The sequence below is a fragment of the Medicago truncatula genome, chromosome 8 (assembly GCF_003473485.1).
Source record: "Medicago truncatula cultivar Jemalong A17 chromosome 8, MtrunA17r5.0-ANR, whole genome shotgun sequence".
NCBI classification, from domain to species: domain Eukaryota; kingdom Viridiplantae; phylum Streptophyta; class Magnoliopsida; order Fabales; family Fabaceae; genus Medicago; species Medicago truncatula.
Window position 1 is genome coordinate 733,797 of NC_053049.1, and position 112,526 is coordinate 846,322.

Here is a 112,526-nt window from a genome sequence, read left to right on the forward strand (position 1 = left end):
TTGGTCTACCATGGTTTTTCTATGTTGTCGGGTATAGTTAGAAATTCAAATGTTCCCTATATATTAGATGAGATAAAGGGGATGCTGGAAGGTTGGAAAATGAATCTTCTCAGTAGATCAAGATCACTCGCTTTAGCACAAAGTGTTGTTATCGTTATGTTTACTTATACTATGTAGAACATTTGGCTGCCTTCTCGAATTTGTGATATTACTAATGTTATTGTTCATTCCTTATATCGGGGAGGAACTCTTGTCATTGGGTTATTTGGAATAGTGTAACTAAGTATAATCTCATGGGGGTTAAAGTGGCATGACTAGAAACTCAAATATCTCTCTTCTTGACAAACACATTTGGGATGTTTTGCATCAATCACAAAAGTTTTAGTTTAAGATATTGAAGAATAAATATTTGTGTAACACTCTTATTTTGCACACTCCTTTTAAACCTAGATATTATTGCAGGCTAACATGAAAGTAGTGGAAATATTACAGTCTAATTTTGTTTGTAGAGTTGGGAGAGGCCATATATATGTTTGGTATGATAAGTGGATCAATGGTGGGTGGGTGGGCGTGTGATGTTGTGCCTCATGTTAGCATAAGTGACATTAATCTTCGACTTTGTGACTTGAGAGAATACGGATTTGAACTTCAACAAACTTTATACCCAACTCCCTACTTTTTACTAAGATTATATTTGTAGCTTCGTATCATTATCATTGATCATGACACTGATGATAAACTCAGCCAACCATGGTTATAAATGGTCGGATAAAAATTCAACTTAACATGTTGAACCCACGAGTTCTTGGAGTTGGGTTTGAAAAATACCAATTACTAAGAACCTGAGGCATTTTTGTTGTCTAGTGATACATGAAAGTCTTCACACTAATGTATTTAGAGGTTCCCGTCATCTTACCACCAATACTTTATGTCATAGATGTTGTGCAATTGTGGAAAACGATATGCATACTCTTCGTGATGTTCTAGTGCAATGTCCATCGAAGCTATTTCTGTCCCACTTATCCTAATGATTTTTACATGCAAGATTATAAAAGTTGGTTCAAAGATCATGCTACTGCTGAAGCAGACACTATGCTAATAGTAATTTGTTTTGAGATTTGGTGGAATTGAAACGAAGAGATTTTCCAAAATGTAAAAAAAATAAAAAAATAATAAGCTTCAGTCAACAATATATTAACGTATCATTCCTCCATGGTCCATCCCCTTGGTCCTAAAAATAAGCATCATGTAATTCATCATATTCATTGGCATCAGGGGCGGACCTGAACAAGGCATGGTGTAGTTGCCACACCAGTTCAGGTCCAATACTTTTTTTTAATATTTTTTTATCGGCTCATTGTATATTTTTACTTACATATTAATACAAATACCTAATTTTTTTTATGTTTATACACGCGTCTATATTTTTACTCATATATTAATACGGGGACATTTTTTTTTGTAATTTATATACGTGTCTAAATTTTTACTCATATAAAAGGACCTATTTTTTTTAATATACATGTGTTTATATTTTAACTTATATATTAATACGGGGACCAATTTGTTTTAATTTATACACATGTCTATATTTTTATTCATATATCAATACATGGATTTTTTTTTATAATTTCTATGCAATTGCGACTTTGCTTCCAAAAAAAGAGTGCAACGCGCTCACTCGTCTTTATGCACAAGTATCATGTTAGAGCATTTGACATCTCTTGTAACCTATATAGAAAGAGATATTCTTAGAAAAATTAGTAATGATATGATTTTACTTCATTTTCAACAAATGGAAAGTAGATTATTCTTTGTAATTTTGGTTGCTACAACTATTTTTAATATAACTTCTTATTAAATTTAATATTATTTAAATATTTGACCAAAAAAATGTGCCCCACTAGTATTAAAAGGCCAGGTCTGCCCCTGATTAGCATCCCTCTCCTGAAGACTTTCTTAAAGTCAACGTGGATGGATCCTCTTTCGATAATCCTCGTAATGTCGATTTCTGAGGCCTTTTGAGAAATGTTGGAGGTAACTGGATTTATTTATGATTTTTTCCGAATCTTGTGGCAGAGCTTTCAATTCATTCGCTAAACTTTCAACTATTTAGAGAGGTCTACAATTGACTTGAGATCTTGATTATAATTCTATCATCATGGAATCCGAGTCTTAGGCAACTTTGTATTTAATTGATGATACCGAGCATAATGACTTTCATCCACTTGTTGCTTTACTCTCTCTTATTAGGAAATTCACTTCTCTTATTTGGATGGTCTCATATAATCATCTCTTAAGAGAAGGAAACGAATGTGTTGATTAATTGACTAAGTTTGATACTTGTAAAGTTGACTCTTTGAATATGTAGATTGATCCTCCTCCTCAATTGAATATTATCTTACTTGCATATAGGTTTGTGGTGTGTAGACAACAAATGACTTAGTTTGTTTCTCTTGTTTCCTTTTCCTCTTGATAAAGAGAAGATCTTATTATTTAGTGAATGAACGTGAATTGTTTTAGATGTCCAAGGAAGAAAAGAAAGAAAAAAAAATCAACGTTAATGTTGTTTAATTGCATTTCTTTTCGCAAATTTGCAATTTTTTTCTCTTTAAGGTGAGGTGCGGAAAACAATTACTTGAGAGGCTCTATAATAAAGCCCATACAATATAGATATATAAGAAAATTTGTTGATAAACATTAGAATTTTGCTCTCATCCAGCACAAAACACTCGCGCCCTGTAGCCATTCCAAAGCACCCCTTTGTTAATTAACTAACGCAAATATAAAAATTGTGACTTAATTTCTTACACATGTGTGATTTAAGTCGCGTTGTATGAGAGTTTTAAAATTCCAAAAACATGGCTCTGTATATACTAGTTGTGAAAGTATGCTAATTGAATTCAGTTTTTACTATAAAAATGATATAATCATTATTATCTTTGACGAATTTCCTTTTATTGAACTCTCTTAAATCTGAACCGATTAGTTGAGTTTGATTCCTAGCAAACTGTTAAAAAATTCTAATAAATCTATTGATAACATAAGTCTATTTTGCTCAATAAAGTGTCGTGATAATTTTTGGTTCTTAAAATTTAAATTTACTTTAACTGATGATAATATAATTTTTCTATAACTGACTGCTTTTACAATTTAGAGCCAATGTATCCAACCAAACACATAATTCATGTTTCATTTGCTGCACTGTTTTGGAAGAAGCATGATAGACATTTCATCTTGTCTAGATAACCTTTTTTTATGACAGAGTTCTCTACAAGATAAAGGGAAAGATATAAGTGTGGTATGAGTGGGTTGAGTAGAGAATTGTATTGTCCTTGTATAGGAGTTTGGCTCTATGATGTAGAAAGACGACTTAATTCTGCATGTTTGTTGTTAATCTTCAGTTACTCATATAAACTAGATTTTGATTTGCATCCGATTATTCTTATCTTTTTTAACCCATCATTGTGGGTCTGCAACCGTTGAAATGTAATATATTTTTATGTACTTATCTCTCTAAGTGCAATAAATTTTGATAAATCAGTGAGTGCTTGTTGATCTTTGTCATTTTTAATTCTCAATTCTCATATATATATTACTCCTTAAATTGTGTGCATTAAATTTAATTTCGACCTTTTTAATAAATTTAATACACAAAATTTAAGGGAATATTTCTTCTTTTGAATTTCTTAACTTGTGTCCGCACAAGGTAACATTGCCCTAACTAATAATATATTTTGGTAAATAAAACACATTTTATGGTCTAGAAGTCCTAGCTCAACTGGCAAATGCCGAAATTGCAAGGTCGGACGTCATGACCCGGGTTTGAACCCGGGACCTCACAGTTGTGTGTGAGTTTATTTTCAGTGGATTACCACTTCATCTAAGACAAAAAAAAAACACATTTTATGATTAATTAAAATCAACATTGCTAATTTTTTTAATAATTGTGAAAAATTATATAAAAAAATTGTTGTTGTGTACAAAGTGAGTTATATGTCCCACATCGGATAAAAGAGTAAATGTTGAACATCTTATAAGTAAGAGGACCCATAAACCCACTGCCTTAAGGTTTTAGGTAAGAGTGTGACGTCTATCTTGCTTGTGTGGTTGTTCTAACCTCAATGCGGACGGTCTCCCGAACACCCTCAGTGTCCGGGATCCATGACCCAAAAAAAACATCTAATTTAAAATGGAGAGAGTATAAAAAAAGTAAGAATGGAGAAAGTAGAATGCAAGCATGAAGATTATGGAATAATGAAGGGCATGGCCTATAAATTAAAGTGAGATGGAAAAGAGAAGTTGAGAGTATCCAATGATTGCAGAGGTAGTGCGTGTCTTGTTATGGAGAGACATTATGACACGCACGAGTGCAATTATGGGACCACGTGTTCTCACGTGCTCATCCACCACACCACGTCATAACTTATGCTTCACCTCTCACGTGACTTCTCTTTCAACTTTAGCCCATAAACAAATTTCACTTCACGTGAGCCATGAATAATTAATATTGATTGATGTTAACTACTAGTAATATTATAAGAAGATGTCAACCGCTGCTCCAGAATACTTGTTTAAGAAATTAAAAAGATAAAATTTTAAATTGAAAAATACACTTTGTTGATTGATAACACAATTTCCAACACAACACATACTATATTTACTTCTTAACCAGTGATACTGGTTAATATTTCCCTTATTATAATTATAAACCGATTATTTTATAAAAGCGGGGTTAACTTGTTTTAAAGAGAAATGATATTTGTACAATCACTTTGTGATAATTTTTAGACAACTTCCTCTCTTATACATACATTATATTATTACTCTCTCTCTTTCTTTTTCTCTCTTCTTTGTCAAATAGGTTGTATCAAATGGTTGTTCAAATAGCATTGCTCTTGGAAGAAATAAAATATGCATTACTCTCTCTCTTTCTTTTTTTCTCTTCATTGTCTTTTTTTTAGGTGATCGAGGTTCGAATCCAAACCTTACATATTAATTATGCATTATTCCTACCAACTGAGTTAAATTCACGAGAACAAATAAAATCACAGGTCTATATGCACTAATGACATTCCTTTGTGAAAGTTTAAAATTTTTTATCCTTTACAAAACAATTTTTTTTAATTTCGTTTTGGTTTTTTAACTTGTGATAGCAAGATTCATGTATAAAAGCAATGTTATTTGAACATTGAATCATAACACCATACTCCCTCCGGTTATTATACTCTCTCCGATCTCAAATGTAAGAAAATATTATATTTTAAGGTTTATTTAATAAATAATATATTTTGTCTATAATATAAATCAAATACATCATTTATTCAATAAATTTGAAAAGAAAACTTTTCTCATATTCGAGAGCGTTGGGAGTGTATCAACATCGTATACAATACATTTTTTAAGGCACATCATATACAATACATTTTTTAAGGCACATCGTATACAATGCATTAGTATGTCATTGTCTTTTTTTGTCAGAAGAGAGAATAAAACCCAAAATTATGTGTCATATGTCTTTTTATACTTCCTCTGATCTTTAATATAAGAGAAGAAGAAAAAAAACAGATTCATTTAATACTTGTGTATCTAGTCTATATTATAAATCACATATATCAGTTATTCATTTGATGAAAAAAATAAATCTTTACTCATATTTAAGACCAAAAAGAGTGTTGTGTTATTTGTTAATTTTTGTGTGAAAAATTCATTTCTCAATAACAATGAAAGTAGAGACATAATCATGGTCAAGGGCACATGTATATGTTACCATCTAGAGGGGTTTGAGCGACTAACGGTCTTTTTAGAAAATGTTATTCACACTAGTAATATTATTGTAGTTAAATATGTGCTAACTCAAGTTGTGGCGGGTTTGACTCGACAAAAATTATTCAACTCAAAATTTGATTTAACTTTGATATGAAATTTTTCTTTTCCAACTTGAAATTGGTTTATTTGAAGCTCATTAATAACTCGATTCAACTCGTTGTATTTAGTTAATTTTCTTAAATCACATAATTTAAAAGTCATTTGATATAAGAAAAAAAATCCAATTTTTTACATCTTTAACCTTTTGATTTATTTTAAAGTAAAAATTGAATGAAACTAAAGGTATCGCAAGCGTAAGGTGTACAAAAGACATATAAACATAAATCAAGTTGTTTGAGCTCCGGTGGCAAGGAGCTCCTTCCAAGGACGTGCTCGGGGAAGATCGGGTTCGATTCTCAGGAGGAACAACGTTTGGCCAGTATGCATGCCTTTACACACGAGCCGGATTAATCGTTCACCTTTGATGGGTCGGAAACCGGTGCAAAAGGCAAAAAATAAAAAGACATATAAACATACAATGTTCCAACCTACATAAATATGTAGAAAATCATAGAAAACTATAAAAGTCATTCCTTCATTTCTAGCCAAGATAACTTATGCTTTTTAAAGAGAAATGATGATGAATCTAAGAGATAAACTAAAGGTAAGAATGTTAGGAAGTGGAATCAGCAAGATCATATGAGAAATCACAAATCTTGATATGTATCTCACCCATTTCTTACAATTTGTATCCAAAATAACTACTTGCCCAATATTTATGTATTAAAAAATTAGGAAAATGTTAATCAGTTCTTCCGGGACATTTTTTAAAAACCATAAGAGTATCTATAATGGTGAGGTTTTCACCATTTAAGACCTAGTAGTTAATAGGTACTTCTATCGTGGGAAAAATTTGGGGGTCTTTTAAGACATGAGGTCTAACTTAAGACCCATCTTTAAGTGGCCCACATACACTTTTTTATTAAAATAATATGTTAGTGGTGGAATTTAAATGATTAAGAGTTAGTGGTGGGACCCAATTAGACTTTTTGTTAGTAGATCTCAATTGGAGTGACCGAGTACCTATTATGTATCGTTATTATAAAATAATAAAAAAGTGATGCGTACAATTGAGATTCGCTTAAGTCCTTCAATTTGAGTGTCTCTATTGTGGATGCTCTAAGTAGTAAATATTTATTAAAATACATGTAATCAATGGAAATCGAAATATTTGATTTTTTAAAATAATACTCCACCCGTCCCATAATACTTGACATAGTTGACCTTATTACGCATGTCAATGCATAACTTTGAGCTTAAATATCTTGAATAATATATATGAAAAAATTATGAATATTTGATATATTGAAAAGAGAAATGATATTTGTACAACCATTTTCTAACAACTTTTGTGACAACTTTCTCTCTCATACCCACATTATATTTTTACTTCTTCTCTCTATTACTTTGATATTTGTGCCAATACATGATTTTCTTTGTAAAAATGTGGTTGTCTATTTGGTTGTCAAGCAAATTAATGTTCAAATAACACTACTCTATTGAAAATACTCATATAATATTATTAATCTTTATATATTAATAAAAAAATACAATCAAAATAAATTATGTCAAAATTACACATTTTCAAATGGATCATCTATTATATATAGGAGGTAGTAGTTACTTATTTTAAAATACTTAACGAGACCCAAAAAAAAATTATGCATATGCATCAACCACGCGACGGCAAGACTTAAAAAGATTTGTTAAAGATCTGGTCGGATAAAGTATGAGGGGACGCATGCTATTGACACCACACTTGTGAACTTCATGCAAAGTCCCAATCATTGCCGTTCGATCATATATACATGATTATGTCAACTACTTTCAACTCCTTTATAAAGCTAAGAATATGATTCTCATTATTGTCAATGTTTTTAGCTTCTCAAAAGTGCTAAGGGAAAAAGAATAAGAAAAAAAACACATTGGAAATGAAGATTCCAGTAGATAATCCATTTATATATTTCTTTTTTTCTTCAATTTGACTCCTATGGTCAATATTCGTTTTGGAGTAGATATTTGGGTATAGCTAAGAAAATGACTTTCATGATTAAATATCATTGAAATTCATCATAGTTAAGAATATTTAGACATTTCTTCGAGTAATGATGTTTTTTTTCTTGGTGGTTGATAAATGCTTTTTCTGAATGGAAATAGGATCCGTTTAGATTGGCTTATTTTGAGTTTCTGTAGGCTTATCTATTCCCATATGTCTTTTTAAAAGTGTTTGGGTAAATAAATAAAAATAACTTATAATAGTTTCATAAGCTGCTTATGCCATATTTCAATAAGTTTAAATTTTCAGCTTACCCTTTCGGCTTAACAAGGAGCTTATGAATTTACGTGACCTCCTTCGATTCTCTCTGGATCCACTTTTTCAAAACATGTATTTTAACTATAATTATCTTTGGCGGTGCATAAGTAACAAAATTGTTATATACTTATCTTACTAAAGTAACACACGTAACTAAGATTTTTATTATTATTTTTTGAAGGAAGATTTTTATTATTTTTTTGTTACGTAACAAAATGAAACTGAATAAAAAAAACAAACTTAACTTGATTTTTTTTAAGGACAAATATTGATTATACTATATATATAATTATAATTAATATATTATAATATTGTTTTTTACATCTTGTTTAATTTTATCAAAAAAATCGTGATAATTGTGGTTCAATTCTCTGATTTTTTTGTTAAATTAAAAATATTTAAAATTTAGATAATTGCTTATGTAATGTCACATCCAAACACTTCAATTTATGTAAGTACTTTTTAGTGAATATATCTAAACATAAATAACTTATCAAGTATAAGAGCTTATGATATAAGCTCTAATGCTATAAGCATCTATATAAGCTATTTATCCAAACGGGGTCATAGTGATGAAAATAGAAGTAATTATTCGCATGCTTCTCATATTATTTTCAATGGTGAAGGAAGTCACACTTCTAAATAGTAGTACTGCTTTAACAGACTCTATTTGATAAAATAGAAAATAGAGCCTCCGGTTATATTTATAAAAATAAAAAAAATATTTTTTTTTTAATTCGTTGCATAAATGATATATTTGATTTATATTTTAGACAAAATATATTAATTACACAATCAATCTAAAAAGTCAACTTTTTCTTATAAATATGATTGAAACAAGTAGCAAGCTAGCAAATAAATTAACACACAAGAAGAAACTAAGGTAGATTTTAAGTTTTTTTTTTTTAAGATGGATAGCAGATAACTTAAAGTGTATTCCCTAAAAAAAAAAACTTAAAGTGTATTTAAACAATAAATAAATAAATAAAAACACTATAAACTTGTAAAAAAAAAAAGTAACTATAAACTCACGTGAGTTAAGAAACTGTTAGCAAATAAGATCATACACCGTTTTATATGCTACAGAGTCATGGGCATATCCACCATTAGGTATAGTGTGGTTATATGCACATCATATTTTTTTAATCTCTTTTTATATATAAAGGATGTTTATTAGAACAAAACCAAATAAAGTAAAGGATGTTTGTTTTCTCATAGCAATATATGAAGAAATAAATGTTAGAGTAAGTTGGCAGTTCATTTTATTTCAGTTATCAATTATTATGGTTACAAATAGATTTGAGCTAATAAAACTAGTATAAATAAAACTTCCAAAACTTTACTTTGGGCCAAACACTACATAGTATTTAAATTTTACGAACATATTTTTTTGATCTGCGTCATGTATACAGTCAACCATTCTTTTTTATCACTTGACTAATTTGTAAGATTAAAATAAGGATTTTGTTAACGAGTGTCACTGGAACACTCTTTAAACATCATAAATTTAGTAATTATTCTTATAAAAAAATCAATTATTACAATTTTCAATGATTTAATACACAATTTTTCATTAAAAACTTTCAATTTAAAGTGCTTAAAGAGTGTTTCCCCTAAAACAATTATTTATGACCGAAGTTGTATCAATCGACAAACACATCAATTATTTAGGTTAGACTTAACTCAACCTTTAAAAAACAAGCTTTTTAAGATGATAATTGTCCCATCTTATAAACTTATTTTTCATATCTTACCTTGTTTAATATGCAACTCTTAAAACACGCCTAATATAAAGTCTAAGTATCACACCGAAAACAAATTTTGTTATGGAAATGAATAAACTTCATGAGTATGGACAAGTTAAATTTGAAAAACACGATTTTGGTTAAGTAAACATTAACTAAAACCCATGAATGACAAAAGGTATACTAATTTCCAATTCATAGAAAGATTCATGAGACTTGTATGAAGTACTCATAAGATATTAGTGGAACTCATAATAAAATCATTCTTTCTTGCCACACAAGTACACAAAATAATAAATTGAGTAAAGGTGGTCCCTACACAAACAAGTTGGCCTCGTGAGCAGGAGTTGGCATGCCATGGAAAAGCCATGTCACTCACGAGAGAACCCTTCTTTTCACAAATGATGAATGAGCTAAAGTGGGACCCACATTGAATGATGGCACAATACATGATCATCATCTCTCTCATCATCATAATGATCATGAGGTCATTATTCCAATTCCTAGCGCGTGGCGCGTGAAGCTTCTCCCACAAGCTCACATATCTCCACACACTCACATTACTCACTTTCATTGTGGATTGGATGATGGAGTCCATAGTCAAACTCCTACTATTAAGCGAAAAAAAAAAAAAGAGCCCCCTTTTCTTTCTCAACAGAAAACACCAACAAGTTTTTTTTAATTTTTTTAATTAGGGTAATATAAACCAATGCTCGAGGACACTTGTTAAAGAAAACAAATGTAATAAATATTACTTCCTTCGTTCCTTAATATAAAGTCTCTTTGCTTTTTTCACATTTATTAAGAAAAGTTGTCAGTGTAATTATTATGTCTGTTTGTGTGTTAATATTATCAAATTGTCCTTTGTTTGTATGTGTATTAAATTTGACTTTTCAAATTTCAAGACAAATTAGTGGTATTAATTAAGGTATATTTATGGAAAAAATAATAAATTCATCTAGTAATTTGAAAAGGGGTTTAAATTTAGGACCAAAAATAAAATCAAATGGGTGCTTAGATATACGAACGGAGGGAGTACATTGGAATTTGTGTTGTCAACTCCTTAAAAGAATAAAAAAAATGTTATTTTCATTTTAAAATTTCCTTTTTTAGGTTCCTTAACCACTGCCCCGAGGACACCGGTTAACATGACCCTTTTAATTAATTTAACTCATGAGTAAATAAATTTATCTTTATGAGATATTTTTGGTTATCATCGTTTCGATATAAAGTTTTCGCAACTATTCAACGAACACATGTTTAAGAAGTCTAAATCTTTTACTTCCTTCATTTTATTATAAGTGAGTCATTTGTAAAAAAAAATATTATCCTAAAAAATCTAACCTATTTCACTTTTCAATACAACGTTAATTATTTTTTTTCAAATATAACTCTAATTAATACCTTTGTCCCCTCCATAGCTGACCTATTTGACAATATACATTATTAACTTAACATACTTTGACCATATTTTTCTACTAATTCACAAAGATAAATAATATCATGTAAGATGTTGTCGGATTCGTCTCGATAAATATTTTTAAAATATTATATTTTTTGAATTTTTTTGTAGAGAATTAAAGATATCAAAGATAAAACATATGCATTGGTACGTGTGTCGGAGTCAACCAGGTCATCTAATATGGGACAGAGAAGTATTACTTTCATCACTCTCAATTGAATATACTCCCTCTGTCCCATTTTAACTGAGCCCTTGGCTCACCTTGGCTCATTTCACACTTATTAAGAAAAAGTGTACAAGTGAAAGAGAGAGGGAAATGAGTTTGATTGTCCTTATCAACTATCTGTGCATTCTTCTTTATCATAAATGCAAAGTAGAATATATCGAATTGAGAATGATAAAAGTAATATTAATTAGTGTTATAATTGAAAAAAAGTAATTAATATTGTATTGAAAAGTGAAATGAGTCAATTTTTCTGAGATTTTTTTTTTGTTGCAAATGACTCAGTTATTATGAGAGTATTTCACTCTGCATTTATAACAGTGGAGAATGCACAAATACTTAACAAGAACGTTTAAAACCATTCTCTCTCTCTCTCCTTCATTTATACATTTTTCGTGTAAAATGAACAAATGACTCAGATAATCTAATATTATTTATTTTATTTTATGCAAATTTAAAGTGTATAACTTGTATATTCACATTTTTTTCAAAAAAAACTTGTATATTCCCAGATAATATAATTCTTTTATAAATAACATTACGTATTTAATTTGTATGTAACTTTTTAATATGAAGGAATATTTTTTTTTAATATGGATCATTGACCAAAGAGAAAAAATCAACAAGATATTTAATTAATACTTCCTCATTTCCAATATAACAGATTATGTTGACCAATTCATACAAATAAAAAAAATGTACAAGTGAAAGAGAGTAAAATATTTTTGTTTGAAGAAGCTAAATTAACCCATACAAATTGACAACAGAGAGAATCAAATCTGATCTTGAGGAGAAGTACACTCCCAAGTCAATACCATCCGGCCAACCGAAGTGGGCCTAAGAGAGTAAAATATTATTATCATGCATTAAACTATACACTTTTTTTTTTTTTGACAAAAAACTATACACTTTTTTCAGAAGTAAAAAATATTGAATTGCAAGTGATGAAAGTATTATCAATTTAGAGGATACAATTCAAATTAAAATGATTGAAAAGAGTCGTGATTTAGATTTTTTTTTTGTTGCAAATGAGTCTTTTATTTTGAGATGGATGGATTAATAATTTGTTAAGCTTTTACCTTTTTTAAAATATTATTAATTTTTTTTTGAAAAAAAATAATTTTTATTTGCAGATTATAAAAATTTTATAATATTTATTACATAGAGATAAATAGATGAATTCAATTATTTTAACTGAAAATAAATGTCTTTTTGGGTACATTCACCGAAAATAAATGTGATGATATAGTCAAAAGTATATCACAAAAAGCATAAAATAATTTCTTGAAAATATTGACTTCTTTGTTAATATACTTAATGAAATAAAATTGTATTTTAACATGTTTTTTATTAAAAAAATAAAATAAAAATGAATTTAATTATATATATCTAAATAATACAAAAAATATATTAAAATATGTACTAAAAAAGAGACATAGATGAAATGATGTTTTTTTGACTGAAAATAGACGTAATGAGATAATATATAGTCAAAAGTATAAATATTGCCATAAAATTATATTTTTTTTTGAAAGAAAATTATATATTTTTTCTTGGTTTATGTATTAATTAAATTGGTTTGTTTTTTTAAATAAAATATAATTCTTTATCCTTTTTTTTTCATTAAATGCACAATTAAAAATAAATTTAATGAAATTTATTTAAATTGTACACAAATATATTAAAATGTATCACAAAATATTTTTTCTCCCCATAGTTTAATGTAAATTAGACACTGCTCGCCGGTGTTTGAAAATTGTTAACTAATCATGGTTATACTTTATGAAATGAGATATGTTATTTGAACAATTTTTTGGGTGACAACTTATTTGACAACTATAATTTTATAAAGAAAAAATAGATATTGACACGAAAACCAAAGTAATAGAGAGATAAAATAAAATATCATGTGAATATGAGAAAGAAAGTTGTCACAAATTGGATGTTTAAATATCATTTCTCTTATGTAATTGATACATGAAAAAAGAAAAAGTGGTACTATTTTCAACATGTTATTTTGTGATTAAATAAAATTTATAATTCTCAATAAATGTAATGAAATTTATTTGAATAAAACAAAAATATATATAAAAAATGGACTTAAAAGTACTCCTTCATCAATAAAAATTGATGTATTTTGTCTAATCTGAGCTAAATATTTATTATTTTTAACTAAATGTATATGCATATTGACCAAACTTTTTCATGTATTTATCCGTAAAAAATGTATATTGACCAAACTTTTTCATGTATTTATCCCTCAAAAAAATGTATTTTGGTCAAGAACTTTTTCATGTATACTATGAAGTATACTTTTCTTCCAAAAATTTGAATGTAAATTTGACATTGTTCACCTTGAACTTTGTAACACAACACAACCATGGTTAAAAAGCAAACCAAAGTTGGACTTTGAAGCATCGAAAAGCAAAGAAGACTGTATGAGCTAGTTAACTTTAAAGCCTAGGTAAATATCTCAATATTTTAATATTATTATTTATGATTATAGTATCAATATGATTTTGGCACTCTGACACAAGTCATCATTAACTCTATTGCATGTTCTCTCTTTTCTCTATCTATCTATCTATCTATCTATCCCTTTCATTTCTCTTCTCCATAGTATGTATCTATATATAGTCCCATCTTTCCTCCATTTCTTATACTGTTCTCCATAATGCCCTGTGACATACACTGCTATCATAGTCCATAGCTGCCCAACCCCATTTTCTGTCCTTCCTTTCTTCTTAATACCATTTTGTTTGTTTTTTTCTTTCTTCTTTTCTCACCCCCTTCTCAAAATTCAAACAAGAGAAAAAAATGGGTGAGAAAGATGATGAATTTAGTTTGGGTTTAAGCTTGAGTTTAGGATTTGGAGAATATGCAAATAACAACAACCAAACTCCTTTGAAGGTGAGTCACATGCACAAGCCTCCTCAAACGGTTACAAACCAAAGGGTTTCATTCAATAACTTGTTCCATTTTCATGGTATGTTTTTCTCTCTCTCCTAAATTTCTATATGCTTCCTCTCTTCATTTTTTTCTTCCATTTTATTCCTCTCAAGACATTGTTAATTTTTTTTGTTTTGAAAAAACCCATTTTTGATTTCTCTTCACATTTTTTAGGGTAATACTAGAGCCCCATTTCTCAGTTTTTGGTATAACCCTTGAATCATATAATGAAATACACACAATTTTTTATACTAAAAAACATTTTTTTAATCATAACCAAAAACCCATTTTCTTTGATTCCTTTGATTGATGAGATGAATTCAAGTCATGAAAATGAAGAACACAAACTCTTATTTTAATTTATTTTCTGATTTTTTATTTATTTATGAATTAAAAGGGCTTTTTGTTACAAAAAAATAGCCTTAAATATAGTTAATAATTACACGTTTACCACTAAAAAAACTCACATGCAAATCACGTGACAGATCTAAGCACTGAAACGAGGTCGTTTCTCCGCGGAATAGACGGCAACACTCCACTACCATCAACGGCGGCGACGGCCGCCGCATTCGACGATGAAAACGGAGTTTCATCACCGAACAGCACTGTGTCAAGCATCAGTGGAAAGAGAAGTGAAAGAGAAGGAAACGGAGATGAAAACGACGCTGTTGAAAGGGGTTCATGTTCTCGCGGCGGCGGAAGTGATGATGATGACGGTGGAGGTTGCGGCGGCGACGGTGATTCGTCGAGGAAGAAGCTGAGGTTGTCGAAGGAGCAGTCAATGTTGTTGGAAGAAACTTTCAAGGAGCATAATACTCTGAATCCGGTGAGTTTGTTGTAGTGGCATTTATGTAATTTTGTTTCATGTCAAGGGCTTATTTGGAATTTCATTAGAGGATAAAAGGCTATATTTGGAAGTGTAAATTTGGTTGTTTTGACTTGTTCTTTTTTGTTTTTATTATTGTTTTGAGGTTATTCTGAGGTTGTCTTATTTTTTGAGTAATTAAGGTTGTCTTTCTTTATTTTAATCTTAAAATAATTATTTTGATTATTATTATTATTATTATCAGAAACAAAAGCAAGCATTGGCAAAGCAGTTGAATCTGAAGCCAAGACAAGTTGAGGTGTGGTTTCAAAACAGAAGAGCAAGGTGAGCTTTCTTCTTCTTCTCAGGGGTATTACTGTCATTTTTTAATATTAATTTGGAATTAGTAAAATAAAAATGGTTGTGATGTTGTGGCATTGTTTGTTGTGTCATGTCCATGTGTGACTTTGCAAGTTTCTGTTGCATACCATACTATATACCCCACTCTGTTTGGATCATATTAATTGGTTTTGTTTTTTACTAATTAAAATGTTAGCTATCACTAAAAATAATTAAAAAGTTAATATTACTCATTGAAATAAATCTATGAGTGATCAATAACACAACTTAATTTTTATGAGATGAGTAAAAAATTAGGCATAAAAAAGATTTGAAGTTGTATTGTAACAAGTATGTGTGGCAATATGAGTATGTTAGGGCCCACCTACTACATGCACAAAAATGTAACAACAAAGTATGTTATTATAATCTTTTGATGATGGATTGGGAAGGCAAAATTTGAAACATTTCAATTTGAAGAGTTTATTTACATTCATTAATTTCTCATGAGTTAAATTATTTAATAGAAGAAATGCTTTCAACATGTCATTTACAAACCAATGTATGTGGATTTGTTGTGTTATGTGTATGTGTTTCATGTGTGTCGCTTTGTGTTCCATGATGTCATGGAAGGAAAAAAATGTGATGTAAGTGGTTATGGTTCAATGATGCAGGACCAAGTTGAAGCAAACTGAAGTGGATTGTGAGTACTTGAAGAGATGCTGTGAGACTCTAACTGATGAGAATAGGAGGTTGCAAAAGGAAGTGCAAGAGCTTAGGGCATTGAAGTTATCTCCACAACTCTACATGCAAATGAATCCTCCCACCACTCTCACAATGTGCCCTTCGTGTGAGCGTGTTGCCGTGTCATCCGCATCCTCCTCATCAGCAGCTGCTGCTCCTCCCTCTGCTTCAGCCAACCCGTCCGGCCCAAGTGTTCAACGGCCAACACCTGTCAACCCTTGGGCATCAATGTCCATCCAAAATCGTTCCCGACCATGAGTATTCACTCCAGATCCTAGAAGTAGGGTAATGTAGGCAGGGAAATTTAGATGCTAGACAAATGTGCATGTTTGGATTCACGGTGAGTTTGTAGCTTTTGTAGAATCACGGCAAACTCGTAGTGATTTTGACAAACTCACCTTGATACCAAACATACACAAAAATGAATCAATTTTATTGTGCACTTTACTTTAGTGTTGGTTAACTTTTAAGTCTAGCCTTTTCTTATTTTGGGTCTAGAGAACATGTTTTACTCAACTTTAGAGTGTGTAAAGTTTGAAAATGTTAAAGTAGGTTGTGTTTTCATATGCTGAATAGTTTTTAAATTTATTAACCTTGAAAGGATGAAAAAGGAGAATCCGAATCTCTTAAATATATATTTTTTCATGGGATTTGTCATACCACTTGGTGAGAAAAGGTGGGATTTTGTGCAAGATTGAAGAGGGGGACAAATTAAGGGGATTCCCATGAGGGGATAGTTGTGGTCTCAATTAGAAATGATTTTGTCTATCTTTTGTTCGGATTCTTTTTCCTTTTGGTCTTTATACTTGAACATGGGGTTGAGTGATGAGTCATTTTGTGTGGGACTCAACTTTGGCTTCATATGTCCTTCATGATACTCCTTAAAATATGGATTTTTATTACCATTTAGTAAAGAGGTAACAATCTTGAACAAAAGGTAAATGTGGTAAGTGGTAAACGCAATAGTGAGTGACAATGGTTGCATCAATGTGTTTTTGAAGGTTTGGTATTAAAGGGAAAGAATATACACAATAATAGTTAGCATGGTCCATATGCCCATGACTTTGATTTTGTGCTTGGGAACATTTGCCAATTCTGTCAATGTCAATCGTGAGGAACTTAATAGTATGTTTGTATTGACAATTTTGAACGCAGTGGAGGCCATATTTTTCATTTTCTAAATTAAGGTAAATGAAGCTATAAAATAATTCAAAAAATGAATCAAGTGTGATTGAAAATGATATATAACCATCTATGGTGTTATTCTTTAATATACTTTAAAATCTTGTGAATGGATGGCAAAATATAGATTGAATCATCCAAAGTTATCTCGTTCAAAACCGAAATCACACCACGACAACTGCAATCTGTAACGCAACATCCATAACAACCGAAATTGTGAAATCCTTGACGAGATTGCAAATTCGACCATTATTTAAAACTTTGCCCCTTAGTATCTTTTAGAAGTTTCCATGACTTCTTTTTACATTTTCCTTGGAGCATGAAAACATACACGTGGTAAGGTCTTTTTTTCAAGTTGTCATGCATATACAGGGTAAGGCCATAGGGATATATAATGAGTAAAGTATTTATTTTTTGAAGCTACCAACTTTAAGAATTAGGCATAAATGGGAAGCCATTAAATATCATGAGAATTACGACCTGAAAAGTCCAAGAAACAATTCACAAAATATTACTACATACTGAGTGATTTAACCTATAGGTAGGAGACTGATTGAGTCAATGACTTAACCTATAGGAGTGAATGAGTGAATAAGTATGGTTATGCTAATTTTACTACATTTCTCAAGGTGGTTTCTTGGAGGAGAATGAGAAGTGTGATTAAGGAATAGAGAAAAGAATTAACAAGGTGGGGAGAGAGAGTTCATTGCTGTAAAGATCAATACTCTTTTGAATCTCTCAATTCAGAGATGAAGACTTTCTGCAAGGGTTATGTTGGAGTCTTGCTTGTTGCTGAAGATATGCTATAGGGCTGCTTGCTTCAAATAGCAAGCTGTTTGCGTTGTGGTAACAAGGCGATTTCATAGCAAGCTGTTTTGATTTTTTCCGTGCACTTCAAACATTCTGCGGCAAACAGTTAACAATTCAATTTCACAGCAATCTGTTTGGAGATTGCTGGTTATGGTCACATAATTTTGAAATTGTTTTATCTACTTGTTCTAAAGGTTTCAAGAACACCAAAGGACAGTAAGATGTTTTAGCTTAATTCAAAAACATATATTAGGTTTGAGATTGAGCCACTAGGCATCAAGAGCTCCAGAAAAACAGTTGTTATGGTATTCCGTGTTCGGGACTCCAAGGACACACATGCGAGATTTTCAATAACTCTTGAAGCATCTTGTATCACACCTAGCAGGCTCTTGTAGGAATACAAGAACTTGGCAGGAAGTAAACAATCTTCTACAATTTCTCTAAATTCCTTAATGCTGTTCAATCTTCTTTAGCAAACTATCATTCAACAACTTGTGAAATAAGCTATGCATATAAACTATTTATAATTAATACAGTTCCATATTCCAATTTCTAGCCGTAGTTGTTTCAGTTAACACAAATCATTCAAGGAAGTTCAAGTTTACAATGATATTACATATAACAAACCACTTTGACTCTTTTCTCCTAATGCATGAAATGGTAAAAGCAAGACAAATAGTTCTTCCAAAATAAAAACTCAATAGCTAAATGCATGTCAAGATAGGAAAGGCAAAGGAAAACTTGAGGATGCATATGCCTTAAGTTTCTATAGGTGGAATGCAGGGAATTCAAGTTACAATGATCACTAACTATAAAACTTGGATTATCAGAACTTTACCATCATCCGAGCAAATCTGAATCCGAAAAGAATAAGAAACTAGTATCTTGAAAGGTCCATGCTCCATATTCCTTAGGTTCTGCATTCAGAATCTTGAAACCATGTTTAATTGTTTACAAGTAAAGCCATAATACAAGAAAAATTAGTCATGAATGAATCAGGATGCTCAAAAGTTTTGCAATCTCGATGCTAAAGAAGAGAGTGCCTTCTTAGATGAACCATTTTCACTTGTTGCAACAGCAGCACCAACACTCAATTCCTTAATTCTCTTTTGTATTTCCAAGCTTTCATCACCTTCCATGATTCTCTTTACACAGTTGGCAACTTCTTCTCTTTTCACTATCCCACTTTCATCATCAATCTTTGGCCTCACAGCCACCTTGAGCTCATCTGTCAATAATTTGGCATTCATCCTTTGTTCAGCAAATAGAGGCCATGCAATCATAGGCACACCATTAACCACACTCTCCAAAGTTGAACCCCAACCACAATGACTCAAAAAACCACCAATTGATCCATGACCAAGAATCTCAACTTGTGGTGCCCATGATGGAACAACCAATCCATTTTCTTTGGTTCTTTCCAGAAAACCACTTGGTAAATAATCTAATGGATCATCTTTTTCTCCAACAAAATAAGCAGAGCTAACAACTTTACTTGGAACTCTAACAACCCACAAGAATTTCTTACCACTCAATTCTAGTCCAAATGCTAACTCATTGAGTTGTTCATGAGAAACTGTTCCACCACTCCCAAAACATACATAAAGAACAGAACTTGGTGGTTGATTCTCCAACCACCTTAAACACATTGAATTAATGTTATCTTCACAATTAGACTCATTTCTGTGGAGGGGTCCCACTGGATAAAAACAAGGTTTCTCTTTTTCTTGAAGAAGCCTTATGACCTCAGGTTCCAAATCATTGAAAGTGTTTATGATAACACCATCAACTAATGAGAATTTTTGACACACATCAAGAAATGATTTGTACTCTAAACTTGATCTTTCACATAGAAGTGGATCAGGAATATCTTTGATATGGTAAGGGACTATACTACCTGGAACATTCACAGTTTCATAAGCTGACTCTAAGAACTCTATTTCCGAGGAAATAGAGTCGTCGAGATTCAGAAGAGTGAGATAAAATGATGTTGGAACAGCTCCTGAGGCATAGAAAAGGTAAGAAGACAAGTTAAATTGTTTGGCAACTTCATATGCATCTGTTGAAAATATACTGAAGATTAAAGAAACAAGGTTAGTTTTGGAAATGAGTGATTTAACTTCTTGTTGAAGAAATGGAATAGAATGTTTCACAATGAGTTTCATTTGTGCTGCAGGATCATGGCTTTGTTGAATATTTTTTACTTGAGGAAGAAGAATGAAGTCTATGTTTGGTGGAAGATTGTTCAAGACTTGTTGCATTGAAGGAGTAAGAGGAGAAAGTGTTGGAATGATGAATGTGACAATGAATTCATTGTGATGTTGAAGTAATTGTTTGGCAAATTCAACTTGTGGAATTAAATGGCTTAGTCCAGGGGAAGGAACCATAGCAATGCATGGTTTTTTGTTCATAATGTGCATAAAAGTTGAGATAAGTGATTATAGAAAAAGAAAGATAATTTGTGAGATGTGTATTTAATAATTTGTTGAAGATTGTTTTGTAACAAGTGAGTGTTGCTTATTTTCTTGCCCATTAAGGAACGCAATTGACTTTGGTGTATATATTTAAGAGTGACAGTTACACTGACCTCTTACTAGTACATCATCATTTATGTTACGTTAATACGTTATCTTTTCATGTTTCTATGGTCATGTTTCTTTGATGCCGGATCAGTACAAAAAGCATTCAATGTACATAATAATAATGTACCAAAAGTTAGGTGTTAGAGAATTTTTAGATGATAATGATAAAAGAAATGATATTTGTACAACCACTTTTTGACAACTTTCTCTTTGGTACTCACATTATACCATTATTCTCTCTCTATTGTTTTTGACCAATGAAAAGAGAGAAAAAAGAAGTTGTTAAAAAAGTTGTCTCAAATGTTCAAATATCACTACTATAATGATAAATGTGGGGAACGGATCTTCTCAAAACAATTGTGTCAATTTACCCGTGGAACTTGACGTCGTCGTTGGCCGTCGAAAAGTCTATTGACTATTCCTAAATTTTTCCGCTTCCTGCAATTTTTGTTGCAGTAATGATGATGAAGGAGGTTTTGCGATGAATCTGTAACGATAAATGAGTACTACTTGATTTCCTCATTTTTATAAAAATAAATAAAGTTTTTTTATTTTGTTTTGTAAATGAACAGACGATTTGATTTTTAAATAGAACCAGTTGCCTGCCTGTTTTAAGAATTTTAAATAAAAGGGAGGTGGACTAATGATATGATAGTGGGAGTGTCCAAGAGAGAGAGTGCATGAGCAACTGTGCTTAGCATTTCTCTGATTTATTTATCTAAAAATGAAAAATAATTTTTTCTTAATAAATATTTATTATTTGTAAAATATTGAACATGTACATTCAAAACACATGCTAACATAATCTTAATTATAAAATTCAGGGTTAAACTGTTTTTGGTATTCTCAAAAAAGTTTTTGATCGCAGTAAATTTTAGTTTTATCTCCATATATATATATATATATTTTAAAGGAAATTGCTTATAGTTTTTCATTAGATATCAAAGTCGAAATACAAAGAAGTACATCATCAAAGAGATGAGGACTAGCTAATAAAGTGACTTCTCTAGCAAGTGTATTAGCAACCACGTTTGCCTGTCTCCGTTTAAACTCTACCTTAGAGTTTTCAAAATACACACTACATCTTCTCTTACATTCATCAACAATCGCTCCAAACTCGGAAATGTCATTTCTTCCTCAATTAAAATAATCCACAACTTTCTTGGCATCCAACTCGAATCAACATTAGGAAGTTGTAGTTCATGCACCCACTGTATAGTATGAGAAAGTCCCAAGGCTTCACCAAGATCTGAAGAACAAATAAGATTTGACCATAATGTTTTTGCCTTTATAAACTCTCTGAATTCATCCCGAATACATAGACCAAAACCAACACAGTTTAGCGTTTCGGAGAAGGCATCATCCACATTGCATTTTCAGCCTACCTTGTAACGGTTTCTGCCATCTGTTATGAACTGGCAGCACCGCATTCCTTGCTGTACCTGCTGTTTAGACAGATATAGGTTGCGCAACAGAAGCTCCAGCCGCAACGCCCTGTTGTTTCTCCTTATTTGCTAACTGCCAATTATACAACAGAAATCTTGCTCGCTCAACAATTTCCTGAGTAGTCTCTGTCGTGTTCTGCCAAATTCGTAGGTTACGACTTTTCCAAATGCTCCACAACAGCGTCGCAAACATTTGTGACTGATCTTGTGTCAATTCTCCGAGCAGGGCAAAAATGATATCAGCCACTGTATTGTTATTCCACATGACTAAATACACTTTGCTCCATAATAAAGAATGATGCCAAACATTTCTTGCACGCGGGCAATCAAATAAAACATGAATCGTATCCTCATAACTTTCATCACACAAACCACATAAAGATGTGCAGTTCACTCCCTTATCTAACAACCTTGCTCGAGTCGGTAAACAGTCCAGACAAATCCTCCATATTAAATTCTTTACTTTCGACGGAACTTTGAGTCTCCAAATATTGTCCCAGTTACCTATACGGTGTAATTGTGAATTATCTGCTACGTCTTCAATACAAAAACGATATGCACTCCTTACCGAATATTGACCATTTTTCTCGGTCTTTCATACCATATCATCTTCCTCCACTTGATGGAATAAGGGAGTTCTAAGAATTTCCTACACAGAATCATTATAAAAATAAGAATTAATCAAATGGTACTTCCATCCATGAACACTGCGATCAATTAGGGAGTGGACTTTAGCATGCTGAAGCACTTTGCTAGGTTTCCCCACACCCGAAATACTTCCCCCATTTCTTAACCATGGAGCCTAAAAAATCGGAATATTTATGCCATTTCCAATTTTCCATCTAGCACCTGATCGAACAATCCTCCTTGCACAGAATATGGTATGTCAAACAAAGCTTGGGTTGTGACCTATCTTCGCATTCAAATAGTCACTACGAGGGAAGTACCGTGCCTTAAAAAGTTTAATTACCAATGAATCAGGATGGGTTTGAAACTTCCACCCTTGTTTACCCAACATTGCTAAGTTGAAGGCCGTTAAATCTTTAAAACTCACCCCACCATATTTCTTGTGCATAGTAAGCTTCTCCCAGGAAAGCCAGTGAATACCTCTATTATTGCTTCCTCCATTCCCCCACCAAAATGAATTTAGCATTTTTTCAATAGCATCAATAAGAGAAGAAAGTAACAGAAAAATGCTCATAACGTAAGATGGAATGGCTTGCAAAACATACTTTATCATAACTTCTCTACCAGCTTTTGGTAAACACTTACTGCTCCAGGAATTGATTTTCTGCCAAACTCTATCTTTAATAAAGCTGAAGGTTGCTTGTTTGTTTCTTCCTACCATAGAAGGTAAACCCAGATATTTACCTGTGCCAAGAACAGCTTGTACTCCCAGAATTGATGTAATCATTTGCTGGACATTATTATCCACATTCCTACCATAGTAAATTTCAGACTTCGGCAATCTGACAATACAAAAACATTTTTTTTTTTAGCAAAGTATTGTAGATTCTTTAATTTTGGTATTTATGGAATCTGACAATACAAAAACTTTTTTTTTAGCAAAAGCAAAGTTAATTCATTTCATTTAAAATTAGCCGATACAAAGGAGTTGATACATTATGAAAAACATGGGGTTAACGTGGAATAAAGACGAAGGAGAGTTGATACATTATGAGTAAGCGTTAGATAAAATCTTGAAATCAATTTCAAACAGAACAATATGCATTCCATTTGAAATGATCACTTTCAGAGCTTCCAGTAAGCCTAGAGTTCCAGCTTTTAGAATGATGAAAGAGGAAGGAGAATAATCTGATTTTTCCAACAAAAATTGACCTGTAGAGTCTCGAAAACACATTTCGTACCCTATAATAGTATTATTGTTGAAAAAAGTGGCATCAACGTTACACTTGATCATGCCTAACGTAAAAAGTTTCTTTTACTCGAGTGACTATCGTGGTTGGAGAGGTGTCCATCTACTCCTATTAATGTCCACCAATTTTTCTTATATATCTTCGGTTAATCTAATACTCTCTCTGTTTTTAAATATAAGCAAAATTTACTATTTAGGTTCATTCAATTAATGATGTATGTGGTCTATACATCATTAAAATTGACTATTTTGAAAGAGAGAGAGTACACTTTATACTCCCTCCGTCCCAAATTGTATGACGTTTTGAGCATTTCACACATATTAAGAAATGTAATTAATATTATGTGGGAAAGAAATATTATGAGCTGTTTTACAAAATTGTCCTCTATAAATGATAAGGGAAAGATAAATGAAGGAATTGAAAGAAGAGAGAGTAATAAATAGTTAATGATATAATAAGAAAAATAACATTAATTTTTCATTGGTACTGTAAAACGACATATAATTTGGGACAAATATTTTTTCTAAAGCGACATACAATTTAGGACGGAGGATCAATATTCTAAATTTTTCCAAAAAAAACCCATTAAATACATGGTTCATTTAATAGGAGTTGACCGTTGACTAAAATTATTTGAAAATCCCCTAAAAAAAGTTATTTGAAATAAAAATACAAATTCTTAGGTAGGAAAAACATTTTCCGGGAAAATTGAAGCTGAATCAAAAGCTGCAAAGAAAATCACTCTGATTTGTATGGCAGGATCAGAAGGATTCGTTGAAGCTGATAATGCAGAAGCCATTATTACAAGAATTGAACACAAAACACGCAAGATCGAAGCCTTACTCAAACAGTATGTAACATTCATTACCCTCTCTCTCTCTCTCTCAATTTCATTTTTTTTTTTGTGATGAATCAAATGCTGAATTTTTTTATCAATTTTTGTTAATTTTTATGCAATTTTAGGTATAAACCAGTGGAAGCCCTTAAAACTGCACTTGAAGGAACCTATGCCATGACTAGTGATGAACGTTGCAAGGTTTTTTCTTTTGCCCCTTTTACTATTTTTATGCATTTTTCGATAAAGATTTAAACTTTATTACTATTGTGTGCTTTTATTTCACGCATCTTGTTAACCTCGGGGGCACAGGTAGGAAACTATAAATATAATTTTCTGTCTTGAAAATTTAAACTGTCATTTTTTATTAAGTAATAATTATATTACTTTTTAATAAAAACTTACTTTATTTGGTGTTTAACCAATGCCCTGGGAGCACCGGTTAACATTCTCCTTATTTCATTTGGGTTGTTAGAATTGAATTAGCTTTTGTTACTTTAGAGCCAATACTTCTAATCAAAGACGTGTTTGGTGCCATGTCTGACACCGACATATGTGATTACATTCTATTATGTCATTTTTTTTTCAAATAGATATTGGTGTTAATGTCATTGTTGTGTCCAATGTGTTTTTGTGTCTGTGTTGCATTGCTTTAGAGTTTTGTACAATTGGAGTTTCCAAATGACTTAAGACGATAACTTAGGACCTGTTTGAATTGGTTTATTTGAGCTTATATACTGACATATGTTTTGTGAGACTGATTAGGAGAACTTGAAAAACAGCTTATGACAGCTCTTTTCAGTATTTTCATAAGTTGTTAAGTTAGCTTATGAAAACAACTTATAGCTTATACAAAAAATATTAACTTTATTTTATCTTTCACTACACAAATGACTTTTACATAAGTGTTTATCATGATAAGCGTTTGTGCTATAAGATGCAAATATAGTTGTTTATCCAAACAGTGGCTGATTGATGTTAAAGAAACAATTTTTTTAACTTTATTTGCAATGTGAAGATTTCTAATTTGTTGAATTCACAGTATATTTCTCATGTATATATATTTTTTCTTTCAATTTTGGTAGTCAGCACATTGGATTGTTGTGCATAGAGCAATAATGGCTATAAAAGATGTGGATGGAATGCTTTCTTCCTTGGATCCTGAATACTATGATATCCTAATGAAGTGAGTGGTGAAATATTTGTTTGAGCTCATTTTTACATGTGTGTTTTCTTATTTTTTTTGGATACAAATTTGCTAGGATGATGGTATAGTTCTGATAATCTGAGGTTTATAGTTAGTGATCATTACATGGATTCCCTGCATTCCATGTATAGAAACTTAAGGCACATTCATCGTCAACTTTGCCTTTCCTTTCTTGACATGCATTTAGCTATTGAATTTTCAATTGGGAAGAACAGCTTTAAACAATTTCGATGAGCTTATTAGAATGCAAAAACTGTTTGTCTTGCTTTTGCCATCTCATTCATTAGGAAGATAGAGGTGTGTTATATGTAATATCACTGCAAACTTGGTCCTCCTGGCATGCTTTGTGATGCACTGAAACAACTACACCTAGAAATTGGAATATGGAACTTTATTATTTAATATAAATAATTTGTATTCATAGTTATTCCACAAATGGAATGATAGTTTGATGGCAAACTCATAACATATGTTTGAACAGCACTAAGGAGTATTTAATTAAGATGGGAATTTATCAGATTACCAAGTTAGGAAGAAAAGAACAGTTTCTTATATTTTTCCGTTGTAGCAATTCTGTTTTTGACCTTTTCTAGTTCTGTAAAATCTATGGCATGTCTTTGTCCAAAATTTTTAGTAGCCTTCTCAGGTTCATAGGTTCACAAAAAAAATGATATTTTATATAGTTTGGTAGTGAGTATTTCCAGGAATTTGATTGGGTAATTGTGCATAATTTCAAAGTAATTATTACAGTCCTATTAGGATACTGAATAGGGAAGTTATAGAAGCTTGTTTACTTCCTGTCAAGTTCAAGGGTTTCTACAAGAGCCTGCTAGTTGTGAAACGAGATGCAGATTGTATTTTGCTTACATACATTATTCACATGAAGCCGTGTACCAAGTCACTGGTCTCCATGCTAGAAGTTACCAGGCATCTCTCATGTGTGTGCATAGAGACACGACCACAGAATTCCTTAAGAAGTGTCTCAATCTCAGATCTGAAATATTTATTCCACAAATCTAAAACATTTTACCGTCCTTTTGTTTTTGGAACCTTTATAACTAGTAGAGGAAACAACACTATAGGTCATATCCTGAAATCTCCAAACAAGTTACTATAAAATTTCCTTGTTACCTCAACACAAAAAAGCGGTGGCTGTTTGCTGCAGGATGTTTGAAGTGTACCGTAAAATAATATAGAGAAAATGCTTTTCAATGTGGCATTCACATTTTTCAACCCAATACAGAGAAAATGCCCAAACCACCTAGGAACACTCTTCAACTCTCACTTTTTTATTGGGTGAAATCAATGTGGATCCTACGCTTTGGAAATGGGTCCCACATAAAGTGGTGGGACCCACATGGATTCCACCAATAAAATGAGTGAGTGTTGAAAAGAGAGTGTTCCTAGCACTCTACTTAAACTTCTCGAAGGTGACTTCTTTCCTGATAACTTTGGACTCTTCGGGTCGTAATTCTCATGATACTTAACCGCTTCCCATTTATGCCCAGTTCACAAAGTTGGTTGCTTAAAAAATGAACAAATACTCTATTCATTATATATATTGTGCCCTACACAATGGTCTTACACTGTAAAAAGGGCAGACCTTGTGTTATCTTGCCTTGATAGAGAAAATACTTCCCAAGTGGTGATGCTTAAATTTTGCGAAGGAGAAATCTTACCAGATAACTCCAAACTGTTTGCTGCTGTATTTGCATGACATATTGCATGTCTTCGCCCTGTGTTTTCATGTTCCAAGGAGAATGTAAAGAGGAGTCTTACTTGGTTAGAAACTTCTAAAAAGATAAAGTAAATAATCTTTTGTTATTGATGCCACTTTCAAGACTTGTACTGAGTGTTGAGAAGATAAAATAAGATAGTGCATACTTATCCACTTATCCCTACTTATAAGATACATGCATATATTAGACTGCAGATCATTCTTATGCAGTTGAGTATAGTACTAGCAACTTTTGATTTAAATTTTCAAATATAGATTTTATATCTCTAGTATAGTATTAAATGTGATGGACCGGTGTGACAAGTTTTACGTTGTATCATTGCCAGCTCTTATCAGTGTTAAAACATTGGTACTGAACTGATGAAAAATTTGTTAAATTATATGATGGAATGTCAATATATGTATCTAAAATGGTAACTTTAATTAAATGCTACGATTTGTTTGAACAAAATTTCTAAAATGTTATATAATAGTCGTAATTCTGTGTAAATGGCGGGTCTCTGATTTATTTGATATGGCAGTGTACTCTTTACCTTTTATTTATTCTTGTGGAAATATAATTTTTTAACAAATTTAAGCGTGTATGATTACTGATATAGTCGATAAGCTATGGTCACTATTGTAATCTATGATATTTCCATCTCTTTTATTTGTCTTAAGAAGTTTTATTCTCCACACACAGGTATTTATATAGAGGCTTATCTACAGGAGATCGTCCAACATGTGACCAATGTCTTCGGATTCATGAAAAATTGACAGAGAGAGCAGGCCATGGTTGCATTCTACGTTTCTTGACTGATACTGTAAATACTGTTTGATTTCTTAGTTTTTTCCTTTTGATATTTTGAGTTACCTTTATGTGTTTGCATGACTACAACAATCAAATGTACTGAGATACTGGGGAAACATATTTTTGGTACTATTTGGTTTCACTTCGAGTGGAGACCATAGGAATTGATTTTATCCGTCAAAAATGATTTTATTTGTCAAAAATGGTTTTGGTAAAAGTTAAGATGCTTGGTTACTGGCAAATAAAATAAGTTTTGCCTCTAAATCTCTGTTTGATTATTGGTGATAAAAGGTGGCTTTAGCTGAGGTTCAATTTTAGTTTTGCCTAATTAATTTTTTTCAATATTACTTTTGATAAAAACTTAAACAAAATTTTGAATGTGATCCATTCAGCCAAATGAAATGCGATGTGCTTGATCTGTGATGCGTACACAAATTGCTCTTTAAACTTCACAACTTGCTCTCCCATACCCCACAATTACCTTAATACCCCCAACTGCAGTTAGCTACCCAACTGCAGTTGGCTCATGTCCCAGCTACACTTAACTGCAGTTGAAGCCTGATAACATATTTTTAATTGAATTCTAACTGCAGTTGAGAAGATGTTGAAGGGAATTGTAGCCACAAATAGAACCACACTCATATTTAGAGAGCTTGAGTTGTTCATTCTGTTCTCTGTTTTGGGACTTATCCATCTGCGTTAATACTCTTCTTTGCGGTGATGATGATGATTTATCTATAATGATGAATTCATGTTTTGGTGAACATTAATATGGACTAAAGGGAAAAGAGATATTTTGTGAGCAATAATATTGAAATTAGGAGGACCATGCATGCATAACAGAAACAAACAAACTCCATGGTCTCCATCAACATATGACTGACTTGGATTACAGACTCAAGTCAATAGCAGCCACTGAAGTATTGGGCTGTTTGTTGTTATCCGGCAAGTGTTAGATTAATAATCAACTAATGAAAATGCTATAATAGTTGAAATGTCTACATGAATCGATGGGTGGGTTGTTTGAATCTGGGTGTTTGAGTCAGTCTCCAAATGCAGTTAAGTGCAGCTGGGACATGAAGATTAAAGAGCATTTTCCTAGTGAATGACTCTATCTTTTGGTCCATACATTTATAATTTTTAGAAGTGAATATCCATCCATAATATATGAACCATAGAAACAAAAATATATACGCAAGAGCTTACGTTACCTATTCAAATAGAAATCAGTGTAACCATCAAGTATAGACCAATTATTATGTCAATCTCATTCCTCAGGAAAGAAAAAACCAAAACTCACTTGTTATAAAAACCATCTTTAACAAATTAAATACTCATCTCACAAATTCTCTCTTCTATAATCACTTATCTCAACTTCTATACACATCATGAATAAAAAAACATACATTGCTATGGTTCCTTCCCCTGGACTTAGCCATTTAATTCCACAAGTTGAATTTGCCAAACAATTACTTCAACAACACAATGAATTCATTGTCACATTCATCATTCCAACACTTTGTCCTCTTACTCCTTCAATGCAACAAGTCTTGAACACTCTTCCCCCAAACATAGAATTCATTGTTCTTCCTCAAGTAAAACACCTTCCAGAGATTAATCTTGAACCTGCAACACAAATGAAACTCATTGTGAAACATTCTATTCCATTTCTACAAGAAGAAGTAAAATCACTCATTTCCAAAACTAACCTTGTTTCTTTAATCTTTGGTCTATTCTCAACCGATGCACATGAAGTTGCTAAACAATTCAATTTATCTTCTTACCTTTTCTATGCCTCGGGTGCTCTTTCATTGTCATTCTTTCTCACTCTTCCGAATCTCGACGACTCTGTTTCCTCTGAAGCAGAATTCTTAGAATCAGCTTATGAAACTGTGAATATTCCAGGTTGTGTCATCCCATTTCATATCAAAGATATTCCAGAAATAATTCTATGTGAAAGATCAAATGTAAATTACAAAATATTTCTTGAAGTTTGTCAAAAACTCACATTAGTTGATGGTTTTATAATCAGCACTTTCACTGATTTGGAGCCAGATGTTATAAGGGTTCTTCAAGAAAAAGAGAAACCTTGTGTTTATCCAGTGGGACCCATTATTAGAAATGAGTCTAATTGTGAAGATAACATTAATTCAATGTGTTTAAGGTGGTTGGAGAATCAACCTCCAAATTCTGTTCTTTATGTATGTTTTGGGAGTGGTGGAACAGTTTCTCATGAACAACTGAATGAGTTAGCATTTGGATTAGAATTGAGTGGTAAAAAGTTCTTGTGGGTTGTTAGAGTTCCAAGTAAAGATGTTAACTCTGCTTATTTTGTTGGAGCAAAAGATGATCCATTAGAGTATTTACCAAATGGTTTCTTGGAAAGAAACAAAGAAAATGGATTGGTTGTTCCATCATGGGCACCACAAGTTGAGATTCTTGGTCATGGATCAATTGGTGGGTTTTTGAGTCATTGTGGTTGGGGTTCAACTTTGGAGACTGTGGTTAATGGGGTGCCTGTGATTGCATGGCCTCTATTTGCAGAACAAAGGATGAATGCGAGATTATTGACAGATGTGCTCAAAGTGGCTGTGAGGCCAAAGGTTGATGATGAAAGTGGGATAGTGAAAAGAGAGGAAGTTGCTAAATGTGTAAAGAGAATCATGGAAGGTGATGAAAGCTTGGAGATACAAAAGAGAATTAAAGAATTGAGTGATGGTGCTGCTGTTGCAACAAGTGAACATGGTTCATCTAGGAAAGCACTCTCTTCTTTAGCATTGAAATTACATAACTTTTGAACGGCATGTGTATACATTTTTGTCTTGTACATGTTTACAGTAAGCTTTCTACTAGTAAGGATCAATGATTTATACAAATAAGCTATTTTCATCACTGTGATGATGATTAACCAATCGTGCTCCATTTTGTAAAGCAGGCTGATTTTACCACTATTTATTTCCATTTTTTTACAACTATGTCAAGCACTTCCAGTCAGTATGTGCTTAACAGAATATTGGTGAAATTTTTGCAAGTTTTGTGAATTTTTTGTAATTTTTCTTTTGAAATGTTAATTTATCTACACCCTTACCCCTTCCAAAACGAGTCTCATCTTGTTCTAAAAAAAATAAAAATAAAAACTAGTCTCATCTTCAAATTTGTATAATAAAAGAGTGAGTGTTGGGAACTCGAGAACTTTTGCAATATCATTTTCAGTTTAAACTTTATCTTTAATATTGTTGTGATCTTGCAAAATTTTATTTGTTTAAGACATGAGGAAGTGCTTCAAAGTTTATATTACGCGTCTGTTGTAGATTTAAAAATATATTGTCTTCCGTGAGCTTCATTATTTCTGCAATAATATTTATAACATTTTACCCGATATATTTTGTATTGTTCTAAAAATATTTCTTCTAATATATAAATTTTCTATTATTAACATGACAATAAAGTTTAAGAGTATAGCTAACAGTTTAAGAATATAGCTAATTAATCTTGTCATTAATTTTCAACATTATGCAAAAGTAAAATGAGATTTTGGTATGCAATCAACCATTTCAGTGTAAAATGGTATTTATAGTACGTAGAAATATTTAAGTATACAACTCTGAGAATGTACGAGTGTTAAATCTCTTGAAAGAGAGCTTTGCCACCCAATACAGTCCTACACTGCTGGAGGGATTAGACTTTGCTTTTGCACGCACAAATACCCAGACTACACCCAAAAGCATCGAAACAAATTCAAATCTTCCAACACTCATAAATTATTACTAGCTTAGACTGTTGGGTTCATCAAAATTCCAAGTATTTCTCTTGTTGAACATCTTTTGCCCTTATTCGAACTACCATTCGTGGAAGAACATTAGGTTGATCTTTATCACCTTTGGTTAGAATTTCTCCCCCTTTGAATTCCACTCTTTCCATTTGTACTTTTTTTCCTATCACTTCTCATCACCATCTCTTCTCGAAACATGTTCTCGTAGAGCTTTGTATACAGTTCCGATAGCGAAACTTTCTGTTATTCGAATTTCATGAGCTTCCAAAGAGCTTTGGAGTTCTTCAATCATCATATTATTTACATTCTTTGATTCTTCGATGGCCACAGCAATGTGATCAGATTTATTAGGTAATGTACGCGCAATCTTTTCCACTATCATACAATCAGTGATGGCCAATATTCATGTGAAATAGGTTGATGCATTTTATGCTGCCTCCATCTGCAACAACTCAAGTTGTCTCCGTATAGATTGTAGTTTCACTTACTTTTTTTTACCTTTTCTCCGCCAATGCAGTACTTTGCAAGAGAATCTCAAGCCTCCTTTGATGTTGTTGCATTTAAAACCTTCTCAAAATTATTCACATCAACACATTCTGTATCAAGAACATGACTTTGCAATATTTTTATTTTTATTTTTTGTATGCAGCTTTATCTGCATCAGTTGGATTGTTACCTAATTATTGAAATACCAATGCCACTGGATCGAGAAAATCTTGAAAACAAAATAAGAAGTTTCACATAATTAACAAGAAGGCACTTTAAGGTTATGAAGTTATATCAATTATTCATGGAAGATGAGTTCACCTTCAATTTTAGCAATTTTGTTCCATGTAGAGCTTTAATATAAGAACTCTGAAGAAATTCCATCGAAGGTTTTCTAGCGTACTTTGTAATTGAACAAATGCTTTACATTTGAATTTGTTTATTTCTTAAAAAATAAATTAAAACTAAATTGGTTTGGAACATGTAAATTCCTGATCATTTGATTGGTTTATGTATATAAGATCTAACATTATGATCTCTTGTTAGATTTTGCAGCAAATTCGAATGAGTTTGAAAGTACATTGATAGCTGTGATGCAAATAATTTGTATTCCATTTCTGTTTCTGAGCTTGCTCATGTATTTTATTGCTCTTGGGTTTGCTAGCAATTTGTGCCTTAATAGGTTTACAAATGGGCCAAACTAATCACACCAGTAGTTCATTTACACTTCAGTATTCACTGATTTAATTTTAAGTCATCACATTATTCATGTAACATAAAAGTGATCCACTTTGTTCATGTCTCCAAAAAGTTTACTAACTTGTCTCTCTGATGATTATGGTAAAACTTACAGGCACAATTTTGCATGAATTCTTCGATTTAACTCTTTGTTTAGCCAAATTACTTCAAACTGCATAATTTATAGTGGTTGTTTCTCATTTTTTAGTCCAATCTAAGCTCCTTACTTGGTATGTATTTTGCCAATAAACTCACCCCTACCCTCCAAAATCATGTCCCAAATATAAGCACAAAACTGGCGAGTATGTCTGACTTTAGACGCGTATATAAGAGTAAAACACATTTTGTTTGCTTGAAGTCCATTTATATAAAGGGTTGCTCTTAAATTCCCGAATTAGATGCATACTTTGAAATTTCAACAAAGTCATTGTGATTTTTTCAAACTCGTCGTTCATCAAAACATACACAATTATAGATGTTTGGATTGGACAATGACAATCTATACAACATACTTCAAATTGAAAGTTGTTTGATGTCTAGCTTGTGTTGGTGTCGGACACATGCAAAATATGTATGCTTAAATTTGATCACTATATGCTTACCTTCAATCAATTACATTTTCTTAAAATTATTACCTGTATCTATATGCGCGTTCCTGTGATGTACTTTATGCTCGTAGGCGACAATAACATAGACTCGCCCAAAATTAGTAAACCGAAAGAATGTATCTGCATTGCCAACGATTCTCCAAATGTCGACTCTAGCTACTAACTTGACAAAGATAAAATACAAAAATCGTTTAGAAACCAAACATGCTTCAAGCCAACTTCTATATACAAGGGTCTCAAATCCAGTATGTACCACACGAAACAGCCACTCCCCTAACACGCAGACCCGGAGTATAAAAACGAAGACTTGATTGATTATAGCAATCTTGAGATTGCAACACCATTTTTGTAAAACAAACAAGGAGACACTTTAAACCTACTCAAACTCCATGTCAATATAACATCTTAATCTGATATACTATATCATCCACATTGATTCAAGAAAATAAGAATAATTGGATGCAGATCAAAATATAGTTTATAATACTGAAGATTAACAGTAACAAACATGCAGCAATAAGTCTTTCTACACCATAGAGTCAACTGTCAAGCTCTTACACATAGAAACAAATTCGAGACCACAAAACAAAGATAGCGTAAGTTTGTTTCTTTATCGCTTACCTTTATCCTTGCAATATATGTTGTGTTACTTTGTTTGATATTCACACACTTATTGTTTCCAATCTCTTTTATGTGATTTTAAACTGTCATATGTAAACAGATTAAAAAAAAAGAAGTTAAATACACCCTCCTTCCCCGAACAAGGTCTTAGACCTCCGTATAATTTGTGTTCAAAATAGGATGCGTATAACATTATCAATCAATCTCACTGCAACTCTACTAAGTGAGGAGGATCTAAAATAAACAACTTTGGTCTGAATATTAATAAGAAACCATTAAAATATGGCATGTCCTATAACATCCAATCAATAAACATTTAAATTGAAATGAACACACAATCAATCCAACTAAACTTGAAATTAGGTAGAAGGAATTTCTGATAGGTTGCACTTCAGGTTACATGCACACTTTAGTGGTTTTGGATCAGCAGATATAGGTCATTTCCTGGTTGAAGAGAGAGATTGAGAGAAAGATGTTAGAATAAATACATATACTGATTACGAATAATTAATAATGTATTACTAATAATAATGACTTCAACCGAATAGTCAAACCAAGTAATTTAAGCTAGCTGTGTACCTTAGAAAAAACTCTTTTTTACTTCTTAAATCCACCCCATGTAATACGCACATTTGCTTCATTTTGTAGTTGATTTTTTCTGTCGCGACTGATGAGAACTATGTTGTAACTCAGTGTTCCCAAATAACGCAATAGGCGTTTGTTAATCATGTCCTCAGAAAACAGGGCCACATAACTGTCGGGACTTGCTCTAGTTTCAACTAGGTTTTCCACATCAACCCAAAATTTCTTAAGTACTTTATTATTTGAAACCATATCTTTTATCAGATCAGCAAACTGGGATTTTTGTACCCTCTTTATCATCACTCTCATTGCCCATGACATGAAAATTTGACATAACGTACATCTTTCAGCAGTCCATTTCACTTTCAGGCGCCAAAAGATTATATCCTTTAAGATTTCATAATCAGCTTCATTGCTCCCCTTTAGAGTTGAGTTGTAGTTAAAACCATCATCACTCCACTGGTCTAAAAACCTCTTACGGTACCCTGGGTTTGAATAAACCTCAATTGGAGGCAAGTCTTCCCAAACATTAATAACATTTTTCTCTTCAAACTCCGATCTCAACCCTTGCTTCATCTTTTCAAGTGTTACATCCTTTTCCAGACCTAGAGTCTCATAGTCCCACCAGCAGCCTCCAAGGTGTGACATTTTCTTTCCGCCATACTTAGAGCTCATCTTGCTTGAAACATAAATCAATATTTCTCCAATGACATAGGGAACCATCTTTCTGTCATTGGTATGATGTTCTATTGCTGCAGCCCTTAAAAAAATTGCAGTCAAATCCTCAAACAGTCAGTCTACTTTGTAACAAATCCTTTTGGTAAAATTATATGCGTGCCTCATCTTTTCTTGCCTAATCTCTTCTATTGAAAAGGGAAAAGAAGAGATCAGGCAAGAAAAGATGAGGCACCCATATACTTTTACCAAAAGGATTTGTTACAAAGTAGACTGGCTGTTTGAGGATTTGACTGCAATTTTTTTAAGGGCTGCAGCAATAGAACTTCATACCAATGACAGAAAGATGATTCCCTATATCATTGGAGAAATATTGATTTATGTTTCAAGCAAGATGAGCTCTAAGTATGGCGGAAAGAAAATGTCACACCTTGGAGGCTGCTGGTGGGACTATGAGAATCTAGGTCTGGACAAAGATGTAACACTTGAAAAGATGAAGCAAGTGTTGAGATCGGAGTTTGAAGAGAAAAATGTTATTAAGGTTTGGGAAGACTTGCCTCCAATTGAGGTTTATTCAAACCCAGGGTACTGTAAGAGGTTTTTAGACTAGTGGAGTGATGAAGGTTTTAACTACAACTCAACTCCAAAGGGGAGCAATGAAGCTGATTATGAAATCTTAAAGGATATAATCTTTTGGCGCCTGAAAGTGAAATGGACTGCTGAAAGATGTACGTTATGTCAAATTTTCATGTCATGGGCAATGAGAGTGATGATAAAGAGGGTACAAAAATTCCAGTTTGCTGATCTGATAAAAGATATGGTTTCAAATGATAAAGTACTTAAGAAATTTTGTGGAAAACCTAGTTGAAACTAGAGCAAGTCCCGAAAGTTATGTGGCCCTGTTTTCTGAGGACATGATTAACAAACGCCTATTGCGTTATTTGGGAACACTGGGTTACAACATAGTTCTCATCAGTCGCGACAGAAAAAAATCAACTACAAAATGAAGCAAATGTGCGTATTACATGGGGTGGATTTAAGAAGTAAAAAAGAGTTTTTTCTAAGGTACACAACTAGCTTAAATTACTTGGTTTTATAATTTGGTTTGACTATTCGGTTGAAGTTATTATTAATAGTAGTATATTATTAATTATTCGTAATCAGTATATGTATTTATTCTAACATCTTTCTCTCTCTTCAACCAGGAAAGGAAATGACCTATATCTGCTGATCCAAAACCACTAAAGTGTGCATGTAACCTGAAGTGCAGCCTATCAGAAATTCCTTCTACCTAGTTTCAAGTTTAGTTGGATTGATTGTGTGTTCATTTCAATTTAAATGTTTATTGATTGGATGTTATAGGACAAGCCATATTTTAATGGCTTCTTATTAGTATTCAGACCAAAGTTGTTTATTTCAGATCCTCCTCACTTAGTAGACTTGCAGTGAGATTGATTGATAATGTTATACGCATCCTATTTTGAACACAAATTATACGGGGAAGGAGGGTGTATTTAACTTTTTTTTTTTTAATCTGTTTACATATGACAGTTTAAAATCACATAAAAGAGATTGGAAACAATAAGTGTGTGAATATCAAACAAAGTCAACACAACATATATTGCAAGGATAAAGGTAAGCGATAAAGAAACAAACTTACGCTATCTCTGTTTTGTGGTCTCGAATTTGACCACGGCCCTCCATTCAGGGACCTCAATAGACGAATAATGCGACTTCATATCCCTTAATGTATGCTTGGTGCTTCTAATATCATTATCCCACAAGATGCACTGAAATCAAAATTATCACACAGCAACATCTTTTAGATAGGACCATGACACCCACAAGTCGACAGTGCATATGATAAAAGATAACATGTTAGAAATTCTGTTGTAGTTAATTTTGATCAAAGAAAAAATGTTACCTTCCTAATATATTCTTTTTGGGTATCCTCATAAGAAACTTCGCCTTCAGGTGAAAATATTGAAGGATTCCAAAGTGCCCCCTCTTGCAGCCATCACCGACGAAGCCCCTTATGCCAAACCCTGTCAATTAGAAAATCAATATGAAAAGTGAGTTTCCAGTCTCTCATGATGAAAAATAAGCACATATATTGTTGTAAATATGCAGATATCTCTAAGGGTAGAATGGTGTCTTCAATTATTAGGAAAATAAAATCTATAACTATTAGAGTATATTGTATTTCCTTATTTCCCGATTGGGCTTAGCTCATATATCATGATTCAAGCTTGTAATCCAGATTATCAAATAATTTTCAAAAGCTCAATTCTCATGGTATAAAGAACTCCTGATCTTGGGGTTTTGCTTCCGAACCCGCCTTCATTGAAGAACTCATTAACAAGGACAGAGATTAGGTTGCAACAGAACATGAAGTAAGGAAAAGACCATACTTCTGAAATTTATGTTAAAAAATACTCAGACAGGTTTGTTTCATGGAATAGTCTCTACTACAATTCTAATAAATAACTGAAAATTGCTAAAATCTTGAAGAAGAAAAAAAGCACCCGTAGCAGATTTAATGTGTTGGAAATCGTCATACTCAAAGACATCACCATTTGCTATAACTGGAATAGATAGTGCTGACACAACATCGGCAATTCCACTCCACTTTGCCGGATCTCTGGGCCTATCTAAGACATATGTAAATAGATTAAAACAAAAACGTAAGGCAGATTTTAAAGCAACAAAGATTGTCAATAGTTTGGCATATTGTAGTTATTTGGAATAACTTAGCTGTCTGAAAACAGTTAACATATCTAGAAATTACTAATCCTACCTTGATCAAGTAAAGTCGTTGTAGTGATCAAGTAAAGTTGCACAATTTTGGATAATCGAACCATATTCAAAGAGATTAATCTAATTGTTGTGCACATCATCTACAACCATTTTACAATCCAACTCAAAAATCATCTTTTGGTATCCCAAGAAAGAAATACATTGAATGCTTAGCACAAAAAGAAAATTGATATTGCTTCAAGAAGATTGAAATTTGGGAGAGATTGGTACAAAGAATGCCTCTTTCCACTCCAGATTATTCAAAAAACGCAACATACACTTATACATGTTTCAAATTCAAAGCCTCCTGATTCCGATCCAGATCTACAAAATTCAGAATAAAAGTTAATAAAAAACGCAACTTACACTTATACATGTTTCAAAAAGCCTGCTGATCCATCGTGTCTCTCGATTTAGATCTACAAAATAAAATATTCAGAATTAAAGTTACAAAACACTGAACAGGTGAGAAAGAAGAGAAAAAAATAATAATTTGATATTGTTTCATTCACCAACCAATAAAAGAAGATTGAAATTTGGGAACAACGCCATTTTCGGTTTTACTCCGTTAAATTTTTATTTTAGTTTTCGTATTTGTAAATTTCTGGAAAAAATTCTGAAAAGATGTGGTTCATTGTTTTCATTAAAAAAATAATTTTAATAGGACAAAAACCGAAACAAAAATTTTACTATTAATCCAAGTCCAAAATATAAGATGGGAGAATTGTTGTTCCCACATTTGGTTTGGCTATGCCAGACGAGTAATTTACCCAAATGCCCTTCGGCAGTTAACTGCCAAATTATGAAACCGGCTGCAGTTAACTGCCGAGGAAAACTTCGGTAGTAAACTACCGAGGAAACTGAAAACTTCGGCAGTTAACTGCCGAGGAAACCTCAAATTTGTTTTTTTTTTTTTATTCTTTGAGAATATTCCGCGGTCTTTATCATTTTTGATTGATTTTTCTTAATAATTCGTTTTTAATTTTATTGATTTGCCTTCCTTATTTATTTTAAATGTATTACTCCTTTAAATCTTTTTTTTTTGTTATAACTGCTTTTATCTTCAACAATAGTGAATATTTTATTTTCAAATAACTTTCTCGGAATTTTCTTCTTTTACTTCCTTTTTACGGAAATATTCACAATTATTTTAATTGTATTACTCATTTGATCTTCTTCTTTTTTTGCCTATTTTATTTCCAAAGAACTTTCACGAAATTTTCTTCTTTTATTTCCTTTTTCTTTGTTTTAGGCTTAACATTTAAGTCCTCAAAAAACATTTCAATAAGTGTAAAAATTAAGTATTTGAATATTGTTTTGCAAATTACTTAAATAAAAAAAAAATCTTTGTACACAATTATTTTAATGTAGAAAATATAACAACATATTATACCTTAAAAAAAATCGTTGTGCACAATTATTTTAACGATTTTTTTATTGTTATTTGTATTTAAGTAATGTGCAAAACAATATTCAAATGTTTAATTTTTACACTGATTTAAATGTTATTCTTATTAAGATATATAGACATAAGTATAATACTCCAATTGTTTAAAACGTACCAAAATAATGATTGAAACATTCAAAATCAATAAATATTATTAAAGACAATTTATGGTTTTTGTCAAAAAAAAAAATTGATATTAATGACAATTTATGGATTTTGTCAAAAAATAAATAAAAATTCAGGTTTGAGATTTCCTCGGCAGTTAACTGCCGAAGTTTTTTTTCCTCGGTAGTTTACTGCCGAAGTTTTCCTCGACAGTTAACTGTCGAAGGGTATTTGAGTAATTTACTCGTGTGGCACAGCCAAACCAAAAGTGGGAACAACAATTCTCATAAGATGGACCGACTAAACTGCAAATGACAAAAATGCCCTCAAAGTTCATCTTCTCGAAACTAAGGCTAGGTGCCTTTTTTTGGTCTTTGATCAAAATTCGGAGAAAATGAAATAATAATGTTAACATTTGGGTAAAGAGCATGGTGGTAAGGTGAGTTAATTGGGAGACCAATTTTGTTTGATTTTTAGTAAACAATGAATGCAATAAAGTTGGTTAGGCAAAGAAGAAAGGTGTGGTTCATTGTTCTAATCACGGGTTTGATCAAAATACTACTTGTAATTTGCCCAAGAATCATATACTCCAGCAATATTTTTAATTTGATCCATCCATTTTCCCACCTTGAAATATAATATTTTTTCTAATATTTTAAATGCACCATATTGTTGCCAATCAAATCAATTGCTTAAATTTCTTTATGTGATTTTGATATAACAAAGCTCTAAAATGTTCTCTCTAATTGTTATGCATAGAACCTAAGAACAAAACTAAAAGAAAAACAACATCAATCTTTTTAAGAAAATAATGTGCTCTTTCAATATATAATGATGATACAAAATTGAAGAGTATCATCCAAGAGTTGATTGAAGAAAGTGATAATGATCCAAAGCCAAAACAATACCACCGAAATTTGTACACAAAAGGTTAGGACAATAGCCCTTAATTAAAATTATAACCAACCAATTTTCAACAAAAGTGTAGAAAAGTATTTATTGTGAAATTGATATCAATAGAAGGCATGGTGGAAACATCCCGGGATTGAGTGAAAATGAATGTGGCGTAAGTTGTGGTTATAAAGGGTGAATGGAAATTAAAAAAAAAGTACACTTTAAATTTTTCCATTTTGTAGGTTATAATTTAAGGACTGTTAAGAGATACATCCAATGATGATGGTGTAAGAAATTATGGAACGTTTGAATAGTTTGTTAGGTGCAAAAATCGTTACTATTAGATTCTTAAAACATGGCTATAGAAAAACAATGATGTTTCTGTTCATTAATGTAACGTCTTTGTTATTTTTTTGTTTAGAGTGAGATCATAACTCATTGTATTCTAATGCATTGTATGATTGATTTAGCATTATTGTGAAGAAAAATAATGTGATAAGTTACATATTAGATTAGTTTATTAAATTGAATAATTCGAGAATAGAAATTAAGTCTTTTTTAGAGGTGCCACATAGGCACAATCCTAACATTAGAGTGAGTCAAGTTTAGTTTACAAAGAAAATAAGATATAGATAGATAGATAGATAGATGCGACACCCATCCTGTTCCTCAGCTCCTAAAACTTGTCATGCTTCACAAACTTTGTTGGACGTCTGCTTAGCGGTTTTAGTCTCCCTTTATTTACTTGATCTCTAATATAGTGATTCTTTGTCTCAATGTATTTATGGTAAAATGTCACAATATTTTTTTCGATAGGTAAAATTTCATAGTGTTTAATTTAAGTTTAACAATTAGATCGAAGAAAAATATGTCAACTTGTAATTTTTTTTCTTGATTTACATTGTATTTCAAATGGTTGAAGTAAAAAAATAATATTTTTTTAATATAGTTCCTAATTTTCACATATTCTTTTCCCATAACCTATAATATATTAAAATAGACCTCCGAAGTTATTTGTTTACAACTCATCAACTATACGCTACATAATTACCTCACATCATCCTCTAATCCAATACTGCACTCCAAAAAAATCATTCCCCAACACTTCTTTTAATTCATTTTATTCTCTTTTTTCTTTTTTTTACTAACTCTTCCTCACATTTTCTACTCTCTACGCCTTTTTTAATGGAGGATAAATAATAACTACAAATATATTAAAAAAGGATGATAAATTTTGTAACTTAAAATTACTTGCATTGTTTCAATTATAAGATTAGATAGAATAAATAAGGGTGAGAAGTTATGCTACATGGAAGAATGTTTTTTTAGAGGTGACGCATATGCATAATCATAGCTTAAGAATAATGAGTCAAATTTAATTCATGGGAAGATCTTTAAGGTACCATATCATCATAATGCTAGATCAAGAGTAACTCAAACTTACTTTACAATATAAATATAGAAGACAAATATATAATTGATATAAACACTTATACATTCAACTTAACCTCATATTTTCAAATATATAAAATCCATATAAACTTTATTAAATTAAATCTAAAAATATTGCTAATAAATTTATTAAACCTTAATTAAAAGAAAACAACTAAATGGAAATAAAGTCATTTAATTATCCTTAAAATAAAGTAATAATAAAACTTTCTCAAAAGAATGTGAGTATAGTTAGACAATTTCATAAGATGCACGCAAATTTACTCTTAATTGTAGGAAACTCAATTGATGGAAAGTATGAAGGTCAGCCAATTCCATGGTCAAGGGTTAAATTTCCATGTAACTGATCAAAACATGATTTTGACTCTCCAATTTTACGAAGATCAAGAACATTCCATTAGAATTTTGAATAGATGTGTGCTTCTACAATTAGTTACCTAGGCCTTGAATAGATGCGTACTTCTACAATTAGTTACCTAGGATACTTGATCTTATAAGAACCTATTCAATTAAAAATATAATAAGAGTATTTTCACTTATTACAAAGATACGGATACTTGATCAAATTAAACTAACACCTATGGATAAAGATTCTTAATTTCTCTTGTTCGACCCTTTAGGATTTTTGGTGTTGAGAGTTTTGAGTTTCTTGTAAGATCCAACCAAATCCTCCTCTATCTTATGACAATTAGTCGAGAAGGAAAAATCTCTAATGGATATAGCAACAACCACATGTTGGCTTGGAATAAAAATGAATAAAAAAATATTCATTTTTTATGCATTTTTAATATGTTTCCTTACACATGTTTAGTGAACTCTTGATCTCACAACAATGTTAAATAAAAAATAATAATGAAAAAATACTTTAATTTCAATGGAAAAAAATGCAATCACCATTTCATATATGAAGTGTCCTTTCAACAAAACTTTCTCTTTCCCAAAACCTGTGCATTTGAAATCAAGGAAAAAATATCCATTAGAGAATACGAAAAATTATAGAAATAGAAATACACACACTAAACTTGAAGAGAAAATCAAAACTATCAAAAAATGAAATGGAAGAAGAAATGAAAAGGATAACATATGCAATATATATATAAGCTTAGAAAAAAATGAAGAGGATTGATTAAGAATATGAATAATTTTAAAATGTAACCCCTCAATATTAATAAAATGGATTATAATATTGATAAAAGGATATTGGTAAACGGGAGTTACATATACAATTGGCCAGCCCCATGTAATAAGTGTTGTCAATTATCAATCAAAAATTAAAGAAGTGATTTTTTTGGCTGGTGCTTAAGAAACTTGAAATTGGTGAAGCAATCAGTTCAATGAGGCAGAAGTTTGGGTCCAGGTTTTTAATCTGGTTACATGAATGAATATACGAACGACGGTAGGAATGTTAATTGGCTGCCATATTATGTGTGGATTCGAGTAGCTCTTAACATTGCTTAGGAGAAGCATGGTCTTTGAGAAGGAGCAGTCAATGTCTCTTTTTCAAATATGAGAGACTTGGTGTATTTTGTTAGCTGGAGTAAAATCAAACAGGCCTTAGTGGCTAGTATTTGGCAAAAGATGGTTAAGATACCATTAACAAAGATACTATTGAAACACTTAAGGTGAAACTTAAATAAATGTTGGCCAATTTGACCACAAATTCGATTGTATCTATAATGGGGAATTCATATCATTCCTACTTGAAATCAAATGGTGAAAGTTGGCATGTGTTGCCTTTGATTATTCATAAATTTTGGGATAAGAAACCAAAAGGAGTGGTTAAAACCACAACAGACGTAACTCTTGAAGGCAAGGAGATATGTTACAGACTTTGGTTTATTTGCAAAAATATCTCTTTGCTGCAAGTAAATTATTATCCTAAAAGCTGAAAGTTTTACCATTTACAAATTGTCAAAGGAATTGATTTCTTTGATAAATATGTCGAAATAAAGGCATATATTGAAGAATATAAAGCCTACTTTGTGAAATAAAATTAGCACAAGTGATAAGATTCGACAAAGAAAAACATTCGGCTTTGAATTAATAAGACAATACAATACATTGCCGAAACATTATAAGTATGGATGCTGCTATGTCACAACATAAATACATAACAGTACCAAGACAAAAGGAAGCAAAAGTTGGCATTATAATGTAAAACAAAATTGTTGCCAATTTATGGATGCCTAGAACTGCAGATACCCGTTAGGCCGTTACCATAAGAAAAGGTCCAAAAAACGAAAATGCCGTAAAAACCAAGCAAGCTCGAGGTCAAGGCGGCATGACAGACAGAAGTTTGTCGTAGGGTAATCCTCATCTGAACCAGGAAAGGGTGAATCGACGTTGCGGATCCGTTTGATTCCGTTGCAAAGCTCGTAGGGAGGGCAAGAAAACTGGTATCTTAAACCTGGAAGCATCGGGCGAAAGCAGAGGGAATCCCAAGCAAAGCGTGGACCCGCCGTATGATGATGGAGTTTAGATGTGGCACCCACATTCAAAAGGTCTTGAGTTCCAAAGGCAGCAACCTTATTGGTGATAACCATTGGGATATCAGTAGGAAGCATTTCCATGTTTTGGGAACGCAAAGCAATATCTTAAGAACGCGTTGGGAAATATGACTCAAAGAGCTTTCTAGCGGGAAGCCAACTACAAAGTAGTTCCTCTAAACAAAGGGAAATTTCTTTTAAAAGGAGTTTGTAACCGTTGTTTCCTTAAAGAACGACACATTGTTGATGCCATTAAGGGAGGTTTTCCCGAAAAACAATCTACCAAAGCAGTTACACATGAATGGAAAATGCAACCCACTCAAGCGCTAGAAACGATCAAGGGGAAAGAAACTAAATAAATCATGTTTGAAGTGGGGTGACTTCATTCTTTTCAAAATAAAATTATTCAAAAATGCCAATGTTCTCCTCTTTTGAGTCGTATCGTCGAAAATGGCATTTTTGGGGGCATTTTGTTAGCCTATAAATTCAACAGGCTCATTTAATATGGTCAACATTTGTTTGACCTTTTACTTTGCAGGAATCGAAGGCTTTCTCATTCCAAGGATTAAGATTTCAACAAAATACAAAGCTAATGCGTGTTTTGAAGTTCGATCGAACAAAATCGAAGAGAACCTGCGTCGAAGTCAAGCAATGAACGTGGGAAAGCACGATTTCAAGCTTGGAAACGGTTTCCTTAGTGGAAACGTGGGGCAAGCACTTGTCCAAGATGGAGGAAGTTCCGATCATGGGGTTAGTGGTTATCCAGTTAGGTTTTTAGTATAAATAAGTGTTTCCAAGCCTGAAAATGGGTCTCAAATCATATACATAATTCTACAACACTCAAACTACCGGTGTTTAGGGAAACGAGTTATACATAATGTATGTAAATTGATTTGTAGACCACCTTTATTTTGTTTTAATGCATTGCATTTACCTTTTCCTTTAAGTTTACGTGCTTAAAGCCCTTTATCTTTTTGTTTTTACTTTATATTGCTTTTGTTTGCAATCTCAAACCTGTTGAGAGACAATGCCTTTTCTTTACAAACTCGTCCTGCTCTCTAAATAACCTGAGTGCATCTTGTGACTCTTTTTCAAACCCTTTTTCGACCAAAACCTTTGCACAACATGCTCCCGAGATCTCTACTTCGGTCTTGCTTGTAATAATCAGAACTAGCCCGTAGTTTGCTGAAAACACATGCAAACACACTGAAGGAAGCTTTGAAAGATGAGAAGTCTATTGAGAAGGAAACCAACGAGATGAATGAGGTAAAAGAGGTTGTTGAGCTGGAAAAGGATTCTTACAAGAAGAAGGTGGGCGAGCTTAAGGAGGAATTGGCTACTGCTAAGAATTCAGTTGATGAAGTACGGAGGGAGCTTGCCCAATATTTTGACAGTGGCTTCAAACGCTACAGAATAAATCCTTCACTTCAATCTGGATGTGAAGGTGGACGAGTTGGACTCTTTCAAAATCTTGGTCGATGGAAAGCTAATAGATGAGGAGTGATGGTTTTCCTTCTTTTTTCTTTGTAAATTATTAGTTTCTTTTTATGCTACTCTTTATTTGTCGTTTTTTAGTGGCTGGTTTTGTAACTTAACGTACTCTAGCGATCTCTTTGGAGAAACCAAAATGGAATCCACACCCCAAAAACGATCCAAAGGGTTAAGTTGCTAAGCAACCAAAATGGGAATCTCCATGCTTTGAGAAGTAGACATAACGTATAGAATACGCCAGAGGGTGTTTATAAGAAAGACTAGTCACAATGGTAAGTTAGACTCCATGTTGTTGTTTGAATTGAATGAATATGAATATGAATATTGTTTTGTTTTATGTGTTTATATTTGCAGTCGAAAATGTGGAGGGTTAAAGATGATCAGGGTCGTATTATTACTATTCATTCTGATCATGCTCCTGGTATGCTTTGGTTTGATTCAGAATTTCTGTTTGTTAAATTCATATTACGGTCATAATTTATAAAGTTTCCTTTTCAATTTCAAGTTTAGGGTCTGTTTGGATTAGACTTATTTGAGTTTATATACTGACCTAAGTTTTGTGATACTGTTTGGGATAATTTATAGAAACAGCTCATGACATTTTTATAAGCTCGAATAAGCCAATTTCTTATACATAAGAGATTATCATGATAGGTGCTTGTGCAATTAGCTGTAATTAAGGTTTTTTCGAAACAGGGTTTGCATCTATGTTAGTCCTTATTTTGTAAACTTTTTATGAAAAATAGTTGCTTTTAGTTCCTCTAAATAACTCATATTAAAACAAAAATAGGGACCGAAAGTGAATACAGTCTATCTTGGGGTTAAACTCTAGATATAATTATTTTATAGGGACTAAAACATATTTATTCATATTATTTATTTCAATAATTAGAATTTTTGTTTTGCAAATGATAATAATGTTGAATTATTTTTCATACAACTAATTAGCTTTTTTATCTGAGGTAACATTTTGTCATGTTATGATTGAGAACTATTTTCCCGTATGAGAAAATAACGATTGTTGTGTTTGAAATTTGCAGGAAAATCGACTTTGACAGATTCCATTCTTACTGCTCCTGGAATTAACGTGCAAGAGGTTGATGGAGATGTCCACATGACATATAAGGTTTTAAAAAACAATATTTTACCGAGAAAAAGGCCGCGACCAGAAGAGTGGAAGAAGAAGAAGAATTGATGTTGGAGATTATGCTTATGTATAAAGATTCGATTGCATTTTTTCTCCATATTTTATCACGTTCATGAAAATAGTCTTTTTCTTTAAAATTGATATTTTTTGGTATTATGTATGACACATTGTTTCAATTCAACCCAAATTTTTGCATCTACACCGGAATTGATCAACCAATGCATTCCTCATCCAATTTACCAAGTCAACTCTAAAGGTTGAATCTACTAACTCTCAGAAAAAAATTGTTTAGAAACCAACAGGGCTTCAAGCCATCTTTTATAGCCTAACAACCAACTGGTACAATGCATCAGTGATAGACTATTATTTTTCAATTTCAAATTGTTTTATTTATTTTTATTTATTGATCAAAAATATTTATTTCGTGAATTTTTAAATATGTCAGTGTATTTTTTTTTGATGCAATGATGACAAATATGTTCACATGTTTTTTTTATGTTTATTAGTGATAAATATATGTCCGGTGCTTTTATGTGTAAATGAAAATATATTTATGGGGTCCAGATATCGTCGATGAACCGCCACCACCTGTCCCTTCATCGTCTTGGCGTGTCTTAATTCCATTGTGGTCATTAGTTTCATTCAACGTCGTCGTTGTCATGTAGAGCTCTGGCGCCGACGCTGTTATGAATTAGTTTCAATATGGTTTTTGCTATGTTTTTTAGTTCATGTTTTATTGGTGTTTGTTTTCATTTTGTTCCATGGAGATGAAGATGGGTGGTGGCTTTGTTACGACTCTGTGATTTGGTATAAGATATGGGTTCTTTAGTTCTGGCGTTGTTTTGTTGGATGCATATTTCGATTCAACATGATTGGTTTTATCCTGAAGTTGATCGAAATGGCTAAAGGATTTTATCCGTCGTGGTTGCTTCGTGCGTTGTTGGTGGACAGTGATAGATTTATGTTGTTTGTTCATCCCTCGATCTCGAATGTAACTAAAGTTTCAAGACCACTGTGTCTTTGTGGATTCGATTCATAATTGGTTGCTTTGGCTCAAAAGGGTGTTTATAGCCTTTTGATACTTTGAAGGGAGCTTGAAGGGCTTCTACAACACCTCAAAAGTGAAATTTGAGTTTTCAATCATGTTTGGTTTGACTTTTCAAAATTGCTTCTATACTCCAAAAGTAATTCTAGTTAAAGCTACAATTCCTAACTTTTGGTTTAACTAGAATCAATTCGTCAATATATTTTATATTTTGATTATTACAACCTATTATTTTTCTTTATTGCCCTTTATCAATTCTCTTTCTTTATGGTCATGAGTTACTAAGTTTTGAATTTTCCTTTGTGGTGTTTCCGTTCAGATATACTGTATTTTTTTTTTTTACCTTTCTTTTACGCTATATTTTATCATTTTTGACAACTAACTCTAGTATTATTTAACATAAATATATTTTATTGAAAAATATAAAATATATGAACAAATATTTTGTATAAAAAATGGTTTAATGATCGTATTTATCATTTTTAAATTAATATATAGAAAGTTTATTTACTTAAATTAAATAAAATATCTACATTTAATATTGATCTACATGCACATTCAACTATTTCCATTTACTTGTATTTAACTATGTCCATTTTAGTAATTATACATTCAAAAGTAATTTTGATCAAAACTATCTAAACAATATTCAGTTTGTTTAATCAATTATGCATTATTGCATCCAAACATAAATCAATTATCTCAAAATCATTTCGGTCAAAATCAATTCTATCCAAAGTTGAATCAAATACACACTTATTCAATCTCTTACACTTATTCACGTTATATTATTAAATGTATGTTTGTTTCTCAATGTCTTATGTTTGCATCTTGATGTTTCATGATTGAATATTGGATTACAACAAATGTTTTTTAGGGGTCGACCAATGTTTTTTTTTTATTTTTTATAATTCATTATTAATTGATATTTAATCATATAAATTGATTTTTTTTAGGCGATAAAAATCATTTAATTTATGTATAAACATTTTTAAGGGTAGTAAACATTTTGATCCATAAACATTTTTAAAGGTAGTAATCATTTTGATCCATAAATATATAACGAATAGTTGTAATAATCACCTAATACATTAAAATAGTATTTGATTGTGTACTATGTTAGTTAAAATAACTTCTTATATTAAAATTTATCGTCAATATTATTTTATCAATATACTTACTTGTTTTCATATGAATCTCATACTTTTTTTTTTTTTTGAAGAATATGAATCTCATACTTATTTAACATAAAATGTGTTATGCATTCTAACACATGATACGTAAGACTAATTATATCGACACCAAACATAGATAGAGATATTATAATATCATCATTTCATTTCATAAGAACAACACACGATTATGCTACCGCTCTTATCTTCACCATCTTCTTCTTCACTCATGCAATCTTTTCCATGTAACTCTCTCTCTCTCTCTCTCTGTTTGAATGCCACTTTCATACCATTCATATATGTAATATGTGTTTCAAAACTTTGATTTTTTTTTTTTTTTTGTGAAGTTGATTGTTTTTAATGTTAAAAGTTAATATTTTTGTTGATGGGTCATTGAGATTTAGATGTATTGTGATGTTCGAAGTTGAATTTATGTTGCTGGAACTTAGAATCTTCAAATTCTGATAGTTGAAAGTATATAATTCAAGATATGTGAGGTTAATGGTTTGAAAAGTTATTACAAACTGAACTAATTGAAACCGTCATTGTTGCTGTTAAGGTTAATGGTTTGAAAAGTTTCAACAAATTAGGGTATGTTTGGTAAGACATGTTCATGAGCTAATTGCTTGTCTTATATGCTCATTTGACTAAAAAAACTCCGTTCGGTGACCATCACTTACTTCCTCACGAGCTTATTGATTATTTATAAGCTAATTCAAGTAGCTTGTAGCTTAAAGCTTACATCTTTTCATTATTTATCTCAATTTTACGCCTATTCTTAACTGAAAATTTAAATATATCATTTTTGCGTCATTTCATATTTATAAGCTGGTTCAACCACTCATTTTACCAAACACAACAAATTCAATCAGCTAGCTTATCATCTATTCACAATTTTTTACCAAACTGAGCCTTAGAGAATTGATGTTGTTGCAGGTACTTTCAACTGAGAATAATAATTTTGAGTATGGTTCATATTCGCTGAAAAGTGGGGAGCGAGAGCGTCTCCCTTTTGGGGCAGGACAGTTTAGGAGTGCAGGGGGCGATGTTCCAGTTTAGGACAGATGATACACTCAAATGAAATCAAGCCCATTTGTTTGTTGGGATAGATCTAAGACAGTTTAGGGGTGCAGGGGGCAATGTTCCATTGCACTATAGTTCAGGGGTAAACTTGTAAACTGAGCCATAGTGTTTAAACAACGGCCCTGTTTGGATAGGTAGTTTATTTTGCAGCTAATAGCATAAGCGCATATGAATAAGCTATTTCTATAACACAAGATAAAATAAAGTCAAAACTGTTTTTGTATTATCTATAAGTTGTTTTCATAAGCTTGTGGAAATAAGCTGAAAACGGCTTATGAACATGTCATAAGTTGTTTTGATAAATTCTCCCAACCAATGTTGAAAGTGTTTATTACACTAAGATAAGTTCAAATAAGTCAATCCAAACATAACCCCTTCTAATCTCTTCAATAAATTTTGCTTATCAAAAAACAAAATAATCACTAGATAAGTTCAAATAAGTCCAAACAACCAAAATTTTGTACTTTGTAATGAAGCACGGACACTCCTCGGATAAAGCATGTCCCGGTGTCGGACACGTGTCGCGTCCGACACCGACACTTATAATTACACTGAACAATGAGATTTTCTCAAATTATTAGGAGTGTTGGCGTGTCAGTGTCCGTGTCGTGTCCGGTGTCCGTGTTCGTATCCGTGCTTCATAATCCTAATTCATTGTATGATAGTTAACTGCGACAGTCACTCTGTTTGACTGATGTAGACAGAATTGACTGAACTCTGATCAATCATTGTGTTCTTGCATGTTTATCTAACTACTTTAGAACCTGATTTGGTATTCTGATAAAGCATTTCCTTTTTTGGCAGTAAAATTCCTTTGTACTGTACAAGGACAAGGACATTCCACTCATGGATGCACTAATCAAAAACCAAAGGATTCCATGTAAGAGTGGCATTATTTTCTTGAATGGATTAACATTTCATCTAATATCCTTCTGAGGGGCATTTTTGTTTGTATTTATGGATAGAGTGCAGGATAACTCCATATTACATCCTGAGAAAGTATTAAGGAGGAAACTTGCGCTTTCTGTTTTGGTCTCAACTTGTGTTTTTCCAACTTTATCTTCTCATGCGAAGACCAAAAATATGAATCCGTATAATGAAAAACGTGTCTTACAACAAAACAGGAATATACAAAAACAAAATAATGCACCAGATGACTTCCCAAATTTTATTAGAGAAGGTAATGTTCATATTTTTTTTCATACATGATTATGTTACTTTCCGAGTTCAATAAGAAAATTTCTGTTACTTTTTTACCCCACGATGTCTCTCGTGTAAGTGTCACAATTGTTTGTGTCAAACTTTTGGATATGATGTTCTGGTTTATTAATTTACTTTTCAGGTTTTGAAGTCAAAGTAGTAGCACCAGATAACTATATAACGCGTGATTCGGGGCTCATATACCGAGATTTTGAAGTTGGTGAAGGTGATTGTCCAAAGGATGGTCAGCAGGTTTTTCTTTTATTTTCTTTCCAATCAAGGATTTCTTTCTTCGTAATTTTTATCTTAATTGTTTGGATTGTTTGGGAGAAGAAGTTAACACAAATATTATGCAGTAAGCACCAGACTGAGAACTGAAATTGTCTCTATGTAGTAGTATTTTGTAGAGTATGTTGAAATGGGAAAATTGGGAATTGATGTTTGAGTGATTATGTAGAAAACTTAACTTCAACACAAATTATATTCACAAATTTTTATTATCTAATTACATCATACCATGCCTTGCAGGTCACATTTCACTATGTTGGCTATAATGAGTCCGGCCGCCGTATTGACAGCACTTATTTACAGGGTTCTCCAGCCAAAATTCGTATGGGTAACAAGGCATTGGTTCCAGGTAAAAAAGGAAGAATAGATTTAGTATTATCAGTTGTCATTGCAGAACGTATGACAAAAAAGCTTTCGTCATTGGCTTGCTTTTATCTTTCTCCACATTTTCTGATGTAGGATTTGAGGAAGGAATTAGAGACATGAGAGCAGGTGGAAAGAGAAGAATAATTATTCCTCCTGATCTTGGACCCCCGGTACATCTCTTATTCTCTTTCATCTCCATTCACTACTGTAGCTGCAAATCTGCACAGACACCAAACATGGACACGTTGACACCGATAATACTTTGAGAAAATGAATTGAATGTAATCACATATATCGATGTTGGACAGTGACATATGTTTTGATGTTGTGTGTTCTGCAGGTAGGACCTTCAACATTTTTCAGCTCAAAACAATTTGAAGTTTTTGATGTTGAGTTATTAAGCATACAAAACTGTGAAAGAAGAACAATAGGATTTTACTCTGATGTTGTATGTAATTGAGATAAAGCTCCAATGTCTTTAGCACAAATATTATTAGATAGGAACTAAATTATGATATTGCTTTGAGGCTGTTGTCAAGTATTCTTTATTGTTTTGGTTTGTAACCATGTCAATCATCGAGAAAGGAACATATGTATGTATGTATGTATTATGAAAATACTTTAGAATTTTTTTTATATAGTTGAATCCTCTTATCTTCATTCCATTCGATGGTTCATCAAATTCAACAATATCTATGTAGCATGGACATGAAACTATACCACACTTTTTTATTTATTTATATAAAAAAGAAAAGGTACCACATATATGCGATGGATTTTCATTAGACAGTTAAAGTGTGAATGAATATAATTCAATTTCCTATCATATATCATATTTGTTCTAGAATAAGTGACGCATTAGTAAAAAAAAATAATTATCCCAACCAAAATGAAAGGTCCATTTCAATTTTCAGTGTAATATAAAAAAAAATCCGAAAATGAATGACCCATTTTTTTATTTTGAATTTTTAGACAGACAATTGAAAAATATATTTTAAGAAAAGAATCAAACATACCCATAATTTCTAATATAAATGGACCCACTTCATTTTTTTTATCACTTGTGTTAAACCATGAAGGTATTTATTATGTGATAAATTTTACAATTAAGTTTTTCAAATAAATTTTTCAGTAACAAATTTACTACTGAAAAAAAGAATTTTTTTGATCAATCCTAAAAGTTAAACGACTAGTAACGTGTCATTAGGAACAGAAATCTCTCTCTCTCTCTCTCTCTGATTCCTTTGCTCCCAAGCTTCTTCCTTTTTTTTCATTTCTTCTATAATTCTTGCTTCACTTCTCGTTTTTTTCACTAAAAAGGTATCATTTTTTTTTTTTGTTATTGCTAATTTTTCTCATTCTTGTTTTTTGAATTTGTGTTTTTTTAGTGTAACGTTCTTCTGCACTGAATTTTTTTGAAATCTTGATTTGGTTTTTTTTTTTTTTTTTTAATTTGATTATAATTGTATTAAATTTGTTAATTGATTATGCAATTGAGACTATGACTGATATATTTATGTTGTGGATTCACTGTTGGGGTTTTTCATATGTACAAAATTAGGGATTTTGTGGTAGTGACAGTGTCACTGTGACACTCTTCAAAATTAGTTCTTGTGATATTTTTTGTTTATTATGAAGCACCGACAAAGACACGGACACACTGGACACACACGTGTCAGTGTCTAACACGTCTTTGATCAGGGGTGTCGATGCTACCGAGTTTGTTGATACTCTTCAATAATCATCTTGATTATATCGATTATTTCTTTATTTTATGATCATCTCCAAATCATGTTGTATTAGTTGTTGTTAATGATGTTCATTGTTGATATTAATTGTGAATGTTAATTGTGATTAACTATAGATATGCTATTTTTCATCAGTTTTGGAAGTGTTGAAATACATGATTCCACTGTATAGTATATACCATGATTATATATCAATGGCGTGTTTTACTAATCTTTTATTCAAAAAACAAAAAAAATTGGTTATCCTGAGTCAATTATATTGGTGTATCCTACACCTTAGACTTGCTTTTTGTTGTTGATTTCTAGTTTAACACTTTTTGACTGTTATAGTACGTACTGTTCTGCCACGGTCTTGCTTGCACCACAACTACTTTCAAGTTTCATCTCACGAGGTTGTTCCTGTGTGCGTCACCATTCGTGTATCGGCCATTCCAAGTGATCAATCCAGTTCATATTGTTGTTTGTTCTCAGGTAATCATATTATCCACAAACGGTTTTTAGCTTTGTGCAATCAATATTGCTGCTGTTATGTTTCTTGTTAATTTTGACAAAAAAAACTATATCCGAGGTTGTTACATTATGAAAATTTCAAAATATAACACAAAAACCACCTCGAACAGGGGCCAACATTTGTTTAAATCCGTTTATCTTTGTATATATCTTTCTAAATTATTGTTTCAAAGTCTGATTTTTGGATAAGAGTGGATAATTGTTATTTTTTTTTTTTGAATTTGTGGTTTTTTCTGATTTTGAGTAGAGGAAACTGAATCTGCGATGATGTTTGCAATGTTTTTTGTGTGTATTGATGCACCTGATTTGAGGATATTGAACTATATGAAAAGAAGAAAAAAAAGGATAATTTTGAGTGGAGGAAGGTTCGTCAGTTTTGGAATTGTTGATTACATAACTCCACTGAATACCATGATCATACATCAATGAAAACTGTTTCTTATGTCATAATTGAGCGGTAATTCAAGAACTTTAAATGAGATGTTTTACGTATCTCATGATGTATCAAAAATTGTGTTATGCCAGTGGTTATCGTGTTCGATAAATTGTTAGGTCATGACTCATGAGTGACCAGACAGCCCTTCAAGATATGAATGTGTTTACCATTATTATGAAGAATGTAGTAGTTTTAGTTATGTATTTTCCTTTATAATAGTAAAAAGATTGGATCAAGGTGACGTTTTGCAATTTGTTCTGTAGTCTTGGTTTATTATGCATCTATTTTTTTCTTTGGTCAACCTGTGACTCATGTTTTTCATGATGATATTGTGGTTTTTGCATGATTTCTGAGCAGTGAAGGTTTGCATGATTTGTGAAAATGTCCCCTGACTTGGAGATAAAGAGCCAATTGGAGAATATAAACGCCCCTGCATTTTCGGAACTAAATGTTCTTGAGCCTAGGGAAAACGGTGAGGCTGATGATTGTGCCCGGGAAATGATGTCAATTGAACAAACTCCTCTGTGTAAGGGAGATAAGGATGTAGAAGTTAATATCACTGAGTGCAAAAATTCTGGCAAAGCTTTGATGGTGTTAGATTTCGGTGAGGATGATGTCACTGAGAGTGCCAGCTCCTTTGGTGATACAGGTTCAGGCTCGGAGAATGCTGTAACTGCTTCCTACGGTGATCCAGAAGTTGAATCACAAATGTCTTCTGACAGTGCATTCTCATCAATGTGTGATGATTGGCATGAATCAGTCCGACGAAGGTATATTTCACTTTGAGTTGTTTTATTAGCTTGACTGCAGTTTTTTCCATATAGTTCGTTATATTTTGGTTTGTGAGATACCTCTGATTTTGGGAGTTGTTTTCCCCAAGATTTTGGGAATTCTTTCTATTCTTTGTTATGATCATGTTCTGTCAGTGCATCAGAGGGAGAGATACTCTTTCACTCTATACTAGGCAAGGCCAGTTTAATATTTAAAACTATAGCACATGTCTATTATTACTATTATGAGTGATGTTGACTACAATTCACAATGTCTTTGATTTGAACTTCAATTTCAATAGTTTATAGTATGTTTTACAATTTTCTCTATTAACCATTCAGAAAGAAAAGAACAACAGATCATTGGAAGAGGTTCATAAGCCCGATTACGTGGCGCTGTAAGTGGATTGAGTTGAAACTGAGGTCACTTCACTCTCAAGAACGTAAATATGAAAAAGAGCTTGCGGCACTCAATTATACAAAGCAGCTTGATTTTTCACACTTAACATTAGATGGTTCCGGCATCAAATCGGTACCTATTTCTGGTCGGATGCATAGGAATAAAATTATGAAGAGGAAAAAAAGAGTAAGAGTTGAAGAGAAATGTGATTTAGCATCACACATGTCTAACCATACTTTATTCTCCTACTATGGTATGCCATTTCCTTATATATTTTTGTTTTTAAAATTTCTTTTCTTTTTGTTTATAATTTTCTGTCTCTCACTTCTCTCATTTTCCAGAGAAAGCAAATTGTAATGTTGAGGTTGGTTTGGGAGATAGTCACAAAGTTGCAATAGGTTAGTAGCAGATATGTATATGATGTTGTTTTTGTTATTTATGCGACTTACAAAAAATCTCTACCCATCATTGTTAATGAAATGAGTACAAAGAATTTGATACACAGATTTTCTCTGGATTTTCATATTTTAAGTATATGGTATCTCTTAGAAACAGGTTTTAGTCATTTGTTTACATGAGAGTTCGTGACTTCTTATGCTACATCCCGTTTTAATGTTATCAGGTGCTGAAATTGAAAATTTGGTAGAGTTCAAGTCTTCTGTTGATTTGCGGTATTCTCAGGATTATTATGATAATGACAAGTCCTGGAATGACATCATTCAAAAGATTATAGAAATACAGTCTCGAGTTCAAAATTTGAAAAATAGATATGAGAAGGTGATCGGTGAAAATCCAGGAAAATTTTGTTCTGTAAATCAATTGAGCATGCTTGGACCGTCTGATGGACATAATCATTCTGATTTAAAGCCTGACTCTTTTGCTGGTAACAAACACATTTTCCAGTTAGTTTAATTCTCATTTCTTATCTCAGCTTCATTCTGAGTTTCTAATGGGAGATTTACTTATTCCAGGAAATGCATCATCGGGTGATCACAGGATAGCTCCGCGGGAAGATGTAAGCTTACTATAAAAAAACTATCTATATAATTTCAAGTTTTGTATTTGTTATTTTTCTGTCGCGTATATTTGTTATGAACAAGTTCAATTTTTTATGCTTGATATTTGCTATCCCTATTAGTTTTCCTCTTCTTGCGCCGTGCTTTTGGTTTCTGCAATAGTCTGTTGACTCATCCGTGCGGGACATAAATCTTTTTTTTTTTGAGGAAATAAAGGTGCGGGACATAAATTTTATCTAGCTTATCATTGCTCTGATTTATTTGTCTATATTTTTTATAATGCTTGGTGCATGGAAATTGTTCTTTGTAGACTCTATTATTAGTCGGAGTTGTTGATTGATCTTGTCAAAGTTTGTTTTTCTGCATCAGTGTCATAATTCACTAGTTTTACAGAGAACCACAAATTGGTTTGCGCAAACTGGTTTGCATACTTTTACATAACCAAAGTACCACTACCACCTATTTAAAAAAAAAAATTATAACTGCCTTTAACGTTTAAGAAAACGCACTCACACTTCAAAAGTGGTCCACCTTTCTAGGGACAATTGTGGTTTAAGATTTAGAGTCAGCAAGAACATTTAGACATCTGAAACTCAGAGGAAACATAGATTGTTGGAAAAACATCTGACATGATGGGAGTCGGCATTTTGGGGTTCCATTATTGTGTGTAGGCCAGACCAAGTGAGTTCTAATAGAAAGAGGGTTAGAGAGAGCATGGTGAGTGGCTCTGTGATGTTATGCATCAAACAAAGAAGCATAAAAATTTCAAAGCCTTTGAAGATTCGTAAGGCAAGGATAGTTGAGGGTGGAACATAGTCTGGTGAGCTTGTGTAGAGTACAATTTAGATCAAACTGTTAATGAAGTACCAAACACTTTGTGCTGCTATTGGGTCACTTGCATTGATCTATACTCTAGATGTCCAGTTCTAGTTGTTAGACGGTTGTTGAGATCCCACGTTAACTAGAAATATAGCCAAAATAACTCTCCCTCATGACTAGGATTGGACATCCAGAGTAAGGATAAATGCGGGTAGCGTAGCACAATAACAAAGATCTCAACATAACCCAATTATAAAATTATAATTCATTGACAGATATTGGTTATATGTAATTCTTTATAATATCTTACCATCCAATTTGTAGTGGTGCTGAACCATTGAGATGCTTAACACAATGTATTTTCAAATAAATATCCTTGCTGGTACTGTTGTAGAGGTATATTTTTGTTGTGCATGTTTGCACATGAAAGTTGCAGTTCTCATTTCCAGAACATACACTTGTAAAAGCTATCTGAGAGTTGATAATGATGTATTTATCTTCCATGCTGCGATACTGCAATTAATGTCTGAAATTTTGAATTAATAACAGTAAATTTAATTATCACAAGCATCCAGGTCCCGGATACCTTGGTTGTATTTTGAAAGGGAAAATTTTGAACTATATCTTTGTATCTAATTTACATGCATACATTATGAATTTTTATAATTTTGGCCTGCTCTTATATGCAGAACAAGGATGAAGATCTTACACAATATCAGGTAGCCAAGGAAGAATTGCATGAGGATGATGTGCATAATGTCAATGTGAATTATACTTTGAGATCATGTTCTGCATTGAAGAAATCTGGTATAAAGAGGTCAAGGACATCGCATTAAGTGAATCTGATTAGAGTTCGCACAGATTAAGGAACTGATAATTCTACAAACATGTCGGAAACTGCTTAGGAGGGAATGTATATATGCTGGTCTATTAACATCATGTACAATGTGTAAATTCTGGTCGTGTGTTCCACTCTTTTGCAACATGCAATTATTTTAGTTGTACATGATGTTAATATGGCACCATGCTCTATTCTTTAGCCATAAAAAAAATATTTCTTGTTAGAACTATTGCACTATACCTTCTTTGCCTTTGAGATGTTTCAAAATGAAGGTTTTTGCTCATTCAAATAATTACTAATGTTTGCACATCTCAAAAATATTGATTTTGCACAAAAGTGTTGATTAGTGTAAGGGAGATATGGTAAAATGCAGATACCACTCTATTCTAATTGCCATTGTAACATTATCAACACTATTCTAATGCATTATTCACATGCCAAAGCGAATTGTGAACCGTATGACTACTAATAGCTATGCTAAATTACTCTATATATGTATTGACTTGTTCGATTTGATGGTCAATTTATTTTCTGTATTGGAAGTCATTTAGATTGTTATTTTTCGAGGAAAGTTTTGAGTAAATAGTTATATAAGGCCTATAAATATATTAAATTCGTTTTATAAGTCATTAAAAGGAGAAAAAGAAAGCTCTTAGAACATGGAAGTTTAACTTTGTTGTCACGTTAGTCTAAGGTGTAAAATTGTTATATTCGTTTGTAAAGTTTAATATTTGTTTAATAACTCAAAGCTCACAAGTATTTGCATTGGAAATGACATGAAACATCAAAATTAATATTGCACAATCACAAGCAATTAGAGATTAGTCATGCTATTACATGAGAGTGAAAATTAAACAGGATTCAATTTCTTGAATGACATTCTTTCTGTAACCTTTACAGCAATAAGAGCCTAAACTGTAGCTGTTGGGACAAAGATAACATCAGGAATGGATTTGGTAACACTTCGTTGAGGCACAGGTTGTCCTGTTCTCGTAGCTACCATAGCTGCTGGAGGTGCCACTATTCTGGTGATCATCATAGAATCATCTACATTACTCATATTTACATTCTTAATCATGAAATCAGTGGTAATTATATATATACTTGTTAGACTTTTGGTTCAAGCAAGGGTTTCCGTTATTCATTACTCATCGATCACAGTTTCATTGAGTTCGTTTTCTTTCTTCCATAATTTGCTCTAGGTATTTTCATTCTTTTATTTTGGAGGGTTTTAGTTGATTGGCTAACAAAAATAACCAAACTGTTAATAAATTTGTTGTAACTTATGATTTCTTATATACATGTTCTCCGATTTTATTGTTATTATTTTCATTATTATGAAATTTGTCTTTCTATCAGTTTGCCGTTTTTAATTAGTTGTCCTCTACTGGAATTTAAAGGAACTTAGCCAACAGCATAGTCTGTCCCCAATGGCCACCTCACAAGCGCCGCAAATTGCTAACTCAAAGGGAGAGCTTCCTCATGAGGAGAAGCAAGAGGAGCAAAAAGTAGAATGCAAAAAGAGAAAGCTTCCTCATGGGGTGAAGCCGTGAAGGCAAAGCCGTTTATGGGGCTTTTAGCAATGCTTTTGACACAAGTTACAGAATTTTTGTTTATGTGCGTATTTGAATTTCTTAACATCCAGGAATCACTCACTCGGAAAGCATGAAGCCTGGGATGCTAAATTTGATGCTATACATATAATGATTGACAAGGAGGGTTTAGATACACAAACATATGAGGATATCTATTTTAAGGTTATGGGGAAGTGTATTTCAAATCGTGAGAATAGTACTAATGAGGAAGAAGAAGAATGCAAGGGTTGAGAGAAAGAAAAAGAAGAGCAGTTACTGAAGAACATGTATATAAGCAAGGGTTGCATAATCCAGCTGTTTGCCTTTTTGTTCTCTTGTTTTATGGTACTCTGATTGTAGAAATTTTTGAATCCACACCTTGCACATCTCTTGTTTTATCGAGCAATGTTTTTATGCTCGATATTTCCTTGAGCTGTAGTTTAAGATTTAGAGCCAGAAAGGAGCATTTAGACTCTTTAATATCTGAAACTCAAAGGAAAACAAAAACATATGACTTGTTGGGCATCAGCAGTTTGAGGTTCCATTTCATTATTATGTAGGACAGACCGAGTTCTAATAGAAGGAGGGTTGTCAATATTGAATATAGTGATAACAACGATGTTTATTTTTTAGAGTTGATAGCAAAGCATTCATATATTTAAAAATTCAACAAGATATTGAAGGCCAGGGGACACAGACTTAGAGGACAAGTTCTAAGTCTTGTTAACAACATTCATTATATTTTAAAATATTTTATTTTCTTATATAAATAAATGTATCATTTCAAGTAACAACATATCACTGTATTGGATAGTATTGTATATGATACTCGTGTCGCATCTGTGCATCATAGATGTTTGTTAGTTCAGGCTTTCTCGTATACTATGCAACATTCTATTTCTGTTTGTTATAAGTAGGATTTTCTGCAGTATGAATTGTAGCATAGTGAGTGTATCTGACATGAATATATGGTATGAAACATCAAACTAAACATTGCACAATTACAAGCAATTGGAGATTAGTCATGTTATTACTACATCAAGAGAGAAAATTAAATAGGATTCAATTTCTTCAATGACATTCTTTTGGTGACTTTAACAGCAATGAGAGCTAAAATAGTAGCTGTTGGGACAAAGATAACATCAGGAATGGCTTTCATAACACTTAGTTGAGGCACAGACTGTCCTGTTCTCTTAGCTACCATAGCTGCTGGAGGTGCCACTATTCCAGTTATCATCATAGAATCATCTACTTTGCTTATATTTACATTCTTAATCATGAAATCAATGAAAATATTTTTCTTCTTATCTTCCTCGCTTGTTTTATTCCAATCTCTGAAAAATACCTCAATTTCCTTGTGTGATGGTACATCATAATGCTTACCAGGCAAGGCCATGTTAATAGTGCTAGTAAAAAACAAGAAAAAAATTGTCAGAAACTATAGACAAAATTGATATCAAATGTTGAATATGGAAATTGTTAATTATATTTTTTTTTTTATAAACAAATGTTATATATTTGTTGTTATGTTAGTATTTTCTCATTCACAAGACATTGAACTACGTTCTTTCAATTCCTTTAATCCTTCACTCAAATCGGTCCAACATTTGTTTATTAAATTAGTTATATAAATTTAAGAGTATTCATCAATTTTACTTTCTTGATAAATTTGATAATCATTTTGTAAAAGGTAGCAAATACATACCATGGATGATGGATGACAAAAGGTTTGGTTTTTTAGTTCTTGAATTTGTAAATTAAAATAATTCTTAATTTTTCCATGGCCATATTTTAGATGAATATTTGAAAATCATTTTCTTTTGAATTCATTTTCATGTTTAGACCATTATACTAGTATATGGTTTGAAACTATAAAAAGATAAAAGTTTCCCCACTTTCCTGTTTTTTTTACAAGTAAAATGATTAAAATTTTCATTGAAATGACATGCTTACTTGAAGATATCAAGAATGGCAGTGTGGAAGGTTTCAAAGTCTTTAACTTCTTTCTTCATAAATTGATCATAGAGTGCTCCTGACACAAGATCTAATGTCTGGGATGCTATTCCCTCACCTAATGAGATATGACAAATTTTTGTGCAAATTTAATTTAAGACAAATATATATAACAATAATAATAATAATAAAAAAAAAAAAACAGAACATGAGACCTGATCCTCCCATGTAACTCATGATCATCCCCATGATGTTTTTGTATTTTGTGAATGATTGACCACAAAAGAAACCAACTATCACAAAGCCAATTATATATATTTGTGTATATATATTTTAAGAAAAAATGTGGACCTAGGAAGTGAGTATATCTGTTTCTTTGGTGAAAGTAAAGTATTCTTGTTCATGATTTAAGTTATGTTTTTCTTTTCTTTTTCATATGTGAGATTCTTGGCTTGGAACGAGCATGTGGCTTTAAGATTCCATATCAAATATAGGGTTCATCTTTGTTCTATTGTTTTTCCTAACAATTTTATACATTCCAATTTTGAAAAATTTGTATTGTGTAACATTATTCGTTTGGAAAAATGTTATTTTTTTGGAAGGGGGAATGAGAAATGTTATTATGTTTTTTTTTTTAAGGAAAAAAATGTTATTATGTTATCCGCATATTCGATGTTATTTTTTGACCTCATTATCATTTCATTCTTTATCTTTCACTTAACTTTTAATTTGTGTTTAGTTTATTACTCAAATAATAAATAATAGCTCATTAATTTTTCTTTTTAGTCTTAGTCTTGATCAAACTGCGGTTTTAATCTATTTATCTCAACGTCCTTAAAAAAATATATATTTATCTCAACATATATTATCTTCACATTTTTTGAAAGATATTCTCTTCACATAATAAAAAGAGTGAAGATCCAATTCAACCTCTCATAATTTTCGTGTAGGTCAATTCAATCTCTATAGCAAAAAATAAACTTAAATTAGTCTATGATATTTTCATACCAGAACACAAACTCAATCATCCGTTATCTAGAGGAAGACATGGATTGATAAAGAATAATAATAAATTTGAAAGAAAAAATTAATTTTTTTTTTTTGTTGTTTTAATAACATAATTTTTTGGTGATTTAATAACAAAAAAAATTAAATGAAAGAAGTGATGGTAGAATAAATTTCCAACACGGAATCGAACCTGTGTTTATTCAAAGCACAATTTGGCAAAATATATGAAATCGATAAAAAATGAAATGCACCAGCCGGGAATCGAACCCGGGTCTGTACCGTGGCAGGGTACTATTCTACCACTAGACCACTGGTGCTTTATTGTTTAGTTTTTAACATATTACATTTATGTTCCTTACCAAATAGTTAATGAACAACATGATTATTTTAGTATCCGATCATTGTTACATGAACGAAATCTTTACTAATGAAGATGAGACACATCTCAAGGATTAAAGTGATTATTTTCACACAATACACTAATCTTCTAAAAGCACATCTCATAATTTATAATCTGAATTGACAATCACATTTTATGGATCATGTATCTTATTCCAACAACTTCTTGTATTCTTTTTATTTCTCATCCCTTCCCAATACAAATGTCATCTTTCTTCTATTTTCACCATGATCTAACCTTGTAATAATAAAAATAAAAACCAATAATGGTTTTTCATTTCAAACTCATTTCAATAGGTCATCTCGAACACTATAAATTTCTGAAATAAATATTCAACAAAATATAAAATTGATCTCATATTGAAACATAAAAACTAAACATGAATAGTTGTCATAATTGTACACAAACTTGATCAATAATGAAATGTTCACCAAAATCATGATACTCAACAATAGGTTGCACCAAAATAGTGTAGGAGTGAGTGAATTTTAGTGAGAGTGATGAAATTATCTTCAAAAGTTTACTTTTAGACAAATTCCATCCGGAGCTATAATTCTAGACAAATCCCGTTTGAAAGTGTACATTCAAAGTGAGAAAAAAAAAAAGCTCTCATAATAATTTGGAATAAACTTTATTTATTTGAAGAAAAAGACGAATTTTGTGTCGTCTGAAAGTACTTTAAACAAGTTATGTGTGTCAAAGTTTCTAGAATCATTTTTGATTTTTTTAGAAACGTTTTCTTGAAATGTGGGGGTGAGGAATATTGCTGCCTAACCCTTCACTGAAATAGAAAAAGATGGGTTGAAATTATCTTGACTCGGTTGACATCATTTATCTAATTACGGTATATATATACATATATGTTTTCATTTATTTTGTTCATTAATTAGAAGTGTTGTAGGGTTCATGTAATTGTATAGCCAAGACAATATTATTTTCTTATTTTCACAAAATTGGCTGTAGATGATTCTAAAATGACAAATAGTTGTAATATAAATATAAATAATATCAAAGAATAATAATAAGCGTGTTTGCTCAAGTTATGGAAAAAAAATGTGATAATTTATTTTATCATTTTTAATTATAATAAACATTAAATTAGCTGCTTTTGGTTGTTAAATTTCAAAGGTATTTTATATTTGAAAAGTGCTTATAAAATTCAAAATGGCTAATTTCATCACTCTACAGCCATTTTGTCCAAAATCTAATTGGTTGTGTTAACAAAAATAATCTTTTTTTTTTTTTACAAGAACAAAAATAATCATATTAGTGATTACCTTCTTATCTAAGAGAAATATTAAAATCCATTTCATTATATTTTGTGTTTATTTGAAAGCTGGAATTGTTTCATATATATAATTATATACAACTTGATTTGGAGTGGTGCAGAAAGATATCTCAATATGAACTTCTTGAAGCTTTTCTTAGTTGCATTAGCCCCAGTTCTAAACACTTTGTTCATTGCTATTATTGGGGCTGTACTTGCACTTGATAACATTGGCATACTCACAAAGAATGCCAAGAAGCACCTCAATATTGTAAGTTAATTCATTTTTAAACCACCAATTTTTTTATCATGATCCATTTATAGGTATAAAATTTAAATCATTCTCATTCTGAACTTTTTTTTTTTTTTTTTTTTTGTCTTTCTTTCAATCCTCTCTTGTTTTGTTTTTAATTAAGGAGTAAATGAGAAATAGAACATTACTTTTTTTTGAGCAAAAATAGAACATTACTTGGCAACAAAATAATTGATTATTATGAATGCATATTTTTATTGTACAGATCGTATATTTTGTGTTCACTCCAGCTCTTCTTTATAGCAGTCTGGCAAAAACTATAACTTTGAAGAGCTTGATTATGCTGTAAGTTAATTTGTACTTTCTTGTTATTGACTGTATTTCATTAATTCCATTTTTTTTTTTATACTCTAATATCAAAAAATAGATAATGCATATATTTTTTTGGGCCTTTGTTTTATCTACTTAAAAAAAGCTACTCCTTTTATTTTAAGAGATTCAAAACTATACATATCCGTATAAACTTACTTGCACCCACAATCAATCACAATTTGCCAACTAAAAATATCATAACAAGCCTAGGGGAAGTGACTTCAGAGGTATCATCAACTAAGAGATCTTCAACTCATCCAAATGAATATTGTGAAGGATGAGTTTTTTTTTTTTTTTTTTTTTTGAAAGAGTGAAGGATGAGTAGATCCACATTGTTCAAGATAAGACTGAAGTTTATAAGTCAATCTACACAAAAAATTTCCCTCGCACCAATATGGTTGAAATTGACATACTAGTCCTTTTTCACTAACTCTCGAATTCTTCGAACCAAAAAATGTTCTCACTAAGGTTATTAAAACCCTAATCCATGCAAGAATAAGAATAACATTGAGGCAAACAATTAGAAGAAATTAATCAAGATTCTCTAATGAGTCTTTAAAATTTATTTTGGACCTCGATACACATTTGGTCCGCATTTGACATTTGTTTCCATTCATTTCTTGGTTTAATTGATTTTGGAATTTAGAGAAGATACTTAACTGTTTAAGTCGAAATATGTTTTGTTCGACTTTCATTACCAATTATGGTGGCTTGATCCTATTAACCGTATAACTGCAGTTACTTAACTTATGTGCTTTTGTTTTTTGTTTGCTTTTATACTATTATTGTACTTTGGTTCTCTGACAGACATTCTTTAGTACACCTTGTGTTGCTGTGGTCTGTTTTGGTTTGTTAATAATATATTTGTGCTCTTTTTTCACTCAAAAAAAATATATATATTTGTGATCTTTTTGGCCTTTAAAAAAAGAATGTTTAATTGCTTTGATGATTTATTTTTTGAGGGGTGCTTTAATGAATTAATTATATAGGTGGTTTATGCCGTTAAATATTCTTCTGAGATATATTATTGGGACAACTCTTGCATGGATTCTTACTAAAATAACTAGGGTTCCTCGTCATCTTCATGGCCTTGTGATGGGGTGTTGTGCTGCAGGCAGGTTTATTTAAACATTTAAATATTTTTTTCCTTATTGATCTATATAATCATATCATATCTTATATAGATTTGATATACCAAACAAAGACCCGCTTAATTATATTGTTTATTTCCTAAAAATATATTATTTTATATTTAAAATCATTTTTTAAGAAACATAATCACTTTTAAAAATATTCAAAATATAAATCTCTTAAACCACTTAAAAAACAAATAGAGCAGTGTTAAATGTCCCGATAAAAAGCCATCCAGAACACAGCGAAGTACAGGTGTCAGCTGTTAAAGTACAAGAGATAAAATTTACAGTATGGACTTTGGGGGAATACAAGGGTGGATAGCCAATAAAATTGCTTCGTGAGACAATCGTGATACATGGTCTCGTGATATCAAGCAATTTCCAAATAATAATAATCTTAAACGTATAAAATAATGAAAAGCTACTCTAATTTAGTAGTGTATGAGGAATAGTCTAATTAAGCGAATGTGATATATGTCCTTGTGAGCTTAGCTTAGTCGCTATAGACAATGCATAAAATATGCAAGGTCCGGAATTCGAACCCCAACCACCACCAAAAAAGCGAATGTGATATATGGAAGAGACTGTTAAAATCATTTCTATTTTTTAAATTGTAGTTTGAAAACAAATACAAGTAAATTTCTGGTTTACTTAATATCTCTAAAAATCAATCAACCGTTGTTTTGAAAACCCCGAATTATCGAATTCAAATGAGGATTCAATTTCCCTTGATATGTCGCAAAAAATATTTTTAGGTGGACAATACTTGAGAAGACTCCGTGTCCTAATAATTAATCGTGAGTGTTAATCTCACATTGACTATAAATTGATTAAATGTTAGATATATAAAAAATGTGACTCATATTTTCAATATCTTAAGATTTTGGGTTGAGACATGGTGTCTCCCTCTATTGTGGTCCTAGAATGTTGACTCGTTTTTGCTTTCGAGTTCCAACCCTCCCCAACAATTTGATACTTAAGTGTGTCCGTTGTGACTCCGCCTCTCTTTTCTAACAACCTCTATTGTGCAGAATTTACAGTATGAAATTAATTGCAATCTCATTTTTTGATGTGAAGTTTAGGTTAGAGACATTTCATGGAAGAATCAATTTTTGATTTGTTGAATATTAAAGTCAAAGACTCGTTGATACAATCAAAATTGCACAAGTTATTGATTAGTATATGAGCACTGATTTACATTGATGCAAGGTGTGCTGTGAGATTATGTCGGTGGTTGAAGAACTTTCGGCCATCAAGAAGTTGCATCGTAAATTTTCAGTTTGATTTTCAACAAATGAAAATTCTTAGAGTGCTTTAACTTAAAGTGAAATGTATTCTTTATGATGGAGTATGATTATGGTTGTCGGTAAAGAGAATGTGAAAATTCTTAAAGTGGTTTGACTTTACGTGAAATCTAATTTTATGGTGAAGTATGATAGTTTTGGTTGAACTATGATTATTGTGTTGATGATAAAAGCATATATGTATCATTTTTAATCAAGGTGAAAATTGTTGGTGATGGTTGAAATGATAGATGTTGAAAAAATCTCACAATGCTTAGTCTTGTAAAGGTAGAGGAAGATCAAAACTATAATATGGGAATTTGTTACAAGATGCACCAATTGGAAGCTATTTATGCTTGTATTTGACTTTTTTTTGTCCTCTTATACTTTTATTTTAAAGTGTTGTGAGATATGCTTATGTATATGTGGGAAGTTTGAGTGAAATATCTACGTATTATTAAAAAAAAAAAAAAAAAAAAAAAAAAAAAAACAATGTTATGCTCTGACTGTCATTAGATAATGATCATGATTTTTCTTCTGTTTTAAAGTTGTTTAGATTATATTCTATGTATTGAATGTGTGGCAATTGATGTTTGCAGGAAATCTGGGCTCTTTGCCTCTTATCATAGTTCCAGCTATATGTAAAGGAAGAAGTCATCCTTTTGGAGATGTAGATTCTTGCTACCATAAAGGACTAGCATTTACTTCTCTAACAATGGCAGTATGACACTAACTCCAATCATTTCAAAAATTTATGTATATAATATGTTCATAACATATATAGTTGAATTAATTGAGATTTATAAACTATTTAAAAGTTTTACTTTAAGTGTGGTTCTTGTTTTGCAGGTAGGACACATTTATGCTTGGTCTATTGTGTACAACATTCTCCGCATATATACACCTAAGACCATGGTTGTCAAATTTGATGAATCCACAAAATTTGAAGAAATTAATAATCCAAAAAATCTTTCTATATGTTCCATAAGAGCATTGACCCCAATTAAGGAAGAATCATTGTCTAATGGTCATATTGATCAACTTCAAGTAGAATGTAAAGTGATTGATGGTCAAGAAAAGGTTGGTGTATTTTCTAATATATAATTTACTTTATTTTTTTCAATTTGGCTCCTAGTATATATAATTTACTTTATGTAAAAGTTCTTGTATTGTAGAAATGATAATGTGAATTGAATGCAAAAGTGGCATGTCATCATACATTATCTTTCTTTTAATTATTTAAAAGAAAGAAGGTCTTATACTTTCAAGTGTCTCACAGGTAGTAGAAAAGCCAAACATTATGAAACATCTGAAAATATTAGGTGACAAAATCAAATTGAAGGAACTATTTGCACCTGCATTGTGGGGATCGGTATGTCCACAATTCTATTATTGTTTTCTCATTAGTTTTCTGATTATTTTTTAATCAAGTAATAAGGAAATGGTATACAAATTTTTCTTAAGTGTTTAGAGAGAAGTTTATTCAAATTAACTCCTAGCACTAATTGTTCATTTGATATGCTTGAGTTAATGTTAATGTCTACTTTAAACAAACTTCAACAAGTTGATTATTATACACTAAACTTAAGAGATACATTGTGATGTTGATTTAAGAATATATTCATGCAGATGTTTGGAGTAATAATTGGTATAGTTCCTCAATTTCGAAAACTACTAGTTGGTCAAAGTGCTCCTCTCCATGTCGTTCAAACCTCTATAGTTATGTTGGGGTAAGTATCCTCAACCACCTATTTAGTTTTTTTAAAGTAGTCTGTTAGTTAGAATTTTACATTTTTAAGGTGAATAAGTGGAAAACTCATGATTCAAACCTTGACTACAACATATTTAATGTGATATCTCTATCAACTAAATTATGTTCATATAACGTGTATTCGGTTATTAAATTAATGAAAAATCTTAATTGCACTAGTATATACTTTGCTCCTAATATTCTCTACTAAAATGATAGGATAATTCATAATTGTCACCAATATTTTTGAAAGAGTGTAAAAGAATGCATCTAAACAAATTCATGAAGTTATGTTAATGCATCTAAATGTAGTCCTTATATTAAAATATAGGCAAATTCTACGGTACATCCAACCATTTGAGTGTATTGGTACACCAAATCTTTAAATTAATAGTTAAATGAGTTATTTTTTGTAGGAAAAAATTATTTCTATCACCTATAATTATAATAACTAATTTATCAAAAACGTCAACGCAATAAAATTTGATTTTTCTGAATACTTATTACTCATAATAGATAATTTTGATTATTTTTTACAGTAAAATGTAAAAAAAATTAGTATGATTTTTATAAAAAATGAAATGATGTTTTTTCTTATAAAATGATATTTTCTAAAATATATATGTCAACAAACACTTATTTTCTTCATAAAAAAAATGATAGTTAATTTATAAAAATTGTAAGTGAGAGTACCGGTACACCGTAATTTGCGGGTGTACCGTAGAAGTTCCCTAAAATATATAGTTATTCTAATAAATTATATACTATTTCCTTAACAATTTGATTGATTTTCAGGGAAGCATGCATTCCATCAATGATATTATTGGTTGGAGCAAATCTTCTTAAGGGTAATGAATCAATTATCACAATGAAATGAAATTTTCAACTTTCATTTTAATCTATATATATATATATATATTGTTGTTAATTACATTTGAAAGTGAATGTGAGGGAATGGTTTTTCAGGTTTAAAGGGATTAGGAAATAAGGTTCCACTAGTTGTTGGCATTATAGTGGTTATGTATATTGCATTACCAGCAATAGGTATATGCATTGTGAAAGGTGCAGCTCATTTCAGATTGATAAACTCTGATCCATTATATCAATTTGTTTTACTACTTCACTATGTTGTTCCTCCTGCAGTTTCCATTAGTAAGTTGTTTATTTATCATACTTCATGTATTTATCAAATTATTACTATGTAGTGTGTATATATAGTACTAAAAAGCTATAATTTTAAACCAAACTTTTCTAACACAAATTCATAAAATCTCTTTTTATGAATGTATACAAACATAAAGCAATTTACGTTTAAATCACTTTCATTCAAAACCAATTTTATAAAACCAAATCATTCAAAATCAATCAAACGTATGTTAATCGATGTTGTCGTCCTAAATTTTTATTTCATCCTTAATTATTATTTTGACATTGAATTTAGATAGTTACTAACTTTAATTATGAATGTATTAGGCACAATGACTCAATTGCTTGGAGTTGGTCAAAGTGAATGCTCACTTATCATGTTTGCAACTTATTCCTCTGCTCCACTTTTACTTACCCTTTGGTGCACCGTCTTCATGTGGCTTGTGCTATAAATTATAATTTTAGCTAAATTATCACTGAAGTATAATACGATTTGCTCAACATAGAAGTGTGGAATGTTAATTTGAAATTTTTTTTTTTCATCTTAAAGATCAATAATATAGGTACTATTGACTATAATTAAATTATGAGAAATGATAGTTGTATCATCATTTTAGGATAACTCTCTCTCATCTTAAAAGAAGGGTTGAAAAAATTGTACTAAAAGTTATCAAAAAATCGTTGTCATGGACTCATGGTTGTTATAATAACCTTTTATTAAATGACTATATTTGAACAAGAACATCAACCTTCTCTATTTAGCTTGGTATCTAAATATAAGATTCTTCAAAATATCTGTTATAGAGACTTTTTTTTTTTAAACCAAACTAATCCATCAAAATTGACATAAAAAAAAAAAAAAAATCAAATTTAAGGCTTTGAGATGATTGCACTTCAAGGTCTCAAGCCAACACCCATACCTAACAACTTGGTTGGCCTCCTACACCTAACTATATTTTACATGGAAAGAGATGCACTTGAAAATGGAAGAAGACAAGTAATAACATGTTAGATAATTGTATATACAATCACAAAATTAAATTTACTAGTATTGTAAAGTATAATTCTTTTATCAACAAAATTGTTAGTAGGAGGCACTTGCATGATTGATGGCCAAGTTGGAAAATCTGACTCAAATTTCTGTGATAAATAATGTAGTTGTCACATAAATATACATTTTTTACACTTTTTCTTTATTAAAATTGCTTGTCTAAACGAATACTTCTCACTGATAACATGGTTAAAAAAACGTTTGCCTAAAATCACTCCTAATTTAGATATACTCTATATAGATTTACATCTAGAAATAGTATACTTGAAGCATTGCAATTTAAATTAATTAAAGTACAAGCCACATAAAGAATGTGCTCCATAATGTAAGTGAAAATGCAGCACAAGAATAAGTTGCCAACATGATAACTGAGCACTCACCCTCACTAACTCCAAATAATTGAGTAATTGTACCTGTAACATTAATAAAGTAAGTACATTTTCAACCAAAAAAAGTTCAAATTTTTATTAATAACAACTTAATTAAGCTTATTCATAAACAACTTACTTAGGGCTACTGCAGGTGGAAGAGCAAATTGAAGGAGTAAAAGAAACTGATAGAGTGGATCAGGATGGATCAATCCAAAATGAATAGCACCTTTAACAATACCTATACCTATTACTGGCAAGATTATGAATCTAACCACAATTATGCCAACAACAATTGGAACTTGTTTTCCTAATCCTTTTAAACCTGAAAAAAAAAAAAATTATCTCATTTTTGTTATCATATTCATTTTCAAATAAACTACTAAATTTTGACAAAAAAAAAAAAAACACTTTTAATTACCCTTTATAAGATTTGCTCCAACCAACAAGGTCATTGCAGGAATGCCTGCATCCCTACAAATCAAAGAAGTATAATTTTATGAGTTTAATTTATATACACTGTCAGCAAATCAAAATTAATAAAATGAATTATTTTGAAAGTTGTCATGTACATTTTTTTTTTAATAATATGAGATATAACTTGTTGACGTTGTAAAATGTTTTTACACCGACAATGTATATTAACCTAATTTTAGTTTTGTTACCTAATAACAAAATATGGATGCAGTGGATATATTGACCAATTTTAGAATACTTACCCCACCATGACTAGAGAGTCTTGAATAACACCAAGAGGAGCATTGTTTACAATCAACATTTTGCGAAATATCGGAACTACACCAATTAATAAACCAACAAGCTGCTTACAAACAAAGAAAAAATGTTAACAAATAATTGAAGTTTAATTATATTTCAACTTAATTGTCATAAGTTAAGTATACAATTAATTTAGTTTGTTAGTTTTGTAAACTAGACCGTAGTATTTAAATACAAGTTGAAATTTGTCGAATTATGTTCATATGTTGAACTAAACCTATGAAGCACGAACATTCCTCAGATTAGGAGTGTCTCGGTGTCGGATATGTGTCGTATCCGGCACCGACACATTAACTGCACTTAATTATTTGATTTTTTCAAATTATTAACTGTGTCGACGTATCAGTATTTGTGTCGTGTCTGGTGTGTTTTGTATCCGTACTTCTTATATTTAAACTATAGTTTATCTATATGAATTAAATGAAAAATTATAGAAAAAAATAAAGAGAAACAATAAGGAAGAAATTTTACATACTGCTCCAATTGTAGCTGGTGCGAATAGTGCCTTCAATTTCATCTTTTCGGCTAATACTTTTACTTGTTTCATAATCTTTTCCTTTTTTGATACCTATGTAAAATTCTTGAAAATATAAGATCATAATAACTTCTATCAAATAAATAAAATGCTTTCATAATCTAATTATATAAGAAGTGATGTAAAGCTACCTTTACATGTCCATTAGAATTTGTACATTCAATTTCAAATTGCTTCACATGATCGTTATGTGATCTATCATTTGAAATGTTTTCTGGATCATTTTCTAATGTAGAATTTGAACTAAACATTGAATTATCAACTTTAACTTCATTGGAAATCTTGCTTGAATATATGCGAACAATGTTGTACACAATTGACCAAATGTAAATGGTTCCTATCTGAAAAAGAAGAAAAGAAAAAAAAATTGGTTTAAGATGGGTATAATATCTTTTTGAATAAACCATTAATTTAATCGCTAAAGTATACTCTCTCTCGAATCTCATGCCAATGCCAACCCTACGGTGAATCTCATACTTAAATTTTTAAATGTTTAAAGTGTATGCTTCGATGGTGACATTGTAATTTTGTTGAAGTTATATATCGTAGTTTTCCTATGTGTTAGTAATCATGGATTCCCAGAGATAGAGATCATAGTGATCAGAAAGAAAACAATCATATGCGTATTCATGTAGAAGATACTCATAGAAATTCATAGTAGAATGAATAGGTTGTTAGAATAATAATTGAAATAGTACAATGTGTATTCCTATATATAGAGGTTAGTTGAAGTAGTCAACTCCAAGTAACTTTGACCAAACTAATAACTCGAGATAACCTATCAACTAACTATAGTGTATTATTATGATTACCGTGATTTTGACAATTTCACAGTTAATTTGAATATGCATTAATTAAATATTGTACCGCCATTGATAAAGAAGCATAAGCAAGTCCATTTCTATGACAAATATCTGCATCTCCAAAAGGGTTGCCTGTTTGTTTACATACAGCTGGGACAATAATCAAGGGCAAATTTCCTAGATTTCCTGTAGACATCAAATCAAATTCATCTTTAACATTAACTTTTTTTTTAAAATATGTGATAATTAGATGTGTAAGGAGATAAAAAAATGGACAACCCGGTGCACTAAAGCTCCTGCATATGCAGAGTCGGGAAGAAGATAATTTAAAAAATGTAAGTGAATTTTTCTACCTGCAGCACAACACCCCAACACAAGGCCTTGAAGATGATGAGGAACTCTCATCAATTTAACTACCAACCATCCAAGAGCTGCTCCAATTATAAATGTGAGAAGGACATTCAATGGCATAAACCACCTGCATAATTCATGAAACATAAATAACTTTCTAATCCAATAATTATATGGAATTTGTTTAGAGAAAATGTTGTATAAATAATATTAGAGATAAACTTACAACGTAACGATGCTCTTTGATGTTACTGTTTCAGCTAGGCTGCCACAAACAAGAGCAGGAGCGAAGACAAAAAATACAATCTATATGGAAAAAGAGACAAAAGTTATGTAAGTAGTTAATTATCATTATCATAGTATCGTTATATTTTTCTCTGCAGAAACACTAAAATCACACTTTTTAACATTGTCTTCATGTGAACCATTTTACCACTTTATGTAAAATCATTTTCAAAACATGAGATTCGCGTAAATCTCACCGAATAAAAAAATTGATATCAAAGTGAGCGTCAAAAATAGTTTATTCATATAATCCCTCTTTTCTCTAAATTTTTTTTTAAGAATTATTTTGAAATCTTTAACTTTATTGAAAATTATTTTTTCTACTTCAAACAAAGCTAAGAAATATCATGAAATGATAAGTTTAATCTCAATGGCAGTTAACTGCCGCTGAATTTTAACCGACAGTAGTTAACTATCGATAAAATTTAAGATTAAATTTGTTATTTCATAGTGTTTCTTAGCTTCGTGTGAAGTGGAAAAAACAATTTTCAACTTTATTTTATCCAAAAATGTGGTTCAATATCCATTGGATAGATGTAATGGGCTTAGAATTCTCTCTAAGGTGTTTATGTTGTTCATCTTTAGACTATGGAATGGAAACAGAAATACACCCCCACCCATCATCACCCACTCACTCTTATTTATGGCCTCTAAAAAACTATCCTATTTATAGCCTCTCGAAAAAAAAAAACCTTATTTATAAGTGAAGGACAGCAAAAAAAAAAAAAATATTACATATAAAAAAAAAAGGGTATGTCAAGCAACAATCTTAACGCTACTTGTCATTTTAAACATATGCAATTTCCACTTGTATCACATGCAACAATGTTAAGTGTCATCTCATGCAACAAAACCAACATGTTAAATATGAAACCACGATAACTTTTTTTTTTGAGGGAATGAAACCACGACAACTTGAGATTGGATCAGTATTTAGATTTGTATAATGGCTAAATGCCCTGTTGGCAAATCCAAAGAGAGACAAACTTAGAAGGAAAAAATTATATAAAAAGTAGATTTTGGTGGCTTTTAATAACTTTAAGGTAAAAAAAAACTCATTTCTTTTGTGATGTGAGTGATCCATGTGTATCAGGTAGTCTCTTTCAATTTTCTTATAGCTTGTACGTTTTAATTGCTAATACCGCGTCCCACAATTAATTTTGATGCAATTTCAAAAAACTTTATATCCTAGTTTCATTGAAACTTATGTCTGCGTTCACTTTAACGTGTGAACAAACACACACTTAATCTCGTTCATTAACTTTATTCCTTAACTATCAACTATATCTAATGTCCCTTTTGGAAAATATCATAATCTCCATTGAAAAGCTCTATAGCACTCCAATGATGTGAGTGATCAAGTGGTATGAATTAATGGAAGAAAGAGATGAAATGAAACTTACAGTATTCAAGTTTTTCCTTGCAGTCTCTCTACTGAGTATATCAAAACGATCAAGTGCAAGGAATGTTCCAAGAACAGTGATCAATAGTACCTTAAGAACTGGCATCAATGCAACAATAAAAAGCTTCAAGAATTCCATTTTGTATTTCTTTATCTTCTTTCTTGTCTATTACAAAAAATACAATTCTGTTACATGAAACAAGTTTCAATTAAATAAACATCAAATAACATGTTTAATAAAACTTATAATTTATTTATTTTTATCTTCTTCAAACGTAGTCGTTTCTTCTTAAATCAAATCAAAATTAAAAAAATTCGAAAAGTCAAATGCATATTATCTAAAATTTAGATCAAATACATTGTTTACTTTCTCAAGCACTTTTACTTATATTTCGTTTCAGAGACAATAAGAAAGAAAGAAAGAAAAAACAACTTAATTCAACTAGCTAGAATGAGAAATGAAGAAATGTTGATAAAGAATGTTGATTACCTGATTATGATGTTCTGTTTTCAAAGGGACTAATTGTTGATGGTTAATGAAGTGATAGCTTGTAGTATATGAGAATAGAGAAATGCTTATGATAGTAGATAAATGTTTTTATATATGCATATATAGCGCACTATATGAAAAGTACACGACGAAATCAAATTGGCTATTAGACTAGTGTATATTAGAATAGTTTATATTATATGCATTTATAAAAGTTTTACCTATATGTCTAATTATGTGTTGTCACTTCATTAATAAGTTATAAATATATTATTTGTAATATCTCATTAACAAATTATTGGATTGTTTATAAAATTTTTGTATGGATATAAATTAAAAGCATACTAGAATTATTTTTGTTGCAATTGAAAGTTAATTTAATTGATAAAGAATAGATTCGTATCGTATAGAGACGTGACTTCAATATATGTTGTCAATGCAATGGTCTTTTTAGTAGGTTCTACGCAAATTATTTCTTTTCAAGTGTTCTATGAGTCTTAAGATGTGTCTTAATTAAGCTCCTAATCTAAATCCAACACATGTAAAATTATTAGAAAAAAAAATCATTTAATTAACCATAGATAGTATAAACCGTGGATATTTTTAGGGGAAGATTAACCCGTGGATTGTTCATCTTGCAGACTTCATGTGCGATAATTATATTATGTCATAAAATAAATTAGTAAAGAACTACCGAGTTATATAATAAATACACCGATTGTAGACGCACCGTTCAGTTTTATAAATATATTTTTGTCAAAAAAGGTACTATTATAAATATATGATGTCGGTCTCTGTTTAGTTCTTTCTTTATTAATTTTAGGGTGGAGTTTGTTTAGCGACAAGCAAACGAGTTTGCTCATGTTCTTGCAGGAGAAGTCACGTTACTAGCTAGTCCCGTTGTTTATTTTCACATATCTAATTGTATTGAACCTCTTATTATTAATAAAATGCTATGAGCATGTTTCTTTAAAAAAAAAAAAAAAAATATTTTTGTACCTTAAAAATACATTATAGATGCATGTATTTATATGACTATATATCATGTAAACAAAAAAAAAAAATTGACTATATATCAAATAAGATTTAAGCAACTTTGACTTTGAAAAACGATCTTTCAATTAATCATAATAAATGATACTCCCTCCAGCCTCAAATGTAAGAAGAAGAAAAAAATGTTTAGAAAAATTAATGGTGATTGACATTTAGAGAGAGAAAAACACTAAAAATAATCTTGTTTTTTGTTTAATATTCTAAAATAATCTTTAAATAAGTAAAACGGTGATATGTTTTTTGTTTGGTAGGGACTATAATAACATGGTTGTATGTGGATGATTTGAAAAGAAAAGAACATCCGATAAAAACAATGAGGGATCAATTGCTCAATTGTTAGATTGAAAAGAAAACAAAAAATTCTTGTTTAACTTTTGATTTCCTTAATTGGTGGTTACGCTCTTTAATTGTTGCGACATAATGTTTTTTTCTTTGTTCATGATTGGTTGCAAAACTTTTGAGTTCATTTGGCACATTTTTTGTTAGCAAGAACCTTTGCGTGTATGTATTGCATTTTAGTTTGTTGAAAACAAAAATCAAGTTTGTAATATTGTTGGAGATATATTTTAAACTAACTTATGTATTGGATAATAGAATTAGCGAGAAACAAAACTGCTTAGTATTTTATGATTTCAAGAATTATTTTGAAATAATGATAAAACTATTGTATGTTATAGTAATATGTTTATACGATTTTAGCTATCTGATGAAAATAAATAAATTTGAAAAGCCATTTCCAAATTGTGAATGAGTATAGATATAGAATCATAGTAGTAAAATATATAATTTTGTTCACGTTTTCTTTCTCCTTTTTGTAACAAGTTGATGATATAATTGGAACGCATATAAAAGTGGGAATGCGAAACACGTATTTAATCATGAATGGAATGGAATTCCAGAATTCGAATAGAAATGACATAATGCACAGTGCACACTACAATTGAAAAATATATTTATTTATTTATTTGTGCTATAAAAAGTATATGTTTGGTTGTACACTATCTATAATAGGTGCTCCACTTTCTCTTTCATATTCTGTTCTCTCACTCACTTTTACCACACACAAAAGTTACATCATCATTCTAATTCTTTCTACTAACATCACCACTCATAACTCATTCTATTTTTGTCAAATCTCACGCTAATTTTGCTACAATTCAAAATTAACCTATGCATGCATTGTGCATGTTCTGTCTTGTGTTGTACTGTTCTATCTTGTACTGTTCTGTCAAGTACTTGCTGTTTTGTAAACCAAACACACTCTTAACCCACTGAGAAATGGAAGCAAATTTTATAACACTCACTCTTTTATTTAATCAAATCAGTGTGGAGCTTATAATTTAAAAACGTATTTCACATTAAGTGATAGAAACTACTAAGTTTTGCTCAATAAAATAGTGAATGTTAAGATAATGTTAAAAAGAGAGTGATTCTAAAACTTTTATTAGTCCACTATACTATCAATTTAGCCATACTCCAATCATAACTAATAATGAAATAAATGAATGTCTTTACCATTAAAAGGAAAGCTTCAATTTAGAGATCAACATACATACATATGTAGGGCCAATCCATTTGGGTCATTATTAGAACTAGGCTAAAGTTAAATTAAACTAACATTAGTATAAATTGTCAACATAATTGACTGACTTAACTGTCACTATTAAAATACAACACTTTAACTTGAGAAAAATTTTCAATATAGAGAATCAAAATCCTTCCAAGTTTAAACAAAAGAATTGTTAATGGCCTGAGCTGAGTTTGAGTGCAGCATGAGCTGGTATATTATGCGGTTTCTTCCTTTAAAAAATATAAAATAATCTAGTAATTAAGCACTAATGTTGAAAACCAAACTATAGAAGTGGTAAAGCTAGGGGCCATAGCCCATAGGTGCGCATTTACTAGCACTATATTGCAAATGGTCAATTTGATACAATATCTTAAAATAATTGTCACCTATTTGAATATGATTCGATATATGATTGTAAAGTGAATTTCAAAAAACAAAAAATTTGACTGTGATTAGTGAGGCTTAAATGTTTTCATGTGATATGATGCAGTGTGCGGGTTTTTGAAAAAGATAGAGGGAGTTATGTAAGAAAAAAGATTAATACACTTTTAATTTTTAGGTGATTTTGATGTGTAGATTTCATTAAGTAGTTTGAGGTAACATTAATTTGTTCCAAAAAGAAAATGAAAGAGAAGATTGATGCATGGAAAGAAAAATAAAAAAATACAAATAAAGTCAAACTACATCTTTAAAGAGGACACTCCTAGATCACCTACCAATAAAGTCGGTCGTCTAATATGTTTAGATGTCTAGCTAGTTTTGGGTGTATGGCGACATCACGATTAAACTCATTTTTGTTTTGTCAACAAAAAATAGAATATAGAAGGAATATTATTCATGTTAGCCTTTTAATTGAGTGTTTTAATTTCAACCCTTCATTTTAATTTAAAGGTGTATAAACGCATAAAAATGATCATGTCCACTATATAACTAACGACATTCAATTAAAACACATTAGACGACCTTAATCTTGATGGGTCTTGATAAATATCAAATTGTTTTTTATTTGCATAAATAAAATATCTCTCTCTGTACCAAAAAAAAAAAAAATATCTCTCTCTCTTTCTCCTCTCCTCCTCCCCCCTCTCTCATACATATATATAACTTAAAAACATCTTGATCCTTCTATTTTTTCTATTTCATAATTTCAGTCCTTCATTTCTATATTATAAAATATTTTCACCAATTTTAAAACATGAATTTATATATATATACAGAAAATTATACATGAATAGAGGTAAATGGACAAAAAGTTGCACTGCTAAATCATTTTGAATGAAAAAAAAAAAAATATCAAGAATTATTATACTTGAAGTATGAAAAAATGTTTTTCTATATATAAAAAAGAACTATATATTATTAGCAGGTATCACATCTTATATCCACATATAAGATAAGTTAGATTCCGAAGCAGAGAAAATCATATACCTCTGATATTTGAGCTTCCCACCTCCTATGCTTTTTCTTTGCCTCTTTCTTTCTTTCTGTCCTCAAAATTCATAAGTTACAATTGCTTCTTTCTTTCTTTCTTTGCCTCTTTGAATAAATTCTCCTCAATTCCTCTCGTTTTCTTTTTATCTAATGTACCATAACACCAACTTTATAATTTATAGAATCAATTCGAGTGTCGTGTATTTATACAACAGAGGTTGTGTGTATGTTTGTAATTTGTAATCCTTTTTTTTATGCAAAGGACAAAATATAATAAATAGAAAGAAAAAGATACAAAGACTGGGGCATGAGACTTGAACCAGAAATAATCCAAACGGAAATACATCGTTGTAGAACAGTCCAAAGTGAATCAACTCTAATCTATCCTAACAAAAATTCACTAATCAAAGACGCAACCCAACGAACCCACGTACATGTGCGAAACCAGGTTACAAAAAAAAGTATGACGAAACCAGGTTAAAAAAAAAGAGTATGAAAAGCAAACAACTACATCGAACAACTAGAGTTTTGGGTAATTTGTAATCCTTATATATATAGCTGTCAAAACGGGTCGGGCCGTATGGGCCGGCCCGTTTAGCCCGAATTTTAATAGGGCTTTTTAGCCCGGCCCTAAAAAGCCCGCTACCCGTTAGGGCCAGCCCGAACGGGCTGAGGGTAGCCCGCATAAGAAAAAAATCATATAAATTATATATATTTTTCAAATAATTCTTTACTTAGTTGATTATCAAAGTAATAAATAAAAGTGAAAATTCAATGAATTAACACAAATATACATGTAATATAAAATTATATTTACTCGTTTCGTTATTTATAATTTTAAATATCGAATGTATAAATATCTATAACCATAACGTATCTAATTTATTTAAAATTATTTTCCTCGCAGTTTTAGTTTACGAAGTTTGTACGAAAATATTTACAATTTTTTTTTCTAGGCGTTATTTAAACATATTAAAAATATTATTTATAAAAAAAAATTATTGGAGTATTTTATAGTACTTTTTATAAAAATATATATATATATATATATATATATATATATAATTTTTAATACGGGCTGGCCCGTTAAGCCCATGGCTCATGTAGGGCCGGACTCGAGTAGTATATTTCAAGCCCGTTTTTCAACCGGGCTTTTTGGCCCGACCCGATAAAGCCCGTTAGGCCCGGCCCTAAACGGGCCGCCCGTTTTGACAGCTATATATATATATAAGTGTTATTAAAAACAAAATTTCAACATTGAGTCTAACACTAACTTTTTTACTCGATGAAATTTATATGAGTCTCATCACTTAATGTAAAATTCGTTTACAAAATGTATGAAATATTTTTTTAATTGTTTGGCGCATGCAAATAATATTCCATTCAATATCATTAATTACAACATTTCACTATTTAAATTCATTAGATAATTGATGTAATTTGTCTATATTAGAAATCAAATATTGAACTAATCTAAAAATCAATATTATGTTTATAATTGAGACAGAATTAAATAAAATAAATAAATAATATATTATATACATATTTAATTTATTTTAAAATCAATGCAAATTTTGAACTAATTTTATCTATCTTATACCGGTACTAAATCACACTTTAAAGTATTTAAATAATCTACTTTACAAATTCCCTAAAAAAAAATCTACTTTACAAATATTCACGAACTTCGTGTGAACTCAAATGTCACTTTCGTTTTCTTGATTCTTGTGACAAGAACCATCCAAATTTTTTTTTTTTATGGAAGAACCATAATTTTTTTTTTTTTTTTTGTTGAGCAAGAACCATAAAAATTTGACAAGTTAGGTTTGTGCATTTAGTAGAAACAAACATATCAATCAATAACCGTAATTTCTACGCACGGTATATATATACATTAAAGAATTTTGATATAATCACTTTCTTATCTAATCAACTACTACGAATGATTATTGACGGGAAAAAACTACCAGTGATTATCGAGTAAATCACTAGAAACATTTTTAAATAAGTCTTTGAAATTTTACCCATATTACTGAATTAGTCGTTCCGGGAGTAAGGTAATGATTAAATCGATATTAATCTATTTTAATTGATTTAGTAGCGTTGTCTTGAAATCTTAAAATGTGTTTCTTTAGATCTTAGTTTCGATTGCAAATTTCGATGGAAATTATACATAATTTTAAATGGGGGTCGTACAAGTGGGACAATAAAATTGGATTAGACTCTTGAAATTATTTGGCTCTTAATCTAGATATTGAGATTTAAAAAAAAAATATACTAAATTGGTAGTAAATGACTAAATATAAAGATCAAACTGATAGTGAGTGATTAAAACATAAAGATACAATTGATAGTAAATGATTAAATATAACAATTAATTTAACAATTTAATAATCTACCAAAAAGTTATTTGAAAACTTCATAATCTCAAGATCTATTTGAGAGCGTTCAACAAATTAACAGATTGATTTAGTAGTTTATTCGGTGATTATTTTTTCTAATCAAAATGCAATTTGTAAACTTTTGAAGTTGTAGAAAAATCATCTTATAAACCATGTAGAGATAATTAGGAATATTTTATAAAATAAATAATTGATACATTTGAAAATATGAATTGATATTGTAAAAAAGGACAGTAAAATATATATATACTTTCTTGTGAATATATAGACAATAAGTTTTTGTAAAAAAAATTATAAAGAACAAAGGGATTTGTTTAACATTAATTTAGTGGACTCAATTCAATTTAATGTTATAATCTTGAATATATTTAGTTGCAACGTTCATATGTGTTGTTTATGGTAGTTGTAAGATACAAATATGACAGAAATCATGGGAGAATATTGTTATGATCGACAAAGAACAATAAAAACTTGGTAGTGAAATGACAATGGAATGGTAGCGTTGATGTTGGTGCTTGCTTGATGCTGAGTATAACATTTCGTGTCATGTCATGTGTTGGGTATCGCATTATTCCTGCATTTAAGGATGCCATAGAATTTGTCAATCAACATTGGTTCTTTTTTTTTTTTTTTGTTCGAGGGAGCATCAAGGTGACTCGTGCATAATATAAGAACATTGTTTTTCTTCCTTTCAAAATTACTCATTATCTTAATTCAGCATCAGTTAACTTATGTTTGAAATTTTTCTTGTAACTCACGTTGACACTTATAAAATCAGTTGAATCAGCTTAAAAAGTGATTGAATTGATTTTAAAAGTGGCACTCACAGTGCCAAATATCGAGTGTAAGTTAACTCAGGACTGTTCCTAGAATTTTATGAGCCTCAGACATAATATGAGAGAAGGGCCCTTGTCATAATATATCATGACAAAAATTGTTCACTATAATGATTTTAGGGTTAATATGTCTTTACCCCCTTGTAAAATAGGCCATTTATGGTTTTCCCTCCTGTAAAATTTTTATTTTGATTCAACCCCCTGTAAAATATTTTTGTTTTGATTTACCCCCTAATAGGCCAAACAAAAATCAATTTTTTTTTTCAAGAAATTTTCGTTTTTGTTTGGCCTATTAGGGGGTAAATAATTTTTTATTTTTTTTACAAGGGGTAAATCAAAATAAAAATTTTACAGGAGGAAAACCGGAAATGACCTATATTACAGGGGGTAAAGACCTATTAACCCATGATTTTATTAGCTATTCTTTTGATTTTTTTCCGCTTTTTAGTACTAGATAAATGTTTTTTTAAGCAACATATGAAAATAAATCAAATATTTCATAAACACTGGAATGAAATAAAATACCTTAGTAGAGAACAATAGCACCTAAGAATAATAACACAAAAAAGTAAAAATATATCAACACGTAATTAATTAAAATTTAAACTTTTTGATGCAAAATTCTCTAATGTTAAACTCATCACAACAAGAATACATGGTGCAAAATTAATGTTAGATTTTTTTAGAGGAATCATAGATACAAGAACTCATTTGTATGCTATAAGTATCATTCCTCTTTTTATATGTTATAAACATAGCTAACAAGTTCATTATGATGATACAAAATTAATGTTGGATTGTTGTTAAAAGTGTGCCTTCAATGGTCAATTTTAGCACACTTAATAACTTATATCAATAATTTTATCACACTTATGAGAAGAAATTATTTCATTGAAAATTGATGAGACACGCATTATTTTGAAAGTTGATATCTCAGCTATGATGACATCCAAAAACATTGTATGTTTTCAACTATTGATAAAAAAGAACAAAACAAAAAAAAATTGAGGGGGCCACATGGTCCTACATGCATCTCACATCGGTTTCATGATCACAAATGCGTCCCACATATTCTTGTATTATCAAATTCAATTATGCAATGTTTTCAATAATTCAAAAAAAGTTGATAAATTTACTAATAACCTAGTTTTATGTAATAAGATATCAGTTAGTTGATTTAATTTGTAAATTGGTAATATTAAGGTTGCTAACTTGCACCTTAGTAATTTTAGGTGGGTGTAACTTATTAACTTGCACCTTAGTGTTTTTAGGTGGGTGTAAGTTAGCAGTCTCATTCATTTATGTTTGAATATATTTATGTAAAAGTGGTTTTTACAATTACAAAATTAAACACCATTTATATTGTATATAAATTATAATTTTTTTTTAAATAAATAAATATTATAATCAAATCGAAGTTTTTAACACAAAAAAATTGAAAAGTTATAATATATTAAAAAAAGAAGAAGAAGAAGTTATATAATATTTTTTTCTTTTTTCAAGTTACACCTATTTTTTTGGAATATTGACAAATAAAATACATTTTGTATAAACCATGCGTTTTCAAGCCCAGGAAGAAAAAAAATAATGATGACATAAGCAAGAATAAAGCGCATAGCGTAACAGTAAAAGTTACGGGAAGCTTGACACCAATCTGGAAGGAGGAAGCTGCTTGAAATAAAACTACAAAAATCTGTTACCAATCGCTTATCATATTCGGGTAATTATTATTATCATTCTTTTTTTTAATTTTCAGTTATTTTTCTGCTAAGATTCATAACATGTTTATAGATCAGATCAATGCATAATGCTAATAAGAGCATCCAGTTTTTGTTTTTACTATTGCCCATTACCTGTTTGATAAAATGCCAACTCTTGCTTTTGTAGGATAAAGTTTGGTTTTTTATATTTCCCAGTTTTCACTTGTGTCTGAATTGTATGAAAAATATATACTTTAATTATTATATTATTATTGGAAGTTATTATGTAGTTTATGGTTAGATGATGATTTGAGCTTTCGGGTTACTTGGTCTTAAGGATAATCTTGATAGCACCTTGTTTGATTAGGGAAGGGAAGCAATGAAAAGATAATGGGGTCCGTTTCGATCGGCTTATTTGAGTTTATCTGCTAGCATAAGCACTTGGGAGACTGTTTGAAGAGTTTAAGAAGCAGTTTATGACGTGTCTATAAGCTCTTAATTCTGATTTCATTTTATCTTTTGTTACAGAAATAGGTTATAGATTAAGTGCTAATTAGGCTACTACTGTTATTAAGTATAAGCAAATATACAATGTGATTATGTAAATAGCTTATGATGTAATGACTCTATTCATCTAATCTTACCATTCCTTATGCTTTATATAGTTGGTAATTAATATATTTTTTCTTTTAAAGAATAAGCTCATACACAAGCACTTAGGATCTGAGCACTTAATTAAACTGTTTATCCAAACAGGGCCTTAGTGCGAAGGAGTTGGCTTATTTTAAGTTGTGTAGTGTAGTGCTCCATACCCTCGTGTAAGAAGCACATATTATAGAGTTGTTCATTTTATATAATGTTGACTCATTTCCACATGGAAATATGTACTTCATTACTCATGAGTATATTTTGTTTTGTTTAATTAATGAAAGAGATTGTGAGAAATCTACATGAAGTTTCCTTAAAGTTCTGGTTTGAATCTGTTATGTAGGAGTATGGGTTCTTTTCTTGTGTGCTTGTTTTTATTTGACTTCATTTTTTTATGTTCTGTTTCGGAAATTGATTCTTTGTTTTGTTCTTTGAAGTTTGTGGCTTTTGCATCATCAGTAAAACAACAAATATGAGCGAAGAGTCTAGTTTGTATGGAAAGGCAACAGATCTCTTGCATCAGCTGGAGGATATCCTTGAATCTGATGCTCTAATGTAAGTTGCCTTTGATATATAGTTCAAGATGAAATGATTAAAATGAAGAATGGAGTTGTTATTTCATTTTAATTGGTTTGTCTAATTTTGATTCTTGGTGGTTATTTCAGTTAGATAGCAAAAACTTTCATGACAGTATTATCCCTATCTACACATTGCAGAAATGGGCTTTGATTTTTGACTTGTTTCTAAAGAATTGTGTTTTTCATTTTACTACTTGCTGCTTGATAATTTGAGATAAAACATACTGTTCATCAAGTCTATGAACACCTCTAAACTTGTGAAAGCTCTAATAATATACATGGTATTCTCTTAACATTCTACTTTTATGAAAAGTGTGGGATCATCATTTTAAATGTCATTCAAAATGATTAGAAAGCCAAAGTAGTTGCTCGAAATTTGGAAGGGATCTTTTTCGCGCCTTTTTTTGTTTATGTTCTTGGCCATTGTATTTTTTTCTCTAGTTTGTGTGTTGCTGCCACATTGTGCTTGTGTATGTCTTGAACCTGTTTTTGTGTTAATCAATATATTGCGCTCTCTTATTTTCTTGCTTTAACATGTTTGTCATAGATGTTTAACAATATTTTATTTTTTGTTTGTATAAAAAATATGCCAATTTTTATATAGTAAATATTTGTGAATTTCACACAGAAGTCTATGGGCTATGGCTAACACAGTAATGCTGTTAAGATATAACCTTGACTGTCAGAATAATACTCTGTTATGGTTTATATAAATCTTGATTGTTTGATTCACCAATATTTTGTTGCTTCATCTGAAGATGTTTTCCCTTATACTTTTGGATCCAGTGATGAGCTAGGGTTTATTCATCCATCCCAATTTTCCTTGTTAAATGAAGAATCTGGCATTTCGGGTAATTTATCTGATGAAACCATCCATCAATCAGCAGACAGGATAGCAAGTTCTAATGAATATTCCAAACAAGAGAAACGATACTTCTGGAACAGAGATCATAAATTGGGAATTTCAACTGACGTTCTTCTACTATTATATAAAGCTGCTAAACATTCATTTATGACGGCATTTAAACAATACAAGATGTGTGGCAATCAATCTGACAAAGTTGGACGTTGTTTACCTGCTTCAGTATCCCATGACCATCTTGAAAGTATACTTTTGAGACACAGCAGGTCTCTTGTACTGCTAAGTTGTGATTTCATGACTGCTTGGAATTGCAGGTTAACTTCTTATCTCTTTATATTTCCTATATGATGTTATTGACATTTGTAGTCAACATCATAAGTTGGAGACTCTTAAGAACTTGTTTTCAGTTGCTCATAAGGAACCAAGTTAAAAAGATAAAGACCCAAAGTTGATTATTGGTGCATCTATATAGTTATCTGGAATTTTTTTTGTATTTCTCTCAAAAAAATTATGCTAGTCGTGGCAAGCACATGCCTTCCGTAGTTAACCTCCCTAGCACAAAACCTATGACCTGGGTTTCTTGTCTATATATGGTCAATCATTTTCTCTCAAAGTTTCATACCATGACTCATGAGTTTAACCCTGTATAACTAGAATAGTCATGTCACCTTTGTTCTTAAATATATGTATTAAACTTCTTCTTCAATCATTTGACATGCTCTTGAACCTCCTAAGCTCGTTCAATTGTTATCTCATGCCTTTCTTTCCTAGCTCTTTACGTACCTCAATAAGTATATTTCACTATATTTAGATATTCTGGATTAGTTCGTAAAAGCGATAGTTAATCTATTGATTATGTCTTTTCCTGTGGAGTCAGAAGAGAATAAAATATCTTTGATTTTCTTGAATTGAGCTTATTTCATGATTTTTTTTTTTTTTGCTTTATTGGTTTTGAGAAATCATTAATGTGATTTGTTTGGAGGTCTTGTGATTTTATGACTTCATATTTGGCTTAAAAACATTATCCATGCAATTGACCTTAATTTAACTTTATATTATGTTTTCTATTATTGCGAGATCACAAGTATATTTAAAATAAGATTCTAGAATTATAAGGCAAGAAAACATACGAAAATGGAGAAAATTGCTATAGATTTGATATTTGTTAAAAACCTCCTTTTTCTGTTTGTGCATATTGCAGAAAGTTATTAGTGTCCAAGAAGAAGCAGGTCTCAATGTTTGTAGATGAACTTTTACTGTCAGAACTTGTGCTCTCATGCTCATCCAAAAGTGAACAAGCTTGGAGTCATAGGTATTATATGTAGCAGTTTCCGCTTATGGCTTCCCTCACAAAAGGATAAATATTTTCCAGAGGAGTACTATATATGTTCAAATTTTGAACACTCATTCTTCCACTGTCACATTTTCTTAATACTAATTGATCCTAAGGTTTTGAACACTGATATTTTCCAGAGGAGTACTATATATGTTCAAATTTTGAGAACTGATTTTTCTATTGACGATCTTTTTAAATACTGATTGATCCTAAGGTTTTGGGACATTAATAGGCATCTAATGCATAAAAGTATTTTATCTAGGCGATGGGTGATCAAGTCAATCTCTGCAAACTGTTCAAATTTCAAAGAGATTTTGGGGAAAGAATCTGAGCTGGTGGAAAAAATAGCCGAGGTGTAAGTTCAGTTCAAATTGCATACTATTTAATTGGAAACGTTTTCTAATGCTCATTTAGTTGATTAGTTTTCTTACCCAGGCGAAGGATAATTGATACTAGTATATAGTAAATTTGGCATGTATATCAATTTTCCATTTTTTCTTTAACACCTTTGGTGTGTCAATCCATTTTGCATTGAAAATATTAAATATTCTACAATACGTTATCTGACTGAAGGGAAAATGATAGAGGGCCAAAAAACAAGACATCTTCTGATAATTTGACTTGACTTACGTAATAATTCACCTTTTTGTCATAGTGATTAGGAATACATATCAAACGAACCAGCATATTTTGAGTTAAACACCCATTATTCATCGTTTTACCCCTTTCATTTTCAGAGATCAAAGATGAATTATCGTGCATGGAATCACCGTTGCTGGCTAATCTCATACATGACTAAAGAACAGGTATTGATTCTATGATATTTTTATTTTTGCAAGTTGTAACTTGTTAAGTATCACAATTCTGGATCAAGTTGCATAGAAAAATAATGAAACCCACTAGCAATAAGTCACGAAAGGTTGTGCATGTACTCTTAAATTCCTTAAAGATTATGTACTGTAGTAACATAGTTATTTCTTCTTTTTGAAAATATATTGTTGCATTTAGTCTTGTGTAGTGTTGGTTTACCTTAGTTGTTGGAGCCAATTGGCATATTGACCACATCGGTAGCCCATTTTTGGTTGGAATATAATGTATATATATTCCCCCCGTTCCCTGTTTGGTAAGGTCTATTGAATGAGTATGAGCATTCCAATAATTGATAAGTGGGTTTTTAATGAAAAGTTAAAAATGGTGTAATCCACATTCCATGTCCCCTTTCACCTAAATATGTGAAAGAACAGTTCAGCCCCCGTGGATGACTTGTTTCGTCCAAAATCTCTGTTGAGGTCAAATTGTGTTTTGTTCGGGCCAACAATATTGTGCTGGACTGACCTGGACTCACCCGTACCTGACCAATAACTTTCGGTCAGCAAAATCTAGCTAATCTGGGGCTAGTTAACTGAAAAACTCATACATATATTTTTATTATGAATTATATAAAATTATATATAATAATGGAGTTCAGTCAAATAACTAAATATACGATTCTTATTCACTCCATATGAAATATGACTTCTAAATTAAAGATGTGCTTATTTAGGTGCTACTTGAGTTGAAGAAATCCAGAATTTGGGCCGCACTGCATGTTTCTGATAATTGCTGCTTTCATTATCGCAGAGTAAGTTTTGATTTAATTGTTTGAAACTGATACTGATGGTTATAGTTTTCACGATTTAGACACCTTTTGAGTAAGAAGACAGTTTAATATGCTCTTTGATGTGCTTGAAACTTAGCTATCTTGACAGTCATAGTGTCCATCATATTGCAGCGGTTACTGCAGAAAATTATGGAGGACCGAAGTAATGCGGAAGAAACTGCATCTTATGGTCATAATGATGATATTGTCCAAGAAGTGAAGGTACTAATAGCCTTATCATTTATTTCATTTATTGTATATGATCCGATGCACTCTTGATTTCTAGTCTTGTCTGAAGGGCCTATGATTGAACCCAGACCTTTTGATTGTTATCAGGAGAAAATTATGGAGGACCGAAGTAATGCGGAAGAAACTGCATCTTATGGTCATAATGCTGATATTGTCCAAGCAGTGAAGGTAATAATAGCCTTACTCATTTATTGTATATGACCCGATGCACTCTTAATTTCTAATCTTGTCTGAAGAGCCTATGATTGAACCCAGACCTTTTGATTGTTATCAGGTTGTCAAATAAGTAGTGTGTGTTGCAGATTGTTGTTATTATATGCTTTTTAGTTTTTGTACTTTACATACTCTGCCTGTTGCTAGAAAATTCGGCACAGTGAGTGAAGTCGGGCACTAAGTTCATAAGTAGCCTTTCATGGTTGTAGTTTACATACTCCGCTTGTGAACTTCTTTTTTTTTTAAAAGAAATTTCATTTTCCAAACTAATGAGCTGATACAAACAATCAAATCTCATTTATTGGGAACCCGTCAATATATGCTTGGCTGGAAATAATATAACACACCATGATACTGAATTACCGATAGTGGTTTTGAATTTCCATAATCTTTTGTTATTGCTTACTTGCTTTCTACTTCAAATTATAGTCTTGATAGTTGGAGTATGTGTGGAATTGGTTTGAGTTTTTCTTTATCAATGAAACATCAAACATCCAATGCACTACTTACTGCACTTGTATCACGTGTCTCCTTCACATGAACTTTGAAAGGGAAATAAGAACTCTACATGTTGATGTTACTGTACTGCATTGATGATTTTTGCCACCTTGTATAGCTATTACCAGTATACACAATTTTATTTCTTGTAACTATGTGACAGTTATGATTTGTCAGGACGAACTTGATTGGAATGAAACATTGATAAAGCGTTATGTTGGAAGAGAGGTAGGTGGCCATTGGATGTTTATCATTAGTTACTAATTTATCTTTGATTGCCTTCATTAGTAAGCTAAAGTGTTACATGGATCGGCAGGAGCCATTACAAATAATATCTTCATTCATTATCTATGGGTTTTTGAATTCATGAAATTCACTATGTTTAAATATAGAATTAAATTACCGGTAGCATAAATACAGAAAACTTCTCTATAACTCTAGATGTGCACCAAAGTTAACTTTATCCCTTTTAACTTGGTTATAGATGTGAACCCACTTGAGTTGGCCTGGTGGTATTGGCTTGGGACCTGGGAGTGTGCTCCTCCTCGAGGTCTCAGGTTCGATTCTCTCCGATGCCAATTTAGGTGGGCTAATTTAGCTTCTTAAAAAAAACTTGGTTATAGATGTGCTTTCTGAACAAATGCATGGTGCCATGGTGGATGCTTTTTGCAGATGAGTTCAGAGACTCGAGAGCATAAATAACAGAGTATATCAAATGTAAGTTTAGAAAGAAACCCATAAAAAACATCTTAGAGATGAAAATTAGAGAGCATACCATAATAACCCTACCAAAATCTCACATTTTAAGTATCTTAGACCCATTATACAAAACAACAAGATAAAGGGAGACGTAATCATAGGACCCCAAGCAAGGTGCATGAAATTAATGAATGCTTTAGGTGTTGTGATAAGAGTACCACTCAAGTTTAAAGGTAAAGGAAAATTTTACAGCACAAGTATTAGACCTGCAATATTGTATGGAATTGAATGCTATGCTGTTAACAGTCAGCAAGAAAATAAAATCAATGTTGCTGAGACGAAAATGCTATAGAAGTCAACATGAAAGTTCAAACTTGGGGATATTTTTTATTTTACGCTTGTGAAAATAGAGGGACCAAAAACATAGATTTAAGTTTCAAGAGGTGATTATTGATCTGTTTTCAACTTTTTTAAGTGATTGCTATGTACTGCCATTGGAACTCTTTGGTATTTTGTACTACTATCATGATTATAAATTTACCCTACTTCCTAGAAAATCATTCTACTCATACATGTACAAGTGCTTTATCTTCATTTCAGTTTTAATGGTCTTATCCCAAGTCTATATATCCAAGCCACAATTACATTTATAGTTTCCCAAATACAATATGTTTTTCTACTACAGTAAGTTGTTTTAGATGGTTAATGTTGTTCGTTTTAAACAGGCTCTATGGCTTCATCGTCGCTTTCTTTCCATGTGCTGGATAAATAATTTTCTAACTGATTCTAGTGATGGATCCTACCATTCCAAGGAGGGAACTGGCATGTATCGTGACCTTGGCACCTTTCTGCAGAATGAATTATGTCTCCTTCATGCCTCAACTTTTGCTGATGACGATTATGGGGATTTCCAAGCACAAGCCACACATTCTGTTAGTTACATACTGTGGTTGAAAATGGTCTGTGAATTCTTTTTCCTTAAAGTTTCCATTTTGAGACTGCTTATCTAGATTACTTAATCAGGTCGTCTGTGTTATGTGCATCAGCAAGTGCCCAAACCTCTTGAAAATGAACTCCTTGAGAAGATAAGAGATGTAGATTTGAAGACCTTACTGGATAAGTCATGTCCTGAGAGATCTTCTCTATTCAAATACTTTTTGAGCTAGAGCTATGTGAAGAGTATTCTCATATCTCAAGTCAAGGAGCGGGAGTTTTGGTAAAATATTTACAGCTCTAATAGAAGAAAAATGACACCCATGTATTGTTTATTATTTGATATCTTGTATTTAAGTTTTCCTTGCAAGTTTTTGGGCAACACCCAAAATAAGTTTACAAATATAGATTCAGGATTTCCGACGAGTGATTTGTGCAAATAATAATATTGTGTAAGTTGTAACACAAAATAGGTACAATAGTAAAAGAAGACAAAAAAATATAAAACAATAGCCAATGTTATGTGCGAAAAGCACAAAGAAATGTAATCAACCGATACATTATTGAAGTATAGCCTATAGTATGAAACAAGTAACATACATAATACAAAGAAATATAAATAAGTGTCACAAGACAGACTGCTGATTGATAATATTAATAAGGTCTTTAGACAGTGTAGTGTCCATTCATGGTATCAATGTCCAAACCCCGTAGCTTGGCAAATGATTCCACTCTTCCTTTCAGAGTGTGAAGCTCTCTCAACCTGCATCATGAGGAAGATTATGATGATGATCGTTGGAGTAAAAAAGCAAAATCATGGATAGCTAACATAAAATTATGAAACTGTTTGAAGATGAACAAGTACCTTGCTAACTCTGCTCGTCTCTTAGCCTCGTCTGCCATTGTATTAATTTCTCTATGGTTGTGCTTCTCTGCAAACCCTTTTATCTCAGCAGAGCGAAGACCATGCAAGGTTCTCTGTTCAGCAGCCCATGCAGCCTCACGAGCTTCTTTTCCAAAGTCATTTTTGTTGGTGAATGCAGTCTGTTCAGTTTCAGCAACAAAAAACAATTAGTCATATTAATACATTATAATTCTATTTGATTCTTGGAGGCCATATACACTGACAGTATAATTTGTAAATAGGTTTTACAGTTAGTCCAACCGTAGTTTATCATCTTTAAGTTTATTTATTTCTTACACAAATCTATTGAAAGTTCCAGTCATGGCACTCACCCTTTGGTTTACCACCAGATTCCACGCCCTTCCGCTTTGTTGATAAGCAACAACAAACTTTAAAGGATCAAGAAAAACATAAGTTACAATATTGAACAACCAAATGACTCCTGCCCAGCCCCAACCTATGCCTCTGATTCCAGCAATTTTCCAAGTGGCTTGTGCTGATATAACAGTTGCAACCTGGGAATACAGTGAAATGAGACAGTGAGGCTTTTTCCACATAGAAAAGTCTACTTGATTTTATAATCAAGTTTAAACAATGCAAGAAGGTTAGGAAAAAACGGTACCAGCTGAGCTATAGCAAAGGCAAAAACAAGCAAAAGACCAGGTCTTTCTGTATAAGACCAACCCCTAGACCGTGTCACAAAGATTAAGGCTTGACTAATTGTACTGACTTGAAGATAGACAGCAGAAGCCAACTTCTCTGTCATTTCACTAGTGACAGGAGCCTTTAGATCAGGGCGGAAGCGGTGCACACCAAAATTGTCCTGTACCAACAAGTTTGATTATCATGATTCATATCATTCATTGCATTGAAAAAGGAAAATAAAACAAAAGTACCAGACTTTAAGAATAGAAGGAAGATGTTTACAGGAAAGAAGTTTGTTTCCATAACTATCCAGAAGAAGATGACTGTCATTATAGCCAGATAGGTACCAAGAATAACCCCAGTAGCAAAAATTTCACTAAGCTTCCAACTATCAGGAAGTGGTGAAGGCTTAACCCTATCTTTGGATATTGTCATAATGGTACCTATTAATTAAAAAAGCCAACACGTAAAGAAAATAGAAAGTAAATAGACCATGAAATTATAATGACTTGAGATTAGTGTACTAGAAAGTAGCAGACATTACCATCATTGAGAATGGCAATGATAAGAACCATAAAGGGTGGAAAGTCAAAACTCCAAAAGCTGTTAAGTAACATGAAGCCCAACTGAAATTATAAACAAACTGGAAATAAGAAAATGGTTGATGATCCTGTAATACAATCTATATATTTGCACAAATAGCTTACCACAATACGAATAGTGATAGATACAGCATATATCTGCAAATTAAAAGAGAAAAGAAATAATGAGTTGTTGTCACTATGAAATATAAAAAATGTCAGCATTTATAGTCATGGGATTACTGTGTAGTTTTTCATCCTCTGGAAAATTGCTCGACTGGTTAAAACTGCACTTATGATGACACTCAAACCAGGTTCTGTCAGCACTATGTCAGAAGCGCTTCTTGCAGCGTCTGTAGAATCTGCTACTGCAATACCTATGTCAGCTATCTTTAAGGCAGGTGCATCATTCACTCCATCACCAGTCATGCCACAAATGTGCTTTCTAGCCTGTAACCTCTTCACAATCTCATACTTGTGCTCTGTGTTAAAAAGATTACTGTTATCAGAAATTTGATAAGACATCAACTAAAAGCTCCTGTTCGATCAAATAACTGCTTGCTTGACTTACCAGGAAAGACACCAGCAAAACCGTCAGCATTCTCAATGAGATCATCAATGGAAACAGCACCTAATTGATCTTTATTATCACCAAGCAGTGATGAAGAAGGATACATGTTAGTCCCCATTCCTAGACGCCTTCCCGTTTCCTTTCCTATTGCAAGTTGATCACCTGAAAGTTTTTTTTTTTGCATCAATATAATAGTTTTACTAAATGTCATGTTATGTTATCCAACATATTTGCGATACACAAAATGAACTTCAATCAATTAAATAATAGGATACATACCGGTGATCATTTTGACACTAACGCCAAGATCAAGAGCTCTTCTGATTGTTTCTGCGCTATCATGGCGAGGAGGGTCAAAAAGAGGGAGAAGGGCAACAAACTCCCATGGTCCTCCTGGACTATCCTTACTTCCCTCAGGTACTTCCTATATGGAGAAAAAAATTTAGTGCTAAATAGAAAATATACACAAAAGTTAACTTATCAGATTAGGAAGCATTCATAGAAGGAAATAAACCTGTCTAGCAACCCCAAGAGAACGAAGTCCACGTTCTGCAAACTTGTCAATCATTGAATGAACCTTTTGTGCAATTTCTGCTTTATTACGTGCAAGATTGAGAATCTACATAGCATATGAGAAAATTTAAATAATGATCACACAACATGTTACTATGGGAGGTTTGCTTGGTTCTTAAAAAGTGAGAATGGATTGTGTACTACCTGCTCTGGTGCACCTTTGCTAACCCTGTGCATATTACCGGCAGCATCAATGTATGTAAGTGCAGTTCTTTTATCAGTTGGATTGAATGGAAGGAAATGAACTTCTTTAATTCCAGTTCGTGCCTTGCGAAACAGAAGGACTATTAGTAGACCAATCAAACTTAAACAACACAAGATTATTTAAAGTTGGAAACAAATTTTTAAGAATTTTATAATTAGTAAAGAAAATTTTATGTATGTCAGTCAATCTAGGATATACTAACTAAGCTATCATTTACCAAATTGATGAAGATTGTATAATTCAATGCAAAAGTAGTAGCAAAATGAAGTATTTTCAATCATGTAACTTGTAAAGGTTCTTTGAATTTGTACCTCCTTTGGGTCTGCCAACATTGAAACAATTGCACAGTCAATTGCATCTTGGTTCTCCAACCTTGATGCTCTTGCAGCCATTAGTACAACCAAATCCTTGTCAACTCCTTTGGCAAAAACCTGCCAAATATGGATGATTATTAGGGAAACAAAGTTAACATACATGTCATATATAGACAAATATATAGATATGTGGAAACATATATTTATGTAGCACTAACAGTTTTAATATGAGAAATATTTATGATAAATTAAAAGTTGCTTGTCAATTATTATCATTGCTCTTTGCTTGTCATTTTCTGTAATATACTAATATGTCAAAATTCTTAAGAGCGAGATGTTTATTTAAGAAATTGACTACTCATGTTTCAAAAAATGTTTCAGTGAAGAATATAATATGTTTGACAATACATGAAACTTATGTCTAAGTAATCTTGATGTCCAATATTATGTTTAGGAAGATTAAGATTAAAACCTCAATCATATCCTTGTCGACTGTAAGCTTGTTAAGAGTTAATGTGCCTGTTTTGTCACTACATAACACATCCATTCCAGCCATTTCTTCAATAGCAGTCATTCTCTTTGTTATAGCACCCTGCAAGAAGAGATATGTTCAAGTTCAACATGCAATAATCAATTTTTATCATTAAAAAGCTACTGAAATGTTGGAATAATCGATGTACTAATTGTAGCACTGCGAACCTGCTGAGACAACTTATGTGAACCAATGGCCATTGTAACTGAAAGAACAGTTGGCATTGCAATAGGGATTCCACCAATTAGCAGAACAAGGAGGTTATCAATACCGTTTCTGTATCCCTTCCCGTGGACGCCGTATATCACGATGATTTCAATAACCATTCCAATAGCAATCGAACAGATGCAGAAATTCCCAATAGATGTTAGAACCTGTAATCATTATGTCATGTCATAACTCACGAGCATTATTGTCATGATAATATTTCACAAAGAGATGGTTTTACACGACAGAAAACATTCATTCACACAACATTAAGGAGGTAACAAAAATCATGCGTATGAACCTTCTGGAAATGTCCAACATGTGTTGTGTTTTCGACAAGATGAGCTGCTTTCCCGAAAAATGTGTGAACTCCAGTTGCAATGACTATGGCCTCAATTTCTCCTTGCTTGCAAGTTGAACCAGAATATATTCCTTCTCCAGGATGTTTTGTCACAGGAAGTGACTCTCCAGTAAGAGCAGACTAAAAGTACAAACAACAAAAACATATTTTCAATAACAGAAAGAGCTATGTTTAATACATTTTTATATTTTGGAGTACTAGAAGACTACTAGAAAATCTAGATGTTGATACCAACATCAACTAAATATCATTTGTTGTGACACTTAAGTCATGCATTAGGGATTTACGAATACTTTATGAATTTCTTACCTGATCAATCTTCAAAGGGTCGCCTTCGAGGAGACGTGCATCTGCAGGAATAATGTCACCTAGTTTGATACTGACTATGTCTCCAGGGACCAACACTGAAGCATCTTCCTCGCTCCATTTTCCGTCACGAAGTACCTATACATTAAATATGATTTAGAAGTCAAAGGAACTATGAACAAGACAAAATAACATAGACATTATAAGAGAAGAAGAACCTTTGCTTTTGGAGCCAATCTTGCCATAAGGGCAGCTGCTGCATTACCAGCATTATTTTCTTCTATGAAACTTATGGTAGAGTTTATAATTAGCAAAATAATTATGCCAACAAAATCTTGATAATCTCCTTGTTTCTTCTGCACAATCGATGAGTTATTATTACATAAACTTACTGCATGATGGATAGTAGTCTGTGACCAACCAGTTCTCAGAAAGAAAAATTTAACTGTTTGATGTTGAAACATGAATTTTCACTTTAAACCAAAGACAATAACTTGAACTGTTACAAGTGCCACAAAATCTTTCTTGTATGTAACATATGAAACATGGACTCCGACATAAACACCTGACACGACACACACACACGTGTGTGGGTGAATCAAAATTGAGCAATTTGTTCTATTTCGAAACAAAATGATAGTCTTTCACACTCATTCGTTCATTCATACATGTTTGAGATGTGTCCAATGAGTGTATAAGGTGTATCAGAGCAAAGAAAGAAATTTGGGATACTTGTCTAAGTTGTCGGATACATATCATACGAGTGTTAGACGCCGACGTGAGTTTGACATGACAACTAAATACAGTTATTACAAGTTTGTACACAAATTGAGCTAGAGAAAAACATTGGAAAAAAAAAAAAAAAAAAAAGGAAGAAATTTACCGTTCCATCCATGTTACGGCCTCCATGTGCCATAGCAATGGCCATGATAGCAGCAGCTTCCATAACCCATGACAAAGGATTCCACATAAACCCTAAAAACTTTAGTATTTTACTTTCCTGCACAGGAAAAGAATAAAACACAAACTATCAGTAAATAAGCAACAAATTGGTAAGAAACTAGAAGCAGTGAAGTAAAGCTTTTAACCTTCTTTTCTTCAAGTTTATTGTATCCAAACAACTCTAGCCTCTCCTGTACTTCCTCACAGGTTAAACCTTCTTTTGTGCATTTGAGATTATCAAAAACCTCATCAATAGGAATGTTCTCCTATACAAATAACAAATTCCTAGTTTATCAATTGTCAAATAATGCTCTATTTCATTGCATTTTTTTCACCTTTTTGAGTTTGAACTCAAGAAATACAAAGGAGGGACACATAAGTTGATTCATTAAATTGTTTAATTTTTCAAAGATAGCAATAAGAAATTCAGTTTTTTTTTTATAGCAAAGGCTAATTAGTTTCTAGACAATTTCCCTACTGTTTAATCAACATCATAGTAATCATGTGGGAAACTTGCATGTAAAAATTAAGATATGTTACATTTCCAAATGAAGGAGAAGTAAATTAATGCTAGACAAACATACTATGCCATAGTAAGGACATTTGGTACAATGAGACATACATTAATGTATTTTGTAATCCCCCTACTTTTCTACCGATGTTCACGCATATTAAGAAAAGTTGATAGTATAATTAATTTGTATATTTCGTTTATAAGTAATAAGTACTAAATTGTCTTCTATGTTGATGCGTGTAATTCTAACTTTTTATACTTTAAACCAAGTTAATTGTATTAATAAGGGTATCTTTAGAGAAAAAAAAATTATATATATATATTTGAAAAAAATACTTATATTTAGAGACATATTATTTGAAAGGGCTAGTTAAAAAAATGTTATTATTTTAAAGGGGTTTATAATTAGGAATGAAGGGAGTATTATTCATTTATGTCACATATATACCAGATCAACAGCTTCCTTTATAACAGCATCAAGAGACATGGTCCCCTCCACCATTTTCTTTCTCTTCCTCTTTCTTGCAGCTGCTTTATTTTCTACTCCCTTCCAATTTTGAGCTCTGAATCAAAATTATAAACATTAAAATGTATTGTTGATATATAGATGAAAATAACAAAACATAACAATTTTGAACCATTGATTTATGTAATACAAGATTTTGGTTCAATATATGTATGATCACACTAAAATTGTGAGGATTATTACACAAAATCTACCTTAAGAGAGAGGTTTGATAATGTCTCACCCTTTCAAACTCAATTGGGCTAACTTAGCTTAGGATATATGATATGATAATATCAAAATTCAGGAGATGTCATTTTAAGAATGTCACACATATATATAGAAAACATTAATGCACTTTGTTCTTATAAGAGTGACAAAAACTATAGAGATACAAAGCTACTAAAATATAAATATATGCATAGTTAGACTCCGCCGGCCAGCTTCTGCAATGGCATGTAGTAAACAAAGTTCAAATAATTATTTATTCAAATATAAGCTATCTTTTTTTATCTTCTTTCCAAGCCCCAGGCGTCACCACTTTTCTTCTTCTCTATGCAGAAGATGGATGATTTATGGTCAATTTTGATTCAAAATAATCATCCAAATTGTTTTTCCTTCTTTTTTAGTTAAATAAGTGATTTCCATGTATTTTCAGTTTTTTTTTGTTTGTTTTGATTTCCGTCTTTGTGCGGTGTGTTTGTTAATTTTCCGTCTTAGTGCGTAGTTTATTTGATTCATGGTGAAATATTAATTTTCCGTCAACGTTGCAGATCCAAAGACTTAAATATAGTCATATTTGTAGACATAGATTCATCATTTTTATTTTTAGCGACTTTAAATTTATACTGTATCGATCGATGCACTCTCTCAATTTAAACGAATGAATATTGATTACTTTTGTAAAAAAAAGTATAAGCTATTTTTGCCGCCATGTATATATATATATTAATTTACGTAGTAATCCAAAGTTCCTTAGGTATGTTGCTAAATTAAATTAATATATCGACCGTACTCCTCACTATGGTATATGTACTTTGTTTGTAGAGTGACAAATATACCAATATGAGCATAAGAATTTAAATACTATTGATTCGGTCACTAAATTCCAATGTTCAAGTTTGAACTTTATTCTTTTGCTAATGTGATTAGCTATAGCATTACTTAGGAAACACGATGCTAGTTTCAATTTTTGGCATATGTCAATATTTCATTTCTCTACGGCAAAATGATTATCTAGTAACAATAAACAATTAATGGTGTCAACATATTTTTTTTTCTTTCTGTCTATTATTATCTAGTCATATACTATAAGTGGCTTGACAACAAAATGACCAAGTCACAAAAGTGATGTAATGGATCATAATTTGATGTTAGTTTACAGAATAACTTTTTGAAATTGAAACTAAAATAGAAGTATGGAATGTTTGCAAAATGTCGAACTTAATATTTATATAGAGACTACAACCTCCTTTTTCATATTAGCCCTTTTTTTTTTGTCATTTTAACATAGATCTATTTTGTATATTATAATTGTTACTAAAATATTTAGTATATACATGTTATTCTTAAACTTGAAAGTTAGTTCAGGAATGGGGTGATAGTTCTCAAATATGATTTCTTCAATTGATTACATTAAGGAATACACTTTGTCCCTCGGATGCGAGCTTCTTAACTAATCTAAAGAATGTTAAGTACGAAGTTGAGATTTTTGTGAGCTACTAAACTAATGAAAACATGAATAATCATACTGCCAAAACATCGTGGCATACAAAATTTAGTCCTGACTTGTTTAATCGACTATTCTTGCGAGTAATGCGTGTTTTTTTTTGTCGAATGTACGTGCCACCCACATTTGCCTTGGTTTCTCCTATCTCGTGGCATTTCTGCTTCACTCGTCCACACATGCGTTAATGCTTTAGATCATACTCTTTCCGGTCACTATTATAAGTAAAACTCCGTTTTTCAGATTCATTAATTAACTAATGTATATGACATTTAATAGTGACCAAATACATTAGCTATTTAATAAATCTTAAAAATAAACTTTTGCTTATAATAGTGATCGGAGAGTCGGAGAGAATATCACTATAAAAAGTATATTATAATCTAATCTAAAGTGGACCATACCTCCTTGCATATAATATGTAGTAAGTGATAATTTCAACTAATAATACAGAATGTGTCAAAAAAAAAACTAATAATACAGAAAGCTTAGAAAATCATAATTATGACATGATTATGACATATATTCCCTTTTCCATTAATAGTACTTCACGAAGAAATCAGCCAAACATGTCCTTAGTTTAAGTAATTAAAAATAAGAGATTTTCAGAAGTCTTCAACATTAGGCAAATATAGAGCTTTTTATGATTCCATTTGGAACCTAAGCCACCACTTTGCATGTAGAATGTTCATTTTATGATTGGAAGCAACAACATCTCCAATATATTCCGTTTTTACTGTGTTCATTCAAACTAGTATTTTAAATATAATATTTTTTGTATGTATTAAAATATGAACAAGATAATAGTTGGTGCTTAATCCTATGTAACCAAATGATACAATCAATGTAACACTTCCCACGTAATAATGCAATCATTTCTTGTCCTACCAATGAGTTCATGGATTTTATGTAGTATGCTAATATGTTTTATGCAAGAAACATGCAAAAATGGACAACACCAACAAAAATCATTGTCGTCCGTACCTATGTCCAACTATAAACGCACCAAAAAATGACAAGACCACAAAAATACACACATGAACTTCATCTAAACAACAAAAAAATGCTTTTGTTCTGGTATATTAATAATTGGATTATTAAAAATACTTTTGTTTTAGTAGGAAAAATACTTTTGAGAGATGGCTTGAAAATAACTTTGAAGTTATCCAAATCTTTGAAAAATAAGTTCAAAGAAATCATAAGTATATGAGCGATCTTAGGTTGGATCAATTTAATATATCCAAATCAATCATATTTGAGTCAGATCGTACGATAAAGATGTGAAAACTTCTTTTTTCTTTTAATGTTTCTTTTGCTTTCATTTAGATTGATTAATTCGGACAAAACAAAAAAGAAATGTACGGTTTTTTAAAAAATAGTAAAAAGTAAAATTTCTAAAGAGGATGTGTAACCAATCATAGTGTTTACTATAGTCTCAACTTATATTTCCTTATAATCTGACACATGTGCATCCAATTCAAATTGCTTTTCCAGCATAGCACTAAGGGAATCAATGTTAATTAATGTAACATCAAAATGACTAAGGGAGAATGAATTTCAACAAAATGTGAAATGTCTAATGATGTCATTCACCTTAATTCTTAGCATATAAAATAAAACTCCATTAAAATATAAATTGTCCTCAACAACAAGGACAAAATAACCCTTAAAGTCAAGAATTAAGATGTAATGATTTTAGCTGGCAAAAGCTATTTTCTCACTTCTACAGACTCTCCTGTTGCATATACTTCGAAACGGATAGTTCAGATTTCCACATTTTTTACAAGTCCAGCTACCTTCAGGATCACTTCTTTTTGGTTCTTTTGTACCCTTATGTGATAAATCATAAAAACAATCAAAATTCAAAATATGATGTAATAACATTCTAAATAAATATTAACTATAACACCTTTTATTAACTAATAACATTCATAACATAATCATATATTTAAGCATTAAAACGCAAGTGAAAACACACTTACAGGTTTGTCAGCTCTACAGTGTTTGATGTTGCATTTGGTTCTGAAGGCAAAGTTAACATACTCACATTTTGGACAAATCCATTGGCCTTTGGATAATCCATTTGGTCCTGCATGGACAATTCAAACATTGAAGCCAATGTTACCTACTACAAGAGCACCATAAATGTAGAATAACGATCCTCTTGAAAAATTTCAACTCAAATATTATGTAAGTTTGACAATATCTTTAGAAGATAACCAAGCAATTGAGTTCAAATGATAAATGAGTTTCATCAAGGACAAATCGTTTGGGAGAACTCAAGTTTGATTGTTTGGAATATCCTTACCTCGTAGCCGAACTTCGGATTACTTGAAATATCTTTAGAAGATTTATTTACGATTTAAAATAAGACATCATGAAAATATATGTAATTTATATTTATTTTTTTAAGATTCGTTTTATTTTTCATATTTCCGTATTTTAAGGTTGTGATTTGAAATTATTTTTGTTTTAGTTCTATAAATAGAACAATGAATAAAAGTTTTAGTTCTATAGCGTTAAATAAATGATTGGTCTCTATATATTTTGTTTTTTGTCCCTCTAAAAAATTTCTTCAAACAATGGTCTGTAGTCTGTACGATGGTTTTAATCATCATTTTTCATCTATGTATTATAAGTCAACTCATGTGTATCTTTAAAAGTTTTAAATTATTTTTTGCATAATGTTTAGTTCATTATAAAAATCTCTCTTGCATAAGTTAAAGATAATATTTATGTTTTTGACACATAAAAATTCATATTTAATCCATGTTTAGTTAAACAATTATAAATTTTTGTGGGAGAGATAATTCTAATATTCTCAACAAGATTGAAAAAACTCATTCAAAATTTTAAAGTGTACATGTGATTTGCCTTATAAATATAGACATAAATGTTGATAGAAAACATTTGAAGCACCATTGTCTAAAAAAAAATTTGAGGGATTAAAAACAAAATATAATATATTTATAGGTACAAAACAGATAACAAATAATAAATATAACTCGTAAAATTTCCACGATACAAACACACAAAAATCCCATCACTAGTCCAAAACAGATAGCCAAAACAGATGACAAATATTTGTAATAATGAAATATAATTAAGTAAATGATCCTTATAAATATTTATAATTTCGTTTTTAGTCCCTACAAAAAAAATTACACTTTTTAGTTCTGTAAAATTTTCCATCAATATATTTTATCCTTGTAAAATTTTCCATCCACGTTATTAGTCCATGCAAAAAATTTATGTTAGCATTTTTTTTGTCCATAAAAATGTAAAAAGAAAATATTATAGAGACTAAAAATTACGATTTTATTTTATAGAGACTAAAAATTTTATGGATATTTATATAGACTATTTATAGCTAGTTATAGTAAGTTGCAAAGTCATTATACGCATACGTATATTATATTATGATAGAGAACATTGAGAAAGTTACTAACGTCATCTAACCTACTATATCTTCAAGAAAACTATTATAATATTTTTATATATTTTGGTATATGTGATTTTTACATGATAACATCATTCAATAAAAGCATCATCAATGAGGGAGTCTTTTAATTAACAAAGACTTCAACTTATTAAGGATTCTTATTGAAGCGAGAAAAAAATATGTATCTATTAATTATCGATAACTATACAAAGACGATCTCTCTATCCTTAGAAACTAAAGACTCTCACTACAAAAAAAATAACATATATATAAGTTGATCTCACCTTTCAAATTCATATTATTCTAGCTATCTTTAATTTCTTTTTAATTTTTTTAAATGCACACATAAATGATACATACAAAGGGAGGATGGCGAGTTATATATGTAACGCCCATTTTGATTTATTTAATTATTAAGATGAGTTTAGGATATATTTATATGATTAGGTGATTTTAAATGATTTATTAGATTGATGTGATTTTATGTGATTTAATGAGGTGTGGTGATTTATTTTATTGTTTAATAAAATAAGATTTGAAAATAAAATAAATATTGAGTTGAGGGGTTGTTTTGAGATTTCAGAGAGTTTTGGGGGAGAAAGAGGAATAAGATAAAATAGATAGAGGAGATATAAATAGAAGAGGCCTGGTTTTAGAAAATTAGTACGTACGATCAGTTTTTGGAGAAAAGGGAGAAAAAGCCAAGAGAAGAGAAAGAGACCAAGAGAGCCGCGATTTTTGATTCTTAAGGTAAGGGTGAGACTAGCATTCAATTATATTAATCAATATAATTCTGATGGTTGTATTTAACAAGTGTAGGATTGAATTAGAGAAGTTGGAGAATTAGGGTTAAGGTGAGGAATTGAGGATTAATTAACGTAGAATGGTTAGATTGATGTAGAAATTGTTTACAGACCTTAGATAATCCATAGAATGATTACAGAAATTAGTTTTGAGGTTTAAACCATGTGAATAGGTGAATTTTCGTGAAAACTGCACTTGTGCCCGAGCCAACATTCATCGCTCGCCTCGCGAGCAACTTCTTCTCGCCTCGCGAGTCACACCCTGTAGCTCGCCATAGCGAGCAGTTCACTCGCCATCGCGAGTGTGACCAGTGAGTCAACATGATTATGTAGTTTTGACCTTAAGTTGAACTTTAGATGATTTTGAGTGTCTGAACATGTATATTAGTGATTAGGAAAGTTTTTAGATTGAGATTGAACCTGAGAAAGTTTAAAAATGGATTTTTGGGTGAAAAATATCAAATTCCCTAGAGCACCCAGTTTCTGGTTCGCCAAGGCAAGTTTCTTACTCGCCAAGGCGAAAGCCTTTTTCCTGAACTCACCATAGCGAGTAGAGGCTCTCGCCTGACGAGCTCACGAGAGACATAACACTTTGTTAGGTCTAACGTGACTTTTGTCGCACGAGTTGATATGAGTTGATCTTGGAGGTAGGAAACTAAGTTGTTTATCATGTTGTTGTTGTTGTTTCAGTAAGTCTGAATTATATGATTGAATGTTGTTGATAATGTTATATAGCTGTATATACATTACATGAATTATGTTTGATGTTGTGATGTTGTTGAATTGCATTTGAGATTGTTATATCATGAACTTGTTTGCATACTGCCTATGTTGCTGATTGTTATTTAACTAAGCTGCATGAGTCGGTCTAAGTTGAAAGATGATGTTCCAAATTATTGGATTTTTATAAGAGGTCGTTGTTTCTAAGATGTTAAGTTGTTGAGTCCATGCATTCGCATTCATTGTTGGGGGCTTGATGCCCTGGAGTCTTTGCTCACCACGTTGGGGGCTTGATGCCCTGGAGCTTTAACTCAACTAAGTTGAGGGCTTGATGCCATGGAAGTATATTAATACTTATTACGTTGAGGGCTTGATGTCCTGGATTGGTACCACATGCATATAAGAGGTTTAAGTTGCATAGTCGAGTTGAAGTCGCATTGTCGAGTCAAAGTTGTTAAGTTGCCAAGATGTTAAGTTGTGATTCTTTATATGAACTGTTAATGAAGTGATATATGATATATTATTATCTATGATGATATTACAATGTTTTCATGTTGTTAAATATAATTGTTGAAGTATATGTTTAATATTATTGTTTTGTGAAATCTCACCCCTTCTGCTTGGAAATGTTGCTCTTCGTATGAGTAACTTGCAGGTGATCGAGAGTAGGTTGCTGTTGTTTGCAGTCGTGAGTTGTAACAGCCCAATTTTTAGCTAGATTTATTTTAATTACTTTTAATTGTGTTTGTGTGTGATTAATTGTGCTTGTGTGTATTTAATTGTCGTCGGGTGCATTTACGTGGATTACCGTATTAGAAGAGTATTTTAGTCATTTGACGGGTGAGGGTAAAATGATAATTTTGGTGAGAATCATTTTAATATTTAATGAGAACCCTTATTTTACCAAGTTACTAGTGTAATGATTAGTTTTTATCGTTAGTGACCGTTCGTTATATTTTACCGTTGTTAGTAATTACCGTTGAGTGGATAGAAACTTTTTGGAATTATGTTAGGATGAGTTAGGCCCATTAGAATTTGGAATTGAGCCCATTAAGGGAGATAACATTAGGGTTGTCATAGGAAAATATCTTTCATTCACTTCACAAAACACTTTCCTAGAGAGAGAGGGAGATAGAGAGAGAAAGAGGTGAAGAGAAGAACAAGAGTGTTGAAGGGAAAGCTTGGGGAATCAATTTGGGTGACCTAGGAGCTGAATTGAAGCAAGGGTTAGAGATAATCAACTTCAAAGGTAAGGGGGTTAGTTATTATCATAATCATGTACAATCTTTGCATTTTCTCATGTTGTATGAAAATGGGTTGGTGAACAATTGTTGTTAAATTCGTGCTCTTGCTGTGATGCTATTTTCTTGTGCTTGAATTGATGATTATGGTATGTTTATGGGTGAAATTACATGTTTCAAAGTATGTATAAATGTTAAGTTATGAAATTATGCTTAATTGATGAAATTTGATATGCTTTGATTGAAAAGAGATGTGATTCATATTCCATTAATGTGGTTATTGTTAACTGATGCTATTGTAAGTGAATTATGATTTGGGTATACTTAATTGTGGATTGATGATGAGAAATAAATTGTTGTTGATGGTTTTGTGAAATTAGTGAAGTTGAGTTAAGTGTTCATGTGAAGGACCAAAATGAACTTTTTGATATATATATGGTTGTTGACTGAAATTTTGTTATTGTTGGATGAATTGAACCTATGAGAATTTCTGTTTTCATGTTGTGGTTATGTTAGTTGAGTCGTTTGGGAGAAAACGGGTTTTTCGTGTGAAATGTCGATGTTTAAGCGTTTTCGCCAATAAGTGATTATGTGAGGTTTTGGAAAATGACTTTTGGGATGGTTGAAACATGAAATTTTTTATAGATTATGTTAGAGTCAAGTGTCAGGATCGTGTAGGTGAAAACGGCATCAAAATCCGATTAACGGTTTGCATTTTACGCGCGAAATAGTGAAAAACGCACTTTTTGGAAAAGCTGTAAGCGAACACTTCAGAAGCACACTTCAGAAGCAAACTTCAGAAGCACACTTCAGAAGCACACTTCAGAAGCAGGCCAGTTCCAGCATCTCCTGTTTCGCGTTCTTGCGTCTTTTTCACCTATTTCTGTTTCGAATTGGCCTTTGGTGTAAACATGAAAGTTTTAGATAATTTTGTTAGCTTTCTAATGGCGTTGGTTTCAGGTCCAAATGATTTTTAGAACTCGAGTTATGATCAAATTACTACACATGGGTCATGTGAATTTTTGTGAAAACTTAGCATAACTTTTTCTATAAGTCGTGAAACTTTTCCAAACTTGATATTGGGCTTAATGAAGTATTTAGAGGGAATAATTGAGTATGTAAATATGTAATTGGGATGTGATAATGATCATGAGATATATTTTGCTATCTTACTTGGAATATGAGAATGCTTGAATTGGTGAAACTATATGATATAGTTGATGTCGAGTGACATTGTTGATTATTGATAATATGTTGATGTGTGATGATGAATACTATGATTTATTTGTGTGGGCATGTTTTCTTGATAATGCAATGTTGTGGAGATAATCAATATAATTGGGTGTTGTCCTATATATTGAGTTGAGATTGTGATTTGTTGTCGCATTATCGAGTCCTTACACATGTCCATGCATCATAGTCGTTGTTGCTGTAAAAGGGATGAATCTTTTACTTCGAGATTATTGTAAGGCAGAGGTGAGCCTTACATGCGATGTTGACTTGTCCATCGGAGGTGACGACCTTGTTGAGATTTGGTACCACATGCATTTATGTGTCAATAAGTGCATATCATAGCATGAGTCCTATGTGAAATATGTGATTGGTGATGAATAGAGAAGAATGAAAGTTGATAATGATTGTTCGTGATTGATGTTGTGAATGAACATTTATGATTGGATAATTATTCATGTGATTGATATCTGTGGATATGAACTATCAAGTTGTGATATAAGTATTTATGCATGACTATTATTATTCAAGTACATGATATTATTTGATTTGATTATTATCTGGATTATGATAATGTAATGCTTACCCCCAGTGGTTTTAACCGCCTACTTGCCTGTATGGGTGAGTAGACGTTGTGCAGGAGTAGTCTCGGTGAGTCTTTGCTTGGGATATCGGGAGCTTCCTCCGATATCGGTGTCGTGTCGGCTCTGATCTAGGCTTGTCGTGTCGGTCTAGATTAGGTTGTTTATATTTTCGTTGGGATTATTATTTTGTTGATGACTACCCGATGTTTGGGTTTTGAGATTTATCTTTTGGATATGATTTATTTGCTCATGGCATGTATATATTTGATCACTCTGATTTATATTTCGCTGTAACTGTTGAGGTTTACATACATGTCTATCGGTTTTTGAATTTTGAATAAGACGTAATCTTTATTTCTTGAATAAATGTATTATTCGCATGTTTAATTGCTTTAATAGAAATAGGAGCGTTACATGAGTGGCTATCCCTCACTGAGTCTTTTAGGTGCTCTGATATGTAACGGGATGAGATCTTTTGTGGCTATTTTCTATTCCTTACGTATTTGACTATGAATTCTTATGATTAAGTTGTTAATTGAATTTTTATGAGATGTTTTGATGAGGCCTACGTGCCAAGGGGGAGCTTAATTTCATATCTATGAACATTCTTACATTTTTTGTTATACATATCTATAAAACTTAAGACTTATTCAAAAGGTTTGTCATCATCAAAAAAGGGGAGATTGTTGAAACAAAAATCTTTTTTATGAATGTTTTAATGATAACAAACCTTATGGAATAAACACTAAGTTTTATGAATAGTGATCTACTGATGTTTGCACTTAAGTCTTTTCACAAAAGTTGACAAGAAAGAAGTCTCTTACAAGTGCATATATTTACTCATTCGAAGAATACCAAAACAG

The 112,526-nt window shown here is 31.3% G+C and overlaps 12 protein-coding genes and 1 non-coding gene across 24 annotated transcripts; 7 read left to right on the top strand and 6 right to left on the bottom strand.

The window, feature by feature from the left end:
* The first annotated feature begins 14,169 nt into the window (after window positions 1-14,169).
* On the top strand, window positions 14,170-17,094 carry LOC25500025 (homeobox-leucine zipper protein HAT3). The gene is made up of 4 exons (XM_013588341.3): window positions 14,170-14,598; window positions 15,047-15,387; window positions 15,632-15,711; window positions 16,380-17,094. The coding sequence occupies exons 1-4, from the start codon at window positions 14,430-14,432 to the stop codon at window positions 16,705-16,707; spliced, it is 918 nt and encodes a 305-aa protein (XP_013443795.1). The 5' UTR covers window positions 14,170-14,429; the 3' UTR covers window positions 16,708-17,094.
* Window positions 17,095-18,959: 1,865 nt separating this feature from the next.
* LOC25500026 (hydroquinone glucosyltransferase) lies at window positions 18,960-20,952 on the bottom strand. Its single transcript, XM_013588342.3, has one exon. The coding sequence runs from the start codon at window positions 20,859-20,861 to the stop codon at window positions 19,446-19,448; it is 1,416 nt and encodes a 471-aa protein (XP_013443796.2). The 5' UTR covers window positions 20,862-20,952; the 3' UTR covers window positions 18,960-19,445.
* Window positions 20,953-25,001: 4,049 nt separating this feature from the next.
* On the top strand, window positions 25,002-29,118 carry LOC25500028 (actin-related protein 2/3 complex subunit 5A). Its single transcript, XM_013588344.3, has 4 exons — window positions 25,002-25,195; window positions 25,309-25,381; window positions 26,266-26,366; window positions 28,808-29,118. The coding sequence occupies exons 1-4, from the start codon at window positions 25,098-25,100 to the stop codon at window positions 28,941-28,943; spliced, it is 408 nt and encodes a 135-aa protein (XP_013443798.1). The 5' UTR covers window positions 25,002-25,097; the 3' UTR covers window positions 28,944-29,118.
* Window positions 29,119-30,327: 1,209 nt separating this feature from the next.
* On the top strand, window positions 30,328-31,946 carry LOC25500029 (hydroquinone glucosyltransferase). The gene is made up of 3 exons (XM_039828680.1): window positions 30,328-31,072; window positions 31,188-31,196; window positions 31,229-31,946. The coding sequence occupies exons 1-3, from the start codon at window positions 30,328-30,330 to the stop codon at window positions 31,711-31,713; spliced, it is 1,239 nt and encodes a 412-aa protein (XP_039684614.1). The 3' UTR covers window positions 31,714-31,946.
* Window positions 31,947-34,896: 2,950 nt separating this feature from the next.
* LOC25500032 (uncharacterized) lies at window positions 34,897-39,695 on the bottom strand. Of its 4 annotated transcripts, none has more exons than XM_039829310.1 (4): window positions 39,560-39,695; window positions 38,971-39,048; window positions 38,322-38,442; window positions 34,897-38,187 (listed from the first exon to the last, which is right to left on the bottom strand). In XM_039829310.1, exons 1-4 carry the CDS (start codon window positions 39,567-39,569, stop codon window positions 38,142-38,144), a joined length of 255 nt encoding a protein of 84 aa, XP_039685244.1. In that variant the 5' UTR covers window positions 39,570-39,695; the 3' UTR covers window positions 34,897-38,141. The 4 variants fall into 4 exon arrangements, with proteins under 4 accessions (XP_039685244.1, XP_024628455.1, XP_039685243.1 ...); XM_024772687.2 differs by having other exon boundaries at window positions 38,923-39,048; window positions 39,560-39,689; XM_039829309.1 differs by lacking the exon at window positions 39,560-39,695 and adding an exon at window positions 39,195-39,553.
* A 10,831-nt stretch (window positions 39,696-50,526) lies between these two features.
* Window positions 50,527-54,007, top strand: LOC25500033 (peptidyl-prolyl cis-trans isomerase FKBP20-2, chloroplastic). 2 transcript variants are annotated; one of them, XM_024772227.2, is made up of 8 exons: window positions 50,543-50,677; window positions 51,369-51,649; window positions 52,320-52,395; window positions 52,481-52,695; window positions 52,858-52,967; window positions 53,244-53,352; window positions 53,463-53,539; window positions 53,710-54,007. In XM_024772227.2, the coding sequence occupies exons 4-8, from the start codon at window positions 52,599-52,601 to the stop codon at window positions 53,827-53,829; spliced, it is 513 nt and encodes a 170-aa protein (XP_024627995.1). In that variant the 5' UTR covers window positions 50,543-50,677; window positions 51,369-51,649; window positions 52,320-52,395; window positions 52,481-52,598; the 3' UTR covers window positions 53,830-54,007. The 2 variants fall into 2 exon arrangements, with proteins under 2 accessions (XP_024627994.1, XP_024627995.1); XM_024772226.2 differs by lacking the exon at window positions 51,369-51,649 and having other exon boundaries at window positions 50,527-50,677.
* Window positions 54,008-54,513: 506 nt separating this feature from the next.
* LOC25500034 (uncharacterized) lies at window positions 54,514-60,367 on the top strand. 2 transcript variants are annotated; one of them, XM_024772313.2, is made up of 9 exons: window positions 54,514-54,689; window positions 55,448-55,588; window positions 56,421-56,833; window positions 57,176-57,486; window positions 57,575-57,631; window positions 57,856-58,116; window positions 58,205-58,248; window positions 58,372-58,465; window positions 59,758-59,886. In XM_024772313.2, exons 3-8 carry the CDS (start codon window positions 56,445-56,447, stop codon window positions 58,417-58,419), a joined length of 1,110 nt encoding a protein of 369 aa, XP_024628081.1. In that variant the 5' UTR covers window positions 54,514-54,689; window positions 55,448-55,588; window positions 56,421-56,444; the 3' UTR covers window positions 58,420-58,465; window positions 59,758-59,886. The 2 variants fall into 2 exon arrangements, with proteins under 2 accessions (XP_024628081.1, XP_013443804.1); XM_013588350.3 differs by lacking the exon at window positions 58,372-58,465 and having other exon boundaries at window positions 59,758-60,367.
* Window positions 60,368-62,450: 2,083 nt separating this feature from the next.
* LOC25500035 (uncharacterized) lies at window positions 62,451-63,811 on the bottom strand. The gene is made up of 3 exons (XM_013588351.3): window positions 63,652-63,811; window positions 63,437-63,554; window positions 62,451-62,889 (listed from the first exon to the last, which is right to left on the bottom strand). The coding sequence occupies exons 1-3, from the start codon at window positions 63,683-63,685 to the stop codon at window positions 62,535-62,537; spliced, it is 507 nt and encodes a 168-aa protein (XP_013443805.1). The 5' UTR covers window positions 63,686-63,811; the 3' UTR covers window positions 62,451-62,534.
* An 879-nt stretch (window positions 63,812-64,690) lies between these two features.
* Window positions 64,691-64,761, bottom strand: TRNAG-GCC (transfer RNA glycine (anticodon GCC)). The gene has a single exon. It is a non-coding gene; the product is annotated as a tRNA-Gly (tRNA).
* A 1,341-nt stretch (window positions 64,762-66,102) lies between these two features.
* On the top strand, window positions 66,103-72,549 carry LOC25500037 (protein PIN-LIKES 3). The gene is made up of 10 exons (XM_013588352.3): window positions 66,103-66,382; window positions 66,630-66,709; window positions 67,726-67,850; window positions 69,752-69,873; window positions 70,002-70,232; window positions 70,432-70,524; window positions 70,782-70,882; window positions 71,698-71,750; window positions 71,869-72,054; window positions 72,376-72,549. Exons 1-10 carry the CDS (start codon window positions 66,248-66,250, stop codon window positions 72,498-72,500), a joined length of 1,251 nt encoding a protein of 416 aa, XP_013443806.1. The 5' UTR covers window positions 66,103-66,247; the 3' UTR covers window positions 72,501-72,549.
* Window positions 72,550-73,214: 665 nt separating this feature from the next.
* Window positions 73,215-82,441, bottom strand: LOC25500038 (protein PIN-LIKES 4). Of its 5 annotated transcripts, none has more exons than XM_024773650.2 (11): window positions 82,162-82,441; window positions 77,622-77,786; window positions 76,160-76,239; window positions 75,936-76,060; window positions 75,647-75,768; window positions 74,911-75,120; window positions 74,720-74,812; window positions 74,187-74,287; window positions 73,889-73,941; window positions 73,607-73,792; window positions 73,215-73,512 (listed from the first exon to the last, which is right to left on the bottom strand). In XM_024773650.2, exons 2-11 carry the CDS (start codon window positions 77,757-77,759, stop codon window positions 73,388-73,390), a joined length of 1,233 nt encoding a protein of 410 aa, XP_024629418.1. In that variant the 5' UTR covers window positions 77,760-77,786; window positions 82,162-82,441; the 3' UTR covers window positions 73,215-73,387. The 5 variants fall into 5 exon arrangements, with proteins under 5 accessions (XP_024629418.1, XP_024629417.1, XP_013443807.1 ...); XM_024773649.2 differs by having other exon boundaries at window positions 77,622-77,806; XM_013588353.3 differs by lacking the exon at window positions 82,162-82,441 and adding an exon at window positions 78,111-78,274.
* A 4,517-nt stretch (window positions 82,442-86,958) lies between these two features.
* Window positions 86,959-95,325, top strand: LOC25500039 (uncharacterized). 2 transcript variants are annotated; one of them, XM_024773394.2, is made up of 12 exons: window positions 86,959-87,122; window positions 88,188-88,305; window positions 89,115-89,504; window positions 90,392-90,502; window positions 90,789-90,879; window positions 91,264-91,332; window positions 92,070-92,147; window positions 92,298-92,312; window positions 92,508-92,582; window positions 93,303-93,353; window positions 94,550-94,783; window positions 94,871-95,325. In XM_024773394.2, the coding sequence occupies exons 2-12, from the start codon at window positions 88,223-88,225 to the stop codon at window positions 94,988-94,990; spliced, it is 1,317 nt and encodes a 438-aa protein (XP_024629162.1). In that variant the 5' UTR covers window positions 86,959-87,122; window positions 88,188-88,222; the 3' UTR covers window positions 94,991-95,325. The 2 variants fall into 2 exon arrangements, with proteins under 2 accessions (XP_024629162.1, XP_013443809.1); XM_013588355.3 differs by having other exon boundaries at window positions 86,960-87,122; window positions 92,298-92,387; window positions 92,502-92,582.
* On the bottom strand, window positions 95,240-102,314 carry LOC25500040 (plasma membrane ATPase 1). Of its 2 annotated transcripts, none has more exons than XM_024773392.2 (22): window positions 102,162-102,314; window positions 101,861-101,975; window positions 101,045-101,164; window positions 100,840-100,956; window positions 100,175-100,312; window positions 99,960-100,094; window positions 99,591-99,770; window positions 99,250-99,456; window positions 99,023-99,142; window positions 98,548-98,667; window positions 98,176-98,298; window positions 97,973-98,077; window positions 97,738-97,882; window positions 97,459-97,620; window positions 97,131-97,369; window positions 97,014-97,046; window positions 96,851-96,932; window positions 96,589-96,749; window positions 96,284-96,484; window positions 95,994-96,176; window positions 95,623-95,801; window positions 95,240-95,520 (listed from the first exon to the last, which is right to left on the bottom strand). In XM_024773392.2, the coding sequence occupies exons 2-22, from the start codon at window positions 101,912-101,914 to the stop codon at window positions 95,424-95,426; spliced, it is 2,901 nt and encodes a 966-aa protein (XP_024629160.1). In that variant the 5' UTR covers window positions 101,915-101,975; window positions 102,162-102,314; the 3' UTR covers window positions 95,240-95,423. The 2 variants fall into 2 exon arrangements, with proteins under 2 accessions (XP_024629160.1, XP_013443810.1); XM_013588356.3 differs by having other exon boundaries at window positions 95,260-95,520; window positions 102,133-102,291.
* Between the last annotated feature and the right edge of the window lie 10,212 nt (window positions 102,315-112,526).

What these genes read in the sequence shown, in the direction of transcription:
- LOC25500025 (XM_013588341.3), top strand. Translation starts at nt 14,430, where the DNA reads ATGGGTGAGAAAGATGATGAATTTAGTTTGGGTTTAAGCTTGAGTTTA. An exon ending in TAACTTGTTCCATTTTCATG is followed by an intron (nt 14,599 to 15,046) that starts GTATGTTTTTCT and finishes ATCACGTGACAG; the next exon opens with ATCTAAGCACTGAAACGAGG. An exon ending in TTTCAAAACAGAAGAGCAAG is followed by an intron (nt 15,712 to 16,379) that starts GTGAGCTTTCTT and finishes TCAATGATGCAG; the next exon opens with GACCAAGTTGAAGCAAACTG.
- LOC25500026 (XM_013588342.3), bottom strand. Translation starts at nt 20,861, where the DNA reads ATGCACATTATGAACAAAAAACCATGCATTGCTATGGTTCCTTCCCCT.
- LOC25500028 (XM_013588344.3), top strand. Translation starts at nt 25,098, where the DNA reads ATGGCAGGATCAGAAGGATTCGTTGAAGCTGATAATGCAGAAGCCATT. An exon ending in ATCGAAGCCTTACTCAAACA is followed by an intron (nt 25,196 to 25,308) that starts GTATGTAACATT and finishes ATGCAATTTTAG; the next exon opens with GTATAAACCAGTGGAAGCCC. An exon ending in CTAGTGATGAACGTTGCAAG is followed by an intron (nt 25,382 to 26,265) that starts GTTTTTTCTTTT and finishes CAATTTTGGTAG; the next exon opens with TCAGCACATTGGATTGTTGT.
- LOC25500029 (XM_039828680.1), top strand. Translation starts at nt 30,328, where the DNA reads ATGGTTCCTTCCCCTGGACTTAGCCATTTAATTCCACAAGTTGAATTT.
- LOC25500032 (XM_039829308.1), bottom strand. Translation starts at nt 39,294, where the DNA reads ATGATGTGCACAACAATTAGATTAATCTCTTTGAATATGGTTCGATTA. An exon ending in AACGACTTTACTTGATCAAG is followed by an intron (nt 39,049 to 39,194) that starts GTAGGATTAGTA and finishes CATATGTCTTAG; the next exon opens with ATAGGCCCAGAGATCCGGCA. An exon ending in ACACATTAAATCTGCTACGG is followed by an intron (nt 38,443 to 38,922) that starts GTGCTTTTTTTC and finishes TCTAATTGACAG; the next exon opens with GGTTTGGCATAAGGGGCTTC.
- LOC25500033 (XM_024772226.2), top strand. Translation starts at nt 50,623, where the DNA reads ATGCTACCGCTCTTATCTTCACCATCTTCTTCTTCACTCATGCAATCT. An exon ending in CCCAAATTTTATTAGAGAAG is followed by an intron (nt 52,696 to 52,857) that starts GTAATGTTCATA and finishes TTTACTTTTCAG; the next exon opens with GTTTTGAAGTCAAAGTAGTA. An exon ending in GTCCAAAGGATGGTCAGCAG is followed by an intron (nt 52,968 to 53,243) that starts GTTTTTCTTTTA and finishes CATGCCTTGCAG; the next exon opens with GTCACATTTCACTATGTTGG.
- LOC25500034 (XM_013588350.3), top strand. Translation starts at nt 56,445, where the DNA reads ATGTCCCCTGACTTGGAGATAAAGAGCCAATTGGAGAATATAAACGCC. An exon ending in TAGTCACAAAGTTGCAATAG is followed by an intron (nt 57,632 to 57,855) that starts GTTAGTAGCAGA and finishes TAATGTTATCAG; the next exon opens with GTGCTGAAATTGAAAATTTG. An exon ending in GGATAGCTCCGCGGGAAGAT is followed by an intron (nt 58,249 to 59,757) that starts GTAAGCTTACTA and finishes TCTTATATGCAG; the next exon opens with AACAAGGATGAAGATCTTAC.
- LOC25500035 (XM_013588351.3), bottom strand. Translation starts at nt 63,685, where the DNA reads ATGGGGATGATCATGAGTTACATGGGAGGATCAG. An exon ending in GAGTTACATGGGAGGATCAG is followed by an intron (nt 63,555 to 63,651) that starts GTCTCATGTTCT and finishes ATATCTCATTAG; the next exon opens with GTGAGGGAATAGCATCCCAG. An exon ending in GCCATTCTTGATATCTTCAA is followed by an intron (nt 62,890 to 63,436) that starts GTAAGCATGTCA and finishes GTTTTTTACTAG; the next exon opens with CACTATTAACATGGCCTTGC.
- LOC25500037 (XM_013588352.3), top strand. Translation starts at nt 66,248, where the DNA reads ATGAACTTCTTGAAGCTTTTCTTAGTTGCATTAGCCCCAGTTCTAAAC. An exon ending in CCAAGAAGCACCTCAATATT is followed by an intron (nt 66,383 to 66,629) that starts GTAAGTTAATTC and finishes TTTATTGTACAG; the next exon opens with ATCGTATATTTTGTGTTCAC. An exon ending in GATGGGGTGTTGTGCTGCAG is followed by an intron (nt 67,851 to 69,751) that starts GCAGGTTTATTT and finishes TGATGTTTGCAG; the next exon opens with GAAATCTGGGCTCTTTGCCT.
- LOC25500038 (XM_024773650.2), bottom strand. Translation starts at nt 77,759, where the DNA reads ATGGAATTCTTGAAGCTTTTTATTGTTGCATTGATGCCAGTTCTTAAG. An exon ending in GACTCTCTAGTCATGGTGGG is followed by an intron (nt 73,942 to 74,186) that starts GTAAGTATTCTA and finishes TTTGATTTGTAG; the next exon opens with GGATGCAGGCATTCCTGCAA. An exon ending in TGGAGCAAATCTTATAAAGG is followed by an intron (nt 73,793 to 73,888) that starts GTAATTAAAAGT and finishes TTTTTTTTTCAG; the next exon opens with GTTTAAAAGGATTAGGAAAA.
- LOC25500039 (XM_013588355.3), top strand. Translation starts at nt 88,223, where the DNA reads ATGAGCGAAGAGTCTAGTTTGTATGGAAAGGCAACAGATCTCTTGCAT. An exon ending in ATGACTGCTTGGAATTGCAG is followed by an intron (nt 89,505 to 90,391) that starts GTTAACTTCTTA and finishes TGCATATTGCAG; the next exon opens with AAAGTTATTAGTGTCCAAGA. An exon ending in TGGTGGAAAAAATAGCCGAG is followed by an intron (nt 90,880 to 91,263) that starts GTGTAAGTTCAG and finishes TTTCATTTTCAG; the next exon opens with AGATCAAAGATGAATTATCG.
- LOC25500040 (XM_024773392.2), bottom strand. Translation starts at nt 101,914, where the DNA reads ATGGTGGAGGGGACCATGTCTCTTGATGCTGTTATAAAGGAAGCTGTT. An exon ending in ATAAACTTGAAGAAAAGAAG is followed by an intron (nt 100,957 to 101,044) that starts GTTAAAAGCTTT and finishes TTTCCTGTGCAG; the next exon opens with GAAAGTAAAATACTAAAGTT. An exon ending in AGAGGATGAAAAACTACACA is followed by an intron (nt 97,047 to 97,130) that starts GTAATCCCATGA and finishes TTTAATTTGCAG; the next exon opens with ATATATGCTGTATCTATCAC.